This window comes from Mustelus asterias, chromosome 28 (assembly GCF_964213995.1).
Source record: "Mustelus asterias chromosome 28, sMusAst1.hap1.1, whole genome shotgun sequence".
Taxonomy (NCBI): domain Eukaryota; kingdom Metazoa; phylum Chordata; class Chondrichthyes; order Carcharhiniformes; family Triakidae; genus Mustelus; species Mustelus asterias.
In genome coordinates this window covers 6,453,701-6,582,940 of record NC_135828.1, presented here as the reverse complement: position 1 = coordinate 6,582,940, position 129,240 = coordinate 6,453,701, and the positions used below count along the sequence as shown (strand labels likewise).

The window sequence follows — 129,240 nt, the reverse complement described above, 5'->3', positions numbered from 1 at the left end:
ACCCTCCCCACCCGCTGCTTCCCCGCGCCCCCCGGGTACCCGAGCCCCCGGCCCCGGGCCTCCCGCTCCCACTCACCGGCCGCCGCTGCCCTCCGCCCCGCACCCGGAAACACTGCCACTGACTGCTTCCGGGGTCACACAGACTGTCAGCTGACCCAGAGAGAGAGAGAATGTGAAATAGAGAGAGAGAGAGAAATAGAGAGAGAGAGAATGTGAAATAGAGAGAGAGAGAGAAATAGAGAGAGAGAGAGAAATAGAGAGAGAGAGAATGTGAAATAGAGAGAGAGAGAGAGAATGTGAAATAGAGAGAGAGAAATAGAGAGAGAGAATGTGAAATAGAGAGAGAGAGAGAATGTGAAATAGAGAGAGAGAAATAGAGAGAGAGAATGTGAAATAGAGAGAGAGAAATAGAGAGAGAGAATGTGAAATAGAGAGAGAGAATGTGAAATAGAGAAAGAGTGTGAAATAGAGAGAGAGAATGTGAAATAGAGAGAGAGAGGATGTGAAATAGAGAGAGGGAGAATGTGATATAGAGAGAGAGAAATAGAGAGAGAGAATGTGAAATAGAGAGAGAGAGAATGTGAAATAGAGAGGGAGAAATAGAGAGAGAGAGAATGTGAAATAGAGAAAGAGAATGTGAAATAGAGAGAGAGAATGTGAAATAGAGACAGAGAGAATGTGAGAGAGAGAGGGAGTGTTGAAATAGAGAATGAGAGAAATAGAAAGAGAATGTGAAATAGAGAGAGAGAGAAATATAGAGAGAATGAAATAGAGAGAGAGAGAATGTGAAATCGAGAGAGAGAGGGAGAAATAGAGAGAGAATGTGAAATAGAGAGAGAGAATGTGAAATAGAGAGAGAGTGTGAAATAGAGAGAGAGAATGTGAAATAGAGAGAGAGAGAGAGAAATAGAGAGAGAATGTGAAATAGAGATGAGAGAATGTGAAATAGAGAGAGAGAGTGTGAAATAGAGAGAGAGAGAATGTGAAATAGAGAGAGAGAGAGTGCAATAGAGAGAGAGAGTGTGTGAAATAGAGAGAGAGAATGTGAAATAGAGAGAGAGAGAGAATGTGAAATAGAGAGAGAGAGTGTGAAATAGAGAGAGAGAGAATGTGAAATAGAGAGAGAGAGAGTGTGAAATCGAGAGAGTGTGTGTGAAATAGAGAGAGAGAGAGTGTGAAATAGAGAGAGAGAGTGTGAAATAGAGAGAGAGAATGTGAAATAGAGAGAGAATGTGAAAGAGAGAGAGAGTGTGAAATAGAGAGAGAGAGAATGTGAAATAGAGAGAGAGAGAATGTGAAATAGAGAAAGAGAGTGTGAAATAGAGAGAGAGAATGTGAAATAGAGAGAGAGAGGATGTGAAATAGAGAAAGAGAGTGTGAAATAGAGAGAGAGAGAATGTGAAATAGAGAGAGAGTGTGTGAAATAGAGAGAATGTGAAATAGAGAGAGAGAATGTGAAATAGAGAGAGAGAATGTGAACTAGAGAGAGAGAGGATGTGAAATAGAGAGAGAGAATGTGAACTAGAGAGAGAGAGGGGATGTGAAATAGAGAGAGAGAGTGTGAAATAGAGAGAGAGAGGGTGTGAAATAGAGAGAGAGAATGTGAAATAGAGAGAGAGAAATAGAGAGAGAGAGAGTGTGAAATAGAGAGAGAGAGTGTGAAATAGAGAGAGGGAGAGTGTGAAAAAGAGAGAGAGAGTGTGAAATAGAGAGAGAGAGTGTGAAATAGAGAGAGGAGAGTGTGAAATAGAGAGAGAGAGTGTGAAATGAGAGAGGAGTGTGAAATAGAGAGAGAGAGTGTGAAATAGAGAGAGAGAGTGTGAAATAGAGAGGGAGATGTGAAATAGAGAGAGAGAGTGTGAAATAGAGAGAGAGAGTGTGAAATAGAGAGAGGGAGAGTGTGAAATAGAGAGAGAGAGTGTGAAATAGAGAGAGAGAGAGTGTGAAATAGAGAGAGAGAGTGTGAAATAGAGAGAGGGAGAGTGTGAAATAGAGAGAGAGAGTGTGAAATAGAGAGAGAGAGAAATGGAGAGAGAGAATGTGAAACAGAGCGAGAATGAGAAATAGAGAGAGAGAGAGTGTGAAATAGAGAGAGAAAGTGTGAAATAGAGAGAGAGTGTGAAATAGAGAGAGAGAATGTGAAATAGAGAGAGGGAGAGTGTGAAATAGAGAGAGAGTGTGAAATAGAGAGAGAGAGTGTGAAATAGAGAGAGAGTGTGAAATAGAGAGAGAGAGTGTGAAATAGAGAGAGGGAGAGTGTGAAATAGAGAGAGAGAGTGTGAAATAGAGAGAGAGAGAAATGGAGAGAGAGAATGTGAAACAGAGCGAGAATGAGAAATAGAGAGAGAGAGAGTGTGAAATAGAGAGAGAAAGTGTGAAATAGAGAGAGAGTGTGAAATAGAGAGAGGGAGAGTGTGAAATAGAGAGAATGTGAAATAGAGAGAGAATGTGAAATAGAGAGAGAGTGAAATAGAGAGAGAGTGAAATAGAGAGAGAGAGAGTGTGAAATAGAGAGAGAATGTGAAATAGAGAGAGAGAATGTGAAACAGAGAGAGAATGAGAAATAGAGAGAGAGAGAGTGTGAAATAGAGAGAGAGAGTGTGAAATAGAGAGAGAGTGTGAAATAGAGAGAGAGAGTGTGAAATAGAGAGAGAGAGTGTGAAATAGAGAGAGGGAGAGTGTGAAATAGAGAGAGAGAATGTGAAATAGAGAGAGAGAATGTGAAATAGAGAGAGAGAAATAGAGAGAGAGAATGTGAAATAAAGAGAGAGAGGGAAATAGAGAGAGAGAATGTGAAATAAAGAGAGAGAGAATGTGAAATAGAGAGAGAGAGAGTGTGAAATAGAGAGAGAGAGAGAGTGTGAAATAGAGAGAGAGAATGTGAAATAGAGAGAGAGAGAATGAGAAATAGAGAGAGAGAGTGTGAAATAGAGAGAGAGAGAGTGAAATAGAGAGAGAGAGTGTGAAATAGAGAGAGAGAGTGTGAAATAGAGAGAGAGAGTGTGAAATAGAGAGAGAGAGTGTGAAACAGAGAGAGAGAGTGTGAAATAGAGAGAGGGAGAGTGTGAAATAGAGAGAGAGAGTGTGAAATAGAGAGAGAGAGAGTGAAATAGAGAGAGAGTGTGAAATAGAGAGAGAGAGAAATGGAGAGAGAGAATGTGAAACAGAGAGAATGAGAAATAGAGAGAGAGAGTGTGTGAAATAGAGAGAGAGAGTGTGAAATAGAGAGAGAGTGTGAAATAGAGAGAGAGAGTGTGAAATAGAGAGAGAGTGTGAAATAGAGAGAGGGAGAGTGTGAAATAGAGAGAATGTGAAATAGAGAGAGAATGTGAAATAGAGAGAGAGTGAAATAGAGAGAGAATGTGAAATAGAGAGAGAGTGAAATAGAGAGAGAGAGTGTGAAATAGAGAGAGAGAGAGTGTGAAATAGAGAGAGAATGTGAAATAGAGAGAGAGTGAAATGGAGAGAGAGAATGTGAAATAGAGAGAGAGAGTGTGAAATAGAGAGAGAGAATGTGAAACAGAGAGAGAATGAGAAATAGAGAGTGAGAGAGTGTGAAATAGAGAGAGAGAGTGTGAAATAGAGAGAGAGAGTGTGAAATAGAGAGAGAGAGTGTGAAATAGAGAGAGGGAGAGTGTGAAATAGAGAGAGAGAATGTGAAATAGAGAGAGAATGTGAAATAGAGAGAGAGTGAAATAGAGAGAGAATGTGAAATAGAGAGAGAGTGAAATAGAGAGAGAGAGTGAAATAGAGAGAGAGAGTGAAATAGAGAGAGAGAGTGTGAAATAGAGAGAGAGAGAGAGTGAAATAGAGAGAGTGTGAAATAGAGAGAGAATGTGAAATAGAGAGAGAGTGAAATGGAGAGAGAGAATGTGAAATAGAGAGAGAGAGTGTGTGAAATAGAGAGAGAGAGAGTGTGAAATAGAGAGAGAGAATGTGAAATAGAGAGAGAGTGTGAAATAGAGAGAGAGAGAGAGTGTGAAATAGAGAGAGAGAGAGAGTGTGAAATAGAGAGAGAGTGTGAAATAGAGAGAGAGAGTTTGAAATAGAGAGAGAGTGTGAAATAGAGAGAGAGAGTGTGAAATAGAGAGAGAGAGTGTGAAATAGAGAGAGAGAGTGTGAAATAGAGAGAGAGAGTGTGAAATAGAGAGTGAGAGTGTGAAATAGAGAGAGAGAGTGTGAAATAGAGAGAGTGTGAAATATAGAGAGAGTGTGTGAAATAGAGAGAGTGTGAAATAGAGATAGAGAGAGAATGTGAAATAGAGAGAGAGTGTGAAATAGAGAGAGAGAGTGTGAAATAGAGAGAGAGAGAGTGTGAAATAGAGAGAGAGAGTGTGAAATAGAGAGAGAGAGTGTGAAATAGAGAGAGAGAGTGTGAAATAGAGAGAGAGAGTGTGAAATAGAGAGAGAGAGTGTGAAATAGAGAGAGGGAGAGTGTGAAATAGAGAGAGTGTGAAATAGAGAGAGAGAGAGAGTGAAATAGAGAGTGTGAAATAGAGAGAGAGAGAAATGGAGAGAATGTGAAATAGAGAGAGTGTGTGAAATAGAGAGAGAGTGTGAAATAGAGAGAGAGAATGTGAAACAGAGAGAGAATGAGAAATAGAGAGAGAGAGTGTGAAATAGAGAGAGAGAGTGTGAAATAGAGAGAGAGAGTGTGAAGTAGAGAGAGAGAGTGTGAAGTAGAGAGAGAGAGTGTGAAATAGAGAGAGAGTGTGAAATAGAGAGAGAGTGTGAAATAGAGAGAGAATGTGAAATAGAGAGAGAGTGAAATAGAGAGAGAGAGTGTGAAATAGAGAGAGAGAGAGTGAAATTGAGAGAGAGTGTGAAATAGAGAGAGAATGTGAAATAGAGAGAGAGTGAAATGGAGAGAGAGAATGTGAAATAGAGAGAGAGAGAGTGTGAAATAGAGAGAGAGAGAGTGAAATAGAGAGAGAGAGTGTGAAATAGAGAGAGAAAGAGAGAGTGTGAAATAGAGAGAGAGGGAGTGTGAAATAGAGAGAGAGTGTGAAATAGAGAGAGAAAGAGAGAGTGTGAAATAGAGAGAGAGGGAGTGTGAAATAGAGAGAGAGAATGTGAAATAGAGAGAGAGAATGAGAAATAGAGAGAGAGAGAAAATGGGGAAATAGAGAGAATGAGAAACAGAAAGAGAATGGGGAAATCGAGAGAAAGGGAATGAGAGGTGAAATAAAGGGATGGGATGATCACTGAAAGCGTTGGTTTAGGCTCGATGAGCCGACTGTCCACCTTCTGCACTGTGGGATTCTATGAAATTGGGAAGCGAGTGAAGTCCCAGGTCTGTTCTGGGTGGAACTCCGAACTTTCATATCACACAGCTGTCGAGGAGGCGATTGACAATCTTTAATGAAACTGGCCCAGATAGATTTGCAATCCCTGTTTCAAATGAAGATTTGTTGATCTCAGATTTGCTACTACCTCTCTCAAAAAAAAGAGAAAAACCTGCAATTATCTCGCACCTTCCACGATCGCTGATGTCCCAGAATGTGAAGTACTTTTGATCACTGTCGTGATGTAGGAACCATACACACACACAAAGTTCCCAGAAACAGCAAGGTGACAAATGGTCAGAGAATTCATTTTTTGTGATGTTGATTGCAGGATAATTATTGGCCAGGATGAACCCCACCCCCCTGCCCTTCTTTGAAATAGTGCCATGGGATCTTTACACATCCACCTGAGGGAGCAGATGGAGGTTGGTTTCGTGGCTCAACCCAAAACGTCTTCTGACAATGCAGCACTCCCCCAGTACTGCACTGGATCAACCTAGATTGTTGTACATGGCCCTGGAGTGCGACTTTAACCCACAACCCCGTGACTCAGAGGTGAGAGTGCTACCTTCTGAGCCACGGCTGACAAAAATTGAAGTGCATTGTGATATTTCAGTGTTGAGTCTTGCGTACAATTAAATAGCAACAGGACCAAGGCGACATGGGGGGTGTGGGGGAGGATGGAGTGGCGTGCTTGACGTTGCACCCCGGCCAGAAATCAGTTCCTTCAGGCAAGGAATAAAATCTCTGAAGAGAGTAAAGTAAATTAATTGGAAGAACATTCATCTTCAGGGTCGTTAAGGTCCGACTGGAATCCATGCGTGTTTTCTGGAAATGTTACAAGTCGCATAATCCCACGACATCTCAGATGAATGTAAGGTTTGTGTCACTGCTACCCTACGTGGAGCCCTTTCCATGTTTGGTCACCGAGTGAGAAAGTTTTTCCTGAGAACTCTTATAAACTGGGCATTTGCGAGTTTTAATTCAGAGCCCTGGTTGTCATCAATCCTTCTGACGGCCATGAATCTGGTGGCACAGTGGTTAGCACTGCTGCCTCACAGCGCCAAGGAACCGGGTTCGATTCCCGGCTTGGGTCACCGTCTGTGTGGAGTTTGCACGTTCTCCCCCGTGTCTGCCTGGGTTTCCTCCGGTTTCCTCCCACAGATCCAAAGATGTGCGGGTTAGGTGGATTGGCCGTGATAAATTGGCCCTTAGTATCAGGGGTCTAGCTAGGATAAATGTATGGGGATAGAGCCTGGGTGAGATTGTGGTCGGTGCAGCTTTGAATAGCCCCCTTCTGTACTGTTGGATTCTATGATTCTATGAATCATTAGACTGTCGGCATGTCACTTCCTTTTGTAATCCGTGAGTTGCTGTGAAGCTATAGAAATAAAGCTAGCTACTCTTTAACTGACTTCAGTTCCTCAGCCTGCGTAGAGCCAGTGGACCTTCATAGAACATAGAACATAGAACATTACAGCGCAGAACAGGCCCTTCGGCCCACGATGTTGCACCGACCAGTTAAAAAAAAACTGTGACCCTCCAACCTAAACCAATTTCTTTTCGTCCATGAACCTATCTACGGATCTCTTAAACGCCCCCAAACTAGGCGCATTTACTACTGATGCTGGCAGGGCATTCCAATCCCTCACCACCCTCTGGGTAAAGAACCTACCCCTGACATCGGTTCTATAACTACCCCCCCTCAATTTAAAGCCATGCCCCCTCGTGCTGGATTTCTCCATCAGAGGAAAAAGGCTATCACTATCCACCCTATCTAAACCTCTAATCATCTTATATGTTTCAATAAGATCCCCTCTTAGCCGCCGCCTTTCCAGCGAAAACAATCCCAAATCCCTCAGCCTCTCCTCATAGGATCTCCCCTCCATACCAGGCAACATCGTGGTAAACCTCCTCTGCACCCTCTCCAAAGCCTCCACATCCTTCCTGTAATGTGGGGACCAGAACTGCACACAGTACTCCAAGTGCGGCCGCACCAGAGTTGTGTACAGTTGCAACATAACGCTACGACTCCTAAATTCAATCCCCCTACCAATAAACGCCAAGACACCATATGCCTTCTTAACAACCTTATCTACTTGATTCCCAACTTTCAGGGATCTATGCACACATACACCTAGATCCCTCTGCTCCTCCACACTATTCAAAGTCCTCCCGTTAGCCCTATACTCAACACATCTGTTATTCCTACCAAAGTGAATTACCTCACACTTCTCCGCATTAAACTCCATCCGCCACCTCTCGGCCCAACTTTGCAACCTGTCTAAGTCTTCCTGCAAACTACGACACCCTTCCTCACTGTCTACCACACCACCGACTTTGGTGTCATCAGCAAATTTGCTAATCCACCCAACTATACCCTCATCATTCACCAAAACCGGTCTATAATTCCTACCTCAGGAGTCTGCAGCAGAATGAAAATGCAACGAGGTATCACTTTTGGCACCTCAGCACTTGCCTCCGAGTCGGAAAGTTTCAGGTTCAAGTTTCACTCCAGAGACCAGAGCCTGCGATCTCGAAGCTGATACTCTCAGGGCAGTACCGAGGGAGTGCTGCACTGTTGACACACGTCTGCACATTCAGATAAGACATTAAATTGAGGTTCCATCTGTGTTCTCTGAACTGGACCTCAAAGTTTTTTCTTCCCAAAAATATCCTGTATTCATAAAATCTGTAACAATACGTTCCAAAACATTTCATGAATAAGAACTAGGAGCAGGAGTAGGCAGTCTGGCCCCTCGAGCCTGCTCCGCCATTCAATAAGATCATGGCTGATCTTTTCGTGGACTCAGCTCCACTTACCCACCCGCTCACCATAACCCTTAATTCCTTTACTGTTCGAAAATGTATCTATCCTTGCCTTAAAAACATTCAATGAGGTAGCCTCAACTGCTTCACTGGGCAGGGAATTCCACAGATTCACAACCCTTTGGGTGAAGAAGTTCCTCCTCAACTCAGTCCTAAATCTGCTCCCCCTTATTTTGAGGTCATGCCCCCTCGTTCTAGTTCCACCTGCCAGTGGAAACAACCTCCCTGCTTCTAATCTATTCCTTTCATAATCTTACAGTTTCTATAAGATCTCCCCTCATTCTTCTGAATTCCAATGAGTATAGCCCCAGTCTACTCAGTCTCCCCTCATAAGCCAACCGTGTCCACTCCGGAATCAACCTTGTGAATCTCCTCTGCAGCCCTTCCAGTGCCAGTCTATCCTTTCTCAAGTAAGGAGACCAAAACTGTACATAGTGCTCTAGGTGTAATGCTTCTATATTAGGTAGGGACAGTGGGAATCTCATTCATCCATTCGTGTGCATTCGCACACACCCATTTACCCCCACTCTTTGCTTTCTGTTAACCAATCCTCTATCCATTTCAAATTGGTTATTATAGGAAATGTAATAGAACACAACTTGTCTTCATGCAGCAAGTTTCACGCTGAGGTGTCTCAATGCAATTTCAATACTCCTGATATTTACGACATTTGTTCCATGTCAGGCAGACAGCCATGGGGTTCTACACCGTTTCCAGCCCCTCGGTGCACCATGGCTGAAAGGTCTTAGACAGTCGGTCTTTCTCTATTGCCTCTCTGTGGTGGCTGCCCCAAGCTTTAGTGCGTCCCTCAAAACGTAGTCCGGGACCTTAGATGAGCCTGTCTGCATGACTCAGTTGTGGGCGACGTCTTCGCAATAGAAGACCAGCAGGTTTGGGGCAGACCAAGGAGTTACTTCCATTGAGCTGATGGCTCTGCAGCCAGGATAGATGTTTATCTCAGAGTGTGCTTCCCTGACCAATGTCAAAGATCCCATTTGAAGAAGACCAGTGGACTTCAATTTCATTTTGCCCAGGGCAACAGAATCAGAGGACACTACATTTTATAATCAATTCAAACTGTTCAGTGGAAGAAAAATATCATTGAGTGAGTGGTCAAACTTAAAGGGTCTCATTTGAGAGATGGTGAAAGCAGGTAGTATTAAACCAAATGCAAATAAGATAAATAGCTTTTAGGGAATAGCATCAGGTGATTCAATGTGTTAGTAATTCAATGTGGAATGTGTCATGGCTTGAGTAACATCTTATCTGGCTGGTTAATGAACTTCAGTTTAAAGTCTGAAGTTTATTAGTGTCACAAGTAGGCTTACATTAACATTGCAATGAAGTCACTGTGAAAATCCCCTAGTCGCTGCACTCCGGCGCCTGTTCGGGTACACTGAGGGAGAATTTAGCACGGCCAATGCACCTAACCAGCAGGTCTTTCCAACTGTGGGAGGAAACCGGAGCACCCAGAGGAAACCCACGCAGACACGGGGAGAATGTACAAACTCCATGCAGACAGCGACCCAAGCAGGGAATCGAACCCAGGTCCCAGGCGCTGTGAGGCAGCAGTGCTAACCACTGTGCTACTGTGAGGGAAATAAATCTGCTCTCCCTTGTCTGGCCTACATGTGACACCTAGACCCACAGCAACGTAAGGTTGACTCTTAGATAAAGGCAAAGTACTGAGGCTGCTGTAATCCGAAACAAAAACAGAAAATGCTGGAGAATCTCAGCAGGTCTGACGGCATCTGTGGAGAGAGAATAGGGCCAATGTTTCAAGCCAGGTCGGGTCATCCAGACTCAAGACGTTGGCTCTATTCTCTCTCCACGGATGCTGTCAGACCTGCTGCAGTTTTCCAGCATTTTCTGTTTTCATTGTTGGTTGACTCTTAACTGCTTCCAAAGTGGCTGGGCAAATCACTCAGTTGTATGTCAGAAGGAGGGTCACCAACACCTCCTCGAGGCAATCAAGGATGCGCAATAAATGCTGGTCTGGCCAGTGATGCCCATAATCCCATGAATGATTAAGAAAAGGTGTCGTTGGACCTATGTTTCCCAACGCTTTTCATCAGATGGGTTTTCCTGGCCTCACGTCTGAATCTGTTGTAGATTAAGTGACAGAGATTGCCCACTTGGACTAGTCCACAATTGGAGTACCATGTGACTAAGAAATGGATATAGACCATGAGTTTTTGTTAGTCGGCAGTCCCTGCTTTGTAGAGATAAACACCTATGCAGCAACATGGTATGGATTCCATGTTTTTCACCTAAAAATCAGTTGAAATTGCTCATTTAAGTCACTTGGCATTGTGATGCAGTGCCTTTCTGTTGTCACGTGGTTACAACTAACCAATGAACATTGGCTTCTGAGGACCAATGGCTGATGAGGATTTTCGGTCACGTCCTATGGATGAACACAGCCAATGAGCAGCAGCTAGCTGCTGTTACCAGGCGCCAATGAACCAACACCATATAAACTGAGGTCTGCTGATTGCCCACTATCTATCTGCCCATCCACACTTTATTACCATTGCTACCAAACCCTGCCAAACAAGGAATATTCAGGTGCGTCCTGTATATAGTCGCAACCAATAGGATAGCTGGAAAACCACACAGTCAGCAGAGTTGCATCACCAATAGTTGAAAGGTGGCAAGCCCTTTGTCAGTCAATAAGGTTCTCTCTCCACAGAATGCAATGGCAACATTTGGAAAATTGGAAGATTATTGGTCATTGAGAATTGGAAAAAAAAACATGCGAATTTTTATGCATTATTATAGCCATTTCATGAGTTTAATTGGGAGAGTGTTGGTGGAACTCCAACGAGGAGATTACCTTTCAAAATTGGGAACCCAGAGACAACCCGACAGAGATTTCAAAGATTGGGAATTCTTTACAGGGATGATTGGAGCCTTCAGTGATAGAATGCGTATGGTATTCCATCAGCTCTTTACATCAGATTCTTTTCACATATATACAAAAAAACCCAAATAATTAATGAGATACATTTCAGACCACATCCATCAGATCTTAGAGAAAAATATCAGGCTAAATTAATTGGTGGAGAGAACGTGTTCTGCTTTCAGCTTAAGAAGAAAATATATGAAGAACAGAAGTTCATTCATATTCATCTGTCAGAGAAACAAGCAGCCATTTTGTAATTACCAGGGTTACTTCAGTCATAGGAAGAATAATCATTTTAATTGTGCGTTTTATGCCATTGGTAATTTTTGGGAGATATTCAGACCTTGTTCTTTTATGCAGTCTAGTCTTTTGTTTCCAGATGTTTGTCAGTGGCACAGTGGCACAATGGTTGGCACTGCTGCCTCACAGTTCCAGGGACCTGAGTTCAATTCTGGTCTTGGGTGACTTTGTGGGAGTTTGCACGTTTCCTCCGGGTGCTCTGGTTTCCTCCCACGCTCCAAAGATGTGCAGGTTAGGTGGATTGGCCATGCTAAATTGCCACTTGGTGCCCCAGGATGTGTAGATTAGGGGGTTAGTGGGGTAAATATGTGGGGTTGCGGGGAAAGTGCCGGGGGAGGGAGGGGGGGAGGGAGGATGCTCTGTCAGAGATTTGGTGCAGACTCGATGGGCCGAATGGCCTCCACGTGCACTGTAGGGATTCTATGATTCTAGTTTCAATGCAGGGAAAACTCTCTCAAATAATTGCCAGCCTTGTGCCCTATTCCATTTAAATTGGTGCAGATTGTAAAACTAGGTGATCATTCATCATGGCCCAAGCGGTGCTGCCCACCAAACCAAATATCACCATTTTCATTCATATCAACAGCTGACACCCATCCTACGCTCTTGTGCCTACCCATTAACCCACAAAGTCACCCAAGACCAGAATTGAACTCAGGTCCCTGGAACTGTGAGGCAGCAGTGCCAACCATTGTGCCACTGTGCCGTCCCATGACAAACATCTGGAAACAAAAGACTATACTGCATAAAAGAACAAGGTCTGAATATCTCCCAAAAATTACCAATGGCATAAAACGCACAATTAAAATGATTATTCTTCCTATGACTAAAATAACCCTGGTAATTACAAAATGGCTGCTTGTTTCTCTGACAGATGAATATGAATGAACTTCTGTTCTTCATATATTTTCTTCTTAAGCTGAAAGCAGAACACGTTCTCTCTCACTACCAATTAATTTAGCCTGATATTTTTCTCTAAGATCTGGTGGATGTGGTCTGAAATGTATCTCATTAATTATTTGTTTTTTTTTGTATATATGTGAAAAGAATCTGGTGTAAAGAGCTGATGGAATAGCATACGCATTCTAATTGACTTAAATTTTTGTTTTGGTACCTCCTCCTTAGCTTAATGTTTAGTGAAAGCTACATTTCTTTCTTAAAAATTGCTCTAACATAATTTTTGGGAGATATTCAGACCTCATGCTGTTATGCAGTCTAGTTTTTTGTTCCCAAATGTTTCTCATGGGATGTCAAGGTGGCCCAGTGGTTAGCACTGCTGCCTCACAGGAACCCGGATTTAATTCCGGCCTTGAGTCACTGTCTGTGCAGAGTCTGCACGTTATCTCCGTGCCTGTGTGGGTTTCCTCCGGGTGCTCCGGTTTCCTTCCACAGTCCAAAGATGTGCAGGTTAGGTTGATTGGCCAAGATAAATTGACCCTAGTGTCAGGAGATTAGCAGGGTAAATATGTGGGGTTACAGGAATAGGGCCTGGGTGGGATTGATTTGATTTATTATTGTCAAAATGTATTAGTGAAAAGTATTGTTTCTTGCGTGTTGTACAGACAAAGCATACCATTCATAGAGAAGGAAAGGAGAGAGTGCAGAATGTAGTGTTAAGTCATAACTAGGGTGTAGAGAAAGATCAACTTAATGCGAGGTAGGTCCATTCAAAAGTCTGACAGCAGCAGGGAAGAAGCTGTTCTTGAGTCGGTTGGTACGTGACCTCAGACTTTTGTATCTTTTTCCCAACAGAAGAAGGTGGGAGAGAGAATGTCCGGGGTGCGTGGGGTCCTTAATTATGCTGGCTGCTTTGCTTTGGGAAGTGTAGACAGAGTCAATGGATGGGAGGCTGGTTTGCGTGATGGATTGGGCTACATTCACAACCTTTAGTAGTTTCTTGCGGTCTTGGGCAGAGCAGGAGCCATACCTGTGGTTGGTGCAGACTTGATGGGCCGAATGGCCTCCTTCTGCACTGTAGGGATTCTATGATTCTATTCTATGATAACTTGCCTGAAAGCAATTTATTCGACGCTGATTCTATTTTCCTTATTTTCATCAACAACGCTCACACAATAGGGCTGCGAGCGCACTGTTTATCAGGGAAGGAAAATCGTCCCACGTAAAATTGAATTTTGATGTAAAACGAAAAAGAGCAAATAAATGAAAGGTGGGTCCACTCATAAAATACAAATTTCTGAATATGTTTGAGAGGGAAATGATGAATCAAAGGCACTCAAATCACAATACGAGAAGTCTCCAAACAAAAGATCAATCCTGTTATTTGAAACGTGCGTCGAATTAATTTAGAAACAATGCCTCACTGGGAGATAATACATTGTTTGATTACCATGCAGCGTCTGTGAGCCGCTGTACAATACACGGAATGCCCTCGATTGTAATCTGGGCTGGGACTGACAATGAGATGAGCAACATCCTCCCTTCCCTGTAACATAAAACCTCCATGGCAACCAGAGTGGTGGGGGGTGCGGGGGGGTGGTGGGAGGTGAGAAGGTGCAGCCCTGCCTGGAGACTCACTGAGGTTGCACATTGCCAGGGGGCGTAGCGTGCATGATACGAAAGGGGGACAGTGGGTGGAGTTACTTGCATCGTGTGTCAATAGACTCAGGCTTCATTTCGCCGACTTTTGCAGTGAGGAGGCCCCCGGACAAAGAGGATGGTTGTCGTAGAACGTTGAGACTCACCCAGATACCATGCCATGCTTTTTCAAACCCACCAAGCACTTAAAGAGGAAAGTCCACCCAATGCCCTCGGGTGAGTAATTCTTGAGATCTTCTTGGCTCGTCACAGTCTAACGTAGAAGTTTGGATTTTTTAATTTATTGCACATAACGCCACTTCAGCGACATCAGTCGTGACTAATCTAGAACTAGGCGACTCAGTCTTAGAATAAGTGGTCAACCACTTCGGACTGAGATGAGGAGAAAGTTCTTCACTATATATGGGTTGTGAATCTTTGGAATTCTCTCTCGCAGAAAGCTGTAATTCCCCATCAGTGAGTGTATTCAAGATTGAAATTTGGAGCGGCGCGGTGGCACAGTGGTTAGCGCTGCTGCCTCACAGCGTTAGGGACCCAGGTTCGATTCCCGGCTTGGGTCACTGTCTGTGCGGAGTTTGCACATTCTCCCCATGTCTGCGTGGGTTTACTCTGGGTGCTCTAGTTTCCTCCCACAGTCCGAAGATGTGCAGGTTAGATTGATTGGCCGTGCTAAATTGCCCCTTAGTGTCAGGGGGATTGGAAGGGTAAATACATGGGGCTATGGGAATAGGGCTTGGGTGGGATTGTGGTTGATGGGCCAAATGGCCTCTTTCTGCACTGTAGGGATTCTATGAAATTAATAGATTTTGGGGCACTAAGGAGATTAAAGGACATGGAAATAGTGTGGGAAGGAATAATTGAACCATCATTATTGAACGGGGGAGGTGACTTGGCTTGCAGGACTGAATTGCCTACTCCTGCTCCTATTTCCTACAGAATACTCCTGGCAGCCAAAACTGGGAAGAAGTAATGTCGACTCAGAAATAAAAACAGAAAATGCTGGAAAAACTAAGCTGGTCTGTGGAGAGAGAAACAGTTACCGTTTCGAGTCCAGTCCTCTTTCAGGACTAGATAGGATAGATGCAGGGAGGATGTTCCCGATGGTGGGGGAGTCCAGAACCAGGGGTCACAGTCTGAGGATTCAGGGTAGACCATTTAGGACGGAGGGGAGGAGACATTTCTTCACCCGAAGAGTGGCGAGCCTGTGGAATTCATTACCACAGGAAGTAGTTGATGCCAAAACATTAAATGTATTTAAGAGGTAGCTGGATATAGCACTTGGGGCGAATGGGATCAAAGGTTATGGGGAGAAAGCAGGATGAGGCTATTGAGTTGGACGATCAGTCATGATCGTGATGAATGGCGGAGCAGGCTCGAAGGGCCGAATGGCCTCCTCCTGCTCCTATCTTCTATGTTTCTATGACTTTTCTTCAGGATAAGCGTGAACTCTATTTCTCTGCCACACATGAAGCTAAACCAGCTGAGTTTTCCAGCACTTTCTGCCTCTGTTTCAGGTCTCCAGCATCTGCAATACTCACCTTTTATTTGAATGTTTGCTCAGATCGGAGTTGGGAATCAGAAATGACACCAATTATTTCTTTGGTTATCACCAGCTCCGATCTCACAGTAGAGAATAGTTCTTTCGATTTGATCCAATCCAGGAGCAGATGGATTACGAACACCACAGATTCTTTCCTGAACAGTCTCTGTAGTTTTCTCTCATATCCCCATTGATGACTTTTATTTGGGGTGGCACGGTGGCGCAGTCGTTAGCACTGCTGCCTCACAGCACCAAGGACACAGGTTCAATTCCGGCCTCGAGTGACTGTCTGTGTGAAGTTTGCGCATTCTCCCCGTGCCTGCGTGGGTTTCCTCCGGGTGCTCCGGTTTCCTCCCACACTCCAAAGATGGGCTGGTTAGGTGGATTGGCCGTGCTAAATTGCCCCTTAGTGTCAGGGGGATTAGCAGGGTAAATACGTGGGGTTATGGGGATGAGGCCTGGTTGGGATTGTTGCTGATGAAGGCTAGATGGGCCAAATGGCCTCTTTCTGCACTGTAGGGGTTCTATGATTCTACGTTGTAACAGGCCGGGGGAAGTTACAACTGTACCTCTGGATGAAGTTAACATGATGTGGAGATGGGCCAAATGGACTGGGGTAAGCACAGTGAGAAGTCTCACAACACCAGGTTAAAGTCCAACAGGTTTATTTGGCAGCGCGAGCTTTCGGAGTCTCAGGTTCCTTCATCAGGTGAGTGAAAAGTTGTGTTCACAAACAGGGCATATACAGACACAAACTCGCTGAATCGCTGAGCAGAAACTGATAGCCAAGTTCCACACACATGAGGACGGCCTCAACCGGGATCTTGAGTTCATGTCACACTATCTGTAACCCCCACGACTTGCCTGGGCTTGCAAAATCTCACTAACTGATCCGGCTGGAGACAATACACATCTCTTTAACCTGTGCTTAACGCTCTCTCCACTCACATTGTCTGTACCTTTAAGACTTGATTACCTGTAAAGACTCGCATTCCAACCATTATCTTGTAAATTGAGTTTGTGTCTGTATATGCCCTGTTTGTGAACACAACTCCCACTCACCTGATGAAGGAACCTGACACTCCGAAAGCTTGTGCTGCCAAATGAACCTGTTGGACTTTAACCTGGTGTTGTGAGTGAAGTTAACACAACATAGATTTATTGCAATATTGGTGTTTATAGCACCACCCTATGGAAGAAGTAAGAATCAAAGGTCTTATGATATTTCCAAAACACAAGGGCTAACATCCATCTATATGGTTTCAAATGATCTACATATAAATTAATCTACATATAATAATCTACATTTAAAGACCTGATTACCTGTTCCGACTCACATTCCAACCATTATCTTGTAATTGAGTTTGTGTCTATATATGCTTTGTTTGTGAACCTAACCCTTTACTTACCTGATGAAGGAGCGGCGCTACCAAATAAACCTGTTGGACTTTAACCTGGTGTTGTGAGACTACTTACTGTGCTTCACCCCAGTCCAACGCCGGCATCTCCACATCATATAAATTATGAAATAGGTGTTGTTTATAGTTCAGCTTTATGTGTGCCTACAAGCTTAAAACTGAAACTAATATATTCCAGCTGAGCTTATTTATTCTCAGTGACTCGTTTTCCCTTCTGCTTTGTATTTGACCTTTCTGTCGAGTGCCTTGGTATAGAGTGATATAGCACAGGGGGAGGGCCATGTGGCCCATCGTGCCTGTGCTGGCTCTTTGGTAGAGTTATCCAATTAATCTCAGTTGCCTACTCTTTCCTAATGGAATGCGACCTAGTTGGAGGTGCCATCTTGGAGGAGACATTAAATCTGTTAGCCCTCTCAGGTGGATGTAAATGATCCTCTGGCACTATGAAGAAAGGAGTTGAGAAGTTCTCGCTGGTACCCTGGCCAATATTTATCCCTCTAACAACATCTAAAAAACAAATTGTGTGGTTCCCACATTGCTGTTTGTGGGAGCTGTGTGCAAATTGGCTGCTGCGTTTCCCGCATTAGAATAGTGACTACACTTCCAAAAGTACTTCATTTGCCATAAAGCTCTTTAAGATGGCTGATGGTTGTGAAAGGCGCTATATAAATGGAAATCTGCCTTTATTTCATAGCCCTCTAGGGTTTTCCATTCAAATATTCATCCTGTTCCCTTCTGAAAGTTGCAATTGAATCTGTTTCCCCCCCACCCTTTCAGACAGCGTCTTCCAGATCATTGGGGCGGTGACACAGTGGTTAGCACTTCTGCCTCACAGCGCCAGCGATGCGGGTTTGATTCCTGGCCTCGGGTCTGTGTGGAGTTTGCACGTTCTCCCCGTGTCTGTGTGGGTTCCTCCAGGTGCTCCGGTTTCCTCCCCCAGTCCAAAGATGTGCAGGTTAGGTGGATTGGCCATACCAAATTCTCCCTCAGTGTACCCAAGAAGTGTCGGTTAGGGGGAATTAGCAGGGTAAATATGTGGAGTGATGAGGTTGGGGTGTGTTGGAGAGTTGGTGAAGACTCGATGGGCCGCTGGCCTCCTTCTGCTCTGTAGGGATTGTATGTAAGATGGTGAAGTAGCAGTGAAGTTGCTCATTGGTTGGCTACAAGGAGTGTTGCCATAGTGACAGAGCATGGTGGGCCTGTACAGATGCTCAATTCATTGAGAGGATTTGTGGAAAAGAGATTACACTGATAAAGGTGGCTGAATCAGATTAGCTCATAGAGCTAAATATAATAGACAGGGCTGGCCAGATAGAAAACAGTTCCTTACGGAGGGGGAAGGAAGCTCAGACTTGCTAGCATGGAGGTTGAAACTGTGGAGTGGGTATCATCCAACACCAATGCGACTGACCAACTTTGGACGGTTAATGGCTGTCCTCCTTTTGGACTAGATATTGAATCTAGTTTGGGATAACGGTTTGTAATCTCTTACAACCCTCCAAGATCTCTGCACTCCTCCAATTCTGTCTGTAGTCTCGATTTTCATCGCTCCACTATCGGCGGCCGTGCCTTCAGCTACCCGGACCCCGAGCTTTGGAATTACCTCCCTAAATTTCTTCACCACCCTGCCTCTTTCTTCTCCTTTAAGATTCCCCTCAGCACGGCGACCAAGTTGTTGATCGTCTGTCCTCGTGTCTTAACTGTGTGTCGGTGTCAAATTGACAATGCCTTGGGACATGTTGCTACTTTAATGGTGCTATATAAATGCAAGTTGCTATTGTTGTAGGCAGCAAATCCCTACAAGTGTGTCAGTGCTCGGCTAGTCATGAAAGGTGACCAAATCTTTACTGGCTACAGGTTAAATATTCTGTACATTCCTCCCCTGTCCTGTTAGTTAATCTCTGGAATTATGCAGTTATAAAATGCCAAATACTTTGATGTATTTTTCCCATCTTGCTCACTTGATCATTGAAGGCCACAAATACTTACTGGCTGCCAACTTTTAACAGGATTTTTGAGAACTTAATGCGAGCTGATGCATTTTGGAAAATAAAATGCAGGTGTGAATTACACAGTAAATGGCAGAACCTTACGGAGTATTGACGTACAGAGGGATCTAGGGGTACAGGTCCACAGATCGCTGAAAGTGGCAACAGAGGTGGATAAGGTGGTCAAGAAGGCATATAGCATGCTTGCCTTCATTGGCCAGGGCATCGAGTTGGCAAGTTATGGCTGGGGCTATACTCATTGGAATTCAGAAGAATGAGGGGAGATCTTATAGAAACATATAAGATTATGAAGGGAATAGATAAGATAGAAGCAGGGAAATTGTTTCCACTGGCAGGTGAAACTAGAACTAGGGGGCATGGCCTCAAAATAAGGGGAAGCAGATTTAGGATTGAGTTGAGGAGGAATTTCCATACCAGGCAACATGAATATAGCATCATTAAAGTAGCAACAAGTACATGAATAGGATGGGAATAGAGGGAAGTAGTCCCTGGAAGGGTAGGGGGTTTTAGTTCAGTCTGGCAGCATGGTCGGTGCAGGCTTGGAAGGCCGGAGGGCCTGTTCCTGTGCTGTAATTTTCTTTGTTCTTTGTTCTTCACACAAAGGGTTGTGAATCTGTGGAATTCCCTGCCCAGTGAAGCAGTTGAGGCTACCTCATTAAATGTTTTTAAGGCAAGGATAGATAAATTTTTGAACAGTAAAGGAATTAAGGGTTATGGTGAGCGGGCGGGTAAGTGGAGCTGAGTCCACGAAAAGATCAGCCATGATCTTATTGAATGGCGGAGCAGGCTCGAGGGGCCAGATGGCCTACTCCTGCTCCTAGTCCTTATGTTCTTATGTCACAGCTGTATAAAAGTTTGGTTAGGCCACATTTGGAATGTTGCGTGCAGTCCTGATCGCCACGCTACCAGAAGGATGTGGATGCTTTGGAGAGGGTGCAAGGAAGGTTTACCAGGATGTTGCCTAGTCTGGAGGGTTTTAGGTATTTCTTTATATTCATTCATGGGACATGGGCGCCATTGGCTGGCCAGCATTTATTGCCCATCTCTAGTTGCCCGAGGGCAGTTGAGAGTCAACCACTCACTGCTGTGGGTCTGGAGTCACATGTAGGCCAGACCAGGTCAGTACAACAGATTTCCTTCCCTAAAGGACATTGGTGAACCAGATGGGTTTTTGCGACAATCGACAATGGTTTCGTGGTCATCAGTAGATTCTTAATTCCAGATATTTTTTATTGAATTCAAATTTCGCCAACAGCCGTTGCGGGATTTGAACCCGGATCCCCAGAACATTAGCTGAGTTTCTGGATTAATAGTCTAGCGATAATACCACTGGACCATCACCTAGCATGAGGAGAGGTTGGATAAGTTTGGATTGTTTTCACTAGAAAGACAGAGGCTTCGGGGCAACTTGATAGAAGGCTACAAAATGATGAGAGGCATTGACAGGGTGGATAGTCAGAGGCTTTTTCCCAGGGTGGAAAGGTCAACTACAAGAGGGCACATGTTCAAAGTGAGGGGGGTACATTGAGGGGAGACGTGCAGGGAAAGTTTTTCACACAGAGGGTGGTGGATGCCTGGAACGCACTGCGAGTGGAGGTGGTTGAAGCAGGCACATTAGCAACGTTCAAGGTGTATCTCGATAGACACATCAACGGGAGGTGAGCAGAGGATTAGAAACCATGTATGGGCAATCAGTAGTGGGTCTAAATAAAGATTAGGAATCGGCAAAAGCTGGTGGGCTGAAGGGCTGTTCCTGTGCTTTATTGTTCTTTGCTAGTTGTTTTATTCTTTCATGATGTGGGCATCGCTGGCTGGGCCAGCATTTATTATTAATTCCTTGAAGGGACAACCACATTGCTGTGGATCTGGAGTCACATGTAGGCCAGACCGGGTAAGGATGGCAGATTTCCTGCCCTAAAGAAAATTCAGGAACTAGGGCAGCACAGTGGTTAGTACTGCTGCCTCACAGCACCAGGGACCCGGGTTCAATTCTGGCCTTGGGTGACTGTCTGTGCGGAGTCTGCACATTCTCCCCGTGTCTGCATGGGTTTCCTCCGGGTACTCCGGTTTCCTCCCACACTCCAAGGATGTACAGGTTAGGTGGACTGGCCATGCTAAATTGCCTCTTAGTGTTGGGGGAGGATGGGAGGGGAGACTAGCTCAGGTAAAATGCATGGGGTTATGGGTTGGGGGCCTGGGTGGGATTGTGGTCGGTGCAAACTCGATGGGCCAAATGGCCTCTTTCTGCACTGTGGGGATTCTATGAACTCTATTCTATGAATCCCTATAGTGCAGAAGGTGGCCATTCAGCCCATTGGATGTGCACCAACAGCAATCCCACCCAGGCCCTATCCCCGTAGCACCACCTATTTAGTCTCCCTGATACTAAGGGGCAATTTAGCACGGCCAATGCACCTAACCCGCACATCTTTCAGACTGTGGGAGGATACCGGTCTTTTGGAGAGTCGGTTCAGACTCAATGGGCCAAATGGCCTCCTTCTGCACCCTAAGGATTTTATGGTTCTAAATGGGTTTCACGACAATCATTAGACTTTTTAATTTCAGGTTTTTTTTAAAAATTCAAATTTCACCATCTGGTGGAATTCGAACACAGGTCTCTGGGTTACTAGTCCAGTGACAATAGCATTACGCCTCTGCCTCCCCACAAGTGAATACTTACAAGTGAATTGTAGGGTAATTCACTCTGAGTTATCACGTATTCTGAACTGTTTGACGCTGAGCTCCATTCAATGTGCTGATCTTTCTGTGGGCATTTTCAATGTTGTATGATGCTACAACATGGGTAAATATTAACTACAAGCGTGCAAATTAGGAGCAGGAGTAAACCACTCCACTATAGAGGAGATTCACACCCGCTTTGCAAAGTGTGTCTGATTTCATCCCATCCCTTTTACATTTTGTCAACAGTTACGATTTTTCGCTTTATCATAGAACCTTTATCTTATCATAGAATCTTTTTGCTTTATCATAGAATTTGGGGTGGCATGGTGGCGCAGTGGTTAGCACTGCTGCCTCACAGCGCCAGCTTGGGTCACCGTCTGTGTGGAGTCTGCACGTTCTCCCTGTGTCTGCGTGGGTTTCCTCCGGGTGCTCCGGTTTCCTCCCTGATGCGCTATTCAGACACGAGGCTTGAAGCTCAGTAAATGAAAGGCTTTTATTTACTGTTAATGAAGCTACCAGAACTTATATACACTATCCCAGACTGAAGGGGTCCCGGCCAGAGCAGGGACTCTTATACCTCTCCCAGGAGGCGGAGCCCGACTGGGATGTGCCACAACACTACAATACAAAGGTGTAACAACCCCACCCTAACCCAACAGCAACAATAGCACAATCCAACAGTAACATATGTACATCCTTGTAGTCCTGGCCAGCCCCTGGCTCAGCACTGTCCAGTGGGAACCAACGATGGTTCACCACATTCACCCCTCCTTTGAAAACAAAGGCCGGCGGGGTACAAAAAACCAGAATAAAATGTCAGCAGTCTATAAGTTCAGACGGTCAGGGGGACCGCACCGTCGTTGTGACCTCCTCAATACCGGCGGTGACACCGGAGTAGGCACTGGCGGTGGCGTTCTCCCCAAAACGGCGTCCAGCTGTTCTTCCACGGACTCACAGGCCGGTTGACCCTGAGGTGACAGTAGTCCAGGGGATCCTGACACGCCCTGCGGTGGCGACCATCTTCTGGGCTCAGGCAAGCTGTACATGGGAGTAAAATGGTTAAGCAATGGTCCCGATGCTGCCCGTGCCGTGTCTGGGGAAGAAATAAGAGATAATGGGTTTGTTACTGGGGGTATGGGAGCGACAGGGGTTGCTACGTCCCCTGCTGGCGCCAGGTCTCGGATCGAGACCGTGTCCTCTCGCCCGTCAGGGTATGCCACATAGGCATACTGAGGGTTGGCGTGGAGGAGATGGACCTGCTCGACCAACGGGTCGGACTTGCGGGCCCTTACATGTCGCCGCAGGAGGACGGGTCCTGAGTACGTCAACCAAGATGGTAATGAGGTCCCCGAGGAAGACTTCCGAGGGAATGAGAACATCCTCTCGTGGGGAGTAGCATTGGTTGCCGTACACAGGAGGGAGCGAATAGAATGGAGCGCATCAGGGAGCACCTCTTGCCAACAGGAGACTGGAAGACCTTTTGACTTCAACGCCAGTAAGACAGCCTTCCAGACTGTAGCATTCTCGCGTTCCACCTGTCCATTACCCCTGGGGTTGTAACTCGTGGTCCTACTAGAGGCAATCCCGTATGAGAGGAGGAATTGCCTCAAGTTATCGCTCATGAACGACGAGCCCCTGTCGCTATGGATGTAGCTGGGGTACCCGAACAGGGTAAAAAGATCACGGAATGCCTTGATCACCGTGGCAGCGGATGTATCCGAACAGGGAACAACAAAAGGGAACCGAGAGTACTCATCGATGATATTGAGAAAGTACACGTTCCGATCTGTTGAGGGAAGGGGGCCCTTAAAATCAACACTCAGTCTCTCGAAGGGACGAGTGGCCTTGACTAAATGTGCCCGGTCAGGTCGGTAAAAGTGCGGTTTGCATTCCGCGCAAATCCGACAGCTCCTTGTTACCGACCTGACGTCCTCCACCGAGTAAGGCAGGTTGCGGGCTTTTACAAAGTGGTAGAGCCGAGTGACCCCAGGATGGCACAGATCATTATGGAGAGCCTGCAAACGGTCCTCCTGAATACTAGCGCATGTTCCACGCGAGAGGGCATCCGAGGGCTCATTGAGTTTCCCTGGACGATACATGATATCGTAGTTATAGGTGGAGAGTTCAATTCTCCACCGCAAGATCTTGTCATTCTTGATCTTGCCCCTCTGCGTGTTGTTAAACATGAACGCCACGGACCGCTGGTCCGTGATCAGGGTGAACCGTTTTCCCGCCAAGTAATGGCGCCAGTGTCTGACGGCCTCCACAATGGCCTGGGCCTCCTTTTCCACCGCTGAATGCCGAATTTCGGGGCCTTGGAGGGTGCGGGAAAAAAATGCGACGGGCCTGCCCACCTGGTTAAGTGTAGCGGCCAGGGCGAAATCAGATGCATCGCTCTCCACCTGAAAGGGGATGGACTCGTCAACAGCGTGCATCGTGGCTTTCGCGATGTCGGCTTTCAATTTATTGAAGGCCAATCGGGCCTCTGGCGTTAGGGGAAAAGTTGTGGACTTAATGAGCGGACGGGCTTTGTCCGCGTAGTTGGGAACCCACTGCGCATAATAAGAGAAGAAGCCTAAGCATCTTCTCAGTGCTTTTGCACTAGTAGGTAAGGGAAGTTCAGCAAGGGGGCGCATACGGTCTGGATCAGGGCCAATGACCCTGTTTTCCACCACGTATCCTAGGATGGCTAAACGGCGCGTACGAAACACACACTTCTCCCTGTTGTAGGTCAAGTTCAGGCGAGATGCAGTGCGTAAGAAGTTCAGGAGGTTTGTGTCGTGGTCCTGCTGGTCATGGCCGCAGATGGTGACATTACCCAGGTACGGGAAGGTAGCCCGCAGCCCATTCTGGTCCACCATTCGGTCCATAGCACGCTGGAAGACCGAGACCCCATTGGTGACACCAAAGGGAACCCTGAGAAAATGATACAAGCGACCATCCGCCTCAAAAGCCGTGTATTGTCGGTCCTCTGGGCGAATGGGGAGTTGGTGGTAGGCAGACTTGAGGTCTATGGTGGAGAACACCCGGTACTGCGCAATCTGATTGACCATATCAGATATGCGCGGGAGGGGATACGCATCCAGCTGCGTATATCGGTTAATGGTCTGACTGTAGTCAATGACCATCCGGGGTTTGTTCCCGCTCTTGACCACCACGACCTGTGCTCTCCACGGACTAACACTGGGTTGTATGATCCTTTCTTTGAGGAGCCACTGAACCTCAGATCTAATGAAGATCCGATCCTCAGTGCTGTAACGCCTACTTTTAGTCGCGATGGGCTTGCAGCCTGGCACAAGATTCTGGAACAAGGAGGGTGTGGTCGGGACCTGGCTAGCTGTAGGAGCTCATTGGCATAGTCCTCCATCGTTTCGCCAGACTGCCGTCGTCGAGTGGCTAGGAGGTAACGAGCGTGTATCTCGTTAGGTGGTTTGGTATAGCGCTTCTTTAGAAGCTCGAGGGCCTTAGGGTAATTAGTGGCCGCACGGATCGCGAGGTAGACAGTGTCGCTTACCCTCGCATGGAGGACCCGGAGTCTGTCATCATCTGTGGTGACCGCTGCGGAGGCTGCCAGGTAGTCTTCGAAACACTTCAGCCAGTGGTCGAAGGTGTTAGAAGCGCCCACCGCACGTGGATCTAGTGTAAGGCGTTCCGGCTTGGGAATTTGCTCCATACTCTCTCTCTTTTTTTTTCCGACGAGAGTTTAACGGCAGTAAATAAAATTGATGCGCTATTCAGACACGAGGCTTGAAGCTCAGTAAATGAAAGGCTTTTATTTACTGTTAATGAAGCTACCAGAACTTATATACACTATCCCAGACTGAAGGGGTCCCGGCCAGAGCAGGGACTCTTATACCTCTCCCAGGAGGCGGAGCCCGACTGGGATGTGCCACAACACTACAGTACAAAGGTGTAACAACCCCACCCTAACCCAACAGCAACAATAGCACAATCCAACAGTAACATATGTACATCCTTGTAGTCCTGGCCAGCCCCTGGCTCAGCACTATCCAGTGGGAACCAACGATGGTTCACCACACTCCCACACTCCAAGGATGTACAGGTTAGGTGGACTGGCCATGCTAAATTGCCTCTTAGTGTTGGGGGAGGATGGGAGGGGAGACTAGCTCAGGTAAAATGCATGGGGTTATGGGTTGGGGGCCTGGGTGGGATTGTGGTCGGTGCAAACTCGATGGGCCAAATGGCCTCTTTCTGCACTGTGGGGATTCTATGAACTCTATTCTATGAATCCCTATAGTGCAGAAGGTGGCCATTCGGCCCATTGGATGTGCACCAACAGCAATCCCACCCAGGCCCTATCCCCGTAGCACCACCTATTTAGTCTCCCTGATACTAAGGAGCAATTTAGCACGGCCAATGCACCTAACCCGCACATCTTTCAGACTGTGGGAGGAAACTGGAGCACCCGGAAGAAACCCACGCAGACATGGGGAGAACGTACAAACTCCACACAAACAGTCAGATGAGACCAGAATTGAACCCGGGTCCCTGGCGCTGTGAGGCAGCAGTGCTAACCACTGTGCTGCTTTATGTGATGTAACAATTCCTGACAGTCCCCAATATTAAAAAAAACAATGATCTGGTCATTCTCACATTGCTGTTTGTGGGAGCTGGTTTTGTGCAAATTGGCTGCCGCATTTCCTACATTGCAGCCAAGTCTACCTTGTTAAAAAGTACTTCACTGATCATTCTGCACCCTTTCCTTTCCTTCTCCCCCATGTACTCTATGAACGGTATGCTTTGTCTGTATAGCGCGCAAGAAACAACTTCTCACTGTATCCCAACACATGTGACAATAGTAAATCAAATCAAGTCAAGCCTTTAGTTAGGCCGCATTTGGAATATTGCGTGCAGTTCTGGTCACCACACTGCGAGAAGGATGTAGAAGCTTTGGAGAGGGTTGCAAAGAAGGTTCACCAGGATGTTGCCTGGTCTGGAGGGTTTTAGGTATGAGGAGAGGTTAGATAAACTCAGATTGTTTTCACTGGAAAGATGGAGGTGGCGGGGCGACCTAATAGAAGTCTATAAAGTTATGAGAGGCATGGATAGGGTGGATTGTCAGAGGTTTTTTTCCCAGGGTGGAAGAATCGACTGCAAGAGGGCACACGTTTAAGGTGGGAGGGGGTAAGATTAGGGGAGGCGTGCGGAGAAAGTTTTACACACAGAGGGTGGTGGGTGCCTGGAACGCTCTGCCAGTGGAGGTGGTGGAAGCAGGGACATTAGCAATGTTCACAGTGTATCTTGATAGAGACATGAACGAGAGGCGAACAGAGGGATAGAAACTGCTATCGGTGCAGGCTTGGTGGGCCGAAGGGCCTGTTCCTGTGCTGTATTATTCTTTGTTCAAAATCAAAAGTTCTTTCCATGACAACACTTTCAAGTCGTTCCCTTCAGCCCAAACCACACTGGAGTCCGCTGCCACTGATCACCGCCTGAGTGACAGATCATGCGACACGCTGATGCATTGTAGTTCTCCTGTGCAGGCTGCCCTGAGGCTCCTCCGTGTTTGTTGCTGCGCCTGTTATTATTTCCGTAGCTATGCCAACGAGAGGCAAGTGAGTAGGTTATTGCGGTGAGGGAAATGATACAAGCGGCGCCTGGTATAAATGATTGATGCCGCACTGTTCTAATTAAAATTCTGCCACCTGCACTGTTTATGGACAGAGTATCTGTTTCATGCGCCAACACTGTCTGAAATCAGTATGACTATCGGATAGCTTTAATCTACCGGGGGAGTGGAGTTGGGGAAGGGGGAGGTCGGATACAACTAGTGCAAAGCTTGCTTCAGACTGCTGTATAATACATTCTGTTCAATCGCTCTCTCACACACTAAACTCATGTTAGGGAATCACAGAATCCTACAGTGCAGAAGAGGCCCTTCGGCCCATCGAGTCTGCACCGATGCATGAAACGCCCTGACCTGCCCCCCTAATCCCACTTGCCAGCACTTGGCCCATTGCTCTGAATGTTATGATGTGCCAACTACTCATCCAGGTACTTTTTAAAGGATGTGAGGCATCCCGCCTCCACCACCCTCCCAAGCAGCGCATTCCGCCCTCTGGGGAAAAAAGATTTTTCTCAAATCCTTCCTAAACCCCCCCCCCCACCCCTCACTTTTAACTTGTGTCCCCTCGTAACTGACCCTTCAACTAAGGGGAACAGCTGCTCCCTATCCACCCTGTCCATGCCCCTCATAATCCTGAACACCTCGATCAGGTCGCCCCTCAGTCTTCTCTGCTCCAATTCTTTGAGACACAGTGAAATAACTCCTGGTGATTCAGTCTCAAGTGTGTTGTCTAAATGTAAGTTTACTGCTCAGACACCAATAGTGTTAGGTTGGATTTATATCATCTGATTTCCCGCGGACCCAGAGTGGTCAAACGTGGCCTCTCGCGAGGTTGGACTACTGACTGTGCAGCAAGCTCTGAGTTTACGAGGGATTGTTACCTGATAATGTGCACTCTTTCATTGTGAGTTATCCCAGAATGTATATTGAAGTGAGTTCCTTCTTGTCCAACCTCCAGAACAAAGAACAAAGAAAATTACAGCATAGGAACAGGCCCTTTGGCCCTCCAAGCCTGCACCGACCATGCTGCCCAACTTAACTAAAACCCCCTACCCTTCCGGGGACCATATCCATCTATTCCCATCCTATTCATGTACTTGTCAAGATGCCCCTGAAAAGCCACTACCGTATCCGCTTCCACTACCTCCCCCGGCAACGAGTTCCAGGCACCCACTACACTCTGTGTAAAAAATCTGCCTCGTACATCTCCTTGCCCCTCGCACCTTAAACCTCTTCCACCCTGGGAAAAAGCTTCTGACTATCCACTCTGTCCATGCCTCTCATAATCTTGTAGACTTCTATCAGGTCTCCCCTCAATCTCCGTCGCTCCAGTGCGAACAAACCAAGTTTCTCCAACCTCTCCTCATGGCTAATGCCCTCCATACCAGGCAACATCCTGGTAAATCTTTTCTGTACCCTCTCCAAAGCCTGCACATCCTTCTGGTAGTGTGGCGACCAGAATTGAACACTGTATTCCAAGTGCGGCCTAACTAAGGTTCTATAAAGCTGCAACATGACTTGCCAATTTTTAAACTCAATACCCCGGCCGATGAAGGCAAGCGTGCCGTATGCCTTCTTGACTATCTTCAGACTTGGCATAATGGCTGTCTTGATGGTTTAACTGTTCACGGTTAAAAAGGAATAGGGTGACCTTAACAACCTCAAATATTGAAGTGATACTGCTCGGGTATGTCCATTGTCTGGACAATACCCAATATTCACACCTGATACAAGGTATAGCCAACATGTCTGATATAGTTTCTGCTTCCATTGTTATGGCCAGTTACCGACGTTAACGCACATTAAGATTCCGATTATGTGATTAAATTTAGGACTCTAGCAAGTTTGAACAGCTCCATCTCTATTCTCTCTTTTTTTTATACCTGGGCGGCACGGTGGCACAGTGGTTAGCACTGCTGCTTCACAGCTCCAGGGTCCCGGGTTCGATTCCCGGCTCGGGTCACTGTCTGTGTGGAGTTTGCACATTCTCCTCGTGTCTGCGTGGGTTTCCTCCGGGTGCTCCGGTTTCCTCCCACAGTCCAAAGATGTGCGGGTTAGGTTGATTGGCCAGGTTAAAAAAAAATTGCCCCTTAGTGTCCTGGGATGTGTAGGGATTAGAGGGATTAGCGGGTAAATATGTGGGGGTAGGGCCTGGGTGGGATTGTGGTCGGTGCAGACTCGATGGGCCGAATGGCCTCCTTCTGCACTGTAGGGTTTCTATGATTTCTATGATATCAGTATCCCCCACAATAGGATTGGTCTTAGGTTGCAAACAAAATTAAAGTTAAAGTTTATTTATTAGTCACAAGTAAGGCTTACATTAACACTGCAATGAAGTTACTGTGAAAATCCCCTAGTTGCCACACTCTGGCGCCTGTTCAGGCACACTGAGGGAGAATTTAGCATGGCCCAAGGCACCTAACCCACACATCATTGGACTGTGGGAGGAAACCCACGCAGACACGGGGAGAATGTGCAAGCTCCACACAGACAGTGACCCAAGCCAGGAATGAACCCAAGTCCCTGGCGCTGTGAGGCAGCAGTGCTAACCACTGTGCCACCGTGCCACCCTTTTCAATCTTTTTGGCAAAACAATTAAATTAAATTAACTGAGGGACAAGTTAAAAGGGGCAACTCCCAAAAAGAAGGGGCCCGCCCGAAACATAAGACAAAGTAGAAAGGAAACTTAAAACATCAAACTAAAACGTGGTTAAAGGGGTCGATAATGCACTCCAGCTCCTGCGCTGCCCAGCGGGCACGGAATGCATCAACAGTGCTCTCGAACACCGCATGCTCCCTTTCCAGGGACACCCGGCCGTGAATGTAGCCGTGGCAGAGGGGCAGACAGATGGTCGGACGACCCCCTCGCTTGCCTGCTGCCTGGACCTGTTAATGGCAAGTTTTGCCAAGCCTAAGAGCAGGTCACGAGGAGGCCCTCCTCCTTCCCCCCCCACTCCGCACCGGGTGTCCGTAGATCAGGAGCGTGGGACTGAAGTGCAAACAAAACATCAACAAAAGGTTTTTAAGATGACTAAAAAGGCTGTGCAGTCTATTACATTGAACATCTCTTTTCTCTCAGGATCATCGAATCCCTACAGTGCAGAAGGAGGCCATTTGGCCCATCGAGCCTGCATTAACAATCCCATCCAGGCCATATCCCTATAACCTTACATATTTACCCTGCTAATCCCCCTGACACTAGGGTCAATTTAGCATGGCCAATCAACCTGACACACACATCTTTGGACTGTCGGAGGAAACTGGAGCACCCGGAGGGAACCCACGCAGACACGGGGAGAACGTGCAAATTCTACACGGATAGTGATCCAAGCCAGGAATTGAACCCGGGTCCCTGGCACTGTGAGGCAGCAGTGCTAACCACTGTGCCACCATGCCTTCTCTCAATCTAGATGGGTACTCCTATTCCCACTTGCCTTCTGGCTGTGACGCCGATTATTATTCGACTGCTGTCTCTCGATTCGAGGACGATGCATTCTCAAGCTTGTGAGTTTCTGCCACGGGTCTTGGTGTAGCTGAACAGGCCAATTCTCGATCCACCGATCTTTGGACACATGGGGCAGGACATCCCACAAGGCAGTGGGAATCCGGAGTACAGGATTTGCTTCCTATTCTGCCGCACCGTTCAGGGGTTTGGACACAAAGGCTGGAATCTTACCACTGTTCACAGCGGCAGGATTTTCCCACCCTGCCCCAGTGAATGGAGATTTGGCTGGCTGCCAAATTCTCCAACCCCGCTGCAGCAGGAAGGTGGCGTGGACGGTAGGTAAGATAAAGTAAAGTTTACTTATTAGTCACAAGTAGGCTTACATTAACACTGCAATGAAGTTACTGTGAAATTCCCCTAGTTGCCACACTCCAGCGCCTGTTCGGGTCAATGCACCCTAACCAGCACGTCTTTCAGAATGTGGGTGGAAACCGGAGCACCCGGAGGAAACCCACGCAGACACGGGGAGAACGTGCAAACTCCACACAGACAGCGACCCAAGCCGGGAATCGAACCCAGGTCCCTGGCGCTGTGAAGCTTCACACTAAAAGTGTGATGCAGCTTGACAGCCATGTTGTAGCCACAATGAACGATTGGTAGTAAGCGTCTCCCAGTTGTAAATGTCAATGCTGCCGCACTTCAAGAAAAGTTTCAGAGTGTCTTTGTAGCGTTTTCCTTCTTCCATTAGGGGCATCCTAGTACATGCTGCAGAGTGCATTGATCTATTTACCTCCCTCTCTCTCTCTTTATCCGTCGATCTCTCTGCTGCTTTATCTCCCTCCCCCTTTATCGGGCTTAGTTGAATCAGTAAGACGCTCATCTCTGAGTCAGCAAGTTATATCTAAACCCCACAGCAGAGACTTGGGACCTTCCTAGGTGCAGACTGGTTCTTACATTGTCTACATAGCAACAATCGCTGCCCTTCAGAAATAATGCATCGGCAACAACCTGTTTCTAAGGACATCACGGAATAGACCAGATAGAGCAGGTTATTTCTTATACTGCTTGCTCCTGCTCTCTGTGCTTTCCGCTCACTCCCAATCTGTCTGCTGTCTGCTCACTCTTTTCTGTCTGCTCCAAGTCTATCCCTGGTCACTCCCAGTTTATTCTTGCTCCCTGCTTACTCCCAGTCTGTCTGCTCCCTGTCTGCTGTCTGCTCGCTCCCAGTCTGTCTGCTCCCTGTCTCCTGTCTGCTCGCTCCCAGTCTGTCTGCTCCCTGTCTGCTGTCTGCTCGCTCCCAGTCTGTCTGCTCCCTGCTTGTTCCTGTCTGTCTGCACCTTGTCTGCTCACTACTGTCTGTCTGCTGTCTGCTCGCTCCCAGTCTGTCTGCTCCCTGTCTGCTGTCTGCTCACTCCCAGTCTGTCTGCTCCCTGTCTGCTGTCTGCTCGCTCCTAGTCTGTCTGTTCCCTGTCTGCTTGCTCCTTTGGCCCATCCTTCCTCAGTCCTCAATGCCACACCCGCTGTTTGCTCTCCGCCGCACTCTAAACCTGCTCTCATTCTTGCTCCTGGGTTCTGACGATTGGATATATTCTCAGAACTGTTATTGAATGTTAATTGAGACTCTGTGACAAGATCATAATTAGATTCTTTTAATGTCCTGATGATTGCTTTGTTTATTTATTCAGTTGATTGACACGTTGGACGGATTTTGGATTTGGGGCGGCACGGTGGCACAGTGGTTGGCACTGCTGCCTGTCAGAACCAGGGATCCGGGTTCAATTCCCAGCCTCGGGTCACTGTGTGTGCGGAGTCTGCACGTTCTCCCCGTGTCTGCGTGGGTTTCCTCCGGGTGCTCCGGTTTCCTCCCACAGTCCGAAAGACGTGCTGGTTAGGTGGATTGGCCATGCTAAATTCTCCCTCAGTGTCCCAAGATGTGTAGGTTAGGGGGATAAGCAGGGCAAGTACAAGGGGTTACGGGGATCGGGGCTGGGTGGGATTGTGGCCGGTCCAGGCTCGATGGGCTGAATGGCCTCCTTCTGCACTGTAGGGATTCTATGATTCTTAAAAAATTTATTCACAGGATGTGGGTGTTGCCGGCTGGACCAGCATTTGTTACCCATCCCAAGTTGCCTTTACGGAATGGTTTGCTCAGCCATTTCAGAGGGCAGTTAAGAGTCAACCACATTGCTGTGGCTCTGGAGTCACATGTAGGCCAGACCGGGTAAGGACGGCAGATTTCCTTCCCGAAAGGGCATTAGTGAACCAGATGGGTTTTTCCGACAATCAACAATGGTTTCGTGGTCACCGTCAGCCTTTTAATTTCAGATTTTTATTGAATTCAAAGTTGCTCATCATTCTAACCCATGTTTGAAGTTTATAAAGTGCGAGCACAGGTCTGAGCTGGTGAAGGTCGGTAAGTGATCCGTGCGGAAGTGTTACAAAGCCGTGACCACACAGCACAACAGCTGAACTTCTCCTTGTTGTCATTTCCAGTTCATCACTCAGGTTCTGATGGGGCAATTGGATCTCAGTCACACGCCCATCCAGGACAAAGTCCACGGAACAAGTCGTCCTGGACGGAGTCTCTGAGGATTCCGGCAGCACAGGTTGGTAGAATCACACAATTGGTAATCACAGCACAGGAGGAGGCCACTTGACCTCACACAGGTTCAGCCTTCTCTGGCGGTACCTGCTTAACCTCCTTACCCGTCGGGTGGGGAGGTTATGCAGGTACTGCCAGAGAAGCCTTGGCAAGTTGGCGAGGGCATCCTGGGCACTGTAGCCACAGTGTGCCGGTGACTGAGGGAGCGGGTGCTTAAAGCAGTGAGTGGGGTGTTAACCAAGTACACAGCAAATGAAAGTGAGTCGATTTTTATTTCCAATTTTGTTTCTCTCCCATCTTTCTGGATACAGCGACCCTTCCAGCCTCAGCCATGGGGCTGGTCATCACATGGAACACCCCAGAGACTGAGTTAATTAAAGTTAAAGGTTAATTTATTTATTAGTGTCACAAGTAGGCTTACATTAACACTGCAATGAAGTTACTGTGCAAATCCCCTAGTCCGACACCTATTCGGGTAACACTGGGGGAGCATTTAGCACTGCCAATGCACCTAACCAGCACGTCTTTCAGACTGTGGGAGGAAACCGGAACACCTGGAGGAAACCCACGCAGACACGGGGAGAACGTGCAGACTCCACACAAACAGTGACCCAAGCCGGGAATCGAACCCGGGCCCCAGGCGCTGTGAGGCTGGAACAATTGTAACCCGATTTAGTTCAAAAAAGGAGCAAGGCCTGGACATGTTTGCTACCAAATAAACCTGTTGGACTTTAACCTGGTGTTGTGAGACTTCTTACTGTGTTCACCCAATCCAACGCCGGCATCTCCACACCATGTTCCTTTGCTGCAGAGGAAAGGTCTTTGCATCTGAACGTATGCAGCTTCTAGCAAGAATAAGTGAGCCACATTGTGAGCCCAACTGATAATCGTTCAATCTTTCCCAGCCCAAATCTCTGCCACGGTCAAGCTGGTATGAGAAAGAGACCATCACAGCACCACCTTCTCGAGTGGCAAGCAGTAGGCGGCATGGTGGCACAGTGGTTAGCACTGCTGCCTCACAGCGCCAGGATCCCAGGTTCGATTCCCGGCTTGGGTCACTGTCTCTGTGGAGTTTGCACGTTCTCCCCGTGTCTGCGTGGGTTTCCCCCGGGGTGCTCCAGTTTCCTCCCACAATCTGAAAGATGTGCTGGTTAGGTGCATTGACCCGATCAAATGTCGGAGTGTGGCGGCTAGGGGATTTTCACAGTAACTTCATTGCAGTGTTAATGTAAGCCTTACTTGTAACTAATAAATAAACTTTAACTTTAATGGGCAGTGAATGCCAGTGACATCCCAAGAATGGATATGTATAAAGACCCTGCTCCCATTTCCCTGTCTTTTCCCAGCGTCCTGTGCAATGATTGTATCTGTTGTCCTGACAGGAGACAGTCTGCATGGAGCAGCCGCGAGACTCGGCGACCAACCTGAACCTGCAGCAGGCACCCAACCTGTGCCCGATCAACCTCCTGCAACAGAGGGATGTCCCACGGGCAGAGCCAGCCACGGCACCTGAGTCAAACCTGAGCACTCACCTCCGGAAGCTGAACTGCTGCTCGGAGTAAGAACCACACGGCCTCTCTGCGCACAGTACAGCAACATAGAATCAGACAATCCCTTCTTGATTTGATTTGATTTGATTTATTATTGTCACATGTATTAACATACAGTGAAAAGTATTGTTTCTTGCGCGCTTTACAGTCAGAGCATACCGTTCATAGAGAAGGAAATGAGAGAGTGCAGAATGTAGTGTTACAGTCACAAAAGAGTTAGAATGAAGTTTCAGAAGTGTAGAACGAGAGTAAAAGATAGAATTAGAAGGTAGGCTGGGCACAGCTTGCAAGAAGTCGCCTCGTTCCAGCGCCATCTTGGAATTGAAAGGCTACTGTGCAGAGCAAGGCCATTCTGCCCATCGAGTCTGCACTGACAACAATCCCACCCAGGCCCTATCCCCGTAAACCCTCATATTTACCCTGCTAAACTCCCTGACACTAAGGGGCAATTTAGCATGGCCAATCCATCTAACCCACACATCTTTGGAGTGTGGGAGGAAACCGGAGCACCCGGAGGAAACCCACTCAGACAGGGGGGAGAATGTGCAAACTCCACGCAGACGGTGACCCGAGGCCAGAATAGAACCTGGGTCCCTGGTGCTGTGAAGCAGCAGCGCTAACCACTGTGCCGCCGTGCTACCAATCTAGAGAAAGACAGACTTGCATCTATCTAGCATCTTTCACAACCTCAGGACATCGCAAAATGCTTCACAGCCAAGTACATTTTTTGTTTTGGAGTGTGGTTATTTTTATAATGTCGGACGTTTAGTCACCAGTTTGTGTGCATTGAGGTCCCACAAACAGCAATGGGTTAATGACTGGACCGTCTAAGTTTATTGACCATTGTCAAGAGATAAATATTGGCCAGGAATCGGAGTTAGAACTTCCCTGCTCTTCTGAGGGCACAGTAAGAGTTTCAACAACACCAGGGCAAACAGGGAGATGGTTTAACACCTCAACTGTAGCCTGGCCACATCTACAACACCGTGTCCAGTTTTGCTTCCCCCGTGCATTGATGCCAAGTCCCTGATTGAGGCTAGTTCATTTCTACCAGGTTTGAGGGCTTTTAGCTAACAGGACAGATGGAGAGAGTTTCTCACTTGGGAAATGTGTGCACTGTGTCCATCTGCAAGGATGGAGGGTGAATCCTGGTAAACGTCATGCAGTGCAGGCAGATATCATAGAATCATAGAATCTACAGCATGTAGACTAGCCTTGCGGCCCAAACTGGTTCATGCTGACCAGAATGCTCATCTAAGCTAATCCCATTTGCCTGCGTTTGGCCCATATCCCTCGAAGCCTTTCCTATCCATGTATCTGTCCAAATGCCTTTTAAATGTTGTCAATGTCCCTGCCTCAACCACTTCCTCTGACAGCTCATTCCACACACGCACCGCCCTCTGTGTAAATAAAGTTGCTCCTAAGGTTCCTATTAATTCCTTCCCCTCTTAACTTAAACCTCTGCCCTCTAATTCTCCATTCCCCAACACCAGGAAAAAGACTGAGTGCATGGGACAATTATGGGACAAACCCTTTCCCCAAGGCGGGTCCTTATGTGTTATGTTCCTTCCTACCCGGACGGCGCAGGTTGTCACGGCGGCACAGTGGTCAGCACTGCTGCCTCACAGCGCCAGAGACCCGGGTCAATTCCGACCTCGGGTCAGTGTCTGTGCGGAGTTTGCACATTCTCCCCATGTCTGCATGGGTTTCCTCCGGGTGCTCCAGTTTCCTCCCACAATCCAAAGATGTGCGGGTTAGGTGGATTCACCATGCTAAATTGCCCCTTCGTGCCAGGGGGACTAGCTAGGGTAAATGCATAGGGTTATGGGGATAAGACCTGGGTGGGATTGGGGTGGGTGCAGACTCGATGGATCGAATGGCCTCCTTCTGCACTGTAGGATTCTATGATACCCTCATCCCCCTGGCTGATGGGTTCCTTCAAAGCACAGGCCATTTATCAGGTGGCTTTCTGATCTTGCGCTTGGTGCGCCCAAGATAATAGACTGTTAAATAGTTGGCCACTCATGTTGTGATGCCTTGTGATATTTGCTAGTATAAACCTTGCTGCTGGGGGTTAATGGACACACCCAATTCACAGCATCAACCACATGAACAGAAGCGAAGAAACTCCCCCCATATCTTTTACACAGTGTGCCCTGAATTAAAAGTGTATTGGGCTGAAATCACTGGCGAGATTCTCCGGCCGTCCATTCCAGCGGGATTTCCCCTGTCCTGCTGCAGTGAATGGAGAGTTGGCTGAGCGCCAAATTCTCTGTCCTCTCCGGCAGCAACGGTGGGGCGTGAATGGCCGGAGAATTCTGGCTCTTGCCTGCTTCCCAGCTACGGATAGAGCACGATTTTCCAGCCCTGTCAGTAGCGGGAAGCTTGGTGGGTGAGGCCACTTTTAAAGTTTATTTATTAATCACAAGTAGGTTTACATTAACACTGCAATGAAGTAACTGTGAAAATCCCCTTGTGGCCACACTCTGGCGCCTGTTCGGGTACAGCGAGGGAGAATTTAGCACGGGCCAATGCATCCTAACCAGCACGTCTTTTGGACTGTGGGAGGAAACCGGAGCACCCGGAGGAAACCCACGCAGACACGGGGAGAATGTGCAGACTCCACACACACACACTGACCCAAGGCCAGGAATCGAACCCGGGTCCCTGGCGCTGTGAGGCAGCAGTGCTAACCACTGTGCCACCGTGCTGCCCTTTAATTTGGCACAAGGCCAGCAATCAGTTTCCTGACAGTGGGACGAACTTTAGCAATTACGGTCTTGGGACTTTAAAGGCAGATTAAAGGTGGGTCGCGCTTCCAGACAAGAAATGTCGGGAAGCCCTTTTGCTTGTGTTAGAATGTCATGCATGCTCATTAAAAGGCTTCCTCGCTGGATTTAAGCTCTCACCCCAAATGAAATTCCCGGTCAGTCAGAAATGAGAATATTCAGTTTTATGACTGCACGTATGTGATGTGCACCTGTGAGCTTGATTAATGCTGATTTGCATCGTCCTCTTTGGGGCGAGTCTGTAAGTTCTAGCCCATGCTTGCCGGTGGCCGGATGGAGGGTGATCACGGAAGGGGAGGGTGATCAAGGAAGGGGGAGCGACTGGGCAAAGGCGGAGAGGGATAGTGCGGCCTGTCCGGATGCCCTTTAAATACGGCACCCTGACCTTCGAACCCATGAGGTAACAACGGGGATCACGACTTCCTTGCTGCCCACCTCAGTCAGCCAGCTTCTCAGAGATGCATTCTTAATTAGCTGGACAGTGCAAGGTCGTGCATGGTCAGCCGCCAACCCCCCCCCCCCCACCCTTCCCCCACTCCCCCCCCCTCTCCCCATCCCGAGCAGAAATCACTCCCACTTTGACGCCCACCACCAAACTTAGACTCCAAGATGGAAGGTTCCGGCCCCAGAGTCACAGAACAGCAGTGAGTAACTCGTTGCCTGTGAAAAACCTTGGAATGTTTCTGAGAGATGTGATAAGGTGCAAATCACTCTCTCTGTATTGCATCTATATATAAATGAGAGAGTTGGGATATATTGCAGTTGACCCCATTGTATTTGAATGAGGGAGGGGAGGGAATGATGGGCACAGTTCCTGCCAGTGCCAGATTCCTAGTCTTATCTGCTGCAGAATGTAAGTCTGTGGCTTTTGGGCATTGGAATACTGTATATGATCGATCCTACTTAGACAACTTATCCAATTCCCAGTTGGTGTGCGTGCTTCAGATAGACATGGTAAGAAGTCTCACAACACCAGGTTAAAGTCCAACGGGTTTATTTGGAATCACGAGCTTTCGGAGCGCTGCTCCTTCCTCAGGTGAGTCTCGCCTGATGAAGGGGCAGCGCTCCGAAAGCTCGTGATTCCAAATAAACCCATTGGACTTTAACCTGGTGTTGTGAGACTTCTTACTGTGCCCCACTCTAGTCCAACGCTGGCCATCTCCACTTCACAGATAGGCATGAGCATTGAAGACTGGTGGGGCAGGGTGGTGGGGGGGGAGGGGGGTATTTGGGGGGTGCGGGGAGGTGGATGGGTGAGGGGCCACAGTGCTCAGTGAGGTATTTTCTGTGTGCAGAAATCACAGTGCAATGATGCTGCGTTTTGCTGTTTGCCTCTCTAGTATGTTCCAGTGTACACTGGTGAATATTCCACAGACTCAGGCACTGCTGAAACAGGTGAAACTTCCTCTTGGACTTATCTTCCAACCCTTCAAGGATTCCAGGGTAAGTCGACTGGAATGGGATGAGCATTTCCCCCCCCCCCACCGAGGCTGTGAAGGTCCTTAACCGTTTACCGTGCCTTCATTTCTGGATCAGTTGACAGTTTCAAGACAGGGTCATAGATTTTTGTTCAGTAAGGAGATCAAAGGGAATGGAATAAAGAGACCGGGCTGTGGTGCAGATCAACCATAATCTAATCAAATGGCAGAACAAGCTGAAAGGTCCACACCTGTTCGCATGTTGTAAGCTTCCTGATATATGCGCTCATCTACATTACTCCCACATCTGTCCCTTCACAAAAATGATAACATCCTTCTGATGATTAGGTAACCAGAACTTTCCACTCTACTGGGACGTCATGGTGGCACAGTGGTTAGCACTGCTGCCTCACAACGCCAGGGACCCGGTTTCGATTCCCGGCTTGGGTCACTGTCTGTGCGGAGTCTGCACGTTCTCCCCGTGTCTGCGTGGGTCGCCTCCGGGAGCTCCGGTTTCCTCGCACAGTCCAAAGATGTGTGGGTTACATGCATTGGTCATGCTAAATTGCCCCTTAGTGTCCCGGGATGGGTAGGTTGGAGGGAGTAGCAAGGAAAATATGTTTGGTTACGGGGATAGGGCCTGGGTGGGATTGTTGTCGGTGCAGACTTGATGGGCCGAATGGCCTCTTTCTGCACTGTAGGATTCTATAATGCTGCAATAATTGTGTTTTGCTGTTTGTCTCGGGGGATAGGGCCTGGGGTCAGATGCTCCTTCGAAGAGTCGGTGCAGACTCGATGGGCCAAATGATCTCCTTCTGCACTGTAGGGATTCTAATAAATACTGACCAGTACACTGTACACCAACTTTCAGCTTCCTTGGATTTCCGCGCAATCTTGATTTGCCATTGCTCTGCCTGTCTGTAGTTAGACATAGTTTGCAAGGGACCATTTAGAGATAGAGAGAGAGAGAGGGGTGGTAATAGCTTGAGAGGCACCACACTGTGTCAAGTGTGGCTGACCAGGAATCTCTCCCACTCTTACCAACCTGCTCTTGGCACAGTGGAAGGGTTAGCAGGTTAATTATCAACCTGCCTGGCTGGGCCACGGCCAACTGGTCCTGAGCCCAAAAATCAAAGGCCAGTAAAAACCTGGAGTTCCATCTTCAGGTGTACTATTTTGGACAAGTTTTACTGGTGCCAGTAATTTCCCAGGTTTTACTGTTTAACTTCTGGATCACAGGCAGAGCTGCTACCCCCTGAGCCACCAGAATTCATTGTTCCACTGTAAATAATTAATCATTTCTGATGGATTATCCTGCATCTCTGCCAATCCACCTTCCAAAATACCAGGCTGGTGCAGCTACACTAGGGTTGCCACTTCTGGTTAGACATGGAGGTGTCATCATGTGACTTCCTGCCTCTCTATGCCCCACCCTATTGGTCACGTGACACATGCATCGCTATGGTGTCCTGCCTTCCTACAGCCAATCGGAAAACGGGCAGATTCTTCACTACTCGGCACTGCTGACACCAACAGCAATCCCACCCAGGCCCTATCCTCATAACCCCACGTAGGGGGTAGCACAGTGGTTAGCACTGCTGCTTCACAGCTCCAGGGTCCCGGGTTCGATTCCCGGCTCGGGTCACTGTCTGTATGGAGTTTGCACATTCTCCTCGTGTCTGCGTGGGTTTCCTCCGGGTGCTCCGGTTTCCTCCCACAGTCCAAAGATGTGCGGGTTAGGTTGATTGGCCAGGTTAAAAATTGCCCCTTAGAGTCCTGAGATGCGTAGGTTAGAGGGATTAGCAAGTAAATATGTGGGGATAGGGCCTGGGTGGGATTGTGGTCGGTGCAGACTCGATGGGCCGAATGGCCTCCTTCTGCACTGTAGGGTTTCTATGATTTCTATGATATTTACCCTGCTAATCTCCCTGACACTAAGGGGCAATTTAGCATGGCCAATCCATCTAACCCGCACAGACAGTGACCCAAGCCGGGAATTGAACCCAGGTCCTTGGAGCTGTGAGGCAACAGTGCTAACCACTGTGCTACCATGCCGCCCATCTCGACAAAGTCAGACTTGCATTTATCCGTGGTTAGTGCTGCTGCCTCACAGCGCCAGGGACCCGAGTTCAATTCCGGCCTCGGGTGATTGTCTGTATGGAGTTTGCACATTCTCTCTATATCTGCGTGGGTTTCCTCCGGGTGCTCCGGTTTCCTCCCAGACTCCAAAGGTGTGTAGGTTAGATGGATTGTCCATACTAAGTTGTCCCTTAGTGTCCAAAGATGTGTAGGTTGGGGGATTGGCCATGGTAAATTGTCCCTCAATGTCCGAAGATGTGTAGGTTAGGTGGATTGTCCGTACTAAATTGTCCCTTAGTGTCCGAAGATGTGTAGGTTAGGTGGATTGTCCATACTAAATTGTCTCTTAGTGTCCAAAGATGTCTAGGTTAGAGGGATTGGCCATGGTAAATTGTCTCATAATGTCCGAAGATGTGTAGGTTAGGGGGATTGGCCATACTAAATTGTCCCTTAGTGTCCAAAGATGTGTAGGTTAGGTGGATTGTCCATACTAAATTGTCTCTTAGTGTCCAAAGATGTCTAGGTTAGAGGAATTGGCCATGGTAAATTGTCTCATAATGTCCGAAGATGTGTAGGTTAGGGGGATTGGCCGTACTAAATTGTCCCTTAGTGTCCGAAGATGTGTAGATTAGGGGGATTGGCCATGGTAATGAGGCCATGTTATTTGTGATAAGGCCAGGTTATTGGGAATAAATGGTGCAATGTTGTTAACATGTCCCCTGCTGGTTTTCCAGGAGCCTCCACTGCTGATCACTGATGTGCCCCCTCGCTGTACATCATGTCAGACCTACATCAACCCCTTCATTACCTTCATCGACCAGCATCACTGGAAATGCAACACTTGCTTCTCGCTGAATGACGGTAGGAGCACTTGCAGGCGCCATTGACTTGATCCTGCTCTGGGAGCCAGCAGTAGCTACACACCAAAGTTGAGATTGATGTTGAAGTTTGACTGGTAAATAATGGATATCTTGGGAGTATGTGGTTGGATCAAAGACTTCAGATGTCATCACGAGGCACTGGGAGAAAACCCAAGTGGGTTGAAACTACAATTCGAACGTGGCATCTGATAGTTGCCTCAATATACAGAGCACAGCAGAGTCAATGGATAGTTTTATAAGACCATAATCTATCAGAGCAGAATTAGGCCAGAATTATCCAAATTGTCTCCTATGCTCCTGATTTGAAGGTTGTCCATATGCGATTTGGAACCTGGTGTTATGAGACTTCTTACTGTGCCCCACCCCAGTACATGCCAGCGTCTCCACATTATAGAGGATGTAGGATAATTATTGGGTAATTGAGATAATCACACAGGTTTATTGACTGATGGGAATTGTAAGTTTTCCTGTTGTTTCTCCAGATGTCAGGCCTGGTTTGGTGAATAACACTCTCCCAATTTTCCATAAGCTCAGTAACTAGAGATCTCAGGGGAATGTGACCGGTGTTGAGGTCCAGTCAATGAGGTCTCCACCCCTTCTCCCTGTCCGTGGCAATGTTGAGGAAAATTGGATACCTGTCTCCATGCCCTCCGTAAGGCCAACTAGTCAGTGGGAAGTGCCATTAGGAGGTGATGCATGGCGGCAGCCCAGTTTCAGTTGGTTAAATGTTCTCCACTTAACCCGGTAGGGTGCAACCCCAACAGCAATCAGGAAGTTCAATGTCAACTAGAGAAGAACGGCCAGCTTGCTTGGCAGCCCAACTTGGCTAGTGTCCCAAAGTAATTAAAAGTTGTTCATCAAAACCAAGCAGCAGAACACGAGTAAGGATTCTAAAAATGCAGCAACAGTTTTGAGGGGGGGTTCCCGAAGGATCGGAGATTTTTGTTTTTGGAAGTCTGGGCAAGATAAAGGGACTTTGGCAGAAAATTCCAGGGTTGGCACGGTTGGGGGGGTGCTGTATAGGTTGGTGAGGAGTGATTCCTAAATGTCTTCTGCCAATAGGATAGCAGGAATTGGGGAGTCTCTGGAAGAGTGGAGAGTAAAGGCAGCAGATGAGGCTGTGATAGTAAAAAAGAGGGCGAGGAAGCGACAGTAGCCAAACACAAAGGTTTAAAATCAATACACTGGGTGGCTGGTGGAGGTGGTCAGGATTGGGGTGAAAGGTGAACAGGACGTGCTGAAGGAGAGGATGTGACAGGAGGCCTGATGTGTTGGAGATCATTTCTGATTCTTTCTTCTTCCAGTTCCTGGGAATTTCCTCTATGATCCCATGACGGGCTGTTACTGTAACCCACGCAGTCGGCCAGAACTGCAGCACGCAGCCCTGGAGTTCATGGTCCCTCTGGAATATCAGGTACAAGCTGATTCACCGCAGAACACACGCACCAGCTACACCCCATCCCACTGTACAAATCACCTGTACTACAACACCCCGTCCCACTGTATAAATCACTTGTACCATCCACACCCCGTCCCACTGTATAAATCACTTGTACCATCCACACCCCGTCCCACTGTACAAATCACCTGTACTACAACACCCTATCCCACTGTACAAATCACCTGTACTACAACACCCTATCCCACTGTACAAATCACCTGTACCAGCTACAGCCTGTCCCACTGTACAAATCACCTGTACCAACATGGAGGTGTCATCATGTGACTTCCTGCCTCTCTATGCCCCACCCTATTGGTCACGTGACACATGCATCGTTATGGTGTCCTGCCTTCCTACAGCCAATCGGAAAACGGGCAGATTGTTCACTACTCGGCACTGCTGACACCAACTACAATCCCACCCAGGCCCTATCCTCATAACCCCAAGTATTTACCCTGCTAATCTCCCTGACACTAAGGGGCAATTTAGCATGGCCAATCCATCTAACCCGCACAGACAGTGACCCAAGCCGGGAATTGAACCCAGGTCCTTGGAGCTGTGAGGCAACAGTGCTAACCACTGTGCTACCATGCCGCCCATCTAGACAAAGACAGACTTGCATTTATCCGTGGTTAGCACTGCTGCCGCACAGCGCCAGGGACCCGAGTTCAATTCAACTCTATCCCACTGTATAAATCACTTGTACCAGCTACACCCTATCCCACTGTACAAATCACCTGTACCAGCTGCACCCTATCCCACTGTACAAATCACCTGTACCAGCTACACCCTATCCCACTGTACAAATCACCTGTACCAGCTGCACCCTATCCCACTGTACAAATCACCTGTACCAGCTGCACCCTATCCCACTGTACAAATCACCTGTACCAGCTGCACCCTATCCCACTGTACAAATCACCTGTACCAGCTACACCCTATCCCACTGTACAAATCACCTGTACCAGCTGCACCCTATCCCACTGTACAAATCACCTGTACCAGCTGCACCCTATCCCACTGTACAAATCACCTGTACCAGCTGCACCCTATCCCACTGTACAAATCACCTGTACCAGCTACACCCTATCCCACTGTACAAATCACCTGTACCAGCTGCACCCTATCCCACTGTACAAATCACCTGTACCAGCTGCACCCTATCCCACTGTACAAATCACCTGTACCAGCTGCACCCTATCCCACTGTACAAATCACCTGTACCAGCTACACCCTATCCCACTGTACAAATCACCTGTACCAGCTGCACCCTATCCCACTGTACAAATCACCTGTACCAGCTGCACCCTATCCCACTGTACAAATCACCTGTACCAGCTGCACCCTATCCCACTGTACAAATCACCTGTACCAGCTACACCCTATCCCACTGTACAAATCACCTGTACCAACTACACCCTATCCCACTGTACAAATCACCTGTACCAGCTACACCCTATCCCACTGTACAAATCACCTGTACCAGCTACACCCTATCCCACTGTACAAATCACCTGTACCAGCTACACCCTATCCCACTGTACAAATCACCTGTACCAGCTACACCCTATCCCACTGTACAAATCACCTGTACCAGCTACACCCTATCCCACTGTACAAATCACCTGTACCAACTACACCCTATCCCACTGTACAAATCACCTGTACCAGCTACACCCTATCCCACTGTACAAATCACCTGTACCAGCTACACCCTATCCCACTGTACAAATCACCTGTACCAGCTACACCCTATCCCACTGTACAAATCACCTGTACCAGCTACTGTCGCTTCCTCGCCCTCTTTTTTACCATCACAGCCTCGTCTGCTGCCTTTACTCTCCACTCTTCCAGAGACTCCCCAGTTCCTGCTATCCTATTGGCAGAAGACATTTAGGCATCACTCCTCACCACCCAAAGTAGCACCCCCCCACCCCATCCGTGCCAACCCTGGAATTTTCTGCCAAAGTCCCTTTATCTTGCCCAGACTTCCAAAAACAAAAATCTCCGATCCTTCGGGAGCCCCCCCACAAAACTGTTGCTGCATTTTTAGAATCCTTACTCGTGTTCTATCCCACTGTACAAATCACCTGTACCAGCTACACCTATCCCACTGTACAAACCACCTGTACTACAACACCCTATCCCACTGTACAAACCACCTGTACTACAACATCCTATCCCACTGTACAAACCACCTGTACTACAACACCCTATCCCACTGTACAAACCACCTGTACTACAACACCCTATCCCACTGTACAAACCACCTGTACTACAACACCCTATCCCACTGTACAAATCACCTGTACCACAACATCCTATCCCACTGTATAAATCACCTGTACCACAACATCCTATCCCACTGTATAAATCACCTGTACCAGCTACACCTATCCCACTGTACAAACCACCTGTACTACAACACCCTATCCCACTGTACAAATCACCTGTACCACAACATCCTATCCCACTGTATAAATCACCTGTACCAGCTACACCTATCCCACTGTACAAACCACCTGTACTACAACACCCTATCCCACTGTACAAATCACCTGTACCACAACATCCTATCCCACTGTATAAATCACCTGTACCAGCTACACCTATCCCACTGTACAAACCACCTGTACTACAACACCCTATCCCACTGTACAAACCACCTGTACTACAACACCCTATCCCACTGTACAAATCACCTGTACCACAATACCCCGCCCCACTGTACAAATCACCTGTACCACAACATCCTATCCCACTGTATAAATCACCTGTACCAGCTACACCCTATCCCACTGCGCAGAATTTTTCTGCCCGGTATGCTTTCCCTCATTGTACAATACACCCTCTGTCAATGTGTGGATCACCTGTGTCAATCCTTCTCTATAAATACGCCTGTACTTCACGCCCTTCTGTGAGTGGACAGCTGAGGTGAAGAACTTGCCCCACTTACACTGGCTAACACCTCCCTTCTGCCCATTCATAAAGCACTGATTACTCTGACACACTTTGTGCATCTCTCTGACTGACCGGGGGAAGGGGGATTGATTTCACTGATTGTGCTCTGTTATCTCTGTCCTTGCTCAGGCTGGGCGCCCTCGGCCTGTAACATACCTGTTTGTGTTTGACGTTAGTTACAACGCGGTGGAGACTGGTTACCTGGGGCTTGTCTGCAAAATCCTGCTGGAAAACATAGACAGGTGAGGCACTGGGTACCTGTCTGCCTGATCCACTTTCTAAATGGAATCAACATTCGGCCCTCAATCCGTGTTCATGTTGAGATGTTTTCGGTGTGAAGTATCAGATCTCTTCAGTCAGAAGGTTGTGGGGGTTCTTGGTCAACGTTCTCCATACAGCAAAACAGCCCCAAAGACCTTAACGTTGTGGAATATTGGATCTTGCTGTGCACAGAATGGCTGCCACTGCATTTGCAGGTGAAGCATTTTGGTGAGGACAGCAGGGAGCTCCCCGGAACACTGCCAGGGGGTCGTTAGCATCACACGAGCCATTCTATCAGGCCTCAGTCTAATGTGGGACCTGATGGACAGCACCTCAGACAAAGTTGCACTTGGCTGCACTGGAGGCTGAGGTTGGGTCATGCACCCGGGGACAAACAGTGGTGGCCAGCGAAGACCCTCTTCGTTCATTCAGCCTGACCCCACAACCGTGATGTTTTGTGGGGGGGGGTGGGGGAGGGTGTCACAGAACAGACATTCCGCATTCAATCCGGTGCAATAGGGTCTCTGCTGGAGAGGCAGGAGAACGGATTAAAAACCTGTGGAAGAAATATCTGGAAAATTCAAAATCAGCGCAGGACAGCAGTGTGGCCCAGGGTTAATATTGGCTGGTGCTCAAAACCCACAGCTTCCTAACTTGATTTTATAGGCAGAATAGAGTCTATGCGTTGATGGGCAATGAAAGGAATTGCATGACGGATTGAGTAGACCTTTTCCTCATCCTGTGCTTGCCCCCTCTCACGCGAGTTCGGATCCCGGATCTCTCCCCCTCGAGCGGTCAGTCCCACTGCACACGGAGCAGGTTATCACAGGAAAACAGCTGCAGTTCCTTCAGTGGGGAGCAATTGCACGTCCAACACTGTTCTCCTGTCTCTGTTACCTAGGTTGCCAGGGGATTCACGGACCCGCATTGGGTTCATTACATTCGACAGCACAGTGAACTTCTACCACTTGCACAGCAGCCTGTCGCGACCCCGCATGATGGTTGTGGCTGATGTTGATGGTAAGTCGTTATCGAGTGGGGCTCGAACCAAATTTGTTCCATTGCATTAATGCTGTCAGGGAAATCAGAATCTTAATTTTTTTTTAATGCAACCTCACTGCCATGTTGTCACATTCTGGGAAACAGGCTTGTGGGACGTGTGACTGGCTTAATTGAATCGGAAATATAGAATCCCTACAGTGCAGGAGGAGGCCATTTGGCCCATCGAGTCTGCACCAACCACAATCCCACCCAGGCCCTATCCCCATAACCCCATGCATTCACCCCAGCTAGTCCCCCTGACACTAAGGGGCAATTTGACATGGCCAATCCGCCTAGCCCGCATATCTTTGGATGGACGGATAGACTACGAAGATTAAACATCAATAGAAGAGGTGCAAAGGCAAGTGATTCGATATGGTGATCAACAGAGAGCCAGGAGAGTGGAAGATAAATTTCAGGCCACTCAGTCTAATGCCTGATCCGGTGGATGGCACCTCAGAGGGTGGCACAGTGGTCAGCACTGCTGCCTCACAGCGCCAGCGACCCAGATTCAACTCCGGCCTCGGGTCACTGTCTATGTGGAGTTTGCACATTCTCCCCGTGTCTGCGTGGGTTTCCTCCGGGTGCTCCGGTTTCCTCCCACACTCCAAAGATGTGCGGGTTAGATGGATTGGCCACGTTAAATTGCCCCTTAGTGTCCCAAAATGTGTAGATTAGGGGGATTAATGAGGTAAATACATGGGGTTATGGGGAGAGGGCTGGGTAAAATATTCTGTCAGAGAGCTGGTGCAGACTCGATGGGCTGAATGGCCTCCTTCTGCACTGTAGCGATTCTATGATTCAGACAAAGTTACACTTCGCTGTACTGGAGGCCGAGGTTGGATTATGTACATAAAGCGAATGAAAGAAGTGGTTTGAAGTTAGCGGAACATATACAATGGGAAGATTGTAAATAGATGAGGCAAAATAGTGTACGTTTACTTTTAAAATATAGCAGCCATAAAGTTTAAAATAAAGGGTTGATCAATTCTGGGAAAGGGTACTTGTAGAGGATTATGAAAAACAGTGGGGTGTGAGGTCAAAGGGAGTAAAGAAACATTGACGCTGTGTTGGTGGCTGTGAGATTCTGAACAAGACAGTATGTGGATGAAGCCAGGACAGTTTGCTGTCACCAATACTCTGGAGCAGGGTATTGTGTAGTCAGGTTACTGGGATTTCATAGTTAGCTGGGCCTGAGTGTGTCTGGACTTTCCCCTCTGTGTCATTTCTGAGTCTGCTGTGGGCTAATTGTTAGAGATTGATTGCTAGGAATAGTCACCAACTCCATTATTGTTAGAACATGGAAACATAGGTTGATGTAGCGCAGAAGGAGGCCATTCGGCCCATTGTACACACTCCAGCTCTGTGAGGGAGCTATCCAATTAGTTCCTGCTGTTTCCCCAATGATGTGGAGATGCCGGCGTTGGATTGGGGTAAACACAGTAAGAAGTTTAACAACACCAGGTTAAAGTCCAACAGGTTTATTTGGTAGCAAAAGCCACACTTTTGTGTGGCTTTTGCTACCAAATAAACCTGTTGGACTTTAACCTGGTGTTGTTAAACCTCTTACTGTGTTTCCCCAATGCCCAGCATTTTTTTTTTCCTCTTCAAGTGATACCCAATTTCCATTTGAAAGTTCTTACTGTATCTGCTTTCACCGTCCAATCCAACTGGCTATGTAAGTTTCTCTCTTCCTGATGGTTCCTTTGCCAATCACCTTAAATCAGTGGCCTCTGATTATTGACCCTTCTGCCATGGGAAATAGTTTTTTTGTATCTATTTACGCCTTTGAGATTTTGAACAACTCTCTTAAATCTTCCCTTAACTGTCCCTTGTGACTATCGGGTTGATAGAAGGCTAGTGAAATGGACCTTGGTCTAAATATTCCTCGAATTGGGGTGAAAATTGTGTGGTATTCATATTAACTGAAGCGTGGAAACCCTGGTACTTCAGTTTGGAGACTTTTAATCATGATGATGGATTTCATTGTGTGTGTGTGAAACTTGCAGAACATAAACCAATGGAAATGAGAAAGTTATAAAACAGTCGCATATCCAAAGACGTTTTAAATGGTGAGGTCGCTAAGATCAGACAACCAATGGGACGCCCAAAGCCTTGCTTCAAGGATGTCATGCTTGCAAGCATGACATGAAAGTCCAATCTTGCTTAAACCCACACTCCTGATCTTATTCTTCATTCCCCCCTCTCCTAATATTGACTGGAATTCTCCTCCCTCACCCACGGCTAGGATTCTCCAGTCCCGCTGCAGTGAATGGAGCTTTGGTTGGACGCTAAATTCTTCGTTCATGCTGGCAGCGGTGGCGGGACTTGGCGAGACTGGAGAATCCCACTCATTATCTCCATTGACTCAGCATCCACTTTCTTCCCATCATTGCTCTAGGAAGTGCGTTGGAACGGTTTCCATGTTAGAAGGTGCTATACAAATGTAAGTTGTTCTACGGCCATTTTTTATTCATTCATGGGACCTGGACTTCTCTGGCTAGGTCAGCATTTATCATCCATCCCTAAATTGCCTCTTGAGAAGGTAGTGGTGAGCTGCCTCCTTGAACAGCTGCGGTCCACGTGGTGTAGCTACACCCACGGTGCTATGAGGGAGGGAGCTCCAGGATTTTGACCCTGCGACAGTAGCGGAATAGCTGATATATTTCCAGGATGGTGTGTGGTTTGAAGGGATCTTGCGGGTGGGAGTGTTCCCCTTCATCTGCCGCCCTTGTGCTTTCAGTTGTGGAGGTCACAGGTTTGGAAGGTGCTGTTGAAGGAGGTGTGCAGTGAGTTGCTGTGGGGCATCTTGCAGATGGTGCAGATCCTGAACCGAGAGGAGCTGGCTAAACGTCCGTTGCTGTGCAGCTTGCAGCCTTTGCAATGATCACATATCTTGGTCTTCTTTCAGATATCTTCATCCCAAGTGAAGATAAGTTGTTAGTGAATCTGCAACAAAGCCGACAGGTAAGGTGATGTTCCTCTCACATTGTAACAAAACTTCACCGAGTTTAACCAAGTTCATTCTTTTCCCAGTAACATGTCCTCTTAATCTTTTTGTTTTAACCTCACCGCACTCCACAGTTCTGATACGGATTAACATGCTACGATGGAAGTTGAGGAAACCTTTGCTCAGTTCCCATTGTTGACTGAGCAATAATAATCCTGGCCTATTCCTGTTGTTGTATGAACTTTGCTTGCTTTCTGGACACAGTTTTTCTGACATTAGTGACAGGATAATCGACTGTAAATCTAATAGTGGGCTAAACATTCCAAGGGCCTGCTTCATGATCAGCTGAGCTTTCCATTTCCTCTTCCAATGACCCTCCTACCAATCAGCCCCTACAGGTCACGGCAGTTGTGACTTTCTCCCAGTTGTCTGAGTCCACCAACTTCATATCTTGCTGATAAGTGTCCTTGTAGCATGTACTCATGCATTAACCACAAATAATAATACAAACCTGCCTATGGACTAGCCTCATGTGCTAACCTCACTAGCCTCAGAGTGGCGATTCAGTGGAACTCTTTGCCGCAGATGGTTGTGGAGGCCAGGTCATTGAGTGTCTTTAAGACAGAGATAGATAGATTCTTGATTAATAAGGGGATCAGGGGTTATGGGGAAAAGGCAGGAGAATGGGGATGAGAAAAATATCAGCCATGGATTGAATGGCGGAGTAGACTCGATGGGCCGAGTGGCCTAATTCTGCTCCTATGTCTTATGGTCTTATGGTCTCATGTTTGGCTTATGTTAGGGGTGGCACAGTGGCACAGTGGTTAGCACTGCTGCCTCACAGTGCCAGGGGCCCGGGTTCGATTCCAGCCTTGGCTGACTGCGGAGTCTGCATATTCTCCCCGTGTCTGCGTGGGTTTCCTCCAGGTGCTCCGGTTTCCTCCCATAGCCCAAAGATGTGTGGGTTAGGTTGATTGGTCATGCTAAATTGACCCTAATGTCCTAGGGGAATTAGCAGGGTAAATGTGAGGGGTTATGGGAATAGGGCCAGACTCGATGGGCCGAATGGCCTCCTTCTGTCCTGTAAGCATTCTGTGAATTCTTTGATTAACCAAATAAAGGTACTTCACAACTCAGTACTTTAAGAATGCTACCCAGTCCTGTAAAGGGTTCCCTGTGTGGTCTGATGATGATAATTTTTTAAAAATGTTTATTTATTAGTGTCACAAATAGGTTACATTAACACGGCAATGAAGTTACTGTGAAAATCCCCTAACTGCCTCACTCCGGCACCTGTTCGGGTACACTGAGGGAGAATTTAGCACGACCAATGCTCCTAACCTGCACGTTTTTGGACTGTGGGAGGAAACCCACGCAGACACGGGGAGAAAGTGCAGATTCCGCACAGACAGTGACCCAAACTGGGAATCGAACCCGGGTCCCTGGCGCTGAGAGGCAGCAGTGTTAACCACTGTGCCACCTGTAAAGAGTCCCCCTGTGTGGTCTGGTGATGATAGATGGGGCTGTGACTGAGAGCTCACTCATGGTCTTCCAGTCCTCTCTGCTGTACATTTCCTATCACGGTAGGATGGAACTTGCCCAGCTCCTCCACAAGTTCTCCAAATGTTTACGGGCCCTCTTTGTGAGAGACGCTGGTGTTGAGGTGCTCGATGGCCAGTACAGACACGATGGGCAGAAGGGCCTCTTGTTGTGCTGTAAAACTCTACGGTTCCATGATGGCTGCAAGCACAGGATTAGAATGATGTGTTTATCAGTAAAGATTAATCACCAGATTTTTCACCACCTCTTTATTCCACACGCATATACAATCGGGGTAAGATGGTGAATATCCTGAAACTCAAGGAGAAGCTCGGCCAACTTACCCTGATACATATTTAGATATGGGACCAGTAAAAAGCCTGAATTAGATTGTAAAATTGCTCAAAGGTCCACCCGATGTAGCTGCTTCGCGGCTAGGTGTTTGAATGTGGCTGTCCCTGCTATAACTTGTCTGCTAATTCTCCACTGCCTCGCCACAGCTCGTCGTGTCTTTGCTTGAGGAATTCCCAGTTGCGTTCAGAGAGACTCAGAAGAGGCAGTGCGCTTTTGGACCCGCACTGCAGGCTGCTCAAAAACTCCTGAAGTATTGCGGTGGACGTGTGTCTGCTTTCCTGACCCAGTTACCCAACATAAGCTGCGGCTCCCTGCAACCCCGAGAAGACCCCGGCGACAGTACGCTGGTAGGTTGAGTTTCCTTCTACGACTCACTAGCTTAATGGTGGAATCTTACTGTTCAGAAAGTGATGGTCGCATAAATTATATGGAATTACATAGAATGTACGATCCAGCAACAGGCCAGTTGGCCCAACTAATTTACGCACCATATGAGCCACCTTGCACCTATCTTCATTAACCCGATCAGTAGAAATGGTCGAGAGCTTCAAGTTTTTAGGTGTCCAGATCACCTGTCCTGGTCCCCCCCATGCCAACACTATAGTTAAGAGAATCCACCAACGCCTCTACTTTCTCAGAAGACTAAGGAAATTTGGCATGTCAGCTACAACTCTCACCAACTTCTACAGATGCACCATTCTTTCCGGTTGTAACACAGCTTGGTCTGGGCACCTGCTCTGACCAAGACCGCAAGAAACTACAAAAGGTCATGAATGCAGCCCAATCCATCACGCAAACCAGCCTCCCATCCATTGACTCTGTCTACACTTCCCATATTTTTACATATATGATATTTTACATATATGATATTGGAATAGTGTAGATTAGAGGGGCTTTAGATTGGTCTCACTGGTCGGCGCAACATCGTGGGCCGAAGGGCCTGTACTGCGCTGTAATGTTCTATGTCCCTTGTGAGGGGGAAATAAACACAATGTTTCTTTTGTTTTGGCCTTATTAACCTGCCTCACTACTTTTAGTGTAAATTTGGGAGGTGTCAATGTTTTTGAACTTTCCAATCCCTTGTTACCCCTAAGTTGCAAAAGCCTTAATCTTTCATCGTGTGAACCCTCAGTCTACATTACAAAAATCATAAGTGCTTTAGAAAAGATATACATGGTCCGAATATGAAGTTGTGAGATCAAAGGGGGAGTACTGTGTAAAGTTTTGATCCCCTTACTTAAGAAAGGATATTACTGCATCAGCATCAGTTCAGAGTAGGCCCACTATCTAATGAGGAGAGGTTGAACAGGTTGGACCAGTGTCCATTGGTGTTGAGAGGAATGAAAGGTGATCTCAACGAAACTTATAAGATCCTGAGGGGACTTGACAGGGTGGATACCGAGAGAAACTAAAACAGAAAATGCTGGAAGATCTCGGCAGGTCTGACAGCATCTGTGGAGAGAGAATAGAGCCACCGTTTTGAGTCTGGATGACCCTTCATCAGAGCTGGCGAAGAGTCATCCAGCCTCGAAACGTTGGCTCTATTCTCGCTCCACAGAAGCTGTCAGACCCACTGGGATTTTCCAGCGTTTTCTGTTTTTGTGTCAGATTCCAGCATCTGCAGTATTTTGCTTTTATCTAGATACCGAGAGGATGTTTCTCCTGATGAGAGGCTAACACTAAGGGGCAGAGGTTAAAAGTGAGGAGATGAGTAGTGTTTTTTTCCTCCCAGAGGGCGGTTAATCTGTGGAATCCTCTTCCCTGGAGAGCCATGGTGGCTGGGTCATTGAATATTTTAAAGGTCGAGTTAGACAGATCCTCAATAGACAACAGAGTCAAAGGTTATAGGAAGTAAGCGGGAAATTGATTTTGATTTGATTTGATTTGATTTATTGTTGTCACATGTATTAGCATACAGTGAAAAGTATACGCTATACAGACAAAACATACTGTTCATAGAGAAGGAAAGGAGAGAGTGCAGAATGTAGTGTTACAGTCATAGCTAGGGTGTAGAGAAAGATCAACTTAATGCAAAGTAGGTCTATTCAAAAGTCTGACAGCAGCAGGGAAGAAGCTGTTCTTGAGTCGGTTGGTACGTGACCTCAGACTTTTGTATCTTTTTCCCGAAGGAAGAAGGTGGAAGAGGGAATGTCCGGGGTGCGTGGGGTCCTTAATTCTGCTGGCTGCTTTGTCGAGGCAGTGGGAAGTGTGGACAGTCAATGGATGGGAGGCTGGTTTGCGTGATGGATTGGGCTACATTCATGACCTTTTGTAGTTCCTTGCGGTCTTGGGCAGAGCAGGGGCCATACCAAGCTGTGATACAACCAGAAAGAATGCTTTCTATGGTGCATCTGTAAAAGTTGGTGAGAGTCGTAACTGACATCCCAAATTTCCTTAGTCTTCTGAGAAAGTAGAGGCGTTGGTGGGCTTTCTTAACTATAGTGTCGGCATGGGGGGGACCAGGACAGGTTGTTGGTGATCTGGACACCTAAAAACTTGAAGCTCTCGACCCTTTCTCCTTCGTTCCCGTTGATGTAGACAGGGGCATGTTCTCCTTTACGCTTCCTGAAGTCGATGACAATCTCCTTCATTTTGTTGACATTGAGGGAGAGATTATTGTTGCCGCACCAGTTCATCAGATTCTCTATCTCATTCCTGTACTCTGTCTCGTCATTGTTTGAGATCCGACCCACTACGGTGGTGTCGTCAGCAAACTTGAAAATCGAATTGGCAGGGAAGCTACAATCAGATCGGCCATGATCTTATCAAATGACAGCACGCTCAAGGGGCTGAATGGCCTACTCCTGCTCCTATTTTGTATGTTCGTATGAGACTCAAATTTAATGACCTCTCCTTCTTCTTTATCCCTCCACAAGGGAGCTAAGCACCTTGGTCCAGCTATCGATTTCTATAAGGTGCTTGCACTGGAGTTCTGTGGCCAGCAGACAGGTGTGGATTTATTCTTACTGAATCAGCGATACACTGACCTGGCCTCCATTGGTGAGTGCAGTGATGGACGCTTCCAACAACAGTGATAAATCGTATACAGGTTACATCTTTAACATAACAAATGTTATAAGGAAGGATATTATTAAACTAGAAAGAGTGCAGAAAGGATTTACTAGGATGCTACCGGGACTTGATGGTTTGAGTTATAAGGAGAGGCTGGACAGTCTGGGACTTTTTCTCCCTGGAGCGTAGAAGGTTGAGGGATGATCTTATAGAAGTCTATAAAATAATGAGGGGCATAGATCGGCTGGATAGTCAATATCTTTTCCCAAAGGTAGGAGAGTCTAAAACTAGATGCCATGGGTTTAAGATGAGAGGGGAGAGATACAAAAGTGTCCAGAGGGGCAATGTTTTCACACACAGGGTGGTGAGTGTCTGGAACAAGCTGCCAGAGGTAGTAGTAGAGACGGGTACAATTTTGTCTTTTAAAAAGCGTTTAGACAGTTACATGGGTAAAATGGGTGCAGAGGCATATGGGCCAAATGTGGGCAATTGGGACTAACTTAGGGGTTAAAAAGGGGGTGGCATGGACAAGTTGGGCCGAAGGGCCTGTTTCCATGTTGTAAACCTCAATGATTCTTTGTTCCAAAGTACAAAAACATAAAAATGCTGGAAAATCTCAGCACGTCTGATAGCTTCTGTGGCGAGAGAATAGAGCCAATGTTTCGAGTCTGGATGACCCTTGGTCAGAGCTGAGAGGAAAGAGAGTCAGCAGAGATTTATACTGTGAGGGTAGGGAGGGGTGGTGGATTTGGACGAAGGGAATGTAAATGAGCATGCCGAGTTTTGATTAACACCTTGTCAAATACCAGGAGGGAAATGGAAACCAGTGATAGAGCACAGGGTGAAAGAGACTAACGGAAATTCTGTCGCGCAGGAGAGCAGTCCTTCTTCAGGGAAGGCATTCCTAGAAGAAAATGTCCCAAAGTGCTTTACAAGTCACTTCAGTGAGAGTCTTGGGCCATTATTGTCAGAGCACATTATAGCACAGAAGGAGGCCATTTGGCCCATAACACCTATGCTAACCCTTTGAAAGAGTTGCCCAATTGGTCCCACTCTCCCTAACCTTTCCCCAGAGCCCTGCACATTTTTCCACTCGAAGTAGCATCCATTTACAATTGAATCTGATTCATTTTTATTTATTTGTGGGACATGGGCGTCGCTGGTTGGCCAGCATTTATTGCCCATTCCTAGTTGCCTGAGGGCAGTTTAGAGTCAACTACATTGCTGTGGCTCTGGAGTCACATGTAGGCCAGACCGGGTAAGGACGGTAGATTTCCTTCTCTAAAGGACATTAGTAACCCAGGTGAGTTTTTTCCAACAATCGACAACGGTTTCGTGATTCTTAATTCCAGATTTATTTTTATTGAATTCAAATTCCACCATCTGCCGTGGCGGGATTCGAACTCAGGTCCCCAGAACGTTAGCTGAATTTCTGGATTAATGGTCTAGCCACTAGGCCATCACCTCCCCTTCATCATCCTTTCAAGTAGCATGTTCCAGATCTCAACAATTTGTAATAGTATAAGGGTGGCACAGTGGTTAGCACTGCTGCCTCACAGCGCCAGGGACCCGGGTTCTATTCCGGCCGTGGATGACTGTCTGTGAGGAGTTTGCACGTTCTCCCCGTGTCTGGGTGGATTTCCTCCGGGTCCTCTGGTTCCCTCCCTTTAGCATGGCCAATGCACCTAACCAGCACGTCTTTCGGACTGTGGGAGGAAACCGGAGCACCCGGAGGGTGTGGCTTTTGCTACCAAATAAACCTGTTGGACTTTAACCTGGTGTTGTTAAACTTCTTACTGTGTCGCTCCCACAATCCAAAGGTGTGCGGGTTAGGTTGATTGGCCATGCTAAATTGCCCCTTAGTGTCGGGGGATTAGCAGGGTAAATATGTGGGGTTATGGGGATGGGGTTTGGGTGGGATTGTTGTCAGAGCAGGCTCAATGGGCCAAAATGGCCTCCTTCTGCACAGTAGGAATTCTATAATTCTAACATACAAGCACAGGCATGATAATGAGGTATTGCAATATCTTATGAATCTTTTAGTTTGGTTCAGAAACATCCATTTAGTCTTAATAGCTCACAGTTCCAATCTTAGAGCAGTAATATCAATGCAAGTGGTTGTTACTGTTCTGAGAATGGTTGATGAAGTGGCTTAATTAGATTGCAAAATGCTGAACATTGTCAGGCAGGGTGTCAGAGACTGAGTCTCCATTTACTGAGAAAGAAAGGATAAAGGATTTGCATTTATACAGAGCCTCTCATGTCTCAAAGCGCCCATTTAGTAATTTGAAGTACAATTTGTTATTGTAATGTAGGAAACATGGCCGTCAGTGTGCAAGCTCCTAGCAACAGCAATGAGGAAAATGATTGGTAGAAGGATGACAATTGTTTTGGATAGCAGGGTTAACGCCCCGGCTCTTCAGAATAATACCACAGGGTCTTTTACCTTCAGCTGGGAGGGTGGACAGGGAGGATGTGAGTCGTGGTGGCTCTGGCCATCATTGTGTGGGGCAATCTTATTGCGCCATATGGTCTTTTCCTACCTGATGTGGAGATGCCGGTGTTGGACTGGGGTAAACACAGTAAGAAGTTTAACAACACCAGGTTAAAGTCCAACAGGTTTATTTGGTAGCAAAAGCCACACAAGCTTTCGGAGCCCCAAGCCCCTTCACCTGAAGAAGGGGCTTGGGGCTCCGAAAGCTTGTGTGGCTTTTGCTACCAAATAAACCTGTTGGACTTTAACCTGGTGTTGTTAAACTTCTTACTGTCTTTTCCTACATGTCAGTATTGCTTGTTCCATTGGGAAGGGTGAGATGGTGTAAACAACCTCTCGGCATTGGGAGACACGGGGGAAGGAGAGTCGATGAAAGGGCAAGATTGGTCAAGAGGTTGCTAACTTTTTGACTGGTGTGGTGAAAGGGCCGGTTAATTGGTTATACTGAGTTGACGTGTTTCTGCAGCTTGTCTTCCCAGGTACACGTGCGGCTATTTGTACTATTACCCAGCATTCCATCATATCCACAGCTCAGCCCTGGCGGAGAAACTCCAGGAAGAGTTCCGACGTCACCTGACCCGCTCCATCGGATACGAGGGCCTCCTAAGGATTCGATACACACAGGGTGAGCAGATTAACTTGCACAGAACCAAAATGAACCCACATATCGCCATGGCGACACGGAAGGAGGACAATCAGCCCATCGAGTGTGTGCTGGCTCTCTGTAGAGCAACCCGGGTCTGCCCCCATGTCTAAACAGTGTGGCACAGTGGTGAGCACTGCTGCTTCACAGCGCCAGGGACCCGGGTTCGATTCCCGGCTTGGGTCACTGTCTGTGCGGAGTCTGCACGTCCTCCCCGTTTCTGCGTGGGTTTCCTCCCGGTGCTCCGGTTTCCTCCCACAGTCCGAAAGACGTGCTGGTTAGGGTGCATTGGCCGTGCTAAATTTTCCCTCAGTGTAACCCAAACAGGCGCTGGAGTGTGGCGACTAGTGGATTTTCACAGTAACTTCATTGCAGTGTTAATGTAAGCCTACTTGTGACATGAATAAATAAAAAATAAAAATTTCTGCCCAAAAGGTCCAGAGAATGCACAGCTGAGGTAAATGTCCATCCCGGCTGCCTGTCCTCTCTTCCTGTCAATGTCTATGTCTGGGTGTCCCTGGAGAGGGACTGCCCTTCAGAAGGGCAACTAGCAATGGACAATAAATGCTGGCAGCCAGCGGCACCCATGTCCCACAAATGAATAAAAATAAGAACAGAAACTAGGAGCCGGAGGAGGCCATTCAGCCCTTTGAGCCTGCTTTGCCATTCAGTGTGATCATAGCTGATCCTCTATCTCAATGCCATATTCCCTCTTTCTCCCCATACCCTTGGATGCCATTAAAATCTAACAAATTCTCAATCTCTTTCCTGAATATATTCAGTCATTTGGCCTCCACAGCCTCCTGTGGGAGAGAATTCCACAGGTTTGTGTGAAGAAATCTTTCCTCATCTCAGTCCTAAATGGTCTACCCCGTTTCCTGAGTCTGTATCCCCTGGTTCTAGATTTCCCAACCAGGGAAACCATCCTCCCTGCGTCTAGTCTGTCCAGCCCGGTTAGAATTCTATACGTTTCAATAAGATCTCCTCATATCATTCTAAATTCTAGTGAATACAAGCCCAGTCGAATCAATCTCTCCTCATAGGACAGTCCCGCCAACCCTGGTATCAGACTAGTGTTCATAAAGTTCCTACAGTGCAGAAGGAGGCCATTCGGCCCATCGAGTCTGCACCGACAACAATCCCACCCAGGCACTATCCCCGTAACCCTACATATTTACCCTGCTAATCCACCTGACGCTAAGGGGCACTTTAGCATAGCCAATCAACTTAACCTGCACATCTTTGGGGTGTGGGAGGAAACCCACGCAGACACGGGGAGAACGTGCAAACTCCACACAGTCAGTGACTGAGGCCGGAATTGAACCCGGGTCCCTGGCTCTGTGAGACAGCAGTGCCAACTACTGTGCCACCGTGCCGCCCTCCATGAACCTCTGCTGCACTCCCTCTATGTCAAGTATATTCTTTCTTAAGTAGGGAGACCAAAACTGCATGCAATACTCCAGTCGTGGTCTTACCAAGACCGTGTGTAACTGTAGTAAGACATACTGACAGCAAGTACACAAGGTATAGTTCTTGGAGTGGATGAATGGGCGCAGGAAGGCATCATTGAACAAGCCAACATCAATATTGTTTGATAACACTTTGTTTCCTCTTTCATTGGTGCTCCTTTTGGAAAGGTGATGGGGGCATCTGATCACTTGGTTCTGATTGGTGACGCGGCTCTCTGTGTGGACCAACCAAGAGACATTCCTCATGGTAACCATCATTTCAATTCTCTGATTTTTAGGCCTCATGCTGGAGACCTATTACGGAAACTCCTTCCTGCAGACGACGCAGATGCTGTCCCTGCCCTGTGTCTGCCCTCAGGCTGAGTTTGCATTCCTGATGATGATAGATGGGGCTGTCACCGAGAGCTCTTTCGTGGTCTTCCAGTCCTCCCTGCTCTACACTTCCTGCCAAGGTAGGGTGGAACGTGCGCAGATCCTCCACGCGTCCTGCAGATGTTTCATAGTGACCTTCAGCTGGGAAACAGCCTGCCAAGGAATAAAGAACAAAGAAAATTACGGCACAGGAACAGGCCCTTCGGCCCTCCAAGCCTGCACCGACCATGCTGCCCGACTGAACTAAAATCCCCTACCCTTCCAGGGACCATATCCCTCTATTCCCATCCTTTTCATGTATTTGTCAAGACGCCCCTTAAAAGTCACTACCATATCCGCTTCCACTACCTCCCCCGGCAGCGAGTTCCAGGCATCCACCACCCTCTGTGTAAAAAAACTTGCCTCGTGCATCTCCTTTAAACCTTGCCCCTCACACCTTAAACCTGTGCCCCCTAGTAATTGACTCTTCCACCCTGGGAAAAAGCCTCTGACTATCCATTCTGTCCATGCCCCTCATAATCTTGTAAACTTCTATCAGGTCGCCCCTCAACCTCCATCGTTCCAGTGAGAACAAACCAAGTTTCTCCAACCTCTCCTCATAGCCAAGGCAACATTCTAAGGCAACACCCTGGTAAATCTTTTCTGCACCCTCTTCGAAGCCTCCACATCCTTCTGGTAGTGTGGCGACCAGAATTGAACGCTATATTCCAAGTGCGGCCGAACTAAGGTTCTATAAAGCTGCAACATGACTTGCCAATTTTTAAACTCAATGCCCCGAAGTGACCCAGACTGAGCCGTCCACTGAACCTGCCTCCCTATGAGGAATCGCTAAGTCTTGGTCTAGCTGGGGGTTGTGGAGCATGACCGCTTGTGGATGACCTTTAGGGTTTGCTTATCTTTCAGGAGAACGGCGGGTTCGAATCTACACGTACTGCCTACCAGTTGTCAGCTCCCTGAGTGAGGTATATGCAGGGGTCAACATGGCCGCCATGATGGGAATTCTTTCAAAAATAGGTAAGGTATCATGTTAACTATCATAAAATAAGCTGTAACACATACGGTAAAGAATATAATTGAATACATCACATACGGCAGGGCAGTTCAGCCTATTGGACACGATCTTACCAGCCGTTCACACCACACTCATGGCGAATGTTGTTCCTCTGTTTAAGAAAGGGAATAGAAATGACCCTGGTAATTATAGACCGGTTAGTCTTACTTCGGTGGTTGGTAAATTGATGGAAAGGGTCCTTAGGGAAGGGATTTACGACCATTTAGAAAGATGCGGATTAATCCGAGATAGTCAGCACGGATTCGTGAAGGGCAAGTCGTGCCTCACAAATTTGATAGAATTTTTTGAGGAGGTAACTAAGTGTGTTGATGAAGGTAGGGCATTTTAGTAAGGCGTTTGATAAGGTCCCCCATGGTCGGCTTATGATGAAAGTGAGGAGGTGTGGGATAGAGGGAAAGTTGGCCGATTGGATAGGTAACTGGCTGTCTGATCGAAGACAGAGGGTGGTGGTCGATGGAAAATTTTCGGATTGGAGGCAGGTTGCTAGCGGTGTGCCGCAGGGATCAGTGCTTGGTCCTCTGCTCTTTGTGATTTTTATTAATGACTTAGAGGAGGGGGCTGAAGGGTGGATCAGTAAATTTGCTGATGACACCAAGATTGGTGGAGTAGTGGATGAGGTGGAGGGCTGTTGTAGGCTGCAAAGAGACATAGATAGGATGCAAAGCTGGGCTGAAAAATGGCAAATGGAGTTTAACCCTGATAAATGTGAGGTGATTCATTTTGGTAGGACAAATTTAAATGTGGATTACAGGGTCAAAGGTAGGGTTCTGAAGACTGTGGAGGAACAGAGAGATCTTGGGGTCCATATCCACAGATCTCTAAAGGTTGCCAGTCAAGTGGATAGAGCTGTGAAGAAGGCCTATAGTGTGTTAGCTTTTATTAACAGGGGGTTGGAGTTTAAGAGCCGTGGGGTTATGCTGCAACTGTACAGGACCTTGGTGAGACCACATTTGGAATATTGTGTGCAGTTCTGGTCACCTCACTATAAGAAGGATGTGGAAGCGCTGGAAAGAGTGCAGAGGAGATTTACCAGGATGCTGCCTGGTTTGGAGGGTAGGTCATATGAGGAAAGGTTGAGGGAGCTAGGGCTGTTCTCTCTGGAGCGGAGGAGGCTGAGGGGAGACTTAATAGAGGTTTATAAAATGATGAAGGGGATAGATAGAGTGAACGTTCAAAGACTATTTCCTCGGGTGGATGGAGCTATTACAAGGGGGCATAACTATAGGGTTCGTGGTGGGAGATACAGGAAGGATATCAGAGGTAGGTTCTTTACGCAGAGAGTGGTTGGGGTGTGGAATGGACTGCCTGCAGTGATAGTGGAGTCAGACACTTTAGGAACATTTAAGCGGTTATTGGATAGGCACATGGAGCACACCAGGATGATAGGGAGTGGGATAGCTTGATCTTGGTTTCAGATAAAGCTCGGCACAACATCGTGGGCCGAAGGGCCTGTTCTGTGCTGTACTGTTCTATATACACTCCCGTTGCAGCGAGGTCGGAGAATTTGGCGCCCAGCCAAATCTCCGTTTACTGCGGTGGCACTGGAAAATCCTGCGTGAACAGTCATAACATTCCAGCCATCGCATCCCTCTTGCACCCCCCCCCCCAACCAGAGTGATACCTGTGGGCTAAAAGAGTTAAATTATTTTAAATTAAATCAAATAAAAGAAAAACATATTATCTAAGTGGTGAGAGATTGCAGAGCTCTGAGTTGCAGAGGGATCGGGGTGTCTTCGTGCACGAATCTAAAGGGCTAATATGAGGGTGCAGCAAGTAATTAGGGAAGCTAACAGGATGTTTTCGTTCATCGCGAGGGGATTTGATGACAAAAGTAGGGAGGTTATGCTTCAGTTACACCGAGCACTAGCGAGACCACAGTGGGAATTCTCCAGCTGTTCACACCTCATCCCGTCGCTGCTGGTGCATAGACTCAAGGGGCTGAATGGACTCCTCCTTTGCCTGTGTTCCTAAGCCCTTGCAGTTAGAGCCAGTGGACCATCTAACACGGTTCTATTTGCGTTCATACTTATTATTTACTGTTGAATTTTGTGGGCCTGGTGGCTTGGAAATGAAGGGATATTTTTATAATCTTTTTCTCATTGGTGACTGAGCCCTAAATCAGAACCCCAAGATCCATTTGTATCGGATAAGCGGAATTACACGGGAGTGCAGAGTTACCAGGCTGGTTCCGGAAATGGTGGGACCTTTTTTCATTCATTCGTGGGACATGGGCGTCGCTGGCTGGCCAGCATTTATTGCCCATCCCTAGTTGCCCGAGGGCAGCTGAGAGTCAACCACATTGCTGTGGCTCTGGAGTCACATGTAGGCCAGACAAGATAAGGACGGCAGATTTCCTTCCCTAAAGGGCATTAGTGAACCAGATGGGTTTTTCTGACAATGGTTTCATGGTCATGAGTAGATTCTTAATTTTCAGATTTTTAAAAATTGAATTCAAATTCCACCATCTGCCGTGGTGGAATTCAAACCCGGGTCCCCAGAACATTAGCTGAGTTTCTGGAATAATAATTTAGCGATAATACCACTAGGCCATTGCCTCCCTTGATGTATGAGGAGAGATTGACGAGGTTAGGATTGTTTTCGCTGGAATTCAGACGAATGAGGGGGGGATCTCATCGAGATTTATAAAATTCTAACAGGACTAGACAGAATAGGTGCAGCGAGGATGTTCCCGATGGTGAGGGGAGTCCAGGAGTCACAGTCTGAGGATTCGGGATAGACCATTTAGGACAGAGGTGAGGAGATATTTCTTCACCCAGAGAGTGGTGAGCCTGTGGAATTCATTACCACAGGAAGTAGCTGGTGCCAAAACATTGAATGTATTCAAGAGGCGGCTGGATATAGCACTTGGGGTGAATGGGATCAAAGGTTATGGGGAGAAAGCAGGATTAGGCTATTGAGTTGGATGATCAGCCATGATTGTGATGAATGGCGGAGCAGGCTCGAAGGGCCGAATGGCCTCCTCCTGCTCCTATCTTCTATGTTTCTAAATGTCAGAAGTGGTGCGCAAGGCTCCTCCTACATTGTGGATGACATGTTTGAGGTGTGATCAAGGCAATGTTTATTGCGGACCCCATATTTTGAGAATAAGTTGATTGATAACCACAATTTAAAAAAAAAATTCATGGGATGTGGGCGTCGCTGGCTGGGCCAGCATTTTTTGTCCATAGCTAATTACCCTTGAGAAGATGGCGGTGAGCCACTGTCTTGAACCGCTGCAGTCCCTGAGGTGTAGGTACACCCACCGTGCTCTTAGGGAAGAAGTCCCTGGATTTTGACCCCTGACAGTGGAAGGTGGGATCTACAGTGATGTTCAGCAACAATGCGGGTTTATATCATAAATTTATTAAAAATGTCCCAAGTTTCTTCACAGGTGTGTTTCTAACAAACAAAATTAGACTGAGCTGCAAAAAGAGATATTAGGGCAGGTAACCATGAAGCTTGGTCAAAGGGATAGATTCTAAGGCTCTTCTTAAAGGAGTGGGAGGGAGGTGCAGAGGTTCAGGGAGAGAATTTAGGTCCCAGCCAGCTGATGGCACAGCCACCAATAGTGGAGCGATTAAAATTGGAGATGTACAAGAAGCCGGAATTGGAGTACAGTAAAGGTTGTGGGAGCTGGAGGAGATTACAGAGATAGGGAAGAGTGAGGCCATGGAGCGATCGGAAAAGAGGGATGAAATATCAACATTGTGCCATTGCTGGACTGGAAACTAGTGCAGGTGAATTAGTGCAGGAATGATGCTGTATAGATGGAAGAATGTGGAGCCATAGATCAGGTGAGCACAGATGGGAAAAGCACTGGGGGCAAAGTTGGTTTTCGGGGGAAGTGAGTTAGATTTGCATGAAGAGCTGGGCCAACATGGATGGGGAAGTAAAGATTAAAAGCCTCTGCTTTGATATTTCATGGTTAATATTACTTGAAGCTATTCCTGATGTGTAATGTGATTTATTATTGCACAGTTATTATTTAATGAGCTGGAAACTGAGCAGCTCAGGAGGACTGAGCTGTCATGGGGTTAATAGGATTGTTTTGCGTTCTTTGTCTTGATGTGATCTTTCTCCACATTTACCTGCAGCCGTGGATCGCTCAGTGAGGCTGTGCCTGGCTTACACCCGAGATGAGTTGATGAGAATGCTCATTGATGTTCTGGTTGCCTATCGCGCCTTGGCGTGCAGCCCAAAGCAGTCCACCTTCACCGTCCCCCACAGCCTCCAGCAACTTCCACTGTACGTCCTCGCCCTACTGAAGCAGGTGAGAGGTCACAGAACGGGAAACCGAGGGACAGGAGGAGGCCATTTGGCCCCTTCAGATCATGGTAGCACAGGCCTTTCCTGATGAGTTAACGTGGCAGAGGGGCATTGGTACAGGAGTTTCTCAAACCTGTTCCGCCACTGAAGTGGATTAAGGCTTGCCGCAGCGATTCATGTAAAAAACAAGCAGGTTTGAACTTAAAGAGCAAATGATCAAATAATTGGTCCCATGAAGACAACCCAGAAGACGTTGGAGCAATGGCAGGCCATTCGGCCCATCAAGTCTGTTCCGCCATTCAATGAGATCACGACTGGTCCAATATGATCATCTTCAACTCCCCAAGTCTGCTTTCCCACCTTATCCCCATAAACCTTGATTTCCCCCTTCGACAATTGTTGAAACTGTGGCTTTCACCCTAACTACTTTGATGCACGGTTGCTGGTTTTTGAAAAGAAAATAAGGAAAAGGTCATTTTTGTTGCAGGATTTCAAACTGGCATGCTTATCAAGCTCTGTAACTGTGTGTCTGATCTCAGGAGAGACAGAGAGAGAGGAAACATAGAAATGTAGCAACTAGAATGGTCTTGAATGTAGCCCAATCCATCAGGCAAACCAGCCTCCCATCCATTGACTCTGTCTCCACTTCCCGCTGCCTCGGCAAAGCAGCCAGCATAACTTAAGGACCCCACGCACCCCGGACATTCTCTCTTCCACCTTCTTCAATCGGGAAAAAGATACAAAAGTCTGAGATCACGTACCAACCGACTCAAGAACAGCTTCTTCCCTGCTGCTGTCAGACTTTTGAATGGACCTACCTCGCATTAAGTTGATCTTTCTCTACATCCTACCTATGGCTGTAACACTACATTCTGCACTCTCTCCTTTCCTTCTCTATGAACGGTATGCTTTGTCTGTATAGCAGCAAGAAACAATACTTTTCACTGTATGTTAATACATGTGACAAAAATAAATCAAATCAAAGAAGCAGGAGGAGGCCATTCGGCCCTTCGAGCCTGCTCCGCCATTCATCTTGATCGTGCTGATCATCAAATTCAATATCCTGATCCCCCCCCTTCCTCCCATATCCCTTGATCCCTTTAGCCCTAAGAGCTATATCTAATTTCTTCTTGAAATCAGACAACGTTTTGGCCTCGACTACTTTCTGTGGGAGTGAATTCCACACATTCACCAAGAGGAATAGATGGTTTAGATTTTGCAGAGAAAATAGTGAGTTAAACACCTCCCAGGGAGATGGTGGAGACAAACAGTACCAGCAAGGAACTGGAACTGGATAGCTTTTTGGGTTAACAAGAAGAATGTAATGGATAAAGAACAGAGAGGTTTAGGTACAGTGATTGGCCAGATCTGTGCAGGGATATTGTGTGCAACCCTCTGTTCCAGCCACAAGCTTTCCACTATTCAACTTTGACCTAACGACCTCTGTTTTTGCCTATGTCAAGTGCATAATTGACCTATCTCAGTCAAGAGAGTGCTTGTAAATTTTTGACCAAGCCCCCAACCTGCCAGATATTTGTAAAGCCCCTTGTTGAAGAAATGTATTGGAATAGGGCTGAATGGTTTCGTGTATCTGCCTTTGCAAAGTTCCTGAGAGGAAGACTTCCAGAAAATAATAATATATCGTGATTGATTTAGCTGCAGAAATAAGTTTCCTTTCAGTCCGAGCACTCTCTCTGGGCCAGGAAGCCCTGATGTTGTTTCTTGATGAGGAAATTTAGGTCTGAATTCTGGACCTCGCCTCCAGCTGGGGTTTTCCAGTCCTGGTGCTATGAATGGAGATTGGGCTGAGCGCTAACTTCTCCATTCTCGCTGGCAGCGGTTCGACATCGGGCAGAGAATTCCGGCTGTAGTCTCAGTTTTGAACCGTTTTGTTGAATCCTTGAAATCATGGCGTCCAGTTTCAGGCTGGGGAGGTGAGTGTCAGGGGAAGTGGTGTCTCTTTCGTTCCATCACTAGAACTAGGGGGCATGGCCTCAAAATAAGGGGGAGCAGATTTAGGACTGGGTTGAGGAGGAACTTCTTCACACAAAGGGTTGTGAATCTGTGGAATTCCCTGCCCAGTGAAGCAGTTGAGGCTACCTCATTGAATGTTTTTAAGGCAAGGATAGATAAATTTTTAAACAGTAAAGGAATTAAGGGTAAAGTCAAATTACTGCGGATGCTGGAATCTGAAACCAAAAGAGAAAATGCTGGAAAATCTCAGCAGGTCTGGCAGCATCTGTAAGGAGAGAAAAGAGCTGACGTTTCGAGTCCAGATGACCCTTTGTCAAAGCCCACTTCCATTGTGGATTTAAGAGTTATGGTGAATGGGCGGGTAAGTGGAACTGAGTCCACGAAAAGATCAGCCATGATCTTATTGAATGGCGGAGCAGGCTCGAGGAGCCAGATGGCCTGCTCCTAATCCTAGCTCTTATGTTCTTATTAGAGGCTTTGAGTGCTTTTCATGCTCGATAAACAGACTCTGCAAAACCAACCTTCTTAGGCCTCTGTATAAAGAAATGTATTCTGCTCTCATTCCTCCAATAAGGATGTCTGATCCTGCTATGCTTTGTCCTGCAGCCTGCCTTTCAGACGGATGCAGCAATGAGCCTGGATGAAAGGGTTTTCACGATGATCCAGCTGATGATCCAGCCCCTGACCTTCGTTCTGCGGATGGTTTACCCCGATCTGTACAGGATTGATGATTACCTCAACAGCGAGTCTGCTGACAACGTGAGCACTCTGGTTTACCGCGTTGGTGCGATTGGTTCCCTAAGTTCTGTTTCGTCCAATCAATGCTCAGCCAGAGGGGAAACGAGAGGGAGGAGAGGGAGCTGGTGAGATCAGTGACCAAATCGCCATGCCGTTTCTAAGGAACACCGGGAGGCCTCACAGCGCCAGGGACCTGGGTTTGATTCCCGGCTTGGGTCACCGTCTGTGTGCAGTCTGCGCATTCTCCCCGTGTCTGCGTGGGTTTTCTCCGGGTGCTCCGGTTTCCTCTCACAGTCCGAAAAATGTGCTGGTTAGGTGCATTGGCTGTGCTAAATTCTCCCTCAGTGTACCCGAACAGGCGCCAAAGTTTGGCAACTAGGGGATTTCACAGTAACTTAGTTGCAGTGTTAATGTAAGCCTACTTGTGTCACTAATAAATAAACTTTAATAAAACTTTAAAACTTTAATCCCTTTCTTTCCCCCTGACAGATTTCCTTGGAGGGAGGCAAGGGCACAGTGAAGAGACCAGCTTTGATACAACTCATGGCAGAGAATCTCACCCTGCAAGGAGCTTTCTTAATTGATTGTGGTAATGTACGTGTTCACACCCTTCAGAAGCATCATATCCCAGAACTTGAGCCCATTGAAAATATTGATGCACTGCTGGTGCTATTATCCCATTATCCCAAATATAGGCCAGAATTTTACTGCCCCGCCTGCCATGGGAATGGGAGCGGGCGGAGCATAAGAAGGTCTGTTGGCCTTGGGCGGGATTTTACGGTTTCGGAACAAGTGGAAAATCCCGCAAATGATGTCAGCTACCTGAAGGAGTACAGCGACTGGAAGTATTAATGTACAACAACAGGAGGGTGGGGCCTGGGTGGGATTGTGGTCGGTGCGGACTCGATGGGCCGAATGGCCTCCTTCTGCACTGTAGGGTTTCTATGATTCTATGAGGGACGGATAGAACGCCTTTCATTTATATCGTGCTTCTCACCAGCTCAGAACATCTTAAAGCCCATGAAAATTTGAAAATTTACAGCCAATGAAATAGTTTGTGGGGTTTAATTCCCCAGTATAAACAGCAACATGGCACCAATCAAGTGATTTGCTTTTTGAAGGGCTAGGGAATAAATATTGGCTAGGACACTGGGGATAACTCCCCTGCTCTTATACAAAATAGGAGCAGAAGTAGGCCATTCGGCCCCTCGAGTACCATTCAATAAAATCGAACGCTGAACCGTTTGTGTTTTGAATTCCACATTCCCATCTACCTCCAATAGCCTTTGATTCCCTTAGGATCTATCTACCTCTGCCTCAAAATATTCAATGACCCTCCCCCCCCGCATCTCCACCGATATATTAAATAAAAATCTTCTACAAAATAGTGCCACAGAATCTTTGACATCCCATCTGAAGGGGCAGATAGCATCTCAGTTTGACCTCTCATGTGAAAGATGGCATCTCCGACAGTGCGGCCCTCCCTTGGTACTGCGTGGGAGTGCCAGCCTGAATCATGTGCTCAAGCCTGTGGATTGGGGACCTGCACCCACAACCTTTGGGCGCGCCACCCCATCCACTGACCCATGGGTGGGGCTAAACAGCTGAGAAATTCAGAAAGCTGATGGCCCTTTTGATTTGATTTGATTTGATTTATTATTGTCACATGTATTAACATACAGTGAAAAATATTGTTTCGCACGCTATACAGACAAAGCATACCGTTCATAGAGAAGGAAAGGAGAGGGTGCAGAATGTAGTGTGACAGTTATAGCTAGGGTGGAGAGAAAGATCAACTTAAAGCGAGGTAGGTCCGTTCAAAAGTCTGACAGCAGCAGAGAAGAAACTGTTCTTGAGTCGGTTGGTACGTGACCTCAGACTTTTGTATCTTTTTCCCGACGGAAGAATGTGGAAGAGAGCATATCCGGGATGTGTGGGGTCCTTAATTATGCTGGCTGCTTTGCCGAGGCAGCGGGGAGTGTAGACAGAGTCAATGGATGGGAGGCTGGTTTGCGTGATGGATTGGGCTACATTCCCGATCCTTTGTAGTTTCTTGCGGTCTTGGGCAGAGCAGGAGCCATACCAAGCACTTCCTGTGGACCTCCATGAAGTGAGATATACCTCCGCGTCCCCACTGCTTTTCGGAGATAGAGATGCCGAGGCCTCCCAGCGGACTGGCAGCGTTCAGTTGCTTGGTCATACATTGTTGCTGAATGGGTCATTTTGGGTGAGCGAGACTGTATTTGTGTTCTTATATGGGAGGGGGGGGTGGCACAGTCACTGGGTAAGGGGCTGTCATTTAGGACTGAGTTGTGGAGAAATTTCTTCCCTCGGGAATTTTCTTCTCCAGAGAGTTGCGGAAGATCCATCACTGAACATCTTGAAGGTTGAGATAACAGATGTTTAGCTTTGGCTTCTTGGTGAATCGTGGGAGCGAGTGGGAAAGTGGAGTTGACGTCCAAGATCAGCCATGATCGTTTTGAATGACAGAGCCTGCTGAACGGGCTGAATGGCCTACTCCTGCTCCTAACTCTTGTGTTCTTGCTCATAACTCTTGCTGGTTTTGCTGGGACCACCCAGTGATGAGGTGACCCACACTGTTCTATGTTCTTCTGTATTCTTCAGGTTCTATATATCTGGGTTGGTAGGCATTGCAGCAGCAGCTTCCTGGATGGTGTGTTAGGGGTGACCAGCTACACCTCACTACCAGGTACTCTGGTAAGTCCCGACTCTTCTATTACTCCTTGGTGTGTGATGATACTATGCTACTAAAATATTTTGTGTTTAAGTGGGGGGGGGGAAGTGGGTGCTTTAAGAGGCAGTGTTTTTCCACAGAGAGTCAGTTTGTCTGGTAGGAATGCAGCAGATGCTGAAAAAGCAGGATAATAACTCATTTTAGCCATGTAAGTGTTCATTTAGCAGAAGGCATAATGGGGTGTTTTTTGATTAAAGTAATAAGGTGAGTTAGATATTAAGGGACAGAGTCATGTAATATTAAAAATGGGAGGAGCTAGGTGTAATAAGTTTTCGGAGGCAGAAGTCCCTTCACCAGAACCCCATTATTCACAATTCCAACAGCAATACACAGAGTGTTATCAGTCAGTCCCAGAAGAATTGACACTCCCGGTTAAATACAAGGAAAAGACTCCCTGATTGGCCCATCAATTGATTCCTTAATCAGGGATCTCGTATTTCAATAGCCCAACCTCAATGGTTTGATTGAAGTCATTACGTTAGGCTTGTAGCAGAATAGCAGTTTAATTTTCATTTTTAAAAAAGAGTAGTTGCTGACTGCAGCTAGTTAAAGGCAGAAGCCCGGAGGCTTTCTCTCTCTCTCTGAAAACTCCAATGTGGTTAACCCAAGTGAAAGCAAGTATGCCTCGATTTGCTTACTAAATTTAAAGAGGGGTTTAAGTCTATAAGAGAAATGTTGCTTGATTGGAATTGAATAGTGATAAGTTAGAAGTTAAGAGTTATTTCTTTTCATGTTTAAATATTGTTCAATGGTTAAGAGTAAATCTGTTTCATCTTGCTAGAGTTATGTTTAAACTGTGTTAAGAATAAAGCTTGTTTTGTTAGAAAGATTCCTAATTTATCAGTGGAATTAGTCCTGGAATAAAGCATCCTTTCCTCACACTTATGCCAAAAATGGAAAAATTGTTGGGGTCTAATCTGGCTTCATAATATACCATGGGATTTCTGATCTGGTGCCCTAACTGGTGTCTCCAAATTTGCTGTTTCAGCAAGCTTTTATCATGCTTGATGTACTGTGCACGGTTCTGGTCTCCTTATTACGGAAATTATATAGAACCGTTGGAGGAAATGCAGAGAAAATCTCCTAACATTAATAGGAGATTCTAATTATTGGGAAAGACTGAATAAAGTTTTCTTCGGGTAAGGCAAGGCTGACGGGTGAGGGGAAAACCTGATAGATGCTTTTTATAATGTTGGGTTTTGGGTAAGGTAGACATAAGGGGAGATATAATCACTTGTAAGAGAGACCAAAACTAGGGACCGTATAGTCTAAGATAATCACTAATAAATCCAATGGGGAATTAGAATATTTTTCTTTATCCAGAGAGTGGTGAGGATGTGGAACTCAATACCACATAGAGTAGTTGAGGAGAATAACGTAGATTAATTTAAGAGGGGGACAGTTACGTGCTCTTGAGCTAATAATTTCCTTGGAGCTGTTTCTGCTCACTCGCCATTGCTTTGTTGGAGCTGCTTGGATCAAAGTTGGGAAGACACCACGGAGAAACAGGATCAATTCCAAGGAAATTCAGGCCTCTTGTGCCTATGATGTACACAGGAAAATCCTGACCATATATAAGCTGGAATACTGCTGGTGTGTTCCAGACTCTGCTGCCCATCCTCCAGAATCCAGCTTCTAAACGCATCCAAGCATTACTGGGATCCTTAAGGAAGGAGAGGCTTTACCATGCACCTTGCTTCATCGTCAAGTGAGTACAAGCTTTCACAGAACATCAAGTAATCTTATCTGACAGACATACGAATTAGGAGCAGGAGTAGGCCACTCGGCCCCTCTCGCTTGTTCCGCCAGTCAATAAGATCATGGCTGATCTAATTGTAACCTCAACCCCACATTTCTGTCAATCCCCCGATGACCTTTCACTGTATTGTGTCTTCAACATAGTAAAATCATAGAATCCCAACAGTACAGAAGGAGGCCCTCACTCAGCCCATCGAACCTGCACCGACTCTCCAACACAGCATCTTACCCAGGCCCTATCCTCGTAACCCCACATACTTACCCCCGACATCTTGGGACACTTCAGCATGGCCAATCCATCTAACCTGCACATCTAAGGGGTAATTTAGCATGGCCAATCCACCTAATCTGCACATCTTGGGACACTAAGGGGCAATTTAGCATGGCCAATCCTCCTAAGCTGCACATCTTGAGACACTAAGGGGCAATTTAGCATGGCCAATCCACCTAACCTGCACATCCTGGGACACTAAGGGGCAATTTAACATGGCCAATCCACCTAACCTGCACATCTTGAGACACTAAGGGGCAATTTAGCATGGCCAATCCACCTAACCTACGCATCCTGGGACACTAAGGGGCAATTTAGCATGGCCAATCCACCTAATCTGCACATCTTGGGACACTAAGGGGCAATTTAGCATGGCCAATCCATCTTACCTGCACATCTTGAGACACTAAGGGGCAATTTAGCATGGCCAATCCACCTTACCTGCACATCTTGAGACACTAAGGGTCAATTTAGCATGGCCAATCCACCTAACCCACACATCCTTGGATTGTGGGAGGAAACCGGAGCACCCGGAGGAAACCCACGCCGACATGGGGGGAATAGTCAGTCACCTGAGACCGGAATCGAACCCGGATCCCTGGCGCTGTGAGGCAGCAGTATTAAACATTGTGCCACTGTGCCGCCCTAACGTGCCTCAAGTCGGTTTGCAGGGATGTTAGCAAATTAAATTTGACAACTTCTGTGCTGCAAGAGCAATCGTATCTAGTGACATTTAGCGGAACAATCGCTGCCTAAAATTGACTCTGTTGGTCTCTTCCTTGCTAGGGATGACAGTACCTCACGGTCTGTGTTTATCAAGCGTCTGGTGGATGACCGCACTGAGACGGCAATGTCCTACTATGAATTTCTGCTTCACCTGAAGGAACGAGTGTGTAAGTGACGTGCTTTCCCACAGGGAATGATCCAAAGAGGACTGGTGTGAGGTGGCTCCCTCAAGCAGCATGGGCCCTCGAGGTGTAATTCCTTCCTTCACCAGCAGTGCAGCAATTACAATATTATTCCAACCAGGAAAGTTCTGAAATAAAATGGAGAATGCTGGAAATGTACGCACGAGAGGCCCCTTCCTTTCTGTTCATAATAAAGACACGTTAACTCTTTGAAAGCCAGTGAACCCTATTAATGGGATTGAGCAGAGTGGGGAGAAAGTTTATTTATTAGTCACAAGTAAGGTTTACACTGCACAGAAATCAAGTTACAGAATACTAATTAGAATGCAAATCTTTACAGCCAGCCAGGTCTTAAAGGTACAGATAATGTGGGTGGAGAGAGCATTCAACACAGGTTAAAGAGATGTGTATTGTCTCCAGACAGAACAGCTAGTGAGATTCTACAAGCCCAGGAGGCAAGCTGTGGGGGTTACTGATAATGTGACATAAATCCAACATCCAGGTTTAGGCCGTCCTCATGTGTGCGGAACTTGGCTATCAGTTTCTGCTCAGCGACTCTGTGCTGTCGTGTGTCGTGAAGGCCGCCTTGGAGAACGCTTACCTGAAGATCCAAGGCTGAATGCCCGTGACTGCTGAAGTGCTCCCCCACAGGAAGAGAACAGTTTTGCCTGGTGATTGTCGAGCGGTGTTCATTCATTCCTGACGAAACAATCTTGCTTCAATCAGCAATCTCTGCTGTGGTTTCAGTCATAATTTTTGTTTAAACAGATTCTGTTTGTGACAGTGCGGGTGGCACAGTGGTTAGCACTGCTGCCTCACAGCACCAGGGACCTGGGTTTGATTCCTGCCTCGGGTCACTGTCTGTGTGGAGTCTGTACGTTCTCCCCGTGTCGGCTTGGGTTTCCTCCAGTTTCCTCCCACAGAGTGAAAAACGTGCTGGTTAGGCGCATTGGCCATGCTAAATTTTCCCTCAGTGTACCCAAACAGGATGTTGACTAGGGGATTTTCACAGTAGCTTTATTGCAGTGTTGATGTAAGTCTACTTGTGACACTAATAAAAAATAAACTTAAAAAACAACTAAATAGATTCTTCTTCCTGTTTTCTGTCACATAGACTCTGTTTGTTATTTGACATAAAACAGATGCTGTTTGCAACAAGTCTGCAAACTGTAAGTAACTTCAGTGATGAGGATAGATTGGAGAGGTTGGGACTGTTCTCCTTGGAGAGAAGGCGGCTCAAAGGGGATTTGATAGAGATGTTCAAAATAGAGACAGAAGGGGCTGGACAGGGTAGAGGGGGAGAAAGCTTTCCCGCTCGTAAAAGGATCGAGAACGAGAGGACACAGGTTTAAGTGATTCGCAAAAGAAGCAAATGTGATGTGAGAAAAGCCTTTTTCGTACAGTGAGTAGTTGGGGTCTGGAATGCGCTGCCTGATAGTGTGGTGGAGGCAGGCTCAATCGGGCCATTCCAGAGGACATTAGAGGATTATTTGAATGGAACCAATTTGCAAGGGTGTGGGGAAAAGGCAGGGGAATGTCACCAAGTCACAATGCTCATTTGGTGAGCCGGTACAGACACGATGGGCCAAATGGCCTCCTTCTACACAATTCTGTGACATAAAGCCCACCCGCCAACCTCCATCTCATTGGGTTTCAATGCACACTATTTATCATCAGACTTTCTGCGATTGTACATTCCAATGCTTTGATACAAAGAGGCTGTCTTGTATGCAGCCCTGGACACCTCAGTGCAGAAGGATCTTTGAGCCAGGAAAAGCGTACAGCAGAGATCTGCCTGAACAATACCAGACCAGCTGGGCTGAATGGCCTGTCGTGCTGCAAATTCTCTGTAAATTCAGAAGAGGGTGCTCCAGGTCTTGAGCACACAATATCAGCAAGGGAGTGCTGCACTGTTGGAGGTGCTGTCTGTCCTTCAGGCAAGGTCAGGTAAAGACAAAGACATTCTGCACAACATTTCAAAGAGAGGTGAGTTCTCTCAGTGTTCTGATTGGTATTTAATCTTCGACTAACAAAAACATTGGGCATTTACCTCTTTGCTGTTTGTGTATCTGGGTAATTGGGACATCTGATGAATGACGACCAGTTAACCCAAGAGGGACAAGCACTTAAATAAAAGCAAAATGCTGAAAATCATAAATAAAGACACTTGACTCGAAACGTTAACCCTGTTCCTCTCTCCACAGATGCTGCCAGACCTGCTGAGTTTTTCCAGCATTTTCTTTTCTTACATTAGGGACGCGCAGTTGTAGCTTTAGCTGAAGAGATCCAGGTGAATGGAGCTAGTTTGTAATGTCAATCTGATGCAGTGATAATCACCAAACAAAGACGGGACTGTCGGAGTCCCCATGTGCAGTCTATTGCTGGCACTGTGGGAGTCCCGCCATACATTGAGGAGGCTTTGGGTGAGCAAGTAGCAGCAAAAGTGAAGAGAGGGTGAGTTACCCCATTAACAATTGGTCAATGAAGTGATAAATTGCTCAGATCTTTGCTAATCTTGGTGAGACAATGAGCCCACTCTACATACCACAGTTTTAAAAAATTTATTTGTGGGATTATGGGCGTGGCTGGCTGGCCAGCATTTATTGCCCATCCCTGGTTGCCTGAGGGCGGTTGCGAGTCAACCACATTGCTGTGGCTCTGGAGTCACATGTAGGTCAGACCAGGTAAGGATGGCAGATTTCCTTCCCTAAAGGACATTAGTGAACCAGATGGGTTTTTCCAACAATCGACAATGGTTTCATGGTCATCAGCAGATTCTTAATTCCAGATTTTTTCACTTGTTATTGAATTCAAAGTTCACCATCCGACATGTTAGCACAGTGGTTAGTATTGCTGCTTCATAGCGCCAGGGACCCGGGTTCGATTCCCGGCTTGGGTCACTGTCTGTGTGGAGTTTGCACATTCTCCCCGTGGCTGCGGGGGTTTCCTCCGGGTGCTCCGGTTTCCTCCCGCAGTCCAAAGATGTGCAGGTTAGGTTGATTGGCCACGCTAAATTGACCCTTAGTGTCAGGGTGATTGGCGGGGTAAGAATGTGGGGTTGCGTGAATAAGGCCTGGGTGGAATTGTGGTCAGTGCAGACTCGATGGGCCGAATGGCCTCCTTCTGCATTGTAGGGATTCTATGATCTGTCATGGTGCGATTTGAACCCGAGTCCCTAGAACATTAGCTGAGTTTCTGGATTCATAGTCTTGTGATAATACCACTAGGCCACCGCCTCACCTAAATTTGAGAACCACTTATCAATATAATGTATAATTTATTTGGAATTTATAATACAATTGTTGGAATCCAGGCATTATTTTTGTGCCTCTATGACCAGTATATCCGTGCTGAGATGCAGTGTCCAGAACTGAGTGCACTCACTTCAGTTGGGGTTGGACTAGATGAACCTTTCTGATCCAGAATGAAACCAGCGGGGAATTAGACTCATTATTCCAAAAAGACACAACAGTTTGTGATTTTTCTTTGAAAGGAGTGGTTTAATTTCTTTTACGGACAGGACAGAACAAAGGTAGCGGATGAGACATCTGACAAAACCTTTAACCTTTCGAAGCATTATTGGAATAAATAGTTACGGGATAGAGAAGCGGAATTTTACCGGCACGTCTGCCTGAGGTTCGTACAATCCCGCCCGAGGCCAAAGGGGAATGCTGTTATCCGAGCTCACTCGCCCCCGGAATTGGGGGCGGGCGTGCCGGTAAAATTCTAGCTTTTAAATAAGATAATCAGGATTAACAACATTGTTGGTCTGCTGTGATTTTTCTTCGATATTTCCGGACAGCTTGCAGTTGCAGTGTTTGCTATGTTTCTACACAGTGATGTGGATTGGCTGGAATCAGGTACTCCGGCTGTGTTACATACCTGATGAACCAGGTTTGGGGAGAAGTACAGGTTTTCATTATTGAGAACTCTGGGCCGAAGTGAGAAGAACCGTAGAGAGCAGTGCAACATTTGTAAAGTGAAACCAAAGGAAATCAGAAAGTAGCAATTAGACATTGCCAACTTCCATCCTGAATGTGATATAGCATTGACATGTATCAATATCATAGAAAATCATAGAAACCCTACAGTGCAGAAGGAGGCCATTCGGCCCATCGAGTCTGCACCGACCACAATCCCACCCAGGCCCTACCCCCACACATTTACCCGCTAATACCTCTAACCTACGCATCTCAGGACTCTAAGGGGCAATTTTTAACCTGGCCAATCAACCGAACCCGCACATCTTTGGACTGTGGGAGGAAACCGGAGCACCCGGAGGAAACCCACGCAGACACGAGGAGAATGTGCAAACTCCACACAGACAGTGACCCGAGCCGGGAATCGAACCTGGGACCCTGGAGCTGTGAAGCAGCAGTGCTAACCACTGTGCTACCGTGCCGCCCAAATATACATCCAATATGACGGTGATTGTGGTGTTTTATCCCTCCTGTCTTTCTTAACCTGTCCCTAGTCTTTGACATGGTTCCCCACACTATCCTCCTCCAAAGATGCGCAGGATAGGTACATTGGCCATGCTAAGATTGCCCCGAAGTGCCCTATAGAAGGTCCAAGGTCAACATTTTAAAATAAATTGAATTGTTATTTCATTTAAAATGTTAAAAGAAATGATAAGTGAAAAATGTGATTAAATTCTTCGACCCATTGTCTGTATTTCAGTTAGGGGGATTAGCCGGTTAAATTTGTGGATTTTCGGGGATAGGGCCTGGGTGGGATGCTCTGTCAGAGAGTCGGTGCAGACTTGATGGGCTGAATGGCCTCCCTCTGCACTGTAGGGATTCTATGGGGCGGCACGGTGGCATAGTGGTTAGCACTGCTGCCTCACAGCGCCAGGGACCCGGGTTCGATTCCCGGCTTGGGTCACTGTCTGTGCGGTGTCTGAACGTTCTCCCTGTGTCTGCGTGGGTTTCCTCCGGGTGCTCCGGTTTCCTCCCACACTCCAAAGATGTGCGGGTTACGTTGATTGGCTGTGCTAAACTGCCTCTTAGTGTCAGGAGGACTAGCAGAGTAAATATGTGGGGTTACGGGGATAGGGCCTGGGTGGGATTGTGATTGGTGCAGACTCGATGGGCCGAATGGCCTCCTTCTGCACAATATGGATTCTATGATTCTACTCTATGATTGTAATGCCTCTGTTCCAGTGTCCTGCTGAATAGTACTGCCCTGCTCCATTCTCACTTAGTCAGTTGTAGCTGGAAGACCTCCCCGACGGCTTCTCCTCTTGCTCCCACACTGTTAACTCTGGTGTTCCCCAAGGATCTATTCTTGGCCCTCTCAGATTTCGCCCCTCCAGGTGGTGCCCCTCAGCCACGCCTTTGGAAAGCACAACCTCAGCTTTCACGGGTACACTGTCTATGTTCAGCTGTACCTCACCACCACCTCTCTCAGTCCTCCTGCTGCCTCTGGATTGGCACACAGTTTATCCAATGCCATTATTGGATGAGCAGAAATTTTCTCTAATTAATTGAGGAAAGAGATTGCAGAGCCTCTGGCGATGATCTTTGCATCGTCGACGGAGACGGGAGAGGTGCCGGAGGATTGGAGGATTGCGGATGTGGTTCCTATTTTCAAGAAGGGGAATAGGGATAGCCCAGGTAATTACCGACCGGTGAGTCTAACCTCAGTGGTTGGTAAGCTGATGGAGAAGATCCTGAGGGACAAGATTTATGAGCATTTAGAGAGATTTAGTATGCTCAAGAATACTCAGCATGGCTTTGTCAAAGGCAGATCGTGCCTTATGAGCCTGGTGGAGTTCTTCGAAAATGTGACTAAACACATTGACGAAGGGAAAGCAGTAGATGTGGTTTATATGGATTTTAGCAAGGCGTTCGATAAGGTCCCCCATGCAAGGCTTCTAGAAAAAGTGAGAGGGCATGGGATCCAAGGGGCTGCTGCCCTGTGGATCCAGAACTGGCTTGCCCAAAGGAGGCAGAGAGTGGGTATAGATGGATCTTTTTCTAATTGGAGGTCGGTCACCAGTGGTGTGCCCCAGGGATCTGTTCTGGGACCCTTGCTGTTTGTCATTTTCATAAATGACCTGGATGAGGAAGTGGAGGGATGGGTTGGTAAGTTTGCCGACGACACGAAGGTTGGCGGGGCTGTGGATAGTCTGGAGGGATGTCAGAAGTTACAGAGGGACATAGATAGGATGCAAGACTGGGCGGAGAAGTGGCAGATGGACTTCAACCCAGATAAATGCGTAGTGGTCCATTTTGGCAGGTCAAATGGGATGAAGGAGTACAATATAAAGGGAAAGACTCTTAGTACTGTGGAGGATCAGAAGGACCTTGGGGTCCGGGTCCATACGACTCTCAAATCGGCCCCGCAGGTGGAGGAGGTGGTTAAGAAGGCGTATGGTGTGCTGGCCTTTATCAATCGAGGGATTGAGTTTAGGAGTCCGGGGATAATGATGCAGCTATATAAGACCCTTGCCAGACCCCACTTGGAGTACTGTGTTCAGTTCTGGTCGCCTCAATACAGGAAGGATGTGGAAAAGATTGAAAGGGTGCAGAGGAGATTTACAAGGATGTTGCCTGGATTGAGTGGCATGCCTTATGAGGATAGGCTGAGGGAGCTCGGTCTTTTCTCCTTGGAGAGACGTAGGATGAGAGGAGACCTAATAGAGGTATATAAGATGTTGAGAGGCATAGATCGGGTGGACTCTCAGAGACTTTTTTCCAGTGTGGAAATGGCTGCTACGAGAGGACACAGGTTTAAGGTGCTGGGGGGGAGGTACAGGGGAAATGTTAGGGGGAAGTTTTTCACACAGAGGGTGGTGGGCGAGTGGAATCGGCTGCCGTCAGTGGTGGTGGAGGCAAACTCAATAGGGTCTTTTAAGAGACTCCTGGATGAGTACATGGGACTTAATAGGATGAAGGGTTATAGGTAGGCCTAAAAGGTAGGGATATGTTCGGCACAACTTGTGGGCCCGAAGGGCCTGTTTTGTGCTGTAGTTTTTTCTATGTTTTCTAAATATTTAGATGTTTTCATTTTGCATCAGAAAGGTTACGTCTGATCAGACCCCACCTTAGGTGACTGCACTCAGTTCTGGGCACTGCATCTCAGCGTGGATACACACATTGACTTCAATCCTGGCTGCAAACTCCATTTCCCAACCATGATTTAATCCCTTTCCAGGTCTACCGTCTGATAGACTCTGATAGCAGCTTTGGTATTGTACTTAACCCTCAGCAGAGCTTCCAGCCACATTTCCTCTCCATATTCGAGACCATCTCTGCAATATCATAGAATCAAATAATCATAGGATCCCCACAGTGCAGAAGGAGGCCACTCAGCCCATCGAGTTAGCACTGACCACAATCCCATCCAGGCTCTATTCCTGCAACCCCACATATTTACCCTGCTAATCCTGCTGACACTAGGGTCAATTTAGCACGGCCAATCAACCGAATCTGCACATCTTTGGAGTGTGGGAGGAAACCGGAGCACCCGGAGGAAACCCACGCAGGCACGAGGAGAACGTGCAAACTCCACACAGACAGTGACCCAAGCCGGGAATTGAACCCGGGTCCCTGGCGCTGTGAGGCAGCAGTGCTATCTGACTGTCACCAGACTGCCTCTGCCCTTCCACAACGTGACTGCTGCTGAAACTCTCTTTTGTTACCTCTAGAATTTGGCCCATCGCAAATGCTCTGGTCAAAGACAAACCATCTAACTATTCTAATCCCATTCCCCGGCACTTGGCCTTGTATGCCTTGGCATTGCAAGTGCATATCTACCTTCTGACAGACCTCCCATCCCCACAACTTGAGCTCATCCCAAACTCTGCCGTCCATATCTTAACTTGCACCAAGTGCCCCTCAGCCATGACGTGACCCCTTGTGCTCGCCGACCTACAGACGAATGAGGAGGGGGGAGGGGGGAATCTCATAGAGACTTATAAAATTCTAACAGGACTGGACAGAGTAGATACAGGAAGGATGCTCCCGATGGTGGGGGGAGTCCAGAACCAGGGGTCACAGTCTGAGGATTCAGGGTAGACCATTTAGGACGGAAATGAGGAGACATTTCTTCACCCAAAGAGTGGTGAGCCTGTGGAATTCATTACCACAGGAAGTAGTTGATGCCAAAACATTGAATGTATTCAAGAGGCGGTTGGATATAGCACTTGGGGTGAATGGGATCAAAGGTTATGGAGAAAAAGCAGGATTAGGCTATTGAGTTGGACGATCGTGATGAATGGTGGAGCAGTCTCGACGGGCCGAGTGGCCTCCTCCTGCTTCTATCTCCTATGTTTACATTGGCTGCCAGACAGCAACTCCTCAAATTTAAATTCTTTGCCTTCTCATAGAAATCATAGAAACCCTACAGCACAGAAAGAGGCCATTCGGCCCATCGAGTCTGCACCGACCACAATCCTACCCAAGGCCCTACCCCCATATCCCTACATATTTACCCACTAATCCCTCTAATCTACGCATCTCAGGACACTAAGGGCAATTTTAGCATGTCCAATCAACCTAACCCGCACATCTTTGGACTGTGGGAGGAAACCAGAGCACCCGGAGGAAACCCACGCAGACACGAGGAGAATGTGCAAACTCCACACAGACAGTGACCCAAGCCGGGAATCGAACCCGGGTCCCTGGAGCTGTGAAGCAGCAGTGCTAACCACTGTGCTACCGTGCCGCCCCAAAAGGTTGCAAAAGCTATGAGATAACAGAAATTTACAGGCCGCCATTCGGCCCATTGTGCCTTTCTCTGAAAGAGCTACTCACCCTTATCTCACAGCCTTGCATTTCTTTATTCAAAGAACGAAGATAATTACAGCACAGGAACAGGCCCTTCAGCACCCCAAGCCTGCACTGACCATGCTGCTCGACTGAACTAAAATCCCAAAGAACAAAGATAATGACAGCACTAACCTTTGCCATTATTTATCTAATTCCCTTTTCAAAATTAGGGTTGAATCTGCCGCAACCACCTTTTCATTCAGTGCATTCTGGATCACAGCAGCTCACTGAATAAAAAATTCTCATAATCTCCCTGGCTATTTTGCCAATTATACAGAATCTGGTTACTGATCCTGCTGCCAGTGAAAAAAACAGATGGAATCTAAAAACAGCAAATTTTGGAAATCCTGAAGCAAAAGGAGAAATAGCTAGCAATGCCAGACCAGCCTCCCATCCATTGACTCTGTCTACACTTCCCGCTGCCTTGGGAAAAGCAGCCAGCATAATTGAGGACCCCACGCACCCCGGACATTCTCTCCTCCACCTTCTTCCATTGGGAAAAAGATACAAAAGTCTGAGGTCACGTACCAACCGACTCAAGAACAGCTTCTTCCCTGCTGCTGTCAGACTTTTTGAATGGACCTACCTCGCACTAAGTTGATCTTTCTCTACACACTAGCTATGACTGTAATACTACATTCTGCACCCTCTCCTTTCCTTCTTTATGAACGGTATGCTTTGTCTGTATAGCACGCAAGAAACAATACTTTTCACTGTATGCGAATACATGTGACAATAATAAATCAAATCAAATCAAAACATATCCCCGCTCATGAAACCTCAAACAAAAAAACTATTATTGAGCTTTTTAATGGAATTGGAATAAATGAAGAGCGAAAGTGGGAGGGGGTATCCTTGTGAAATAATCTTGAAAGGACCGTACAAAGAAAAACGCATGTTAGATTCCTGAGATAATTTTAATAAAAGAAGCAAAGATTCTGTGGGTAAAAGCAAATTATTATTATTTTTTTTAAATATACTTTTCCAATTCAATCAAATCAAATCCAATTCAGAGTCTCAACAAGTTGAGACATTTCCGATCCAGGCTGACAAGACAGGGCGGGTGACTAAGCCACCCTGTCCTGGGGTTGCGGATGCCGGAATCAGAAACAAAAACAGAAAATGCTGGAAAATCTCAGCAGGTCTGACAGCATCTGTGGAGAGAGAATAGATCCAACATTTCGAGCCTGTGTGACCCTTTGTCAGAGCTGTGACAAAGTCAGAGTCATCCAGCCTTCAAACATTAGCTCCATTCTCTCTCCGTAGATGCTGTCAGACCTGCTGAGATTTTCCATCATTTTCTGTTTTCGTAAGGGTGGTGTTAGGAGAAGGACATTTAACAGGCCAGTTTTTGGATGTATCCACTAACAAGCTAACAGAAACTTTCCCCTCTGCTGCCTGTAGCTACTCCTGCCAGGAGATCTGCTGTCAAAAGCTAACAGAAACTTTCCCCTCTGCTGCCTGTAGCTTACTCCTGCCAGGAGATCTGCTGTCATGATTTGACTTGCTCCATCCTCACGCCCACTGTAGCTCATCTGCAACCGCTCTGTGATGTCTGTCATCCAACCACGCCTAGGGCGTTGGTGAGACACATCTGGAGTATCGTGTGCAGTTTTGGTGACCTTATCTGAGGAAGGATGTCCCTGCTACGGAGGAATACAGCAAATGTTTACCAGGCTGATTCCTGGGATGGCAGGTCTGCCATATGAGGAGAGATTAAGTCGATTAGGATTATAATCACTGGGGTTTAGAAGTGTGAGAGGGATTTTATAAAAATTTATAAAATTCTAACAGGATTAGACAGGATAGATTCAGAGAGAATGTTCCCGATGGTGGGGAAGTCCAGAACTAGAGTTCATAGTTTGAGGATAAGGCGTAAACCTCTTAGCACTGAGGTGAGGAGAAATTTCTTCACCCAGAGGATTGGAGGATAGCTAATGTGGTCCCGTTATTTAAGAAGGGTAGGAAGGATAACCCGGGAAATTATAGGCCGGTGAGCTTGATGTCCGTGGTAGGGAAGTTGTTGGAGAGGATTCTTAGAGATAGGATGTATGAGCATTTAGAAAGGAATAAACTCATTAACGATAGTCAGCATGGTTTTGTGAGAGGGAGGTCATGCTTCACTAACCTGGTGGAGTTTTTTGAAGAAGTGACTAGAATGGTTGACGAGGGAAGGGCCGTGGATGTTGTCTATATGGACTTTAGTAAAGCGTTTGACAAAGTACCTCATGGTAGGTTGGTGCAAAAGGTTGGATTTCATGGGATAAAGGGGGAGGTGGCTAGATCGGTGGAGAACTGGCTTGGTCACAGAAGACAGAGGGTGGTAGTGGAAGGGTCTTTTTCCGGCTGGAGGCCTGTGACTAGTGGTGTTCTGCAGGGCTCTGTATTGGGACCTCTGCTGTTTGTGATTTATATAAACGATCTGGAAGAAGGTGTAACTGGGGTGATCAGTAAGTTTGCAGACGACACGAAATTGGCTGGACTTGCAAATAGTGAGGAACATTGTCAGAGGCTACAGATGGATATAGATAGGCTGGAAATTTGGGCAAAGAAATGGCAGATGGAGTTCAATCCAGATAAATGTGAAGTGATGCATTTTGGTAGAGCTAATGTAGGGGGGAGCTATACAATAAATGGCAGAACCATAAAGGGTGCAGATACGCAGAGGGACCTGGGTGTGCAAGTCCACAAATCCTTGAAGGTGACGTCACAGGTGGAGAAGGTGGTGAAGAAGGCATATGGCATGCTTGCCTTTATAGGATGGGGCATAGAGTATAAAAGTTGGGGTCTGATGCTGCAGATGTATAGAACGTTGGTTCGGCTGCATTTGGAATACTGCGTCCAGTTCTGGTCGCCACACTACCAGAAGGAGGGGAGGCTTTAGAGAGAGTGCAGAGGAGGTTTACCAGGATGTTGCCTGGTATGGAGGGGCTTAGTTATGAGGAGAGATTGGGTAAACTGGGGTTGTTCTCCCTGGAAAGACGGAGGATGAGGGGAGACCTAATAGAGGTATATAAAATTATGAAAGGCATAGATAGGGTGAACAGTGGCAAGCTTTTTCCCAGGTCGGTGGTGACGTTCACGAGGGGTCATAGGTTCAAGGTGAGGGGGGGGGGGGGGTTTAACACGGATATCAGAAGGACGTATTTTACACAGAGGGTGGTGGGGGCCTGGAATGTGCTGCCAGGCAAGGTGGTGGAGGCGGGCACACTGGGAACGTTTAAGACTTATCTAGATAGCCACATGAATGGAGTGGGAATGGAGAGATACAAAAGAATGGTCTAGTTTGGACCAGGGAGCGGCGCGGGCTTGGAGGGCCAAAGGGCCTGTTCCTGTGCTGTATTGTTCTTTGTTCTTTGTTGTTCAGAGATTGGTGAATGTGTGGAATTCACTACCACAGAAAGTAGTTGAGGCCAACACATTGTGTGATTTTAAGAATTATAATAGTTCTTGGGGCTAAATGGATCAAGGGATATGGGGGGATATGGGGGGATCAGGATATTGAATTTGAAGTTCAAAAGGAATGGCTTAGCAGGCTCAAAGGGGTGAATGGGCCTATTCTAGGGGATTTTCACATTCACTTCATTGCAGTGTTAATATAAGCGTACTTGTGACACTAAGAAAATAAACTAATATTTGATTTGGTTTGATTTATCGTCACGTGTATTAACATACAGTGAAAGGTACTGTTTCTTGCTCGCTATACAAAGCATACCGTTTACAGAGAAGGAAAGGAGAGAGTGCAGAATGTAGTGTTACAGTCATAGCTAGGGTGTAGAGAAAGATCAACTTAATGCAAGGTAAGTCCATTCAAAAGTCTGACAGCAGCAGGGAAGAAGCTGTTCTTGAGTCGGTTGGTACGTGACCTCAGACTTTTGTATCTTTTTCCCGAAGGAAGAAGATAGAAGAGAGAATGTCCGGGGTGTGTGGGATCCTTAATTATGCTGGCTGCTTTGCCGAGGCAGCGGGAAGTGTAGACAGAGTCAATAGATTGGAGGTTTGCGTGATGGATTGGGCTACATTCACGACCTTTCGTAGTTCCTTGCGGCCTTGGGCAGAGCAGGAGCCATACCAAGCTGTGATACAACCAGAAAGAATGCTTTCTATGGTGCATCTGTAAAAGTTGGTGAGAGTCGTAGCTGACATTCCAAATTTCCCTGGTCTTCTGAGAAAGTAGAGGCGTTGGTGGACTTTCTTAACTATAGTGTCGGCATGGGGGGAACAGGGCAGTTTGTTAGTGATCTGGACATCTAAAAACCTGAAGCTCTCGACCATTTCTACTTCGTCCCTGTTGATGTAGACAGAGGCATGAACTCCTTTACGCTTCCTGAAGTCGATGACAATCTCCTTCATTTTGTTGACATTGAGAGATTATTGCTGCCGCACCAGATTCTCTATCTTGTTCCTGTACTCTGTCTCGTCATTGTTTGAGATCTGACCCACTACAGTGGTGTCATCAGCAAACTTGAAAACCCAATTGGAGGGGAATTTGGCCACACAGTCAGGGGTGTATAAGGAGTATAAGGGGGCTGAGAACACAGCCTTGCAGAGCACCGGTGTTGAGGATGTTCGTGGAGGAGGTGTTGTTGCCTATCCTTACTAATATTAATCTAGTTTCTATGACCCCTCTTTTTGCTGCCTTCACTTTTGCCCTCTGGAAGAGATCTCTGTAGCTTTTAAGCTCTGATCAAATGGCTAAAATGCTGACATTTCACTTTCTGGGTGTCACATTTTAATTTTTTTTCTCTTCTTGCTATTCCAAGTACCTCTGCATTTGTCCTGTTAGCCTGTGTCTCTCCCCACCCACAGCTTTAAAAACAAATGCCTAATAAGGGGGACGCTGGCCAGGCCTGTGCGCTCTGAATCATTCATTCAGCTGATGGGCTTGTGGCAACATCAATGGAACGTCTGGATTGTAGCAAAAAGGACTGTCGTCACCGGCCCCGCCCCTTGCCTCCACCTAATTGGACCACCGGCTGCAGCGGCGTGCTCCGATTGGCTTGGGCGTGCCATTGTTCTCTGCACCATCCCACTTCTGATTGGTTGCAGGCGGTGTCAATCACAACTCCACACCCACCCACGGCGCCTGCGCAGGTTTGCCCCGGCCCCACTCGATGCGGAGTGGTGGCCGAGAGGGGGGCGGGACTAGGTATTCGATTGGTCAACCTGCCTGTCGATCAGGCGGAGGGGGGCGGGAGACAGCGGTTGATTGGTTAATGGGTCTGTCGATCAGAGGGAAGGGACGAGATTCGGTATTTGATTGGTCAGTTGGCCTGTCGATCAGATGGAAGGGGCGGGACTCAGTACTTGATTGGTCAGCGAGCCTGTCGAGCAGCCGGCGGGCGGGATTCAGTTGCCCATTGGCCGGGGAGCCTGTCGATCAGCCCATGGGAGGCGGGAGTCGATTGTCGATTGGTTAATGGGACTGTCGATCAGGCGGAAGGGGCGGGGATAGGTTACCGATTGGCCGGCGGACATGTCAATCAGACCGAGGGGGCGGAGTGTGTGAGGCCCCACCCCCCTCTCCCGGGCTCGCGGTTTTGTTCTCTCAAGATGGCGGACAGCGCTCAGTTTGCGGAGAACGGCGGCGCCGGGGCGGCGACGGACGGCTTCGACGGCGCCTTTTACAGCTTCGGCGGGCAGGGAGGGAGCGAGGCCTCGTACGGCGGCGGTGGAGGAGGAGCAGGTCCTGAGTCGAAATCATCATCATCGGCGGCGGGGGCGGGCGATGGCGGCGGGCAGGCCTCGGCTCGGGTGGCAGATGGCAGCCGGGATCAGCAGCAGCAGCCGGCGGCGGCAGCAGCAGGAGGAGGAGCGGCGGCATCGACCCCGCTCAAGGAAGTGGAAGGTTCCAAGATTAACGCCAGCAAGAACGAGGAGGATGAGGGGTGAGTGGGGGGAGGCGAGACCGCGGCTTCGAACTGAGCCCCGAGGCCTGAGGCCTAGTGCTGACCCCGGGTTGACCCCCTTGTCTTGGAGCCCCCGACCCTGTCGCCCACCCCAAACCCTCCCATTCCAACCCACACAGCCAGCAGCTTCTGTCCAAAGCACTGGGCTTTACAGGCTTCCTTTCTGCTGTGCTGCACGTGCTGTGGTACGGTGACTAAAACTTACATTTATATAGCGCCTTCCATAACAGCACATCCCAAAGCCCATAGAATCCCTACACTGGGGCTAAAGGGATATGGGGGGGAAGAGGGGAGTATCAGGATATTGAATTTGATGATCAGCCATGATCAGAATGAATGGGGAGCAGGCTGGAAGGGCTGAATGGCCTCCTCCTGCTTCGAGTTTCTATGCAAAAAGAGGCCATTCAGCCCTATGAAAGGCATAGATAGGGTGAACAGTGGGAAGCTTTTCCCCAGGTCGGTGGTGACGTTCACGAGGGGGTCATCGGTTGAAGGTGAAGCAGGGGAGGTTTAACACAGATATCAGAAGGACATATTTTACACAGAGGGTGGTGGGGGCCTGGAATGCGCTGCCAGGCAAGGTGGGTGGAGGCGGACACACTGGGAACGTTTAAGACTTATCTAGATAGCCACATGAACGGAGTGGGAATGGAGGGATACAAAAGAATGGTCTAGCTTGGACCAGGGAGTGGCACGGGCTTGGAGGGCCGAAGGGCCTGTTCCTGTGCTGTATTCTTTGTTCTTTTATTCTGCACCAAGCCTCCAATAGAGGCTTCCCACCACCCAGGCCCATCTCTGCAACCCCACGTATTTGCCCTCCTAATCCCTCGACACTAAGGGTCAATCCACCTGACATCATTGGAGTGTGGGAGGAAACCGGAACACCTGGAGGAAACCCACGCAGACACTGGGGGGAACGTGCAAACTCCGCATAGACAGTGACCCAAGGCCAGAATTGAACCCGGGTCCCTGGTGCTGTGGGACAGCATTGCTAACCACTGTGCTGCCTGATGGAAGTACTTTCTCTTAGTGTTGTGTAATGTAGGAAATGCGGCAGCCAATTTGCACCCAGCAGCCTCCCGCAAACAGCAGCAGCGGCTAGAATTTTACTTATGTTGCTTAGAGGATGATTATCCGTAAGGCGTGGGAGCCGAAGCAGGCCATTCGGCCCATCGAGTTTGTTTCACCCTGAGATCATGACTAATCTGATGTGATAATCCTCAACTCCTCTTGCTCACCTTAAGCCTTTGACTTGAAACATAATTGACAGCCCAGTCTCTACAGCCCTCTATGGTAAAGAATTCCAGATTCTGAGTGAAGAAATTCCTCTTCGTCCCTGTCTAAAATGGGCGACCCCTTGCTCTGAGATTATGCCCTCTGCTCCCAGACTCTCCCAAGTGGGAAACTATTGGCCATGATGGCGGGGAGAGCTCCTCTGCTCTGGTTTGAATTAGTTTGACTTAGTGGTTCCTCTGAAAGGGGGTGCCCCAGACTGTTCAGCACTCCCTTGGTATGGCACTGGCGTATCAGCCTGGATTTTGTGCTCAACTGCTGGATTAGGGCTTGACCTCAACACCTGATATTCTGAAGAGTCATACGGACACAAAATGCTGACTTAATTACTCTCTCCACAGACCTTGCTGAGTTTTTCTGTTTTTATTAAACATTAATCATCTTCTGCCCACTCATCTGCCCTTTCCTCCAAGTGTTTCTGTTGCTTTCCTTTACACTGCTAGCTGTTACATTGTCATGTATCCTTGTGACAATATGTGAGAGAAAAGTGTAGATAAATCGTGGAAATCTGCAGTAAAAACAAAAAAAAAGCCCCACATTTAGATTTGAAAACATTTATCTTTTCAAATGCTGGTGGGTACACTGTGCATCTGCAGCAGCTTTCTACATTTGGTTAATGGTGAGGTTTTTATAGAATTTGTGCTGGCTCTTTGAAAGAGCTGTCCAATTAATTCTGTTCGCCTGCTTGCCCCCATAGTTCTGCAAATTTTCCATTTCAAGTATTCATCCAGACCGCTTTTTGAAAGAAGTATTGTATCTGCTTCTATCAGCCTTTTTGGCAGTGCATTTCAGATCATCAAAACTTTGTTTTAAAATTCTCAGCCTCCCTCTGGTTCTTTTGCAAATTATCTTAAATCTGTATCTCTTGGTTACTGATCCTTCTACCTGTGCAAATCATTGTTCCTTATCAAAACACCTCCCTTTGAGCCCCTCTACTCTTAAGGAGAGCAGTCCCAGTTTCTCTGGTCTCTCCGCAATTGAAGTTTACTAAATTGGCTCTGCTACAGGGAGAATTTTTTAAAATGCATTCTTTCTCTGGTTACTGTGAATGTAGGGCTGATGACTTTCTCTCGCTGTGTGCTGAAGTACATACAGGCTGAGCTGGTCTGGGAGGCAAGCAGTGTGGTTAATCTGCTGCTGGGCCCTGAGCAAAACTGCATAAAGCTTCTTAAGAGCTCTGTTAGATAATGAGACATTGAAATAGTTTCCACTTTAAGGAAAAGTCAGATTTTGTGGGGTTTATCTTACCGAAGAACCATGTTGTGCAATAGCTGTGTTTTTAAAAAAAACAATGTAATCCCTGTGAGTTTGAGTGGTGATTGTCACAATGATTACCATTTTGTCCAGGCTCTTTTTTTCCCCGTGTTATTTGTGCTACAGTGCTTACTGCAGCGCGCGTGCTGTCTGTGGTTTGAGTTGCTACAAATAGGATAGTTTTGAAAAACTTATTTAATGATTGCTCCATTGCAGCAAATGTTGAAGTTCAGAATATCAGCTGTATCACTTTGAAGTTCTGTTTTGCGAACTTTCTTTCGAGAGCTGGTGTTGCAAAATGCTGACTGATCTACTCCGAGGGGAATTTCACAGTAACTTCATTGCAGTGTTAATGTAAGCCTTACTTGTGACTAATAAATAAACTTTAACTTCAGCTGTTGGCTGTAGGTATGATGTCTAGAACATAGTAACGTTTAGAAGCCAAGAGTGCAAAATCTATTGTGTAGGGCCATTAGTCAAATAGTGAATGAAGCCTTGTGTTGTGCTTGGATACCATCCTGAACTGCACGGGCAGGTTGACTGCTTTATTCATGCCCAAACCTTATTGATTAGATTGGCTCCTTATTCCCATTGGGTTATGATGCAGGTAAACCCTTCTTAAAAAGAACACCATACAGGTTTGCAAAAAGTACTGACATTGCAAGACCAATTTTGATGCCACTGCGAGTTAGAATGGGGGAAAAAAATTCCACGCTTATAATTTGAGTTGGAGACAAATTCACCCTTGTGTGGCTGGTTTTAAGGAATTTGCAGTTGATAATTTTTTTTGTTTGTTCAGCTCGTGGTCTTTAAGTGCTAATTACAGTCATTATGCTGTGCAGACAACATAATTAGATTTTGTTGGTGCAACAACTGTAAGCTATGAACAATTTTGCACAAATATGGAAATATTTTAGCTCTCCCAATGCTCACCTTGTTATTTTAACTGGTTTTATTTACCCCCTCTGTTCTAACCTTTTCATTGTGTGGCTTTTGCTACCAAATAAACCTGTTGGACTTTAACCTGGTGTTGTTAAACTTCTTACTGTGTTTACCCCAGTCCAACGCCGGCATCTCCACATCATGACTAACCTTTTCTGACATATGTTTAATATATTTCGGTCATCTTTCCTGTTGGAAAGTTATTTTATGCCATGTTAGAAGAATCTGTTAGAGCATAGCTCATTAATTTGATTTATTATTGTCACATATATTAGTATACAGTGAAAAGTGTTGTTTCTTGACAGAGCATGCCGTTCATAGAGAAGGAAACGAAAGTGCAGAATGTACAGTCATAGCCAGGGTGTAGAGAAAGATTTGGGTTCCTTCAGTAACCCAGCGCTAACTATCTTATAATGGACTCAATTTAAAATTGTGAAGGTTTTGTACAAATGCTGATTGATTCTCTGGCGATTGTGCCAACTCCAGAATATTAATCAAGTGCAGTAGTCGTCTTGCATAGAGAACACCACCTGACCCACCCAGCCCACAGAACAACATTGTGGGGTATTTGATTGTTCCTGCATGTCTATTTGAACTACCATCCTGTTCTAACCATCCAGTTATTTTTTTTGAAAGTCTAAATGATGTAGCATCAGCTATTTTGGCTGAGGGTCTGATCCATCCATCTAATTTATGGATGGATTTCCACTTCATCGGACATTGTTTAGTTTAGAATCTCTGTCTCCTAGTTCTCCAGTCAGTGTTAATCAGAGTTGTTTCCATCAGCATTGCCCGTCCTCTCAGCATTTTAAAAACCCGGCTTGGAACTCACTCTTCTCTTGGAAGTTGGTTTGGTTATACTAATCCCCCCATTTCGGGGCAACTGAACAAATTGTTACCTTGGTAAAGCCACAGGGGTGTGGCAGAGCATGTATTAGTACATTGAAATACAACGTGCAACAAGCATTGCTGGCCTGGTTTGCACCACCGGAAAAACTGTAATTTTGAGGAGCTACCTTTATAACAAAAACACGTTCCAGTGTATGGGTTTTTTTAGGTAAGGTGTCTAGACTGGATCCTTGGGGCCATGTGCACCCCTCGGCAGTTCCCAGATATATGTTTTGCTTGTTCTGAAAAAGGGGTGTTTTTGGTGCTGCTGACTCATTATCATAGAATGCCCACAGTGCAGGAGGAGGCTATTCGGCCCATCAAGCCTGCACCGACGACAATCCCATCCAGCCCCTATCCCCATAACCCCACGTATTTACCCTACTAGTCCCCTGATATTAAGGGGTAATTTAGCATGGCCGATTCACCTAACCTGCACATCTTTGGACTCTGGGCAGCGGCTGGAACACCCGGAGGAAACCCAGACACAGACTTGGGGAGAACATGCAATAAAAGCAAATTTACTGCGGATGCTGGAATCTGAAATCAAAAGAGAAAATGCTGGAAAAATCTCAGCAGGTCTGGCAGCATCTGTAAAGAGAGAAAAGAGCTGACGTTTCGAGTCCAGACGACCCTTTGCCAAAGCTTTGACAAAGGGAGAACGTGCGAACTCCGCACAAGACAGTGACCCAAGGCCACAGTTGAACCCGGGTCCCTGGCACTGAGAGAAGTGAAGAAATCCTAAATCAAAACGCCTAACCTGTTAGTTGCAGGAACTTGATTTGTGTGCAGATTTTTGGAAACCAGGGCTGAAGTTGGATGGGTGACATGGATTGTGTGCATCTATGCTACTCAGCCAAAAACATGGAAACCTCTGACTTAGAGCCCCAAGTTTTGGTGTAAATGCTGCTGTTTCTGAGTCACCCATTAAATCAGTGACTGCCTTTTTAAAGGTAACCTCTCAAAATTACAGTTTTTCTAGTGGTGTAAACAAGGCCAGAAAAGCTTGTTTCACGTTGTATTTCAAGGTATTAAAACTGTCATTCGATCAGCTTTATTGATTTCCAATCAACACGAAACAATCATGATGAATTGTTTTTCCTTTTCCGCCTTCTCTCTCAGGTATTCTTTTATTGGATACATGTGTTTAATACTTCCTGTTCCATTTGGATAATTTAACCCCTGATATGATTGAACTAATCTGCCATTTAACTCGTCCACTTAATTACCTAATTATTCTACATGTTGTCTAGTTTTTATTTTGCGCAATACCTATGCTAGTACAATTGCAATGCAGAGGAAGCAAGTTTTCTAACCGGCTTTTTTTGTTTTGACTAACTCTTGTCTCGGTGGCCTTGGCACATGCACTGCATTTACTTGGGAGTTATTGTCGCCATTTAGTGAGAGCCTGTAGCATTGGGAACCAAATTACTGCTTTTCACAGTGATTATGCTTCAGACATGATTTGTATTTGTGCGCACATTGTGGCGAAGAGCTCTCTGGTTGCTTTGTAGGGAAACATGATTTTGGAGGCATTTGCCATTTCCCAATATGGACTTGCGTTTATTTTATGCTCAAAGAAGGTGGTTTGCGGGAAAGTTCAAATCCAGAATTGAGAGCAATGATAGTGGTGTTTTAAACTGGTACTAGTTGAGGCTGCTGTTCAACTCATTCATTTGTGCTCTTTCGATGGAACAGTAAGTAGTCTCACAACACCAGGTTAAAGTCCAGCAGGTTTATTTGGTAGCACGAGCTTTTGGGGCATTGCCCCTTCATCAGGTTGCCCTTTCGTCAGACTCACCTGATGAAGGGACAACGCTCCGAAAGTTCGTGCTACCAAATAAACCTGGTGGACTTTAAGCTGGTGTTGTGAGACTACTTACTGTGCCCACCCCAGTCCAACCACCGGCAACTCCACATCATGACTTTCAATGGAAGTAAGAGATCAAGTCTTGCTTTCACCTTTTTTTTCTGCAGTGGCATTTTACTCCAGGAAAATGTGCTCCTCTGGACAGCTGTCTGCCTAAAAAGTGTGCTCAAGATTTGATATCTCCTTTTTGATTCCAAACTATTTGTTAAATTCACTGGTGATCTCTGCTCTCTGTCTCCCAGTTCTTGTCAAAGAGGCTAGAGCTTTGAGTGCAAACGGATGATACCAGGGAAATAGATTGACTCGACCACAAACAGAGGGAAAGATTCCTTGACCAATCATCTATCTTCGGGCAAAGGAACATTCTGGGATATTGATGTTAACATGAATGGGATCATAGCAGTGGCTTGGTTATGACTCTAGGCTGGCCATCCATAACTCAGTTCCCTCCATGCCAAATTGCAAATTTGAGGTCAATCAGACTAGCAATTTGTGGTTTAGGAAATAACTTTGTTTTAGAAAGAGAACCCAGGAAGGAAACTTGGCACTATACCTGGTCGGTTGGCACGTGACTTTAGCCCATATTAGTTGTGTTCTGAAATAGCCTGGCAAACCAGTTGTACAGAAGTGTCAACAATAATTGCAGCGAGAGCCAACCATCGTTGTTGTACTGTGCATTCCACGGTGCGGTTATTGTAAAATATAAAATGGTATGTGTCTGCTTTAGTTAGATCCTCGTTCTGACAGTGCTTGCCTGTATGTAACTTTGTCTGCTTTGCTTTAATACTTGCCGCTAAATCTTATGCAGATTTTGGCAATTGTTCAGCAGTGAGGATGCACTGCTGACAGGATGTTCACTGCCTTCCATCCAGTGCACAGCTAATTCCAAACAGCTTTTTACTGTAATCTCTGGAATTCTGCTTTAGATTTGGCTGCCCTTGTCCAAACTTGAGTGCATTTACCAGGCGTTGAAGTGATTTTCTGCCAAGAAGTGTATTAATGCAGACAGGAAAGGTTTACATAAGCCTGTCACTGCAGATCCTGAATACAAGGCATTCTTGCTGTGAACATATCTCTTTGAGATAAACCCTTGTGCAAGGACCTGGATTATGCTGATTTCTATACCTGCTGTGAAATCCCAGAATGTACAACGATTGACTCAATTTCTGGAGCATTGAGGGGTACATGGAGCCAACACATTTCTGCAAAGGCCATTAAACGGCTTAAAGTTGACATCAGTACAATTACTAAGCTTGGTATGGTAGTTGCTGGAAGGAGTCACCATATCTGTGTCTTCCATGATAGGGGTGGCTGGAAAAAAATGGGTGCTGCTGAGGTACTGAATTTTTAACTGGTTTAACTATCCATCAGCTACCTGGCTGGACCACATCATGTGTTGTTTGGTCTCTCTACCTCCACCATCAAGTGTTTCATTTAATTCCTATCCACATCTCTCGCATCCTCACTTTCAACAGGTGCAATGAGTCTGTCATTAGGTTTAAGACTATCTGTTTAGCTGCTGCTGCCCGCTAAAGGCACAGTACCTCACAGACACCATTACCGTATCTCCGATTGTATGTATTGCACATCTGGAGAGAAATGAGATCAACTTGTTCATGACACCCATTTCCTGCTGCCTCGATTCCCGCCTCCACTAAAAACATTGACCGGCAACCTTCCTTCCTGGCCCACAAGCTGGCCAATGCTGTAAATCACTCTCCCTCTTCACCACCATTATGAGCTCTCGCCACATTTCCCGTGACTCCATGTTTGAATCCCCTCGAATTAGGTTTCATTTCCAAAAGAATCTGAACTCGCAGTTGAGATCCTCTTTGTGTATCATCCCTCTCTGATGTCCTCAGCCTGTGAAACTCTGGACCACATCCTCTCTCTCTCTCTGCACCCCCGCACCCCCCCCGCCCCATACCCCTCTTTTATTGTCCAGCTCCATAGGACTGCTCTTGTTTGGGTCCATTCATACCTATCCAGTTGTAGATAAAAAGTTTGAAATAATAGTTTTGTTCCTACTTCTGGATAGTTTGGCCCTCGCTTCTGGCACTGAATTACACAATGGAGAGGCAAAGACGCAGTGGTATTGTCCCTGGACTAGTAACCCAGAGACACGGTGTGGGGACCTGGGTTCAAATCCCACCACAGCAGATGGTGCAATTTGAATTCAATAAAAATCTGGAATTTAAAAGTCTTAATGATGACCATCTGTTTGCTAATGTCCTTCGGGGAAGGAAATCTGCTGTCCTTACCCGGTCTGGCCTACATGTGACTCCAGATCCACAGCAATGGTTGACTCTCAAATGTGCTGTGAAATTGCCTAGCTAACCATTCAGTTCAAGGGCCATTATGGATTGGCAACAAATGTTGGCCCAGCCAGCGATGCCATGGCATCCCGTGAACAAATTAATTTAAAAAAAAATAGGCTATTCAACTCAGCTCGTTACAAACTGATGAATGGAAGCCTTTTTCTGTCTGAGAATTCTTAATGAACTCTGCTTGGGCAGCGTTGTTTCAATTCTTGATGGGCATGGGCAGCAAGCACACAACTGCCCATCACTTGCCACTAATTGACAACCTCATCCAGAGCCACCACAGGATGGCTGGCATGGGGAAACTGTAAATGAGCTGAATGGAAGGAAGGCGGGTACTGTCAAAACTGCTTGTAGGGTGGGTGCACAGTATCAGTTTTGCAAACCTGACTCATGAAGCATAAATACTCTAGGACTGGTGCATTTGCTGAATGGTCTGACTGAGTTCATTGGTGAAAGAGTTTAAACAAGGTACAAATTGTTCTAGTCCAGTAAGCACCTTGAATGTGAGCTGATAACACTGTTTGAGGCCTGGGACTGGAAGCAGTGACTTAAAATGTTAAATGTCCAAGGCCACAGTTGAAAGTGGAGAGAGGGCAATAAGGTTGAAGGGATTGGTTGTGGGGGTGGTGCGGGGGGGGGAGTGAAGGGAGATGGGATGGGGAGATGTGGTGGGATGGGGAGATGTGGTGGGATGGAGCTTACAAATTGGGGAAAAGTTGGCTGTGACTCTGTCACCAATAGTAGACTGAGGGGCATGAGAACACACAGTGGACCAGTGTTAGAAGAGTGGATAGATCCTCGGAGTTGGAGTGTTTTAGATGAGTGTGGAATTTGAAAGTGGATTTTGAAATTGCTATGCAGTGGGGCACAGAACCAGTGAAAACTGGCCAGTATGGAGGCGAAAGGTGTAGGAAAGGGTTCTGGGTAAGTTGAAATTTACATAGGGTGGGGTTTGGCAGGGCAGCAATGAAAACCTTTTTCTAATCCCTGTGCCAAAAGATTATCTTCTCATTTTGTGTACTAACATTCTTGCTCCATTTATATCCCAGTGCTGGGCTGTGCTTCAAGTTCTAACTTCTAAATCCATGCTGCAGTACAGATGGGATGAGTTCTGAATTCTTGTTTTATGAACTGGGGCATGTCAACCACTCGGATGTCACACAGCTCTGTAATATAAACACTGGTCAAGGTATTCCCTGGGAAATAAATTGGTGAATGTTTTAGCTAAATTTGCTTTGCTAAAACAGGCACAAAGCGTTCACATTCTGATGAGAGCAAGACAAAAAATGTGGAACATGTTTCTTCTTTTTCCCTCCAATACTTAAATCATTCATTTGTTCTGCTTCAGTTTTGCTACCTGTTTTGGAGACAGGAAGACAAATAAAAGACTGGAATCGAGTTTTGGTGGCTGATTTTCTGGAGTCTGAACATTTACAGTATTGGAGCTTAGTAAATAGTCCCTAAAAAGCTTCATGAGACTCTGCAGTCTTTTTGTACGACTGCCCCACCCTGTTGTTAGTGGCTGGGCGTTTTTCCCTTAGAGGCACTAATGAAGTCATGAGCCGTGGTTTCTCAGTGCACCTTACTACGTGCAGGCTTGCCAACTTTGGGTTTACACTTGCAATTAAGCTTTGCTGTCTATCAGCTGACTGCAAAATTTTGCATCTCATTCTGAACAAGTTTAATGTTGGATCGAAAAGATTATCTCTCCGCATTATTTTGCAAAGCTGGACTTAGCAAGCATTATTTGTGGACACAGCAACCAGTGCTTGACATGTTAACATTGCAATTAAAGGATAAGGTTCTGATTTTAATAAAAACTTTTAATCATTTCATTTATTTGTACTGTGCTGTTGCCAGCCATTTTGGAAAATCTACTGTGCTCTAATTATGTAAATAAAATACTTGTCAGTCCACGGATTTTTTGGTAGCAAGGACTGGGCCTACAGGTGAATCATAGAATCCCTACAGTGCCGAAGGAGGCCATTTGGCCCATTGAGCCTGTGCCGATGACAATCCCACCCAGGCCCTATCCCTGTAACCCCACATATTTACCCTGCTTGTCCCCCTGACCAGGGTTAATTTAACTTGGCCAATCAACCTAACCCGCACATCTTTGGAGTGAGAGGAAACCGGAACACCTGGAGGAAACCCATGCAGACATGTGCGAACTCCACACAGACAGTCTCCCGAAGCTGGAATTGAACCCGTGTCCCTGGTGCTGTGAGGCAGCAGTGCTAACCGCTGTGCCACCGTGCCATCCTTATGTTACAAGTTATCACCTAGTTTACTAATCTCTGTTTAGTGAACCCATCACTGAACAGGGATTAGTAAACTAGGTGTGAACATATCTCCTTTGACTGTCCCGAAGGACCACGCACAAGTGAAAGACCAGTTGAACAGAATGTCAAGAACAATTCAGGGACAATTTCACAAAATATTACCCACAATAGTTAGCTGGAAAGTGCATATCATCATGTGCATCATCTCGAATTAACAGTAGAACATGAGGACTTTGCAGAATACCATGTTAGTTTGTGAACCTAGTATCTCAGAATCTCATCTCTACACCTGTGCATTACTTTGGTCTGTTTTAGAGTAATGCAGGATTGAATCGGGAAGGAATGACGTTAAGTTGCCTATTCCCAAAGTATTGCCTGCATTCTGTCAATGTAATTCAATTATCATGAACACAGCTTCTTCATGCCAGCTCTTTAATTCTCTCTGTTTTCAGACCTGCTTGGAGCAGTTTTCATTTGTGTGCAGGACGTGGTCAGTACTCGTGTATCTGAAGGTACAATTCTCAAGTCCTTAAACTATGGGGAAAGTGCCTGATGCAAAAGCTCTTGAAGAGTCAGTGCCTCTGATTTTATCCCTTGCTGAATGAATAGCCATGTGGAGTTTGAAGGAGAGAGCCCATATTTGTAGGTAAAGTAACGTCAACAACATTAGCTTGGAGACCCAGAACAGAGGAAGTACAAAGTGGACATTCATCTCATGTAACCAAGGGTTGAGGTTGCACTGAAAGGGCAGTGGAGGAGACACCCAACATTGGCAATGTTGTCCCACACCCAGACCTAAGTTACTATATTTGTGCTGGCACTGTTTTTAAAAACTGATTTGCCCTTCCTTTTTATATTATCACTGTGCAGGAAGATGTTTGTTGGTGGACTCAGCTGGGAAACAAGCAAGAAAGATTTAAGGGACTACTTTTCTAAGTATGGAGAGATTGTAGACTGCGTAATCAAAATGGATCCTGTGACTGGGCGTTCGCGAGGATTTGGGTTTATCCTCTTCAAGGATCCTGAAAGTGTAGACAAGGTAGGATTCTGCATTCACTGCCAGTTTTTAACCTGACTCTACCCAGGTTAAATGAGGAATCCTAACTGCTACTTGAAATGATTCAAATATGACACTGCATAAGGTTGAATAGTAGGGCTTTTGGTTTCCATTTTATTTTCTCTCCCTTTTTTCAGGTCTACTGATGCCAACACTATTCTTTACCCCAAGGTGGTGGACAGACAAGCTGTTCCTGGGCTTCTTCCAAAGCCATTTGAGCTGTGCGGTTGTAAACTTACTACTTGTGTGTTAGATTTCCGTTGCCTTGTAGAATTTGAACGGAAAATCATTTAAGAAATAAAATTACATTAATATCGTGCCTTATATGTCAGGGTATCCAAATTGCTTCATGTTTACTTTAAAGAGTAGTGATTGGTTTCTAGGCAAACACAGCTGCTATTTTGTGTGTGGCGGGGTCCAACGAACAGCACTGAGAGGAATGTCTGGCTTTTGTGTTGGTTGAGGGAGAGATGATGACCACAATGCCAGTAGAATTCCTTTCCCTTTGGCTAATACTTGATCTTCAGTGCCTACCCAAGCAGGCAATTTGAGAGTGTCTCATCTGAAGAATGATGCCTCTCAACAATACAGCCCTTCCTCAGTGCTTCAGTGAACCATTATTCCAGGTGATCGGCTCAAGTCCATGAGTGCCGTGTGAAGACATCCATTTGACTCCCTGAGCTGAGATTTCTCCAATGCCTGCAAGAATGATCGGCTGAGAGGAATCTGCAGGGTGCTTACACTCATGTGTTGCATTTTGTCAACCATCTTGAGGGGATTCCTCGGGTCAAAGCTGCCAAGCTGCCCTCATGTTAGGTTGGGGTGAGATGTGACAACTCCTACACACAGTTGTGAGTTGTTTGTCTAGCAACTGAATAATTGTGGTTCTGAACAAATCTCAAAACATGAATTTTTTAGAAGCTGCCATTCACTGTGGGGGAACATTCATGGTGTACTCCGATTTTCTTTTAAAAAGTTAGTCCTCCATTATTGAGATTTTCAGTGAGTATGTAAGCATTGGGAAATCATTAACTATTTCCTTGTCAGTCTGTCTGTCGCTTTCCAGTAAAAGTGATCCTTTTGAAGAAGGTCATTTTGGCTAAAGGAGGGGCAAAATTGGCAGCTCAATATCCTTGGATAGAGAGTTTTCAGGCAGGATAGAGTGGGGGACAAAAAAAGGAGCGGGGGGTAGCATTATTGGTTAAAGAATGAATTATGGCTGTGAGGGGGATGGGGAATCATGCTAATCGAGTTAACAAATGAGGCTTTATAGGCTGATCTTCGGAATAAAAAAAGGACAGTCACACTACTAGGAGTATATACAGACACCCATATAGTGAGAGGGAGATGGAAGAACAAACATGTAGACAAATTTCTACCTTTAGGAATAAGAGGGCAATGTTGGACAACTATCCCAGTTGGGTTTCAAACAATACAAGGGGTATTGAGGGTGAAACCAGGTACCGTGTCCAGGGATTTTTTTTAAAACAACGTGACAGATCCAACAGGAGGAGACTCGATTCTGGATTTAGTCTTGGGAAATGAAGATGGGCAAGTGGGCGAAGTGACAGTGGATGACCATATTGGGGACAGTGATCAGAATTCGATCAGATATATATTGTATTGTTATGGAAAAGGACAGAGATGATCAGGGATGAAAGATTTAAATTGGGGGAAGGAAGTTTTACAAAACTCAAGTGGTTTAGCTGAGGTGGACTGGACAAGACTGCTAAAGGATAAATCAGTAGCAAATAGTGGGAAGCACTGAAAAAAGTAGCTGCGCGGAGAGATTGGAGAGTTTAGGGTTGTTTTCCTCGGGACAGAGAAGGCTGAGGGGTGACATTATTGAGGTATGCAAAATTCAGGGGTAGAGATAGTAGACAGGACGAACCTGTTTCCCATGGCAGAGAGTTCAAAAACCAGGGGAGATAGATTCAAGCTAAGTGGCAGAAGGATTAGAGGGGGGACATGAGGAAAAATATTTTTACGCAGAGGGTGGTGGGTGTCTGGAATTCACTGCCTGAAATATTGGTGGAGGCAGAGATCCTAAACTCGTTTAAAAAGTACCTGAATCTGCACCTTAAGTGCTCTATGATGCAGGGCTATGGACTGCGTGCAGGAAGGAGCAATTAGGAAGTCTGTCTTTGGGTCAGCATGGACAAGATGAGCCAAATAGCCCCCTTCTATGCTGTACCATTTTCAAGTGTGCCCTGTGGTAGGGACACAAAACAATTGTATGGTTAAGCTTGCAAATGCAATTTTTAGAGTTTGCTTGGAAGCATTAGCCCCAGGGGCTGAGTGTGCGAAAACAAAGCCAAACTTGTTTTCCACCATATACTGCTCACTGAACTCATTTGGATTGGGGGCCAGATCTCAAACAGCTTTAACTTTGAACGGCCTCTCCCCAGTGTCAACCCGTTGGTGAGTCAGAAGGTTGTTTGATTGGATGAATCCCTTTTCAAAGACACAGCAGGTGAACGGCCTCTCCCCAGTGTCACTGCGCCGATGAACTTCCAGTTGTGACGGGAAATCGAATCCCTTCCCACAACCTACACATTTCCACGGTTTCTGCATGGTGCTGGAGGTTTTTAAAGATCTAATTTCCTTCATGAATCCTGGATTTTGTGCAGTTATGGGTAGGAATTTGTATAGTATCGGTCTGTGATGTATAATGCTGACACTCTGTCGTCAGCCTGGGTATTTTGCACACAGTAAGTTAAATCTTACTGCTGTGATATGACATTTAGTTTTGATTAGCAATATTTAAACATGCAAACAACCAGTTATATTGCTATCTGGAAGTTGCAGTAAATAATAAAACAGAAACCAAGAAATTCATGAGAGTCTCGCATTCAGCCTCAAACTTGTTCTGCTGTTCTGTTGGGTTAAAGCTAATCTGTACCACAACTTAATTTGCTGTACCTGTTTTAGTTATCTTGTCCCTGGGTACTCTTGGCTAACAACCTGTACAGCTTGTTGGGGAAAATGGTTGCAGATTTCTGCTTCCCTTTATGTGAAAAACATTCTTCCTGAGCCTATTTCTAACTAGCTCAACTGTAGTTTCGAGATTATGCTTACTTCCGCATTCCCACCCCCAACCACCCCCCCCCTCTCACTCGCACACAATTTCCCTGTATCTACTGCATCAAATCTTCTATTGGTTTTGCACATCTTAATTGGGGCATGTCTCAACCATCTCAAATTCAACAAGTCCAAACCAAATTTATGCAAACTGTCCTTGTAATGTAACCCTTTCAGGTCCGATATCATTCTAGATGAGCTGCCCTTCACCCTCTCCAAGGCCGGTATTTCTTTCCTGCAAAGCTTATCAGTCAGTGGGTTATTTTTGAAATGTAGTTCCTGTTAATGCTGCCAAGCCGATTTGTACAATGAGATGGTGGACAGTTGATCTGTTGTTAGTGGATGAGTGAGATGTGTTTTTTTTAAAAAAATGGTGCTGCAGATTTTCACTTTAAACTGAATGGTGGGGTGGGGTGGGGTGGGGGGGCTTTGATCGAAAAGAAGGCACCTTTGACAATGCCACACTCCCTTGGTGCTGCACTGATGTATTAGCCTAGATTGGTTTGGGGTCTGAACTGGGAATCAATTACTCGTGACCTTTTGACTTGAGTTGCCAGTGCACCAAGCTGACACTGAGATAATGTGCTGGAATTCTAGATATTCTGCAGCTGGGTGTGGATTTATGCTCACAGCTCGTAATCTCTGTTGCTGCACATTGGCTTGGTGCCTTTGCGGAAAGAATACTGAAGGAGTGAATATGGATGCCAGAATCATACATGTCTGGGAACCAAAGGCTCTGGTGTCAGGATGGCTTAACCAGAGAAAGGAAACCAAAGAAGGAAACTTCAAAATATTTATAATTTTAAAATGTCAAAGTTGGAAATAAGACCTATACAAAGAACAAAAAACAATACAGCACAGGAACAGCACACGGCCCTCCAAGCCCGTGCCGCTCCCTGGTCCAAACTAGACCATTCTTTTGTATCCCTCCATTCCCACTCTGTTCATATGGCTATCTAGATAAGTCTTAAACGTTCCCAGTGTGTCCGCCTCCACCACCTTGCCTGGCAGCGCATTCCAGGCCCCCACCACCCTCTGTGTAAAATATGTCCTTCTGATATCTGTGTTAAACCTCCCAAGGATGCCCAAATTTTAAAGTGGTAGAAACTACCATGATGCAGTAATGCCTTGTAATCCCAGTGTGAATTCATGTAAGCAAATTCATACATATTGTCTATGATTTTCATAGAATCCCTACAGTGCAGGAGGAGGCCATTCGGCCCATCGAGTCTGCACCGAACACAGTCCCACCCAGACCCTATTCCCGCAACCCCCCATATTTACCCTGCTAATCCCCCTGACACTACAGTCAATTTAGCATGGCCAATCAACCTAACCCGCACATCGGAAACCAGAGCACCCGGAGGAAACCCATGCAGACACTGGGAGAATGTGCAAACTCCACACACACTGACCCGAGGCTGGAATTGAACCTGGGTTCCTGGCGTTGTGAGGCAGCAGTGCTAACCACTGTGCCCCAAAAATTTAAACCATTTAGTCAGGAAGGCATGCCTTTTGGACCTCCCTGGGATTCTTCCTCTCCCTTACCTTCAGTGTTTTGTATATTGAACAAGTGCCACAGTCCTGGTTTGATTTGTTTTTCATGGGTGTTAGTATTCAGTGCTCAGTCATTCTTACAGTATTACCTCTGATGTTGGAAATTTCATGCTGGTTATACAACTGCCAGAAGCAGTTAACATGTCACAAAGTGCAAGGAACATGGACAGTAGGTTTTGAAGGCGCAGTCGCAGCAATAGCTGATTCTGACCTTGTGTTTAATTCTCGCTGGAGGTCACTGGGTAGCAATTAGAATCCAGGTATTTTAGTCTCCATTACCAACACAGCCCTATACAAAAACAATGCTGAGAGATATTTTCTTCTGATGGTTCACTGCTCATATAGCAGAGGGGAAACTAAAATAGAATAAACCTACGCTGATCTGTGGAATATTCAGTTACGTGTGCTCTTTGTGTTAGGCGATAGGGCCTCAGGAAAATGAGTCGGTGTCTATATCTATACGGAATCTATATGTAAGACAATTCTTGAGCTGTGAAGTATTGCTTATGATGAGGCAGTTTCTGTCACCCATATCAGCTGAGGTTTCAGTCGAGTATATTGTATAGCAAACCATCGCACACACCATCCGGATTACCAACACACAATATGTCACCACCCATTAATTGTGGGGCAGCGGAGTCCCAGATAAAGTTTATCTGACCATTTATCATCCCATATTCCATTATATTATAGCATAGCCTCTGAAGGTTTCATAGAAACAGGGGAGCTTCCGTACCTCCAGTTCGAGGAACGCCATGCTGCACTTTTCTTTAGGCCCCATGGGCTGTAAAACCGTGTGCTATATGGGGAGGTCACTGATCAAAAGTGTGAAGAACTTTAAGCTGATGCTTATCTGTACTTAGAATCATGGAATTCTGCAGTGCACGAGGAGGCCATTCGGCCCATCAAGTCTGCACTGGCTCATCTTACCGAGAATCGAGTCTGCACCGACTCATTTTAATGAGGCACTATTTCCGTAACCTCACTTATTTACCCTGCTAATCCTCCCTAAACGGTGGCACAGTGGTTAGCACTGCTGCCTCACAGCATCAGAGACTCTAATTTGATTCCCGGTTTGGGTCACTGTCTGTGTGGGTCTGCCCGTGTCTGTGTGGGTTTCCTCCACGTGCTCCAGCTTCCTCCCACAGTCCGAAAGATGTGTTGGTGAGGTCCATCAGCTGTGCTAAATTTTCCCTCCGTGTATCCGAACTGAGTGTGGCGACCAGGGGATTTTCACAGTAACTTCATTGTAGTGTTAATGTAAGCTACCTGTGACACTAATAAATAAACTTCTAAACATTTTGGGACACTAAGGGGCAACTTAGCATGCCCAAACAACCTAATTGGTACTTTTTTAAACTTGATCCTCTTTAAGGATCCTTCCCGCTCCCACTCCCACCCAGAACCCTTGTATTGTAGAAGCAGTTCTGCAATATAATCAGGCCTTTAATGTAATAACTGTTACAGTAAAGTGTAGCCACCACTGTAATGGTGGAGAGATGGCAACCAATTTCTGAACAGCAAGGTCCTACAAAAGGCAACAGGATATTGGCAGATAATCTGCTTTAGTGAGCTTTGAGGGATAAAACAACTTTTATGTTCATCTGAAAGGACAGGCAGTGCCTCGTTTTAACATCTGAAAGATGGCATTTCTACTGGCCATCGATCATATTGGGATGTCTACTCGCCTCTTCCTTTAAATCAGGCTTGTTATGGGCCGGAGGCATTTGGATTCGGCCTGTCATGTTGTTGGACTCAGATAGAACAGTACATAGAACATAGAAACCCTACAGTGCAGAAGGAGGCCATTTGGCCCATCGAGTCTGCACCGACCACAATCCCACCCAGGCCCTACCCCCACATATTTACCCACTAATCCCTCTAACCTACGCATCCCACGACACTAAGGGGCAATTTTTAACCTGGCCAATCAACCTAACCTGCACATCTTTGGACTGTGGGAGGAAACCGGAGCACCCGGAGGAAACCCACGCAGACACGAGGAGAATGTGCAAACTCCACACAGACAGTGACCCAAGCTGGGAATCGAACCCGGGACCCTGGAGCTGTGAAGCAGCAGTGCTAACCACTGTGCTACCGTGCCGCCCCATAGAACAGTACAGCACAGAACAGGCCCTTCGGCCCACGATGTTGTGCCGAGCTTTATCTGAAACCAAGATCAAGCTATCCCACTCCCTATCATCCTGGTGTGCTCCATGTGCCTATCCAATAACCGCTTAAATGTTTCTAAAGTGTCTGACTCCACTATCACTGCAGGCAGTCCATTCCACACCCCAACCACTCTCTGCGTAAAGAACCTACCTCTGATATCCGTCCTGTATCTCCCACCACGAACCCTATAGTTATGCCCCCTTGTAATAGCTCCATCCACCCGAGGAAATAGTCTTTGAACGTTCACTCTATCTATCCCCTTCATCATTTTATACACCTCTATTAAGTCTCCCCTCAGCCTCCTCCGCTCCAGAGAGAACAGCCCCAGCTCCCTCAACCTTTCCTCATAAGACCGACACTCCAAACCAGGCAGCATCCTGGTAAATCTCCTCTGCACTCTTTCCAGCGCTTCCACATCCTTCTTATAGTGAGGTGACCAGAACTGCACGCAATATTCCAAATGCGGTCTCACCAAGGTCCTGTACAGTTGCAGCATAACCCCACGGCTCTTAAACTCCAACCCCCTGTTAATAAAAGCTAACACACTATAGGCCTTCTTCACAGCTCTATCCACTTGACTGGCAACCTTTAGAGATTTGTGGATATGGACCCCAAGATCTCTCTGTTCCTCCACAGTCTTCAGAACCCTACCTTTGACCCTGTAATCCACATTTAAATTTGTCCTACCAAAATGAATCACCTCACATTTATCAGGGTTAAACTCCATTTGCCATTTTTCAGCCCAGCTTTGCATCCTATCTATGTCTCTTTGCAGCCTACAACAGCCCTCCACCTCATCTACTACTCCACCAATCTTGGTGTCATCAGCAAATTTACTGATCCACCCTTCAGCCCCCTCCTCTAAGTCATTAATAAAAATCACAAAGAGCAGAGGACCAAGCACCGATCCCTGCGGCACTCCGCTAGCAACCTGCCTCCAGTCCGAAAATTTTCCATCGACCACCACCCTCTGTCTTCGGTCAGACAGCCAGTTACCTATCCAATCGGGCAACTTTCCCTCTATCCCACACCTCCTCACTTTCATCATGAGCCGACCATGGGGGACCTTATCAAACGCCTTACTAAAATCCATGTATATGACATCAACTGCCCTACCTTCATCAACACACCTAGTTACCTCCTCAAAAAATTCTATCAAATTTGTGAGGCACGACTTGCCCTTCACGAATCCGTGCTGACTATCTCGGATTAATCCGCATCTTTCTAAATGGTCGTAAATCCCATCCCTAAGGACCCTTTCCATCAACTTACCAACCACCGAAGTAAGACTAACCGGTCTATAATTACCAGGGTCATTTCTATTCCCTTTCTTAAACAGAGGAACAACATCTCTTGCCACATTCCTTTGAAAAAAAAGTGCTGTGAGCCTAATCGACCAATGACGGGCTGGTCTCTCCATGTCTTGGCCGTTAGGCTCACAGGTACGCCCGCTCAGCAACCAACGTGGGAAGGAACCAGCCTGTGATTGGATGAGCAACATACAGTCAATTGCGGGGGAGAGGTTAGAAATATTCAGATCTGGCTGGGCCTGATGTGGGTCGGGGGGGAGGGGGGAGCCCTCAGGTGGTCTTTGCTCTGGGGAGGGATTAGAGCTGGTTTGACTGCACGAGGCTAGACCTCAGGAGAACAAAATTGCAGTGGCCTGGGGAGGGCGTGAGAGTGTGCATTATTCCCAGTCTCAGAATTCTTTCACTCTCTCACCAGCCGACATCAACATTTACACATATACCCACTCTCAGTGGGCGAGGGTGAGTGAGCCAGACACCTCCACTGGTCATTCTTATTGATTACTCTTCTCAACTTATCAAATTAATGCTGCGACGTTGCCTTACTTTCGCTCAGCATCTTTAAAAATGTTCTTAATGCCTCAACTTTTTTATTTCTAAATTCAGTTTATTGTTATGACAAATGTTATCTTTTGGAAACTAGTTAATTGGCCCCTTTAGTGAGGGAAAAATGCAAATATGGGCCTCCTGCCGGCGCGAAGAGGTTTTAAATGGTGGGAAACACCAAACATTAATAGAATCCCTACAGCGTAGAAGAGGCCATTTGGCCCATCAAATCGCACTAACAAAGTATTGGAGGAGGCGATTGCCTAGTCGTATTATCACTAGACTATTAATCCAGAAACTCAGCTAATGTTCTGGAGACCCGGTTCCAATCCCACCACAGCAGATGGTGGAATTTGAATTCAATATAAAGCAAAACCTAGAATTAAGAATCTACTGATGACTGTGAAACCATTGTCAATTGTCGGAAAACCCATCTGGTTCACTAATGTCCTTTAGGGAAGGAAATCTGCTATTCTTACCTGGTCTAGTCTATATGTAACTCCAGAACCACAGCAATGTGGTTGACTCTCAACTGCCCTCTAAAATGGCCTAGCAAGCCACTCAGTTCAAGGGCAACTCGGGATGGGTAATAAATGCTGGCCACAAGTGATGCCCATCTCCCACAAATGGAAAAATCCTAACCCAGGCCCCCTCCCACACCCTATCCCATGGCATTTGCCATGGCCAATGCCCCTAATCTACACATCTTGGGACACTAAGGCAATTTAGCATGGCCAATCCACCTAATTGGAGTGTGGGAAGAAACTGGAGCATCAGGAGAAAACCCACACAGACACAAGTTTAAAAATTTATTTATTCGTGTCACAAGTAGGCTTACATTAATATTGCAATGAAGTTACTGTGAAAATCCCCTTGATGCCACACTTGGGCGCCTGTTCGGGTACACGGAGGGAGAATTTAGCACGGCCGACGCTAACCAGCACGTCTTTCAGACTGGGGGGAAACCGGAGCACCCGGAGCAATCCCATGGAGTCACAGGGAGGATGTGCAGACTCCACGCAGACAGTGACCCAAGCTGGGAATCGAACCCGGGTCCCTGGCATTATGAGGCAGCAGTGCTAACCACTGTGCCACTATGCTGCAGATTTTGTTTGTTTTCAGGACATGGGTGATGCTGACGAGCATTTATTGTCAATTCTCGGTTGTGCTGGGGACTGGGATTGTGTGTTGTTGCCTTGCTGCTGCTGGAGTCGTGATGGTGCTCCACAATATTGTCAGGGAATTCCAAAGGCGTGTTTTAATTTGTCTGATAGGATTGCAGTATATGCCTCTCGGATTGTTTTGTGATGTGATGGTGTTCTCCTTGTTTGTGACTGGGAGATACAATCAAAAATAATGTTGGAGAGTGCTTTAGTGCTCAAGACTGCTTCATTGTGAGAGGAGTTGTAACTGAAGTTGAAGAATGGAATCCATTCTAACCTAAAGGAGGCGAGTAGCTGGAGGTGATTGACACATAAGCAAGATAAATAATACATGGCAGCTGCTACACTGGGTTACTTAAATGGCGATGCTTGAAGCAAAGGTGGAACTCATCCTCAAACGGTTAAAATGCACTTCTAGAAATGTTGATGTTTCGTAGACCTTCAGAATGTGAAGTTGTGGTGAATGATACAGATGATCAACCCAGTGTTTAGATGAAATGGGAATGGGGTGACTGGCAAGAACTGAGATGTCCTTCGTGCTCCCGCTGATGTTGAAGATCAGGTATCACTCTGAATTCACTGGGACCCGTACCGTGTAGAATGAGGTGTTGATGCTTGGCTAACACTGTCTTCGCCCTCAAACACTGGTTCATTCATCAGAAATATTGAATTTGTTTGCTCTATTTTGGTGATTCTCATAACTTTTGATACAATGCCCCAACTCTGTCACAGCCTTTATCTTGATTTGTGGCAACAATAACAGTATTGTTGTGAAAAGGAATTAAAAGATACCCTTGTAGATTTGATGCTTTTTATTGACCGTGCTGTTGGATATGGTCAGTTTGATCTATTTGCTATCCATGCACAAATAATATACTCGCCTCAAGGTTTAAAATAAAACACTTCACTTTAACTGGTCATGTGAAAAACATAGCATCCACTCAACTTTGTGTCCTGTACTTTGAAGCTTTAGGTTGTCTAAACGTTTGGCACCCAAGGTGGTAAAAATTACCATGGCAAACCAAGCTTGGTTAAATTGGAATTCATAGAATCCCTACAGTGCAGAAGGAGGCCATTTGGCCCATCAAGTCTGCACCGACCACGATCCCACCCAGGCCCTATCCCCATGCATTTACCCTAGCTAGTCCCACTGACACTAAGGGGCAATTTAACATGGCCACTCCACCTAACCTGCACATCTTTGGACTGTGGGAGGAAACCCACGCAGACATGGGGAGAACATGCTAAACTCCACACAGTCACCCGAGGCTGGAATTGAACCTGGGTCCCTGGTGCTGTGAGGCAGCAGTGCTCACCACTATGCCACCATGCTGCTCCTTGCTGGTTAAAACTTTGAGCAGTAGTGAAACTGAGTTATACCGTATCACAGTTCAATTTTTAACGTGTGAATTTCGCTGATCGCGTCTCTCTTTAACGTGAATGTTAAGTGGCGGCGTGTTTTGATTTTATTTAAATAGTTGAATAGTTGGGCTTTGGTGCTGTGAGATCTTACAAGCACATAACGAAGTCCATTTAGCCAATGAACTTCAAGCATGAGTTAACATCACAGGTCTTGAATTATTTGAAGCAATTAAAAATAAATAAATGGATCAATTTTCCAAAGACTTTCATGTTTATAATGATTTCACTTGTAAGTTTTAATTCCCGCTTTCAAATAAAATGGTAACCTGCTGATTTGAAGTACGATCCATTCAACCAACACTGTATAATTCAGCCTTTCATTTCAACGTTCAGGTATTGAATAAGGAACACAAACTTGACGGGAGAGTCATTGATCCTAAGAAAGCCCAGGCTATGAAGGGCAAGGAGCAAATCAAGAAGATCTTTGTTGGTGGTTTGGACCCTGACTGTCCAGAAGAAAAAGTGAGAGAATATTTTGGAACTTTTGGAGAGGTAAGAGATTGGTTTATTCAACAACTAGTGGGATGCATGTGTGTGAAAATCGATGTTGTGTAGTAAATATATTCAGCATTGTAGAATGAGTCTTCTTGAATCAGTCTGATATTGATTGCTTTCAGTGCATGAAGATTTTAAATGTTCAATTTTTGTTGTATTGTTTTATCCTAGTTCCACAGTGCCAACCATTCCCAACTGATTGCGGTTTCCAAATGCTGAGTTTTTGTTTAATTGGAGTTGTGTGGGTTAATTTGCATTTTAAAATGTCCATATTTCTCCATTCTAAAACTCCTGTGTTTAATGCTGATGTTTCCCCTCGCAGTACTTTAAAAGTAGGATCATTTATTTTCTGCAGGAAATTTAAATCAGAGGGCACAGTATTTGGAGTCATGTTTCCTGATTGTTGGGCTATATATTGTAATGGGAGTGTGCTCTTTATTTGGAGACATTACAGAATCTTTGGGAGCTACTTTGCTGAAGAAGTCCTGCCATTCGCAAAAAGATCTCACAAAAGGACAACAAAGTTGTTTGCCTTGAAATTTAGAAACATTACTGCACACTTGAATCGAATAATTCATTTTTTTTGCTACTTAGATTGAATCCATTGAACTCCCCATGGACACGAAGACCAATAAGAGAAGAGGATTCTGTTTCATCACATTCAAAGACGATAGCCCAGTCAAGACAATAATGGAAAAGAAATTTCACGATGTTGGAACGAGCAAGGTGTGGCACGTTTTGCAATTGCGGTGATTGTGCAGCAAGTACATATGTCATAGAATCCCTAAAGTGCAGAAAGAGGCCATTCGGCCCATCGAGCCTGCACCGACAACAGTCCCACCCAGGCCCTCTCCTTGTAACCCCACACATTTCCCTTGCTAATCCCCCTCGCGCTAAGGGGCAATTTAGCATGGCCAATCAACCTAACCTGCACATCTTTGGACTGTGGGAGGAAACCGGAGCACCCGGAGGAAACCCACGCGGAGAATGTGCAGACTCCACACAGGCAGTGACCCGAGGCTGGAATTGGACCCGGGTCCCAGGCGCTGTGAGGCAGCAGTGCTAACCACTGTGCTACCGTGCCACCCCTAAATATGACTTGACATATCATGGGTTTCTCATGTCAGGAATAAGTGAAGATCCAATGATAGTTTATATTATTCTATCCAGGTTCTCGTGTGTTTCCATACAAGTTCTGCAGTCTCTGGTGTAAGTTGACAAATTTAATTGTTGCTCTGTGTGTTTCTTCCCAAAAGGTTGAAATCAAGTTGGCCCAGCCGAAGGAAGTGTACCAGCAGCAGCAGTGGGGAGGCCGAGGTGGATTCACTGCCAGAGGAAGAGGTAGAGGAGGTATAATGTATTGCGATCTTCACAATGGAAAGCTACCCCTATTACAGCTCTGAGGTCATGACCTAGAGCTCCTGTTGTAGAGGCACAATCTTGAATCTTGGCAGTTATAACTTGGGGTTCGAATGATAGCAGTAATGTGTGCGCTCTCGCGCGCGCAAACGCGCTCACACACACACACTCTCGCTCGCGCGTGCGCGCACACTCTTGCGCATTCTCTCTCACACACACACTCTCGCGCATTTTCTCACTCTCTCTCACACACACACACACACACATGCGCTCTTGCTCGCGTGCGTGCACACCGCGCGTTCTCTCACACACATGTTCTCACTCGCGCTCTCTCACACACACCCTCTCTTTCGCACGCTTACTCACACACACGCTCTCTCTCACACACACGTGCGTTCTCTCTCAGACACTCTCGCGCTCTCTCATACACACACACCCTCTCTTGCGCGCGTGCGCTCTCTCTCTCTCGCACACACGCGCACACACACACACACACACACACACACCTGTTGAGCAGTGTGAAAGAAATTGGAGATGACGAAGTGAAAAATCCAAAAGTTTTAAATAAAGCCGTATGATCAAAACTTGAGAACTTACAAAAGCCCAGCTGAGTTTACAAAACTAAAATTTTCAAATTATTCCAACGTGTTTATTTAATAATGTAGCTTTGTGCAATTTTTCTAACATTGTGTGCATCGAGCTGAGGGGTTGTTAACTGGTCAGAAATGGACCATTTGTCCATTTAGAACTCTCCCATTCATTTATACTACACCAGCCAGAAGGGGATTCTTGGCTCCATCCTTGTTCCTTAGAAGCAAGCCATCTGACCAACTGCATGAATGTAAATTTCCCACTTTATTTTGACTACTCATTGTCCATTAGTATTTGGCTAGACAGATCAATATGGTAGAAATTGGAGCCATTGAGTACATGTTCTTAATTTTGATTCTTGTTCTCTGCTGATGCTGGCTGGGGCAGTGACCTTCATGACCATCTTTCCCTAAATAAGTGTCTGCAGATGCTCTTCCCTGTTAACTGAGAAAAAGATGCTTCTGATTGGTGTCATGTGTTGAAAAGGCTTGTATTTGAACAGTACTTCAGGTAGTCCCACATTATCTCACCTACACTTAATGGAAAGCATTTCATCCCTTCACTGCATCCCATGCACAATTATGAGATGAATGGAATAGTTTATCTGCTTTTGTTGGTAATCGAGAGGAATGTTAGCCACAACCCCCTGATCAATGTCGCAGGGTATTGCGACTCAAAACAGGCGGAAGAGCCCTCCACCCCTCTCTCCTGAAAGATGAGACTTCTGACAGTGTGGTTGTACCTCAGTACTATGTAGGAATTTCAGCTTGGACTATTTGTCAAAGTTCTGAGAAGTGCTCAATTCCTCAGTCTTCTGCCCTGTGATAAGAGTGTAAATGCCTCAGCCAAGCTTAGTGCCTTCTTCCCTTCCCCTCTGATATTCATCCATCTAACTCAGCTGTAGTTGAGATTAGAGATAAGTGGACTCTTCCAGGAAGGATGCAATGTGCTACCCAAAAAATGTAACGGTCTCCCTACAAGTCCGTAGAGACTTGCTTGACCTGGGTTCTTCCTATTGTTTTTACATGTTAATGAATATAAGAAAGCGGCAGGCCATTCGGCCCTTCAAGTCTGCTTTGCCATTCGCGTCATAGAAAAGTCGTAGAAACCCTACAGTGCAGAAAGAGGCCATTTGGCCCATCGAGTCTGCACTGACCACAATCCCACCCAGGCCCTACCCCCATATCCCTACATATTTTACCCGCTAATCCCTCTAACCTGCGCATCCCAGGACAGTAAGGGGCAATTTTAGCATGGCCAATCAACCTAACCCGCACATCTTTGGACTGTGGGAGGAAACCGGAGCACCCGGAGGAAACCCACGCAGACACGAGGAGAATGTGCAAACTCCACACACACAGTGACCCAAGCCGGGAATCGAACCCAGGCCCTTCAATTTTAGCTTCCCGCTTTCCCTTAGTCTTCAAAAATCTCTTCATTGCTATCTTGGACATGTTCCAACAAATGAGCAACCACAGTCCACTGGGATGGAGAATTCCAAAGATTCACAGCCCGTTAAGTGAAGACATTTCTCCTAATCTCAGTCCGAAATGGCTGACCCTTTATTTTGAGACTTAGCTTTATAGTCCCTTATAGCTTATAGGCATGGGAAACGTCTTTCAAACATCAAGCCTATTAAGCCCTTGTAAGAATTTTATATAAGGCCAATGTAACTTGTCAGAAGCTATAATTATGAGTGGTTTTGTTGTTTTGAATTGCTAACTATTTGTGTTTGCCATTTCTAGGACAAAGCCAGACCTGGAGTCAAAGCTACAACAGTAACTATTGGAACCCAAGTTATGGAAATTATAACTATGGCTATAACCAGAATTATGGTGGATATAGTGGCTATGACTACCCAGCATACAACTATGGCTATTATGGTTATGGACAGGGATATGGTGATTATAACAGTAAGTTTCATAGACCAGGAGTTGCTTCTCAATACTTATTGACAAAACCCAGTAAGTAGTTCCTTGGTCTGACAGTCCGCTGAGTTGCCGATGTCAACTAATCTGGAGTGGAGAGGCAAAATGGAGAGCGACTTGCTTTATTTCTCGAGCACGTGATTTGAATGACATTGGCAGACTTAACTCTGGTAGTGGGTCACAGATCAACCCACAGTAAGTATGTGGCCTCGAGAAACCTGAAAAGGGAAGATGATGGAAATACCTCCTTTTAAAAATAAAAGTGTTCAGTTTCACCCAAAACTTTGATTGGATGTCCTGATGTGGCTGATCTAGTTGTCAGTAGCTGAACCATATAGACCAGGAAAACTATGCTATGCCATTAGCTCATCTCCATTTGGACAGTGGTAGGTATTAAAGAAAGGCTTGCATTTTGATAGCACCTTACCCATTCTCGACACACCCCAGAGCTTTTTGCAGCCAAGTGTTTTTGGAGTGTAGCCACTGACGTCATCAAAAACGCGCAGCCAGTAATGTGTCACTGAGACCCACAAACAGCCGTGTTGTTCAGAGCATTGGCCGAGGGATGAATATTGGCCCGGACACGGGGGAGAACGTCCATGCTTTTTAGGATTGCCATGGGATCTTTTTCACCTGCCTGAGGCGGCAAATGGAGCTTTCGGTCTCGCCCATTAAGAGGGCACCTCTGACAGTGAAGCACTCCCTCAGTACCGCGCAATAGTCCCTGGAGTCCCACATCCTGACTCAGTGGTGAGAGAGCTACCACTGAGCCAAGCTTATACTGGAATTGGCTGCAAACTCCCCAGGAGAGTCCAAGAGAGCATGTCACCCAGGCTTTTCACCTCTGGTTTGCTATCTGACAGTCCCTTTGTTAGACATTACATGAGAACAGGACCAGGATTGGCTATGATGTCTCACGCTGTCAAATAGCTTACCTCGGCCATGTGAGCTAAGCCCTGGTAGCAGACGTCCACCGGTGCCTGTGCAACCGTAAAGCAACGAGGAGTTAATGCCTCTCGGAGATGGGAGTAAGAAATTGTTCTTTAGTTTTTTTGTGTCCTCGCTTTTGAGTATCTAACTTCTGCTAACTCCCTGCTGTGCCCCTGGAAGGTTTACAGCATTCCAGGAATCATCTCTCTCGTGAATCGGCCCCGTCATGCTTGCCCTGCTGTCCCAGTGAAATTCTGGGATCTCCTTAATAATCCTGTCCCTCAATCCCCCAAAATAACTTTAGGAAGTGATCTTTGGTTTGTCAGAAAATGATTACATCAAACGTGGGCCACAGTGGAAACCAACTATAGTGATTGATCACCCACCTAACATTGGTCACTCACTGAGCATGGCTGAAATGAGGTTTAAAGGGTTAAAGTTAAACCTTGGGTACATGTTTAACTTCCAGGGGTGTTTATTTAAAAGCAATGTACTTTTAGCCTGAGAAGGCATCTTGTGTGGTGCCCTTGGAGAGTAGTACACCACAGACCTGCACAGCTACAGCTCCGTTCCAGCTGCCAGCATACCATATTAAACGACAAAAAGATAAGAGACCACGAGAGCGTTATTTGGAAAAATATCTATAAACTAAATTCAAATGAAATGGAGGTGCCTGCTGTTAGCACTGCTCTGCTGTTCGAATTGGTTAGAGCAGTGCTGTGAACAGGCAGATCCATTTCCATTTGAATTGAACTCGTAGGCAGTCTCAGCATTCAGAACAAAGGAATCTTTCTTCCTTCCCTGCATACGCCTCGACAGAAAGTACGCAGGTTTAATCTAAATAGAGTCGGCAAACTGGATTTGATCCTGAGATCACAGGAAGAGGATTCCTCGTTACAGCCTTTCAATTGGCACGAAAGTGGTCTGTACTTTCAAAAAAATGATCTTACTGCCCAGATAAAGTTTGAGCCTTATTCCACACACCTTGACGAGGAGGTTTGGAGATTGGAGTTGCATTCCATCCAAGCCATGCCCAAAGCACACTCTGGTTCTGAGATGTAGTTATCCCTGTTGACGTAGGCAAACGCGGCAGTCAGTTCATGCACAAGGTCCTAGAACAGCATTGGGATTAACAGCCACTCTGTTTTTGGTGGTGGCTTGAGGGACGGATGTTGCCCAGAGCTCCCTGCTCCTCTGAATAGTATTTAAGTTTTTTAACAACACCAGGTTAAAGTCCAACAGGTTTATTTGGTAGCAAATACCATTAGGTATTTGCTACCAAATAAACCTGTTGGACTTTAACCTGGTGTTGTTAAAACTCTTAATGTGTTCACCCCAGTCCAACGCCGGCATCTCCACACCTCTGAATAGTGGCATGGAATCTTCTCTACCCATCAGAGTAGGCAGATTTAGGCCTCTGCTTACCATCTCATTTGGAAGATGGCACCTCTGATTGCTGAACCCTGCAGCCTAGATTGTGTGTTCGGGTCCGCGAGAGGGCTTAGGACTGAAGAGGTACGAGTGCTGCTGAACAAGACAAACTGACACTTCTGAACAAAGGTGTTGGGTGAACAGAAGTTTAGTTCAAAAGGTAGTCAACAGCTTGAGAGTTGACAAATCCTTTTCTTCAACTAATTTTACTTTCAGGTCAACCAGGCACCTATGGTAAAGCTCCTAGGAGAGGAGGAGGAGGAAGTGGCCAAACTCAGTATAGGCCTTACTAGATGCCTTGGGCCTTTCTGAAGCTCTCCATGAACAAGGTAAAAGCCTATGTTTCACAGGTATTTAAGGAAAAGATGCACAATTGTAATTGAAAAGCTAGTTCAATGCTACTTGGTTTCAAAATGGTTAAAATTGCCCTTGCTCTTTCTGAAACACCAAAACTTTATATCAATATTTTTTTTTAAATTCCTCAAATTTATCCGAAGCCTTTACTGTTCCACTGACCACTGAAAATAATCATTTGGATCTCTTGTGGAAACTCTACTCAAGTGATTGATTTGATATTATTTCTTCTTGTTTTATATCCTTACTGTTTGCCATGCAAAAATAATGGTCCCATTGGTTTGCTGGAGTGAGGAGAGTGATCTTTATTTTGGTTTTAATACATTTCTGGCAACTTTTGTTTGAGTGGCAGAGCAAAGTTCAACTCTAGTTTGCTAAAAGCCTGAATCCACCCCCCCCTCCCCCTTATTTTTGAATCATTTAATTCTGATATTATGGCCATGTTCTTGGATTTTATTTTTAAGAATAGGATTAATCTGCTTTTTGATCCTTCTAATTTCACATGGGTAAAAGTGACATTTCTAAATGTACCTGGGGCAGTGGAGAAGTTTTGAATGGATCCTAGCCAAGCTTATGAAGGAGGAGAAACATAGAAACCCTACAGTGCAGAAGGAGGCCATTTGGCCCATCGAGTCTGCACCGACCACAATCCCACCCAGGCCCTACCCCCACATATTTTTTACCCGCTAATCCCTCTAACCTACGCATCCCAGGACTCTAAGGGACAATTTTTAACCTGGCCAATCAACCTAACCCGCACATCTTTGGACTGTGGGAGGAAACCGGAGCACCCGGAGGAAACCCACGCAGACACGAGGAGAATGTGCAAACTCCACACAGAGAGGAAGGAGAGAGGAGGACTGTTACCTTAGTCTGAGTCATTGAACTGCAGACTCTTGGTGATGCACAATAAATTGATAGCCTGCTTCATTTTTAATTGTTTGTTGGCTGTGGAGCATAAAGCTCCTTGACCACGAGCATCTTGTAGGGATGGAAAGAACTCCAGCGTGCAAATAAAAGTTAAATTGTGGATTTCTGAAGTGGGACATAGAAAATAGAATCAGGAGGAGGCTATTTGGCCCTTCGAGCCTGCTCTGCCATTCATTATGATCATGGCTGATCAAACAATTCAATAGCCCCCCCCCCCCCCCCCCCCCCCAATATCCTTTAAACACTTTGCCCCAAGAGTTACGTCCAGCTCCTTGAAAACATACATGTATTGACCTTAACAATTTTCTGTGGTAGCAAATTCCACAGGCTCGCTCCTCTCTGGGTGAAGAAATTTCTCCTCATCTCAGTCCTAAAAGGTTTACCCCATATCCTTAGACTGTGACCCCTGGTTCTGGACACATCCCACAATTGGGACACATCCTTCCTGCATCTGCCCTGTCGAGTCCTGTTAGAATGTTATAGGTTTCTATGAGCTTCCTCCCCTCTTGCTTCTGAACTCCAGCGAATATAATCCTCACCAACTCAACCTCTCCTCGTACATCAATGATTGTGTCATTAGTGAGAAGAGCACCCAGAGCTTTGGGCAAACTGAATTGGTATCTGTTGTCTTAACTATTTGCCTCCAGATTGGACTAGCTCTTTAATCTGTGTTTAGTAATCTAGATTCATAAATCAATTATATATTTTGATGCAATTATAGTCCATTTATTGTAAGTATTAAATATGGGTATAACATTTTTTACTCTCCCATTTAACTTTTTCTTTTGAAGTTTTACATAAATATATACAGCAGTATATAGTGTAAGGATAACCTAGTCCTGTTTGAACACTTAATGAGTAAAAGATCTCAGGTAATGTACCATAATGGGTTTTAAGAATATCAGAGCAACAGCCTGATAAGAATTCTACCAGTCTAATTCTGACTTGTACCGTTATGTTTGTACCTGCCAGTGGGAGCTTCATTGCAGGCCATGTCACCATGACCACACGATTCGCACAAGCCTGCACATTGTGGACAGAATTCGAGATGCCCTTTGGTATGGTCTCTTCCAACCTTCTGTCTCACCATAAAGATTAAAGACAGTTTAAAAAAAAAACTCTAATTATACACTCTCATTCACGCAGACATTGTTTTTCCTTTTTTTAAAAATAAAAATTATGTAGTGATATTTTCTTTACAGGCTCAAGTTAAGTGGTAATAATAGCCATGACCTCCTGTTCCTTCAATGGATAAAGCCGTTCTTACACATTATGCTTTCTATTAATAGTGTGTAATTTGATAATGTACTACCAATTGCTAAATAATGCTTGCTTTTTTCTTTCTATAGCTCAGTAGTGATGAGTGACTCATGTCTGTAATGTTAATGGACTTGTATATTACAGCATCTGCAGTGTGTGAAATATAGTTTATGTATTGTAAATGCAGTTGGCTTAACAACTTGAAGGCTGGGCCCAAGAGCATGGAGGACTTGGATAATTCCTTGAAGATACTACCAATCAACCAAAAACATAGTTTTTTGCTCCCTAAAATCTGCGAATCAAACATTGACAAATAGAATAAACATGTCTCGGCCAGCCCAGTACTTCACACGGGTTAGTGTGTGCTCTTTTATTTAAATCAGAAACTTGAGGTAAAAGCTTAACCCTGCCGTGTTGTCCCTTCTGTTTTCCAGGCGGCAACAGACTATTATAACAAGAGGGAATAGACATCTTTTGAAATCCTTTGAGAAGAGAAGAAACCTGTCACAGATTTTGTTTTGCATTATGGGCAATGTTGGATCTGGTGGACTTCTATGCGTTTCCTTTGTAATTTTTAAAATGCAAGTAATATTTGACTGTGACATTTTTTTTGTAAAGGGGACAAAGTTCTTGTGTGAAGTTTTTAAACTAATATAATGTACCACCATTTAGTTTTACTGCTGGTGAGCACATCGTGGATCAGTGTGGCAGATGTAAGGGGAAAAATGTATTTTTTTTTGTTGTACGAGCTCTGTGAAATATTTCCATTTGTAACTCCTCCTGCGTGATTAAATAAAAACGTTTGTACATGTTCATTGCATCTGTTTCGTTTTAACACTCCTGTCCTCCATGCTGTCATCGCAGCATCTTTTTAAAAAATTCATTTGTGGGACATGGGTGTCGCTGGCCTAGCCAGCATTTATTGCCCATCTCTAGTTGCCCTTGAACTGAGTGACTTGCTTGGTCATTTCAGAGGGCAGTTGAGAGTCAACCACATTGCTTTGGCTCTGAAGTCACATGTAGGCCAGACTGGGTAAGGACGGCAGATTTCCCTCCCTAAAGGACGTTGGTGAATCTACTGTGTGTGGGATATAGCTTAAATATATTTAACGGCATTGAGGATATTTTCACAGCCGGGTAGCACAGTGGTCAGCACTGCTGCTTCACAGCTCCAGGGACCTGGGTTCGATTCCCAGCTTGGGTCACTGTGGAGTTTGCACATTCTCCTCGTGTCTGCGTGGGCTTCCTCCGGGGGCTCCGGTTTCCTCCCACAGTCCAAAGATGTGCAGGTTAGGTTGATTGGCTATGCTTAAAAAAAATTGCCCTTAGTGTCCTGAGATGTGTAGGTTAGAGGGATTAGTGAGTAAATATGTAGGGGTATGGGGGTAGAGCCTGGGTGAGATTGTGGTCGGTGCAGACACGATGGGCCGAATGGCCTCTTTCTGCACTGTAGCGTTTCTATGGGTGACTTATTTAGGGTATGATGGGTTTACTGTGATAACTTGTCTTTTACTAAAGGTTCTCATTTGCAGTTTGAATTTAGTGAAAGTTTTGGGTTTTAATTACTACAGTGGTCTGTACGTGCACTTGTTGTGGTAGAGATTTGGTTTTGGGTTTGTTGGGAACAGGGTAGAGATGAGGCCTTTCCAGAATAATTGGTTGATTTTGCAAGTTTGCTGTCTGCATAGATTTGTAAGCATACTGCGTGGGAATCTGAAATTCAAAGTTAAAGTTTATTTATTAGTGCCACAAGTAAGGCTTGTATTAACACTGCAATGAAGTTACTGTGAAATTCCCTGAGTCACCACAGTGCAGCACCTGTTCGGGTCAATGCACCTAACTGGCACGTCTTTCAGACTGTGGGAGGAAACCGGAGCACCCCGGAGGAATCCCATGCAGACACGGGGAGATTGTGCGAACTCCACACAGTGACCCAAGCCGGGAATCGAACCCGGGTCCCTGGCGCTGTGAAGCAGCAGTGCTAACCACTGTGCCATCATGCCGCCCCCACGGCACTGAAGGAGATCGATTGGTCCATTGTGTCTTGAGTTGACCGAAAAAAAAGAGCTAATCCCACTCTCGTAGTCTTATGGGTTACAGCACTTCAAGTGAACATCCAGCTATTCTTTTTAAGGCGTTGAGAGTTTCCATCTCATCACTTGTTCAGGCCGAGAGTTCCAGACCCCCACTACCCTTTCAGTGAAAATATTTCTGTTATACACTCCAATCCTTCCATCAATTAATTTCAATAATCATAGAATCCCGACAGTGCAGAAGGAGGTCATTTAGCCCATTGACTCTGCATTGATGACAATCCCACCCAGGCCCTAGCCTCGTAATCGCATGTATTTATCCTGCTAATTCCCCTTACACTAAGGGACAATTTACCATGACCAGTACACAACTAACATGCATATTTAATTATATACCCCTTGGTTTTGACACCTCTGCTCAGGGAGAAGAGTGACTGGGAACCATTGTTGTTCTGGTTTATCACCATGCTTTAATAGAACTCTCAAGTTCTCGAGGGAGAAACCACATGCATCTAGTTCCTTATTGCATTCTCCAGATGTTGCAAAACGATTCAACAAAGAGAATTGAAAGGACTGGATTAGTTGTGGAAATGCTTTTATATTGCAAAGTTCTGAATCTTGAAACAAAAATAACATGGGTAAACAGTGTGATGCAGAAGAAAAGGGTTGCAACTAAACAGGACGTGGGCTAAAGGATATGACTTTTTTAATAGAGGAAGACATTAAAAAGACATTAGAAATGTGAGGAAATTGGAGAGGTGACTTCAAAAGCAGAGCTTGGTCAAGAGAACTATTCGGAAAAGCAAACAAATCCAGAGATTAAAACGAACAATCCCGGTGAATGTCTCCACCTAGATGCTGTCATTGTTGTCAGAGCGATAGCATTCAGATAGCTTGAGTCAAGAGGTAGGGTTGTTGAATGTCAGAGATGCAGAAGGGTGAGACCATGAAGAGGGTGGCCTTCCTTTTATTGTCCTTGTCAGTTGATAGGCAAACTCTTCAGAATTAGTCAAAATGCACGGCGGCACAGTGGTTAGCACTGCTGCCTCACAGCCAGGGACTTGGGTTTGATTCCCGGCTTGGGTCACTGTGTGGAGTCCAAAAGTTCTCTCTCCCTGCCCCCCTCCCCGTGTCTGCGTGGGTTTCCTCCGGGTGCTCCGGTTTCCTCCCACAGTACAAAAGACGATACTGGTGGTGCATTGGCCATGCTAAATTCTCCCTCAGTGTTACCCGAACAGGTGCCGGAGTGTGGCGATTCGGAGGGGGTTTTCACAGTAACTTCATTGCAGTGTGAATGTGGGCCCACTTGTGACGCGAATAAGTAAACTTTTAAAACTTTAAACAAATTAAGTGTGTGTTAACTCACATCTTTCCCATTGAGCGATGAACCCAGCGGGTCTGACTGCTTCTGTGGAGAAAAGAAACTGGGTTGATGTTTCCAGTTCAATATGACTTCTTCAGAATTGGGATTTGGAGTTGGCAATTCACCCCTTCGAGCCTGCTCCACCTTTTAATATGGTCTTGGTTGATCTCACCTCGGCCTCAACTCCACTTTCCTGCCCGTTCACCATCGTCATTCAAACCCTTACTAATTAAAAATCTGTCCACCTCTTCCTTAAATTTATTCAAAGTTCTCAGCATCCACCACTGTGGGGTAGAGAATTCCACCATCTCGTGACCTTTTCGAGAGAAGTAATTTCTCACCTCTGTTTTAAATCTGTTATTCATCTTAAAACCAAGACCTCTTGTTGTAGGTTGCCCTACAAGAGGAAGCATCCCCTCCACGTCTGTAATGTCAATCCCCTTTATCTTGTACGCCTTAATTAGATCTCTTATTCTTTTAAACTCCTGGGAGTATAGGCCTTAACTGCCCAATCTCTTTCGAGTCATATTTGAATCAAAACGTTGGCTCTGTTTCTCTCCCCACAGATGCACTTCCTGTTTTTATTTCATTAAAAAAGGTTTATTTATTAGTCAAAAGTAAGACTTACATTAACATTGCAATAAAGTTACTGTGAAATTCCCCTAGTCGCCACATTCTGGCACCAGTTTGGGTCAATGCACCTAACCAGCACGTCTTGGGACTGTGCGAGGAAACTGGAGGAAACCCACGCAGACATGGGGAGAACGTGCAAACTCTACACACAGTGACCCAAGCCGGGAATCGAACCCGGGCTGCTGGCGCTGTGAGGCAGCAGTGCTAACCTCTGCCCCCGTGCCACCCCCATCTCCCGCATCTGCAGTATTTTGCTTTCAAAATTAGTGACTGGAGCTCAGCTTAGAAATGTGTAGCACAATCGAACCATTTGTCTGATAATTTATGCTTCAGATGAGCTTCCTGCCACTGCACTGCATCTTGTCTGAGCAACGTACCCCATTCCTTTCTCCTTCATGTACTTGGCAAGTTTCAAATTCTTTTGTCTCACACTTCAAATGAGGATTGAGATGAAATGTAAAAATTTGTAGGAGCGCTGTGCACAGGATAGTATGTAACAAAACCAGTTTTCAATGTTCACAGCAATGCTGGAATAAACTGCCGCTAAAACTAAATAAATGGCAACCCTGTAAAGTATTGCTGTAACTGCTGTTGACATTGAAGGTAGGTAAGATTGGGTGGATGGGAACTGTCGATGTTATCAAGTAAATTAATGCATAGTTTGTAAGATGCTTGTAGGTGCTTTAAAATAAACCTAATCTCCAGTGCAATTTCTTTTTGATGTGGAGCTGCCGGTGTTGGACTGGGGTGGGCACAGTAAGAAGTCTCACAGCACCAGGTTAAAGTCCAACAGGTTTATTTGGTATCACGAGCTTTTGGAGTGCTGCGCCTTCATCAGGTGAGTGGCTCTTCTTTTCGGGACACTATAGAATGATATAAAAGCAGAATTTGTTGGAAATAGCACGGGCGTTCCAACTGAGCAGCTGATGCCAGCATAGTCGTGCTTTGTTCTTCCAGCATTTTACAATTTTGATTTTTTTTGTATTAACCATACGGGAATGGAACTTAGGGAAGTAACATTTAACAAGCCTGTAGTATTGATTCTTGCAAGGCTATGTAGTTTCAGAAAAATGTTACCAGGGCTCCAAGTGTTGTTATGAGAGACTAAAAAAACCTGTTGTATTGAGGGTTGAGAGATTTGGGGAATTTGTTTGTGGTTTTGGAAGCAGTAGAGACATCTATTCTGCCGCTGGGGGAATTCAGGACTAGGGCGGATGTAACCTTATTGGAACCAAACCATTCAGGTGATATGAGTCTCACTGTCTGGGCCAGCATTTATTGCCTATCCCTAATTGCGTTGAGAAGGTGGTGGTGAGCTGCCTTGAATCACAGCAGTCCACGTGGTGCAGGCACACTCAGTGCTGTTAGGGAGGGAATTTCAGTATTTTGACCCATCAGTGAAGGAATGAAATAGTTTTAAGTCAGGAAAGTAGTTGGAGTTGGAGAGAAACTTCCAGGTGGTGGTAGTCTTGTATGTACGAGAGAGATGGTAGGATTGTGGATCACCGCTGCCACCCAACCTCTTCACAAAGTTAATCATAACTTGAGGATTTTTTTTGCTGCGACCTGTGGCTACTCTACCAAGAGATCGGGTTAAAAAGAGATTGGGTGTCGTATGTCACACTTGTCTGTATTGTTCTATCCTCATGCAGCCTCTGCAGTGTGGCTGCAACCGCTCTGTGATTCCTGTAATCAACTACGCTAAAGTTTCCCCTCTTTATGCTGCCCACCCCTTTGCCCTCTGGAAGAGATCGCTGTGGCTTTTATCATCCTGATCCAATGGTCAAAGTACTGACATTTGATGGCACAGTGGTTAGCTCTGCTGCCTCACACCGCCAGGGACCCAAAGAACAATACAGCACAGGAACAGGCCCTTCGGCCCTCCAAGCCCGCGCCGCTCCCCGGTCCAGGATTGAATCCTGAATCCAGGATCCCCGCCCAATTTTCCAGCCTATCTACATACCAATATCCTATCCACCGAGCTGTCCCTCACAGCTACGATGCTTTGTTCATCACAAACCCGGGTTGGGTTGGACCCGGGTCCAATTCCGGCCTTGGGTGACTGTGTGGAGTTTGCACCTTCTCTCTGTCCCTGTGTGGGCTCCCTCCGGGTGTTCCAGTTTCCTCCCATTGTCCAAAGATGTGCAGGTTAGATGTGCTAAATGAACGGGGTCATGGGGATACTTTAACTTTATTTATTGGTGTCACAAGCATGACTCACACACTAGGACAGGTGAGTGAGCCTGGGTGGGATGCTCTTTCAGAGGATTGGTGCAGACTCAATGGGCCGAAAGGCCTCCTTCTGCACTGTAGGAGTTCTACGGTATTTTAAACCAAAAGAGAAAATGCTGGGAAATCTCAGCCCATCTGTAAGGAGAGAAAAGAGCTGACTTTGAGTCCAGACAACCCTTGTCAAAGCTGTGACAACTTTTGTCAGCTTTGACAAAGGGTCACCTGGACTCGAAACATTGGCTGTATTCTCTTACAGATGCTGCCAGACCTGCTGAGATTTTCCAGCGTTTTCTCTTTTGTTTACGGATTCCAGCGTCTGCAATAATTTGCTTTTATTCTATGGTATTGTCTTTGTTGGGTATTACTTTATTTACAGTGGCATTGTCCTTGTAATCTCCAGCACCTCTCCATGTTGTCTCCTGGTGGAGGGACAGCAGAGCTCCATTGGGAAGATGCTGTGGCAGTGAGAGCAGCCTGGCCCCCTGATGCTAGGGCTGGGATGGGCTGAATGGCCTCAGGAGCCCCCCCGCCCCCCGCGTGCCTGTCACGCGCTGTAGCCAGAGAGGGGCGGGGCCTGGCGCAGGGGCGCTGATTGGCTGGGCTGTGAAGGGCGGGGCCTGGCGCGGGGCGCTGATTGGCCGGGCTGTGAAGGGGGCGTGGCGGGAGCAGGTCAGGGCGGGGTCACGGGGCCGGTGGAGGAGGGACAGGAAAATGGCGGCGGCGGCGGTAGCGGCGGAGCAGCAGCGAGAGGAGCCCCAGGAGGAAGCGGCGGCGGCCCCCGGGCCGGAGGAGCCGGCGGCACAGGCGGCCGGGGGAGCGCGGAGGCCGGGTAAGCGGGACGGGGAACCGGGAGAAGACACAACCTCTCCCCCACCCCCCTTCAGAGACACAACCCCCCCCCCCCCCCCCGGAGACACAACCCCCCCACCCCCCCCTCAGACACACAACCCCCCCCATCCCCCCCTCCAGAGACACAACCCCCCCCTCAGACACACAACCCCCCCCATCCCCCCCTCCAGAGACACAACCCCCCCACCCCCCCCTCAGAGACACAACCCCCCCACCCCCCCTCAGAGACACAACCCTCCCACCCCCCTCAGAGACACAAACCCCCCACCCCCCTCAGAGACACAAACCCCCCCACCCCCCTCAGAGACACAAACCCCCCCACCCCCCTCAGAGACACAAACCCCCCCACCCCCCTCAGAGACACAAACCCCCCCACCCCCCTCAGAGACACAAACCCCCCCACCCCCCTCAGAGACACAAACCCCCCCACCCCCCTCAGAGACACAAACCCCCCCACCCCCCTCAGAGACACAAACCCCCCCACCCCCCTCAGAGACACAAACCCCCCCACCCCCCTCAGAGACACAAACCCCCCCACCCCCCTCAGAGACACAAACCCCCCCACCCCCCTCAGAGACACAAACCCCCCCACCCCCCTCAGAGACACAAACCCCCCCACCCCCCTCAGAGACACAAACCCCCCCACCCCCCTCAGACACAAACCCCCCCACCCCCCTCAGAGACACAAACCCCCCCACCCCCCTCAGAGACACAAACCCCCCCACCCCCCTCAGAGACACAAACCCCCCCACCCCCCTCAGAGACACAAACCCCCCCACCCCCCTCAGAGACACAAACCCCCCCACCCCCCTCAGAGACACAAACCCCCCCACCCCCCTCAGAGACACAAACCCCCC

General features: G+C 46.5%; 4 protein-coding genes across 10 annotated transcripts in view; 3 read left to right on the top strand and 1 right to left on the bottom strand.

The window, feature by feature from the left end:
* sar1aa (secretion associated, Ras related GTPase 1Aa) overlaps positions 1-153 on the bottom strand; it is a 22,182-nt gene extending 22,029 nt beyond the window's left edge. Inside the window, exon 1 of one of the 2 annotated variants that reach the window (XM_078199497.1) lies at positions 77-153. The gene's annotated coding sequence lies outside the window, so the exon portion shown is untranslated. The remainder of the gene's footprint in view (positions 1-76) is intronic. The other variant, XM_078199498.1, reaches the window with a different exon arrangement.
* Positions 154-25,634: 25,481 nt separating this feature from the next.
* Positions 25,635-74,147, top strand: LOC144480118 (protein transport protein Sec24B-like). The gene is made up of 21 exons (XM_078199265.1): positions 25,635-25,656; positions 26,940-27,104; positions 33,050-33,162; positions 34,541-34,716; positions 38,838-38,940; positions 41,729-41,855; positions 43,180-43,289; positions 46,407-46,519; positions 47,440-47,558; positions 50,491-50,546; positions 52,569-52,769; positions 55,299-55,422; positions 58,395-58,553; positions 60,319-60,492; positions 61,316-61,426; positions 65,579-65,754; positions 68,331-68,483; positions 68,952-69,056; positions 71,088-71,180; positions 72,822-72,925; positions 74,033-74,147. The coding sequence occupies exons 1-21, from the start codon at positions 25,635-25,637 to the stop codon at positions 74,145-74,147; spliced, it is 2,619 nt and encodes an 872-aa protein (XP_078055391.1).
* A 14,272-nt stretch (positions 74,148-88,419) lies between these two features.
* On the top strand, positions 88,420-122,086 carry LOC144480227 (heterogeneous nuclear ribonucleoprotein D-like). Of its 6 annotated transcripts, none has more exons than XR_013495630.1 (9): positions 88,420-88,816; positions 100,561-100,729; positions 112,329-112,487; positions 113,085-113,216; positions 113,747-113,840; positions 116,186-116,353; positions 118,946-119,058; positions 120,986-121,071; positions 121,708-122,086. XR_013495630.1 is itself a non-coding variant. In XM_078199478.1 (8 exons), exons 1-7 carry the CDS (start codon positions 88,482-88,484, stop codon positions 119,020-119,022), a joined length of 1,125 nt encoding a protein of 374 aa, XP_078055604.1. In that variant the 5' UTR covers positions 88,420-88,481; the 3' UTR covers positions 119,023-119,058; positions 121,708-122,086. The 6 variants fall into 6 exon arrangements, 4 of the variants coding, with proteins under 4 accessions (XP_078055604.1, XP_078055603.1, XP_078055606.1 ...); XR_013495631.1 differs by having other exon boundaries at positions 88,425-88,816; positions 113,747-113,831; XM_078199478.1 differs by lacking the exon at positions 120,986-121,071 and having other exon boundaries at positions 113,747-113,831.
* Positions 122,087-128,219: 6,133 nt separating this feature from the next.
* bloc1s2 (biogenesis of lysosomal organelles complex-1, subunit 2) overlaps positions 128,220-129,240 on the top strand; it is a 17,781-nt gene continuing 16,760 nt past the window's right edge. Inside the window, exon 1 of the mRNA XM_078199509.1 lies at positions 128,220-128,363. Within this exon, the coding sequence (XP_078055635.1) occupies positions 128,246-128,363 (118 nt within the window). The 5' untranslated portion in view covers positions 128,220-128,245. The remainder of the gene's footprint in view (positions 128,364-129,240) is intronic.

Excerpts from the sequence above, each read along its gene's own strand:
- LOC144480118 (XM_078199265.1), top strand. The coding sequence starts at position 25,635 with ATGGGAGGGGAGACTAGCTCAG. Across the intron at positions 46,520-47,439 it reads CTGCTGGAAAACATAGACAG|GTTGCCAGGGGATTCACGGA; the intron begins GTGAGGCACTGG and ends TCTGTTACCTAG. Across the intron at positions 55,423-58,394 it reads CACTGACCTGGCCTCCATTG|CTTGTCTTCCCAGGTACACG; the intron begins GTGAGTGCAGTG and ends GTGTTTCTGCAG.
- LOC144480227 (XM_078199477.1), top strand. The coding sequence starts at position 88,482 with ATGGCGGACAGCGCTCAGTTTGCGGAGAACGGCGGCGCCGGGGCGGCG. Across the intron at positions 100,730-112,328 it reads ATCCTGAAAGTGTAGACAAG|GTATTGAATAAGGAACACAA; the intron begins GTAGGATTCTGC and ends TTCAACGTTCAG. Across the intron at positions 116,354-118,945 it reads GGGATATGGTGATTATAACA|GTCAACCAGGCACCTATGGT; the intron begins GTAAGTTTCATA and ends TTTTACTTTCAG.